General features: G+C 41.5%; 1 protein-coding gene across 3 annotated transcripts; it reads left to right on the top strand.

Moving 5' to 3' along the window:
- The first annotated feature begins 51,192 nt into the window (after positions 1–51,192).
- On the top strand, positions 51,193–121,890 carry AP1M2 (adaptor related protein complex 1 subunit mu 2). Of its 3 annotated transcripts, XM_070935283.1 has the most exons (13): positions 51,193–51,246; positions 53,484–53,640; positions 63,121–63,188; positions 80,084–80,214; positions 81,221–81,368; positions 92,985–93,111; positions 93,629–93,771; positions 95,253–95,324; positions 95,803–95,961; positions 99,871–99,996; positions 101,481–101,556; positions 119,297–119,457; positions 120,585–121,890. In XM_070935283.1, exons 1-13 carry the CDS (start codon positions 51,205–51,207, stop codon positions 120,942–120,944), a joined length of 1,770 nt encoding a protein of 589 aa, XP_070791384.1. In that variant the 5' UTR covers positions 51,193–51,204; the 3' UTR covers positions 120,945–121,890. The 3 variants fall into 3 exon arrangements, with proteins under 3 accessions (XP_070791384.1, XP_070791386.1, XP_070791387.1); XM_070935285.1 differs by lacking the exons at positions 119,297–119,457; positions 120,585–121,890 and adding an exon at positions 103,181–103,203; XM_070935286.1 differs by lacking the exons at positions 51,193–51,246; positions 53,484–53,640; positions 63,121–63,188; ... (6 more) ...; positions 99,871–99,996; positions 101,481–101,556 and adding an exon at positions 118,658–118,944.
- Positions 121,891–122,334: the final 444 nt, after the last annotated feature.

Raw genomic sequence — 122,334 nt, 5'->3', positions numbered from 1 at the left:
CTACAGTGTAAACTGGACGAAGAGAGCAGTTATATGACTACGTTTTGGACTCCTTGGGGCAGAAAGAGGTGGCTTAAACTGCCCTTTGGTGTATCCGTAGCACCAGAGACCTATCAAAGGAAGCAGCAGGAATTATTGAGTGGCCTCAGCGGAATTGAGCTTATAGCTGACGATATCCTTATAGTTGGGTGTGGCGACACTGATGATGAAGCGGAGCATGATCATGACGGGAAATTGATGGCACTATTGGAGTGGTGTAAGCAGGTGAAGCTGAGGCTCAGTATAAAGAAGCTGCAGTTTAAGGTGCGAGAAGTCCGCTTTCATGGACATATTTTAACATCACAAGGGTTAAAAGCAGACCCAGACAAGATCAGAGCTATTGTGAACATGCCACCGCCTACTGATGCTAAAGCAGTGCATTGGCTTTGTTACATATCTAGCAAAATTCTTGCCACAGTTATCTGAGGTGTGCCAGCCATTGAGACGTCTGTTGGATAAAGATGCAGTTTGGCACTGGCTCCCTAAACATGACCAGGCAGTGCAAGAGATAAAACGCTTGGTTACTACTGCTCCAGTATTAAAATACTATGATGTCACAAAGATGGTTACGATTCAAAGCGACTCAAGTAAGAACGGTCTGGGATGCTGTCTGTTACAAGAAGGTCAGCCAGTTGCATACACGTCCAGAGCGCTTTTGCCAGCAGAGTTAAACTATGCTCAGATCGAGAAAGAATGTTTAAGTATCGTATTTGCTTGCCAGCATTTCCATTATTACCTTTATGGTAGAGATATAATTACAGTTGAAACTGATCACAAACCGTTAATAGCTATATTCAAAAAGCCTCTTCTGTGTGCCCTGAAGTGCTTGCAAAGCATGATGCTCAGTTTACAGCATTATAATCTTGATGTCGTTTTTAAGCCAGGACGTGAAATGTATATCAGTGATACTCTGAGTAGAGCCACAGTAGATCAGACAGCTACGGTAGGAGAACATGAATATCAGACGGTTTGTTGGCTGCGACAGGAACAAATATGTTTTGCTGAAATTAACCAAGCAGATTATCTTAATGTTATGAATCAGCGGTTACAGCAGTTGAGGCAACATATGGATGCTGACGTGGCCCTACAGACACTAAAGAATATCATGCTGAGTGGGTGGCCGGATGTGAAAGAGGCAGTTCCCATGATTGTAAGGGAATACTGGTCCTTAAGAGATGAGATCGCTGTACAAGATGGCATTCTGTATAAGGGTCCAAGAGTTATAGTGCCAAAGTTATTGAGACCGGAGATGTTATTGCACATCCATTCAAGCCATATTGGTGGGGAGGCATGCTATAGACAAGCCCGTGACACATTGTACTGGCCGAATATGCGAGGTGAAATTGAGGATTTTGTCAGTAATTGTACCATCTGTAATGAATATGCATATCGGCAACAGAAAGAAACTATGATGTCACACGAGATACCATCCCGACCCTGGCAGATCATTAGTATGGACTTGTTTAATTATGCAGGGAAAGAGCACTTGATAATAGTGGACCATTATTCAGATTATTGGGAAATTGACCTCCTTCCAGACCTTTCATCTGAGACCACCATCAAGAGATGTAAGTCTCAGTTTGCACGTTACAGGCAACCAAATGTAGTGATTACAGATAATGGTCCTCAATTTGTAAGTCTGCAATTCAAGAAATTTGCTGCTGAGTGGGAGTTTGATCATATTACTTCATCGCCACGTTATTCGCAAGCGAATGGAAAAGCTGAATCAGCTGTAAAGATTGCTAAGAACTTATGTAGGAAAGCACATGGCAAATGTAGCGATCCGTGGAAGGCTATTTTACATTGGAGGAATACTCCAACCGAAGGTATGGACAGTAGCCCAGCACAAAGATTAATGTCACGGAGATTAAAGACGTCCTTACCCGTGGCAAATAAGTTGCTTGAGCCGGTGGTGATACAAGGGGTCCCGGAAAGGCTACGGCAGAGGAGGCAAGTGGCAAAGGCCAAATATGATAGATCTGCAAGAGACTTGCCAGAGTTAAAGGTGGGAGAACGAATTCGGATGAGACCGCTGCCTGGAGATCGGACTGGCCGTTGGGAAAGGGGTACCTGTTTACAACAAGTGGCACCTTGCTCCTATTTGGTGAAGGTTGGAGGAACCCGATATCAGTGGAACCGTGTGGACTTGCATGTGGCTGAGCAACCAGACTCCTCATATCCAGTGGGTGGGTCAGAGCCAGTTGCCAATCCAAACCTACTTAAGGTAATAATGAATGCTCGTCTGACATTGATGATAGTCCTGAGCAAGTTGGTGCGTCTGGTGATAGCCAAACATCCGAGGCTTCAGAAAATGGTGAGCGAAGAGATCCGCCCTGCATGAGAGAGTCAGGTGTGAGAGAGCCAGTCATTACTCGGAGTGGTAGATGCTCACGCCCCCCTGATAGACTCAATTTGTAGAAAGTGTTGCTGTTATTAGAAAAGGGGAGATGTTATGGGGTTGTGTTGCTTTTAATCTTTATCTCTATGTGCCTCTATGAGGTGTTTCCGGTTCCTGGGTGTTGTCTTTGAAGATGCTTTATAAGCGTTGTTTGTTAGTTTTACTTTGTTAATAAAAGCTTATCCGAAACACAAAGCTGGAAAACCAATTTGGCTAAATAAAGGTACTTAAAAGAAAAGGGATATATATATATATATAAGAACATTGATCTCCCCCCTCTTTCTGTCTTTTATGCAACCATGTAATATGTTTGTTAAGATTTGTGCCTTCCCTAATTTAACTGAGATTTATGGTGGGAATGACCAGGGTGTAAACCTGAGAGTTCTGTTTTCTTCTCCTTTTCTCTTTTCCTTGTCTTTGTATATATGTGTCAAAGTCTTTGTGTGCCCTCAAGGTAATTGCAACTGTTAAATGTCTCTGATCACTAGAAAAAAATTAAATTGTTAAAAATAATATTACATTAAGTAATGAAAAGGAAAATACCTGTCAGGGTTCCAAGTAACACCCCCAACAGAAGTAAAACTCCAAGGCAGGCATTTTCCTCAAAGTTCAATTTTATTAGACATATATGCCTGTATATATATATACTGTATATACACACACATACAGACACACACACACATATATACATATACATATACATACCTACATACATACAAATATATACACACACACACACACACACACACATATGTAAAAAGTTAAAATCTCGGGTGTTTTCCTGCATCATTAAAAGTCTGTTAGTTGGTAAAACAAATTAGAGATCAAGGTCAATCGCATATATAAAGGTTATATAATGCATTGATAGAAATAGATTCAGAAACTGAATTAGTTAAAGATTGTATGATAAAATGGGCACAGAATATCCAGGAACCAATAATGATGGAAACTTGGGAAAAAATTTGGGTTAGAAATGTGAAATTTACACAAGCACAAAACTTGAGAGAAAATTTTTATAAAATGCTTTATAGATGGCATCTAGATCCTAAAAAATTAGCATGTATGTATCCGAACCAACAACCTAAGTGTTGGAGATGTGATTGCGATGATGCAATTTATTATCATATATGGTGGATTATTCAGAAGATTTTTAAGAAAAAGATAAGTTTCACCCCACAGTTATTTTTGCTGGGTATTATCTCAGACTGTACTGTTGAAACTAATCTGATGTTAAATTTAATAATGGCAGCAAGACTGTTAGTGGCGCAATATTGGAAGAAAGAAGATCTACCTACTATAGAAGAATGGACATTAAAAGTATCGAACTTAGCAGAAATGGCGAAAATCTCAGCATATTTGAAAGACCAATCACAAGAAAGATATATTGTAGATTGGAGAAGATGGATTGATTATATTCAAAACAAATATGGGACTAAAAAGTTTCAAATAGTATATGAATGAATATTTGGAATTAAGAAGATATGTTATTACTTAGCTACGTAAATAGGGAGTTAAAGTGAAAAAGGGATGAAAAGAGTTTATAGATAGTTAGCATATGTTAGATTAAGATTGCTAAATGAAATACCCTGTATCTTGCTCTGGGAAGTCGGGGGGGGGAGAGAAGGGGGAGGGGAGGGAGGGGTAATGGGGAGGGAGGTGGGGCTCAAAACTTGGTTAAAATGTTTGTAAAAACTTTTCAATAAAAAAAAAGTCTGTTAGTTGAAATGCTTTAAATCCTGGCTAAAATCCCAGTTTAAGATCCTCCAAAATCCCAACAAAACACTTTGTAAGGTCTTTTGAAACTCTGGTTAAAATCCTAGCTAACACTTTAAAAGTTTTCTTTTTGGCAATGTTTCGACAAGCTCTCTAACTTGTCATCATCGGGTCCCTACTTTCAGTTTAGAAGCGGTGGGTATGCTGCAAGATCGGAGTTGTCGCTTTTCTATGTTCGCTGCTGCTGACGTATGCTGGTTAGCCTGCAGCTCTGTGTCCTGATTGGAGGGCAGCAGTTTTTTCTTCTGCTTCATTATCCTAGCTGCAGCCTGACTGCGTGTTAAAGGCCCAGCTTTCTCTGGTTCCCTATTACTAATTGTCAACTGCAAAGAAGGAAGTTTCAAAAGGGAGTTTCAAAAGACCTTACAAAGTGTTTTGTTGGGATTTTGGAGGATCTTAAACTGGGATTTTAGCCAGGATTTTAAGCATTTCAACTAACAGACTTTTAATGACATGGGAAAACACCCGAGATTTTAACTTTTTACATACACACACCCGCGAAAACTTGAGAAGACATACACACATATATATATGCACCTCTGGAAAAACCCGAAAACCAGGGAAAGCCCCTTGGTTTTCCGTACCCAAAGGAAAGTCAAAGTCCTTTCCCCTGTACCCACATGTCCATCACATGTCAAATCAGGTCACTGTCCCAACTGGAGTTGTTTCCCAGTCACGCCTCTCCAGGTGCAGGCTGAACGTCCTTGACTCCCAGGGAAAAGAACGTTGTTATAGCTATACATCTCACCCTGTCTCCATCCATCCCCCCCCTTCTGTTTCCCACAGCATGGCCATCCACAGAGTGTGGCAGCCCTGAAGATCCAAAGTTAAAGATGGCCTCCAGGGCCGACAGTACCTTCACCCTAGGTTGCCTGGCCAGTAAAACAGGGTGAAGAGAACTGTATTCCTTTTTCCCCTTCCATCTCTGTACCTTTAAGAACAGCCCAAGGTTATGAAGGAATGTTTTAAGTTCATTTACAGGAAAAGTTTCATTCTTGCATTTACTATATGCATTTATGTAGTTTTAGCTATCTATTTAACATCTGTAATGTTAACATTAATGTTTTTCTTTTTTTTTTATTGCAAAAGTTTTACAATTACATTTTCTCCCCATTTCCGCCCCCCCAACCCTCCCTAACCTCCCTAACCACCCTAACCCTCCCTAACTCCCCTAACCCTCCCCATCCCCCCCTAACCCACCCCTCCCCCCCAGACTTCCACAGAATATAATCCAATCAAAATCCCCTTTTTATAAAACTTGAACCCCTCCATCCCCAATATAGTTTTTCATCTTCACAAAAATCAAATCTTTCTATCTTTATATAACATTTTCAGTTAAAAGCTATCTGATACTTCCTAGTTTGATATTTATTCTGCACATAGTCTATCCACTTTTTCCACTCCCATTCGTAGGTCTCTTGTGAGTGATCTTTTAGATATGCTGAGATCTTCGCCATCTCTGCAAAACTGGCCATCTTCAAAGTCCATTCCTCAATGGTGGGCACAGCTTCATTTTTCCAATAATGACCTATCAGTAATCTTGCTGCTGTTATCATATACAATATCAACTTTGTTTCACCCATTGTAAAACCCTTAACTATACCCAATAAGAACAATTGTGGAGAAAACTGAATTTTTTTCTTTAAAACATTCTGCTTAACCCACCAAATTTTTATCCAAAAAGCCTTCACTTTCTTACAAGTCCACCAAATATGATAATATGTAGCATCTAAGCAATCACATCTCCAACACTTTGGTTGAACGTTAGGGTACATGCATGACAATTTCTTAGGGTCTAAATGCTATCTATAAAACATTTTATAAAAATTTTCCCTCAGATTCTGCGACTGTGTGAATTTAACATTCTGAACCCAATTTTTTTCTCATGTTTCCAACATCACTGGTTCTGCAAAATTTTGTGCCCACTTAATCATGCAATCTTTAACCAGTTCAGTTTCCGAATCCCTTTCTAACAAAACATTATAAAGCCTTTTAATATGCATTGGACCTTTCTCTTTTATATGTCTAACCAATTCTTTCTCATGCAACATAATACCAATTTTTTGGTCCTCTTTCCATCTCAGTTGAAGTTGATTATACTGTAACCAAGTTAAATTAATCCCTTCGTCCAACAATGTCTCTAATGTCTTCAATTTCCATCTGCCCACATCTGTAAAAAGAACTTCTTTATATAAAACCCCCCCGAGTGACATTATATTTATATTCCACATGATATGACCAAGATCCAGCCATAGCGGTATTTTGTAATCCCATTTGAATCGGTGCTTCCTCCAAACTCTCATCAAGGAACCTCTAAGTGTATGGCATTTAAATACTTTATCCACTTTGTCTTCATAAAATAAGTAAGCATGCCAACCAAATTCAAGATCAAAACTTTCTATATTCAATATTCCAGTCTTTTTCCTTCCAAACCAATCACTTACTTGAGTCAGAGCTGCTGCTTCATAATATAATTGTAGGTTTGGAAGTTTAAGACCTCCCCTTTCTGGAACATCTTGCATAATTTTCAATTTCACTCTCGTTTTTTTCTCATTCCAGACAAACTTATTCAATCCAGTTTGCCATTCTTTCAAGTGTTTATCACTTTTAAGCACCGGAATCATTTGAAACAAAAAAAGAAATCTTGGCAAAATGTTCATCTTAACTGCTGCTATTCTTCCAAGTAAAGACAGTTGCAGTTTTTTCCAAGTCTCCATATCTTTCTGTATATTTCGCCACAGCACCTCATAGTTATTTTGAAACAATTTCATGTTTGATTCTGCAACCTGAACTCCTAGATATTTAACCTTTGGTACAATCTCAAAACCTGCCCTCCTTTCAAGTTCGTGTTTTCGATCTTGTGTCATATTTTTAACTATCATCTTAGTTTTTTCCTGGTTCAGTCTAAATCCTGATACTGTACCATAGTCTTTTATAATGTCTTTCATCTGGATTATTGATTCCATCGGCTGTGTTAGGGTAACAACCAGATCATCTGCAAATGCCCTTATTCTGTAATCCTCTTGCCTTATCACTATACCTTTCAAGATATTCGAGTCCCGTATTGTGTTCAACAAAACTTCTAGTGTTAAGATAAATAACAATGGGGATAACGGACAACCTTGTCTTGTTCCTTTTTCAATATTAAAGTCTGTTGTCAAACTTCCATTAATAATAATTTGTGCCTTTTGCTCTTGATAAATCGCTGAAACCGCCTGTATAAATTGATCCCCAATGTCCATCTTATTTAAAATCTTTAATAGAAAATTCCAGTCCACTCTATCAAAGGCCTTCTCCGCATCCAAAAAAACCAGCACTGCAGGGATCTGTTTATTCTTCTCAAGATATTCCAATAAATCTATAACTTGCCTTACATTGTCCTTCATGTATCTGCCCTCTATAAATCCTGCTTGATCATCATGAATCACCTCTTGAATAACTGGCATCAACCTGTTGGCTAATACTTTTGCATATATTTTATAATCATTATTCAGAAGAGATATTGGTCTGTAATTCTCAGGTTTTTTAGGACCTGCTTGCTCTTTTGGTATCAAAGAAATGTAAGCTGTTTTCCATGACGGGGGTATTTTATCCCCTTGTTGTATATTACAAAATAAGTCTCTAAGATGCTCAACCATTTCTGTTTGCAAAGTTTTATAATACACCGCAGTTAAACCATCCGTTCCAGGAGCTTTAGCTGTTTTCAGTTGTTTAATTGCTGCAATAATCTCCTCAACTGTTATAGGATAGTTCATTCTTTCCTTTTGTTGGTTGGTAATTTTTATGACTCTTTTATTTTCTAAATATTTTTCTATAAGTCCATTCTGTATATCATCTTTAGCATATAATTTAATGTAATAATCTACGAAGACTTCTTTAATTAATTTTTGTTGAAAGATTTCTTTCCCTCCAATATCGATGCTATCATTAGTCCGCATACTCTGCTTCTTCCTTAAAGTATAAGCCAACCATCTGCCTGGTTTATTAGCATTACAAAATGTATTATGCTTCGCATATTGTAAATTTGTTGCAGTTTGTTCCACCATAAGCATTTGAAATTGATCTTTCAGAAGTTTTATAGCACCACGTATTCTTTCATCTGTTGGATTTTTAATAAGTAACTGTTCTTTATTCTTTATTTCTACTTCCATTTCAGATCTTTTCTTTTGTCGATTCATTTTGTGTTTAGAATTCATATGAATGAGTACCCCTCTCATATATGCTTTACTTGCATCCCACACTATTTCAATTGGGGTACCCTTATTCAAATTCATTTCAAAAAATTCTTTCAGCTGCTTTTTAAGTTCTGTTAAATTATTTTCATATCTAAACAAATTTTCATTTAATCTCCATGATCTTCTCTCAATCTTTCCAATCCCAATTTCTATCCATAATGGGCTATGGTCGGTTAGAGTTCTTGGAAAAATCTTTGTTCTTTTTGTCTTAACAAGTAGATCATCTGATAATAAAATAAAGTCAATCCTGGAGAAAGATCTATGTCTATCAGAGAAAAAAGTAAAGTCCAATTCTTTTGGATTATCTATCCTCCAAATGTCTTTTAATTCCAAATCTTCTTTCATATCAAAAAAAGTCTGTGGTAGTCTGATCCTTGATTTCGCCAAACTCTTTTTATCTACTTTGGAATCTATTACTCCATTCCAATCTCCCATAATTAAAATAGATCTATAATCCCATTGCAATATTTTGGTGTGCAAAGTTTTGTAGAAGTAATCCTGTTGTTGATTAGGAGCGTAAATTCCAATCACTAGAATTTGGCCATTTACTGTGTACAGTTCAATTGCTATAAACTTGCCACCTTCATCTGCTTCTATAATTTTAGCTGACAGTCTTTTATTTATGTAAATAACCACACCATTCTTTTTTTCCAAATTTGAAGCTACTGTATAAAATGTGTTCCTAGTTTTGAGTTTATCAAGTATTTTTGATCTTGTGTTCTGACATGAGTTTCTTGTAAACAAATTATATCATTATTAAATTGTCTCAGATATGTAAATAATTTCTTCCTTTTCTGTGGTGAATTCAATCCATTCACATTCCAGGATAGAAACTTAATCGTCATGTAGGCTTTTTTGAAGCAACGAGCAGAATTGCCGAATATCTTCCGAAGTCTTCGGCTTTGCTCCCCCCATGGCTTCACTTTCTTGTGTAGTACTCTTAACTCCCTTCTTGTATTGTTGTAGCTTGAGTCTTTCCTGTTGTTGCTTTTCTTTAAGTTGCTTGGAAATTGCTCGGGTCATATGTTGGTCTTTAGCTTCAGCCATCCGGGCTAGGTCCAAAGCCACATCTCTTGTAGTCAAAATTGGAGAAGATTCTAACAGGGGCTCCTCCAGAAAACCTCCTGTAGCACCCTGCATTTCCACTATCTCTGGTTCCACCTGCTTGAGCTGCTCTTCCATCTCTTGCTGAGGTTGCTTCTCTTTGTCGCTCTCCTTTATCTCCAACACAGTAGATGTACGTGGGGATGGTGATCTCTCCTTAAGAACAGTAGAGTAGAAGTGTTCCGCCTTCTCAACAGTGTTTAAATGATGTCTTTCTCCATTATACCTCAAAATTATTCCAGTTGGGGCATCCCACCGGAATGGAATTTGTTGTTTTTTTAATTCATTCACTAAGAAACCAAAATCTTTTCTGTCTTTTAACATCTTGGGTGGTAATTCTTTATAGACTCCAATCTGAGCTCCCTCCACTTGCACAGCAGAAAGAAAAGACTTTTGCAAAATATCATTTTGCATTCTTCTGTCTGTAAAATATATCACCACGTCTCTAGGCAATTGTCTTTGTCTGGCCACCCACGAATTCACTCTGTAAATTTCCTCTTCTCTTTTTCCTCCTTGTTACAAACAGCGCAACTTTGTAGCTAGTTAAAATAACATTACAAATCCACTCTCACTCTCAGCTTGTTAACACTGAAGCCGGGCGCCATTTTTCAAGCCGCTTTCACTCGTTCGCACTTTTACTTGAATCAAAAAGTCACAAAAGCAATAATACTTGCAGTTTCAAGGTTTGAAGGTTCAAGTTGTTGTTTCTGCTAGTTATTGAAGTTAATTTCATTTAATTTGAGAGGTTGCTGCAGCCGACTTGCTCTGCGCAAAGCAGAGTCGTCCCACGCCGTCCGGAGTCTCAGCAAGTTGAAAGGGAGCCGCGCCTGTTTCCTCCCCAGTAGCGATTTTCTGGGGGTTCACAGGGGCTCAACCTGCTCCTTGCTCACTCTCCTCCACCAATCCTGCAGATTTGGGAGTTTTCAAGCCGCTTCTTTGGGTCGAAGCGGCTCTACAGGCGGCGGGGCTGGCGGTCCAAAAAGAGGGACCATCTTTTGTCGGTAGCAGACAAACCGGAAGTCCGGTTTAATGTTTTTCAATCTCTGCCTGAAAGCTATCTATCCACCGCCACTCCATTTCTTATCTTCCAACAATGCCTTTCCTGGGAGGATCACGCACAAAGTGGGGAGGGGCCCCTGTTCTCATTTCTTTGAGCCCTGTACAGATGACTCTGCAACCTGTGGAAGCAGAGCACACTGACCGAGACACTGCCTCCAGAAGAGACCCTCCATCCATTTGAACCAGGGAATTGGGTTTGGATCCAGTCATCTACCAAAAAAAGTCATCACAGCAACCAGAATGGAGCAGACCTTCCCAAGCCTGACTGACTAGCCTTACCACCAAGCCAAGCCTAACACCACCCAGCAGACTTGAAAGAGAGGATCCTGAGATGGACCAGTAAAGACTAAAAGACTCTCTTCATTCCCCAGAAGACAACTGTAAAGACTATGGAAGAAGGGTGGAAATTCATTGTAAGGTTTCCTTTCTTGCTTCATTTACATTGTAACTAGATAGTTAAATGGATTCATAGAGGGATGGCATTTGGGAGTGGTTGGCACAGCAAGTCCTGAACACCTTGGATTTCTGTCTGTTGGGAGGGAAATTTGTCCAAGATGTTTGTATTGTCTGTTTTGTAGAAGTAGCTATACACACACCCACACCATTCAGAATCAGACTGAGGCTATCCCTTTCATCTACGTCCACACAAAGCTTCCTCTAGGCTGGTTCTTATTCTGTGCCACTAAGGCCCAAGCAATCATACCTCCCTGCCAATTCACTGAAAAGGTAGTAGAAAAAAGAACTCCAAACCCCAAGCCCTGATTGTGACTCACAAATGATGGTGCCCAGTTGTCCAGTAAGGCAGAATATGTTGCACTGTATGAGAACACTAATATGTTCTCATTAGTAGGAATCCCAGGGCTCATTGTGCACAATTTCAAAAAATATTAATAGCCTGGACTGCAGACTGGCTAACCTCAATTTGGCCTCACAAACCCTGGATGCACTAAACTAAGAGCTAAGGCAGGTTCAAGAAGCAACCCTTGGAAATGGGCAGCCAGTAGTTATTTACCAAAACAAAACCATGGCTGTGAAGAATTTTGGGGCATGTGCTTTCCTCAAACCTGACTACATGTCTATAAGGTACACAAATACAGTACAGACACAAGCATCTCTCATTTTTCATATTTCTTATCCTTTTTGCTTTATTTACTATCTACTAATGAGGAATTCTTGAGAACTTGAAAACTTGCATACTGTTTTGTATCTGTACTAAAATTGTCTCATTATGCATTTCAGAATCTTCAGGCAGATTCTCAATCACAGTAATTGAAGTGCTTTTATTTCTATCCTTGGCATGAAGACCAGATGATCCAAAAATCAGCATCCTTACAGCTATGTTGCAACTTTAGAGTGAGGAATGGGAAATCCAGGATCCACTCCTCAACCACAAAAGCTCACTGGATGACTTTGGGTCTATGAGGGTCTACCTCATAGGACTATTGTTGTGGGAGGAAATAGGAAGTGGAAGCATTATATTTGCTTCCCTGAGCTCCTAAATGAAATGTACTTACTAAAGCACAGTAATTAAACAAAATAATCTGAGTCTTATTTTGTCTTTCTCCAGAATTGAGATATCACTCTGCATCAGCTGAGAAAATATATGAGATCAATGCCTGGTATTTTTCATTTCCAGCATCTATCATTATTATAAAGGCTGCATTCCAATAAGTCTCAACAATATCTTCTTTTCAGTTAAATAAACAGAATCTGATTATGATCAGAATTCTGTTTTACTATATACTATTGGAATTCAATAATATTTACAGCCTTTAATTTTTCCAAAGAAAATTAAAGCCCTATAAACAGATTCCTAGAATATATCAATGTTATCAATTTTTGCATGCCTCATATTATCCCCAAATTACAAAAGAAGTCTATATATTAAACATTGTGCTTTAACATGAAGCACAAAAGCAAATACTGCGTCTAACCAAACCTGGTGAATCAACTTAAAGAAAACCATGCAGCATATATAGTCCAAAATCCACTCAGAATGATGCTATAAGCATAGGAATGAAATTTTACTATGTAATTTATAATCACGACCATCCATTGGAAGACAAACTCTACCATTACAGACCTTTTGGAAATTCCAAATTTATCCTGCTTATAATTTTCTACTTTTAAAGGTGAAAGTATATACAAGATAATCAGCTCCCTTTCACTCGATACTAATGAGTAGGCAACATTTATTCTACACCTACAAAGATGTAGAAATAGCAGGATCTTGACTGAATAATGATGGTCTGTTGCATAAATTTGAGGATCAGACTCAATAAATGATTCAGGAACGAAGTATTCAAACAAAGTACTATTTATTTACAGTAGGCATTCTATATTCACTGAATGATCGTAGATAGAAGCAAGTGGGAGGTGCGTACATCCCCTTTTATATCAATGAGGCAGAGTAATGGATGGGAGTGGTTACATATGAATACATTAAGAAAGAAGAATAAATTAACCCCTGATACCCTGTGAATATACATTTTCCCCATTTGAGAATAAGGCATTTACTCGTGACAAATCCCCCTCTAAATGCCGATTCGACATACAACAATAATTACATTCAGATTCAGAACAATATAAAACTTGTAGTTTAGAAGTTAAATATTTGTGTTGTTTAGATTGCAAAGGTTTAGTCAATATGTCAGCTATTTGTTCTGAGGTTTCGCAGTGAATGGCTTTAATGAATCCATCTTGAGATAATTGCCTTACGTGTTTGAATTTGATATCTATATGCCTGGATCTTTGACCAATAGCATCAGATCTAGATATCTCTATAGCAGCTTTGTTATCTTCATGTATGATAAATGGTAATGAAGGATTTTTCCAAACATCTGATAATAAATCATTAAACCATACAAGATTATTGGAGGCTTTAGACAAACAAACATATTCTGCTTCAGTTGTTGATGTGGCTACTAAATCTTGTTTCCCAGTATACCAGTAGACTGGACAATTGTTAAGAAAGAATATATAACCTGAGGTGCTTTTTCTGCACTTAGTGTCACCTGCCCAATCTGCATCAGCGTAACAAGTAAGAATGGGTTCTTTAACATTATTGGGTTCCAATAGTAGGCAGAAGTCTAAGCTGTGCTTTAAATACCTTAATACTCGTTTAATGGCTTCCCAATGATACAGTAAGGGTTTACTAACATATCTGGATAACAGATTAAGGGGTAAGGCAATATCAGGTCTAGTCCAATTAGATATATACAAAAGGGAACCAATAACTGATCTGTAAAGTGTATTATCTTTAAATTCAGGGGATGATTCATCCATGTTTCTTAGAAAATCGGCTTGCATTGGAGTATCACAAGGTTTAGCATCATTCAAATTACATTTATTCAGGAGTTCTATAATTTTATCTTTTTGAGATAATTTAAATCCTTTTTTTGTCTTACTGATTTGAACTCCAAGATATTTATTTACTTTTCCCAGTGATTTTAAAATGTATCTCTTTTCTCTTTATGTTTTCCAATATATAAAATGTCATCCACATAAATTAACACAAATTCTAATGAGTCACCTTCTTTTTTAACAAAGAAACAATTGTCTGCAGTTGTGGCATTGAAATTCATAGTTTTGAGTACATTGACCAAACATTCATACCAACGTTTGCCGGATTGCTTTAGTCCGTACAAACTTTTGTTCAATAACCAAGTTTCATTTTTGTTTGTGTATTGGCTATGAGGTGCTCTTACATATATCTCTTTATCAAGCTTTGCATGTAAATATGCAGTTTGTATATCATATTGAAAGACATCAAGATTAAGTGCAGATGCTATAACTAAAGCTGTCTTAACACTCTCAGTCCTTACAGTGGGAGAGTATGTGTCTGTGTAATCCTCAGGATATTTTTGAGCGTAACCTTGTGCAACTAATCTAGCTTTATATAATGTGTTGCCTTCTTCCAGATTTTTAATTTTGAATATCCATCTGGTGCCTATAATTGTTTTGTCCTTAGGTGCAGGAGTTGGTGTGAATACATTTAATTCTCGCAAACTGTCCATTTCTTTGGCCATGGCTAATTCCCATTTTTTTCTTTCTTCAATGGGGAGCTTTAATACTTCCTCGTATGTGTTGGGTGTTGATGTTTCATTATTCATGTACATTATGTAATCCTTATATTTACTTGGCACTTGATTTCTGTTACATCTGATTGTTTTTTCTGGTTTGCTATTGTTATCGTGTAGGTATCTTGCTTCCTTTTTGGTTAATGAATCTGTTTTTTTTCTGGGGTGACTATTTGTCCATGTTTTATTTTTGTTTTCATGTATGTTGTGATTGTGTTCTTCTCTTTCTATTTTGTCTTGATATTTAATGTCTGTCTTTGTAATTGGGAATATCTCATTAAGATGTATCTTAGACCAATTGGCCTGTTCATGAAATACAGCTGTTCTAGAAATTATGAATTTGTTGTTATTATCAATAAATCTGTACCCTTTTGTGCCTGTTTCATATCCCATGAATCTAAGACTTCTGGATACGTTCTCTCCTTTACATCTCAATTGTTTTGGTATGTGTACATCCACTGTGACTCCAAATATGTGCATGTGTGTTATCTTAGGTTTTCTATTATACATTAGTTCATATGGTGTTTTATTTATGACGCTGGACCAAGTTCTGTTTTGAGTATAATTGGAATATAATAAGGCTTCTGACCAGAATTGTTTTCCTAAGCCAGCATCTTCTAATGTGCATCTAATCATGGTTTGTAGTGTCGAGTTTTTTCGTTCTACCACTCCATTTTGGAATGCAGAGAAAGGGCTAGATGTGAAGTGTAACATTCCTTTGTCTTTTAGCCATTGGGAGAATTCTTTTGACATGAATTCAGATCCCCTGTCTGTCATGATTTGTTTTATTTTAATATTGTGTTGTGTTTCTACACGTTTATAAAACTCTTTAAATTTTTGAAATGTTTCATCTTTGTGTTTTAAAGTATAGACAAACCCATAACGACTATAGTCGTCTACAATAATTAGAAAATATCGTTTTTTATATGTGATTGATGGGGTTAATGGACCAACTAGATCCATATGTACCAGATCAAAAATGTGATTAGATGATCTTGTTGCCCTTTTTGGCTTGGGATTAGTTCTGAGTTTCGAGGACTTACATACTGAACATTCCAAATAATTTTTACAATTTTTTATTTTAACACCTTCAGCATATTCAATCATTTTTTTGTACTACAGGAAAACTAGCATGTCCTAACTTTCTATGTAATATATGTGCACATTCATCGTGAATTGGTTTTCCAATCGTAGGTTTTTTGTTATTGAGTGTATCACCAATAGATGTGTTTTTGTGATTATGGTTTGTTTCATGTTCCTCATTATCACTATTGCTGTTGTCTTCATTCTCTATGTTAGTGTCATCTTCCATGTTTGAATCAATATTGTGTAGCCATTTTTCTTCTGTGATTAAATATGGTAGGCCCCCTTTGATAACCACACTACCCAAATTTGTTTTGTTTTTCTCTAGGATTGCTTTTCCTTTTGAGAATACTATATTTATGTCAGAATTTCTGCTTAGTTTTATTACACTAAGTATGTTATGTGGTATTTCTGGTATTAATAATACCCCCTCTATTTTCCCTAGACCGGGTAAATTTACATTTCCTCTTCCAATAACTTGGACTTTTTCTTGATTGGCTACCTTAATTACAAATTTATCTTCTATAAAGGAAGATAGTATTTTTTTGTCATGTGTTGTGTGATTAGTTGCCCCAGAATCAATGAGCCAAGCATTATCCCTTGAATTCTGTATGTTAGTTATATTATGTTTATCTAATCCATTTAATGATCCAGACTTTCTATCTCTTGAATTATCTCTGCCCCCTCTATGTTCTCTAAAATTAGGTGAGTTTCTATACCTATATCTATCAATAGATGATTGTCTGTTATGATATCTGCTCCTATAGTCATGTTTTTGTCTTTCTCTAAGAAATTTAGGACAATCTCTTCTACAATGTTCTTTGGATCCACAATTATAACATTCAATTGATTCTCGATGTTTTTCTTGAAATACTACTCTCTTAGTTTGTCTATGTTCTATGTGTGTATTGCAGCGGCTTCTTCTTAGATTATCTTCAGCTATTAGCTTATTTGATAAGTTTTCTATGGATAGGTATCCCAAATTAATTGTGTCTAAATGTGATATGTAGTTATCCCATGATGAGTCTAATGAATTAATGATAACACTTTTCATTGTTTGGTCTGATATTATTTCTCCCCTTAAATGTAGTTCTGCTCTGATTTTGTTTAGTGATATTAAATGTTCACTTACAGTAGTCCCAGGTTTTATCCTGGCTGAGAAGAAATCTTTAGACATTCTTGTTGTGGTTGCTACGCTTTCACTATGAAACAATTTAAACATGTAATGAATAATTTCTGAGACAGTCAGATTATGCTTAATACTATGATACATAGCAGGAGATATACTAGATATTAATAAGTAGAATGCTCTGTGGTGCAGGCAGTCCAATTTTAGAGTCCAAGGTTTTTTGGGAGGGTTAGTTATGAAAAATAATAAATTCTCTTTTAGAAAAACAACCTGAAGTTGTTGACACCATTCTTGTAAATTAATACCATCTATTCTCAGTTTTGGGAAATCATTGGGCAAGTTCCCAATATTATTTGTTCCATTACTTACAACTGGAGGTTGTCCATGATCTTGTAAATGTTGATAGTTGCAGAATGGTGTAGGTATGTTTGCTCATTTCGCTTCTGAAGCTGTCGGGAGAGGTTCTCGCCGCTGCAGCTCCCTCGTAGTGTTCTTCCTCCGATGACTCGGTCTCCGGTTCGATCTTGGGTGTCCAGGTGACGACTGGCACTTGCTTCCTTTCGCTGAAGTTGAGGTCTCTGGCTCCTGGAAGCGTCTGCGGCGTGGGGGAGTATTTGCAAGGTTCTCTGGGCTCAGGTGTTGGTGTTGGTGTTCTCACCGTCCGGATAGAAGCGGGTAGATTCTGAGACGTTTGCTTGCTTGCCTGTCTTTTCTTTATTCTTTGATCGGCAGCTTTCGTTGATTTTTTTGTAATTTTTAAATTTGGACCAAATGTTGCAAAGAGAGTTTTCATGGCTGACTCTATTTGTAGTTCGATTGAAGTTTCTTCGATGTCTGTATCAGATTCTTCTGAAGAGTAGATTTTTTCTTTTTTACCTTTCACACTATGTAGGGCTTTTCGCGCCAGACATTTTGAATTCTGTTTTCTGATTGGCTCTGCTTCGCTCATCTTAGTGGTCTGTTGAAACCAAGATGGCTGCCATTCGAAATTTTGTGCGGGACCGTTAGTCTTTCTTTTTGTTATATTCTTATCAATAGGCAATTTGCTCACCATTTTTAGGTCTTTAGTTTCAGTTGTTACGATGTGGTTTTCTCTCACTGCTCCGCTGTCTTTTATGATGTCTTGGAGGTTCGCGATGAGATTTTTGTCATCTTTTTGGCTTTTCAGTAGTCTCAGTATCTTCGATCTGAGATCGTTGTTTTCTATCTCGTTCTCTTCTTGGTCATCAGTTTCATCGATTACCTCTTCGTTGTCTGTAGTGCAGTCTTCAGATTCTTTTGTTATTATAGTTGTAGATTCATCGATCATTTCTTGATCCGTTTCCATCTCTTTATTGTGTGCCCTGGTGTTGGGTCTTTCTCTTTTGTTTTTGGAATTTTCTTTCTTAGGCATGTCTATTTTTATTGAGTCAGTTTAACCATCCTCTGCTACCAGATTGTTGCATAAATTTGAGGATCAGACTCAATAAATGATTCAGGAACAAAGTATTCAAACAAAGTACTATTTATTTACAGTAGGCATTCTATATTCACTGAATGATCGTAGATAGAAGCAAGTGGGAGGTGCGTACATCCCCTTTTATATCAATGAGGCGGAGTAATGGATGGGAGTGGTTACATATGAATACATTAAGAAAGAAGAATAAATTAACCCCTGATACCCTGTGAATATACATTTTCCCCATTTGAGAATAAGGCATTTACTCGTGACATGGTCTTAATTTTAAGAGAAATTAAAACTTAAATATTCATTTTAGATATCAACCATCTCAGGGCAATATTAGGTTAGATTCCTTAGCAGCAAAAACCTCACAGGAAAAGATCCCAACATGGGTACCAGATATTAAAAGCACAATTGCAAATAATTCCTGGGAAGGGAGGGAGTAGAGATCCAAGGAATTATACAAAGTTCTAAAAGAAACCATAATTTATCTGTAAGCACCTTAAAAATAATGTTTGAGTTGCAAAGGGTCAACATGAATTGTGAATCACCAGTGTGATATAGCTGCAGAAAAGGCAAATGCAATTTTTGGTGTCATCAACAGAAGCATAGTTTCCATTTCTGATTATTTCTCTCTTTGATTAGTTTCTATCAATTGATTCTTATCTTGCCTACTGATGCTTTGGAAAATAGATTGAACACCAGGGGTGAAATGCTCCCGGTTCAGACCGGATCTCCCAATGGTGGCGGGTGGTTCGGAGAACCGGTAGCAAAAATCCCTGCCCCCCCCATGCCCAGCTGAGCCACGCAATCATCAGAGGCTTTTTTTTTTATTTTTAAAAGCATTTTTTCTACAACCTCTTTGGCCAAAAAAATGGATTTAAAAGTTTAAAAAAAAGCCTCTGATGATTGCGCAACTCAGCTGGGATCGTCAGAGGCTTTTAAAAGCATTTTTTCTACTACCTCTTCGGCCGAAGAAGTTATAGAAAAATGTTTTTAAAAGAAAAAAAAGCTCTGACGATCAGGCAACTCAGCTGGGATCCCCTAAATATTGGAACACTGCTATCATGTCACCCCTAGTCCTTTTTTTCACTAGACTATACATATCAATTCCTCTGACTGTTGTGCATGTTTTAGCCTTTAGCCCACTAATATTTTTTGTTGCTCTTCTCTGCACTTTTTCCAGAGTCTTAACATCCTTTTTTTTGTAAAATGTTTTTTATTTTTTAATTACAAGATAAACATTCATCTTTCCTTATGCAGTGTATCGTCTGGATACAAACATCTCTGTCAGTGGTGGGTTCTACTTACCTTTGCTACCAGTTTGCAATGGGGCCGCGTGCGCGCACTTGCTTCACTCGCGCGCATGCACGCTCTTCTGCGCAGAAGCATTTTCATGATGCTTCAGTGGGCGGGGCCTCCTGCCGCTTTTACTACCGTTCTACAGAACTGGTGCGAACCGGGGGCAACCCACCACTGATCTCTGTGCTACATCTTTCCTCATTTGTCACATCTTTCACATTCACGTTAACATTAATATTATAATGTATTAAACCTTTAAATATTGTAAAACTATCCATTTTCTTCTTAGTATCTTTTAATAATACCATATTAACCTCAAATATCATTATTCTCTTCATACACATAACTAACAATTTTCAACAATCTCTATCTTAATATATTTTCTATTTATTCTTTAGTCTTCTTCATTTCTAAACTCCATTTTTATTCTCCAACCATTGATAAAATACTTCCCATATCATATAATATTGTTTGCTCTTTCTCCTTAATTTCTAATGTTAATCTGTTCATTTCTGCACATTCTAATATTTTCCTTATCACCTTCTCTTCAATGGAAAGCTCTCCACTTTTCCAATATTGTGGAAATACAATTCTAGCTGCAGTTAATACATGAATAATTAAATACTAATTTTCTTTATTATAAGTTTCAGGTAAAAGTCCTAGCAGAAATATTTCTGATTTCAACTCAATACGTTGTTGTATCATCTCTTCCAACCATAACTTAATTTTTGTCCAATACTTCTTTACTTTTCCACATGTCCACCACATGATAGTAAGATCCAGGTGATACTTCCAACATTTAGCTGATTTATCTTTAAACATCTTTGCCAACCTCACCGGTGCAAGATGCCATCTGTAAAACATCTTATACAAATTCTCTTTATATGCAGTTGACATTGTTAATTTATAATTCCTATCCCACAATTTCTGCCATTTATCTAATTCGTCTCAACATCTTTTATAAAGTGCAGTGACCAAAACTGGATGCAGTATTTCAAGTGTGGTCTTACCAAGGCATTATAAAGTGATACTAGCACTTCATGTGATCTTGATTCTATCCCTCTGTTAATGCATCCTAGGATTGCATTGGCCTTTTTTTGCAGCTGCAGCACACTGCTAGCTATATTTAAGTGATTGTCCACTAGGACTCCAAGATCCCTCTGCAGTTACTGCTATTGAACCAGGTTTCACATAATCTGTACCTGTACAGTTGGTTTTTCTTACCTAAATGTAAAATGTTACTTTTCTCTCAGTTGAATTTCATTTTGTTAGATAGGATCCAGTGTTCAAGTCTGTTGAGATCCATTTGGATCTTGAGCCTATCTTCTGGGATATTGGCTATTCCTCTCAGCTTGGTATCATCTGCAAATCTGATGAGTTCCCCTTTTATTCCCTCATTTAAATCATTTATGAAAATGTTGAAGAATACTGGGCCTAAAACGGAACCTTGGGGTACCCCACTGCTTACTTCTATCCATAGATGTAGTTCCATTAAGGACTACACATTGAATGTGGTTTGTCAACTAGTTACATATCCATCTGGTGGTGATGCTGTCTATCTCACATTTTTTAGTTTACCAAGGATAAGGTTGTAGTCTACTGTGTCAAATGCCTTATTGAAATCCAAATATACTATGTTCACTGCATTTTACTGATCCAGTAATTTAGTCACTTTGTCAAAAAATGAAATAAGATTTGTTTGGCATGATCTGTTTTTGATGAATCCATATTGGTTTTGGTAATAAATTTTGATGAATCCATATTGGTTTTGGTTATAAATTTGCTTCCTTCTAGATATTCGCAGATATGTTGCCTGATCATCTTTTTCAGGATTTTCCCAATATTGATGTCAGGCTGTTTGGTCTGTAGTTTCCTGGATCCATTTCTCCCCTTTTTTGAAGATAGGAAGCACATCAGCTCTTTTCCAGTCCTCTGGCAGTTCCCTGGTGCTCCAGGATCTTTGAAAGATATGCTTCAGTGATTCTGAAATCACATTGCCTGCTCCTTCAGAACTCTGGGATGTAATCTGCCAGATCCAGTGATTTGAACTTGTCTAGAGCAAACAGGTGTTCTCTTATCATTTCCTTGCTTATTTTAATTTGTATTCCTAGTCTGTCTTTTACGATTATGTTTTTGGTAGGTTGGTCTCTATTCAGTGGTGGGATTCAGCTGGTTCACACCAGTTTACTGAACCGGTAGCTAACTTTTTGTGCAGTTTAGCGAACTGGCTGAAAATAAAGTGCAAAAGAGGTTTTTTTCCCCTTCTCTCTCCCTTAAGTTAATAGCTCCAGGCAGACAACCAAGAACCACTTAACAGCTGAATACTTACTTGCAATAACAAAACTGAAGGAATGCAGCCAGCACACGCCTTAAATAAACAATAGAAACTGACAGGATTAAGGCAGGGAAACACCCAGGAAACCCATCAATGACTCATCTAGGGATGAGATTAACCTCTTCCCTTCAGGAAGAAGGTCAATATTACAAATATTTTTATTATAAAGGCTATTAAGTAACACTTCTGTGATCAGCTGATACTCCCTGGAGTTCCCCAAGAGGGTCTCCTGCTCGAGCAGGGAGCTGGACTAGAAGACTTGTGAGGTCCCTTCTAACTCTATTATTCTATGTTCTCTATGTTCTAAATTGGGTGCTTTACAGAAGAAGCAATACAGCTGGCTGAACCAATATACATTAAATTCAGGGCCTGTATGATCAATCTGCATCATTGTCCCAACCTGTATCTTTTTGCCCCCAGGAAGAAGCAAGAAGTAACCAACAGTGCAGCAGCTATAAATGGTTTTGGGCAGTGATGGAGAACCTTTTTTTTCTCGGGTGCCAAAAATGTGTGTGCGCGTGCGACAGTGTGCATGTGTGTGCCGACACCCATAATGCAATGCCTCCCGCAGGCTCCACCCTGCACATGTGCGTGCAACTCCCCTGCCCTCTCCCACCCCCCGCGGATGCACATACAATCCCCTTTTTGGTGCTTGCAGGCCTCCCTGAAGCCTCCTGGAACCAAAAACGGGGTGGGGAGGCGCACCTCTCTTCTTCCTGAGAACCTCTGCTTTTTGCACCCTGGTGCCTCCACCTTTTTGTCTTAATGTAGCTGCTTAGTGATTTCTGCTGCCATTGCCTGTCAGCCACATGGATGTGTTTACCTGATGTTTTCCCACATAACCCTGGCATGTGATACAGGTAAGAGTTTCACAGGTTATTAACTCCCTCATTTTTGTGGAGCCCCTCAAATTTCCTGACAGAACAATTAATCAGTGGAACAACTTGCTTCCAGAAGTTGTAAATGCTCCAACACTTGAAGTTTTTAAGAAGAGATTTGATAATCTGTTTTTTACAAAAATACAAAAACATATAAAGTCGAGGCTGATTTTTGCAGACGAAGACGGGAGACTGCTGATGGTTGAGGTAGAAATATGTGATAAAAAATGTCTATTGGTCTATATATACGCACCCAATGGAAATCAGAAAGTTTTTTTTCAGACCTTGCACTCTAAACTGGTTGAATATGATTACCCACATATCTGTGTAGTGGGAGACTTTAATGCTATAGAGGATAAAAGCAAAGATTATACATCTGGAAAGAGGAAGCAGGAAGGGGAAAAGAATATGGTAAAGAAAAGGTTGCCTTCTATCTGGCATCAAATACAAGAAGAATTTGGACTCAGAGATATTTGGAGGGAAAAGCACCCAGATGATAAACAATATACATACTTCTCCGCCAGGCACTCATCTTGGTCGCGGATAGATGCGGCGTGGTTGTCAGGGGAATTGAGTCAGGGGATACAGAAAGCAGAAATAGGCGTCAATGAGTGGGCAGACCACAACCCTCTTTGGATAACATGGGGAAGCCGGAAAATAAGGCCTAAGTGGAGACTGGATATAAGAGTTTTTAAAGATGAGTTATTCTTAAAACACTTAAAGAAAGAGATGGGGTTCTTCTTTCAGGAAAACAACAGGGAGGATACAAGCCTTTTCAACGTATGGGACACAGCGAAGGCTGTGTTTCGTGGTTTGGTGATTAATTATATGGCAGGGAAACGAAAGAAGGAAAGGGCTGAGCGCAATAAATGATTGGATGACCTGGTAAGAAGTGAGGCTATGTTACAGCAGGATCCAAGCAATATAGGACTTAAAATGAACTTGAAATTAGCACGACACCAAATTAATTTATTAGATCAACAGGATTTGGAGAAAAAAATAAGGTGGATGAAGCAAAGATACTTTGAAAGGGCAAACAAACAAGGGAGGTGGCTCACTTACCATCTAAATAAAGAAAAGGAAAAGAATAGAATCCATAACTTGAGAGATGGGAAAGGCAATTGGATTATAGGGGAAGAAGGGAAGAAAATAATTGCACAGGAATTTTATACTAACCTATATTGTAAGGATGATAAGTCTGAGCAGGAAATAAAGAAATACTTAGAGGAATCAGATATACCCCAAATACCAGGTTTATCTAGGGAAGTATTGGATGAAGAAATTACAGAGGGGGAAATCGAAAGGGTCATGGGAAGACAAAAGACAGGGAAAACTCCCGGTACAGATGGCCTACCGATTGAATATTACAAAGCACTTTGGGAAATACTAGGTACGCATATGACTGAGTTATTTAATGGGGTGATTCGGGAGGGACAGACCCTGAAATCATGGACAGAAGCACTAATAACTCTTTTGCCAAAGGACGATAGTGACCTATCTCAGATTCAGAACTATAGGCCCATCTCGCTCCTTAATGCAGATTATAAATTATTCGCAGCAGTTTTAGCAGAGAGACTCAAAGGGTTTCTTAACCAATTTATACATGAAGACCAAAATGGCTTCTTATCAGGCAGACAGATTAGAGACAATGTAAGAATAGTTATGAATGTTTTGGAATACTACGAAACCCATATTGATAAACAATTGGCCCTGGTATTCATGGATGCACATAAGGCCTTTGATCGTGTGAACTGGAGCTTTTTAATAGGTTTACTGCAACATAAGCAATTTGGAGAAAGATTTATTCGGGCAATCCGTGCAATTTACTCGAAGCAGACTGCTAAAATTTCAATTAATGGTGATGTATCCGGTCAAATTGATATTGAGAAAGGAACTAGACAAGGGTGTCCGCTTTCCCCATTGTTATTTATTTTGTCATTAGAACCCCTACTGAGGGAAATTAGACATAATACGGGGATAAAAGGTCTTTATATCCAAAATCAACAATATAAGGTGCAGGCTTACACTGATGACTTAGTATTTATATTAGAAGATCCGTTGATATCGGGACCATGTCTGACCAGGAAATAGAAAAATATGGTAAAGTGGCGGGATTAAAAGTCAATAGGGAAAAAACTAAAATTATTGCCAAAAATCTGACAGTAAAGCAAGGGAAAGAATTAGAAGCGAATTTGGGGTTCCAAATTGTAAATAAACTAAAATATCTAGGTATTATTATATCAGCCAAATGCTCCACGATCAAAGAAGACAACTATCTGAACCTTCTCAAGAGAACAGGTCAGGATCTAGAGAAGTGGAAGAACATGCAGATATCCCTACTAGGTAGAATAGCAATTATAAAAACTTACATACTCCCGAAATGGATATACCTATTCTATACAGCACCAGCTAGATTGGATAATAATTTTTTTAAAAAACTAAATTACTATGTCCTTAAATTCATTTGGCAAAATAAAAAACCCAGAATCAAACTTAAAATGCTTCAAGAGCTTAAAGAAAGAGGAGGATTTGGTGTTCCAAAATGGGAATACTACTATCAAGCCGCAAATTTAGTCTGGATCAGGGATTGGATATTGTTGAGAAGAAGGAGGTTGTTGATCTTGGAAGGGGAGGGGCTACATCAAGGTTGGCATTATTTTCTTTGGCAAAACAGAATCCCAAAGCACAGGTGCCTTGCAGGACATTATGTGAGGAATATTCTAATTGAGTCCTGGAGGAAAATTAAGGGTAAATTTTATTCTTCAATCCCCTCTTGGCTGGTCCCACTCGAAGCTATAACTTATAGGCCTCTATATAACAAAGAAAATCATCTCTCTTACCGGGAACTTTTGGACCCCCATGGTAGTCTGAAATCAAGAAATGAGTTGGAGTTGCAGGGAAGACAACTGGATTGGTGGGCTTATGCCCAAATTTGCTCGAAATTTAAAAAAGATAGGGAACAAGATGGTATTAATTTGAATCAGCATGATCTGGACAATATCATTCTAGGAAAAGAGGACAAAATGTTATCAAGGATATATAAATTTTTAATAGACTATTGGATAGGGGATGAAATAGTTAAAGACTCTATGATTGCCTGGGGGAGAAATATTGGCTATCCAATTGATTTGACAAAATGGGAAGAAATCTGGCTTAAACATATGAAATTCCTGTGGGCAACATCATACAAAGAAAATGTGTACAAGATGCTGTATAGATGGTACCTTCCACCTGCTTGTCTTTCTAAAATGTATTCAAATCTCTCACCAAACTGTTGGAAGTGTGGGGAGATTGGCACCTATTTCCACATGTGGTGGACCTGCTCCAGGACGACTGAATTCTGGAAAATTATACAGGCATGGATCATGGAAATCACAGGTTATAACCTAATTCTGAAACCAGAGTACTATCTACTGAACATCAGGCCAGACAACATAGGTACAAATATATGGTGTCTGTGTGTATTTATCACCACGTCAGCAAGAATATGTTTCTCCCAACTTTGGAAGGGGAAAGACCTGCCGGCTGAAGATTTGATTTTGGAGAAAATTTTGGATTATGCGGAAGCCGACAGACTGACTAAAGCATTGAGAGATCAAAAGGACTCTGTATATTTCCAATGTTGGGACAAATGGTACGTTTGGTTGAACAACAGATGCCCAAAAAGTCAAATATAACCAGGATTATGTTTAATATATGTTAAATCTGACTGAAACCTACATACCGTAGAAAGTGTAAATATCATGTAAAGTTCCTGTCATGATCATTTGTTTGACTATTTCTTTTTTTTGATGTATTGTTTTAAATAAATAAATTAAAAATTAAAAAAAAAAAGATTAGATAATCATTTCTCTGAAGTGGTGTAGGGTTTCCTGCCTAAGCAGGGGGTTGGCCTAGAAGACCTCCATGGTCTTTTCCAACCTTTATTTTATTCTATTCTAAATATTGGAACAGTGCTATTTTATTGTGCTATTTTATTGTGAATTGGAACAAGGAGAAATTTCCTAAGGGTGAGACCAATCAAGTTGGCCAAGCCCACTCAGTCACATAACCCATTTCCCACAGAAATCAGACGCCAGTACCGGTAGTAAAAAATTTTTAATTTCACCACTGGGCCAGCCACCTGATGATCACCACAGCCGCCGGTCTCTTTGGCTGGGGCGCTCACTTTCAATCACAGATGGCACAGGGACAGTGGTCACAGGACGATCTGACAAACAATATCAACTAGTTAGAACTCAGGGCAGTCCATCTGGCCCTCATATCATTCCAGGACAAGATCTCAGGCCATCACATTCTCATTCTAATGGAAAATGTAGCTGCCAAGGCCCACATCAATCGCCAAGGGGGCACCCACTCCAGACCCCTCATGCGAGAGGCAGAGAAATTGGGTCTCTGGGCAGAGAAGCATCTTCTCTCCATCAGGGTGGAACACATCTCAGGGACAACGAATATACAGGCAGCCTCTGCAGGACCACAGTTAACCACTTGGAGTGGTGCCTGCATCCAGACCTGTTCAGGGAGCTGTCAGAATGGTTCAGGACTCCGGTCCTGGACCTGTTCGCTACCCTGCTAAACAGTCAGTTGCCGAGGTTTTACTCCAGGTTTGCAACACCGGGGGCAGAGGGGACCAATGCACTCCTCACTCTGTGGACTCGAAGTCTCTTATATACCTTTCCCTCTCTTCCCCTGATCCCAGGAGTAATCAGGAAGGTGTTGGCGGAGAAGGCAGAAGTATTGCTCCTGGCTCCACACTGGCCCAGACCACCATGGTTCACAGTTCTGATCAATCTGTCCATATCCAGGCCATGGAGGATTCCTCAGGACAGAATATCCCTCAATCAGGGAGCCTAGTCCACCCAGAACCACAATGGCTCCAACTGACCATATGGCATTTGAGCAGAGGGTTCTGAGACAGGGCAAGTTCTCTACCAGTGTGATCTAGACAATCCAGACCTGTAGGAGGCCATCAACCAACACAATCTACAATTCGACTTGGAAGACCTTCTATAGCTGGTATTCCAAGAACAACATTAATCCCATATCTGTATCTGTTGCCCAGATCCTGGAATTCCTTCAGGATGGGCTGGACAGGGGCCTATCCCCCAACACCATATGCAGACAGGTGGCAGCCCTGTCATCAGTGTTGTCATGTGGGGATCTGGAGTACCTCACACATCACCCTATTGTACGCAGCTTCATTAGGGGAGCAACCAGCTTAAAGCCTCTGGTGGTACACAAGTATCCCACCTGGGACTTGCCCAAGGTCCTTCAGGTACTCTCCTTGGCCCCCTTTGAGCCATTAAAAATGGCCAGCCTGCGGTTTTTCACCTGCAAAATAGCATTCCTTGTGGCTATTACCTCAGCTAGGTGGATTTCAGAACTGGCGGCTCCCTCTGTAAGGGAGGACCTGTGTGTATTCCTTTCAAACAGGGTGGTTCTGTGGCTAGATCCCTCCTTTCTTCCCAAGGTTAATTCCTTGTTCCACAGGGCACAGGAAATCATTTTGCCAGATTTCTGTCCAAGCCTGACTCATAAACTAGAAAAGAAGTTGCATACCTTGGACGCCAGGAGGGCCCTCTGCATCTACATCAAAAGAACAGCTCCTTTCAGGAAGACAGTGTCTCTATTCATGTCATTCTTCGGCTGGGACACTCACTTTCAATCACAGATGGCACAGGGACAGTGGTCACAGGATGATCTGACAAACAACATCAACTGGTTAGATGTTGTTGGGTAACAAGGTCACGGCATCAACAGTGGGTCGGTGGATAAGGGCATGCATCACCAAAGCATATGAGCTTCAGGCTCTTCCATTGCCTCAGCGAGTGATGGCCCACTCTACCATGAGCGTGACCACTACAGCAGCACGGGCGACACAGGCTTCCCTCTAGGAAGTCTGTAGGGCAGCGATTTGGTCATCACCATCCCCGTTCATCAGACACTACAAGCTGGACACTTTCGCTTCAGCTGAAGCGGCCTTTGGCAGATGGGTTCTCCAAAAGGTACACTCAGACCTGGAGACTCAGGACCAGACCATAACCCACCCTTAGGACAAGCCAGCTTTGGTATGTCCCAATCTTTGGATTCTCGGCTCAGCACACCAGAAAAGGGGCATAATGTAGCCCCAGTTAGAATGAAGCCAAGGAGGGTCCCCTTTGCTCTCCAGCCCAAAATAGACAGCCAATTAGGTAAACTAATTGCCCAGGGAATTTTGGAGCCGGTTGATCACGCTAAATGGGAGACCCCAATAGTCACCCTAATTGACCAGATGGGTCAATCCACATCTGCGCAGACTACAAATGTATCCTAGTTCCGGTTGTTCAGCATCTATTGCACTTATTCGGGCAAGGCAAAATATTTGCAAAACTTGACTTGGCACAAACCTACCAGTAACTGCCAGTGGATGACGATACCATAGAAACACTATTGTGACTATTGTGGCAACACCGGGGGGCGGGGACATTTAAATGCTGCCAGCTACAGTTTGGGGTAATAGAACACCTCCTACAGGGCATTCCTGGAGTTTACTTTGATGATGTCCTTGTGTCAACAAAGGGGACAACAAAGAAGAGCTAATCCACCGATTAAAAGAAACATTGAGGCAGTTCCAGGAAGGCGGACTTAAAGTTAAGAAAGAAAAATGCAAAATAGCCGTGCCACAAGTCGAATTCTTGGGATATGTAATTGATGGCTCAGGGATACACCCAGCCCAAAACAAAGTTAAAGTCATTAAAGAAGCCCCCACACCAAAAAACCAAATGGAACTTCAGGCTTTTCTTTGCCTGTTAAACTTTTACAGTATTTTTCTGCCACAGAAGGCGACAATTGCTGAACCATTACACCAGCTGCTAGATAAGAAGGCCAGTTGGACCGGGGGATGGAAGGAAGCCTCTGCCTTCTCTGCAGTCAAGAACCTGTTGTCATCCAAAAGTCTCCTTATCCAATATGAGACATTACCCCTTATATTAAGTTGTGATGTATCCCGTTTTGGGATCAGTGCGGTCCTCAGTCATTGGTTGCTGGATGGGACTGAGGCTCTAATTGCCTTTTATTCTAAAATGCTGTCTTCCACAGAAAGGAAGTACAGCAGGACATGGAAGCACTGGCTGCTGTAGCAGGGGTAAGCGTTTCCATGAATACCTATATGGAAGGGACTTTGAACTTATCACCGATCATAAACAATTGCAATGATGGGCATCCCCCATCATTGTGGGATGGCCCTACCCCAAACACTTTATCACCCAGAATGATCAGATAGACAATTTTTCTAGCAGCATACAACTATAGACTAAGACACCAGCTGGGCAAAGACATTAGTCACGCAGACGCCCTCAGCCGGTGCCCTCTCCCAGACCTTGTAGAAGACCCCACACCTGTTGCATCTGTCCTGCTAATCAAAGACTTTGCAGCCAGCCCGGTCACTGCAGCTGAGATAGCGTGAAAATCAGCAAAGGACAAAACTTTGTCAAAAGTTCTGAACTGGGTGTGGAGAGGGTGGCCTGAGGGGCAAATGGGGGAGCAATTCAAGCATTCATAACCAAATAATGTGAATTGTCAGCCCAAAAGGGATGTCTGCTGTGGGGGTATAGAGTGGTTGTACCACACAGTTTAAGGAAACAGGTACTAGAGGCGTTACATCAGTGGTGGGTTGCTCCCGGTTCGGGCAAGCCGATAGTGGTGATTTTGTGATGTCACCGAACTGGTTCTCTTTGACTGGGAGCTGGGCCCTCCTGCCCGCCCCTGCATTACACCTACCTTTATTTCTCATTAGCCCAGCTGATAGGCAAGGCAGAGTGGATTGCCGCACCTCAGCTGGGCAGAAATGCGCTTGTGCGGAGCGATCATGCGCAAAGAGATTGTGTAAAGGGAACCGGTGGTTACAACGGTTGGAACCCACCACTGCGTTACATGTGGGGCACCATGGCATTGTCCGAATGAAGGATGGGGATATAACAGAATGGATTGCCACTTGTACACCATGCCAGGAATCCAGGCCAGCACCACCCAGGGCACCCACAAAAGAATGGGAGAAATCAAAGGGGCCATGGTCAAGAGTACACATTGATTTTGCAGGACCGGTTCAGGGTCAAACATTCTTAATCATTGTAGACGCGTACTCAAAATGGCTAGAAGTAATGCTAATGTCCACCACAACAGCCAAAACTGTAATCAAGGTATTGCGAAAAGTATTTGCCACCCACGGGTTGCCAGACATTCTAGTATCCGACAATGGGGCACAATTCATCGCAAGGCAATTTGAATTATTTCTAGCAGAGCAGGGAATACGACATGCCTTGATTGCATCTTTCCATCCAGCTAGCAATGGCCAAATGGAACAAATGGTGTGATCAATCAAAGAAACTTTAGCTAGGATGGGTCTGGGAGACTGGCAGGCCAAGATAGACAAATTCCTGCTAGCCCAGCACATAATGCCCAGTGCTACCACAAATTGGAACCCAGCAGAATTACTAATAGTTGTAAGCTAAGGTCCCAACTAGACAAGCTACGCCCAAACTACAGCGCCGAGGCACCCATAGATTCGAACAGCAAACCCTGGTCTTTTAACATAGGAGACCTAGTCTATGCTCACAATTATGCAGGAGACCCCACATGGGTCCGGGCCAAAGTAATCACCCTTATTGGCCTCTGGTCATACCAAGTGGAGCTAGAAGATGGGAAAATTTGGAGGAGGCATATAGATAAACTCCGGGGCCAAATAGGGAACTCTAGCCTAAGGCGGTTTGAAAATACTCAGCCCTAAACCGCTTCCAAAACACCAGTAGAGCGAGACAGTACTCCACCCCGAACAAACTCCAAAACAACTGCAGATGCTGACCTAAACTATCACACACCAAATACACTACTCTCAAGCCTGGACAGGGAACGCATACACACGCCTGAAGGGCTGCACATCCAGTGAAGAGTCCATGAAGAGTTGGTCTGGGTGGAGTTAACCATACGACCGAGAACTTCCAGGCGCTTCCATTCACTGACTCAGGAGCAGCAGCAGGCCTCACCGCTGCCACCGCTGGTGCAAATGAGCTGCACAGGTCAGGTCACACCCACCAATACCCTGTCTACCTGTGTGACTATGTGCTGTAAGTCTTCATGGATTGGCTAAGTGCCGTTCCAGAGGGGAGGGGTGTTAAATATGTAAATAGAGAGTATAGATTTCCCTCAGGTCCAGGTTTAGCCGGACATTAGCATACCCGCTGCTCATTGGTCTGTTTGAGCAGCGGGAAATAAAAGTGATGTCAGTGGCTAGGCTGCTGGACAGCTCCCTTTAAAAGAGAGCGCGGCCGGCTAGTTTAGCAGAAGTTTTTCCAAGCCGCAAATAAAGAGCTGAAGTTACTTGCTGGAGTCCTGCCTTTTCTCTCAACTTCCACACTTAACAACAGTATTATTGGTAGAGAATATTTGCAGCAAATATTAGACTTGTCAAAATATTTACTAAAGTTGGGGAAATGGGCAGATTTTTTTTTAATAACAAAGAAGGCAGTTGTATGAGATTTGTTGTAAGCAATGAATATTTGTTAAGAGAAATAAAAATGGTTGTGAATTAAGTTATACATCTGCCGCTTTGCTATATGGAAGTGGGTTTTCCATGTGTCGTGAAAAACATAACAATAAATTTAATGCAGTGGAAATCCAGTTCTTGATATGATAAAACAAGAAGTAATACAACTTCATGGTTGTGACAGAGGTGAAATTTGTTGCAAAAGGTCTGTATCAATGTTCTGTATCAGAACATTGCTTTGGTTGTAGACATAAGGGGATACAGTGTACTATCCTTGGAGATGAGATAGGGAGGGGGTCAGCAACGTGCAGCTCAAGAGCTGCATGTGGCTATTTGGGCCCTCTCCTGTGGCTCCATCAGATGATCCCACCACTGGGTGGCCCCTCCCTTCCCCCTTCCCTCCTCGCCTGCCCTGAGAAGAGAAGGGTGACTGCGGTGGATGGAGACTCACTCCATATTCCAGAGCAGGAGTGAAGCACCCCTCTACTTGCCTCTTTTTCAGGCCCTTGTTGGTGCTGTGTGCACCTCAGCCACTGGGGGAGACGCGCAACTTTTCTCTGTGCCAAGACACTGGCTGGGCCACTTGGCTGCAACTGATGCTCTGCATTGTAATGGGCTCCAGGAGGAGGAGGAGGAGGAGGAGGAGGAGGAGATGCCATCTCCCCCATTCTGCAGCGCGCTAAGTTTAAGTGCAAGAGCAGCAAGCAACCATGGAGGTAGCAAGAGGAATATGGGGAGACAAACGACTTTCTCTGCCTTGAGACACTGGCTGGGGCGCGTCTCCCTATATTTCTCTCACCGCCTCTATGGCTGCTTGCTGCTCTCACACTTAAACTTAGCACACTGCACAATGGGGGAAACAGTGTTCCCTCCTCCTCCTCCTCCTGGAGCCCATTACAACACGCAGCAACAGCTGAAGCTGGGCAGCCCAGCCAGTGTCTTGGGGTAGAGAAAAGTCATACGTCTTCCAACAAGGGCCGGAAAAAGAGGCAAGTAAAGGGGTGCTTCACTTCCACTCTGGAATACAGAGCGAGTCTCCATCCGCTGCCATCACCCTTTTCTTCTCAGGGCAGGCGATGAGGGAGGGGCGGGGCCCAGCCAGGCGACAGGGAGCCACAGCAGGGGGACGAAAGAGCTTCATTTATCTGGGAACCTGATATGACTTTTGATTTAAATCATATTGTAAAAAGCACCAAAAGAAGGAGAAAGAACATCCATAAATTGAGTTTAAGCTGTTGCAGAAGATGAGGTCAAGGCAGTTGTTGAGTCTAGTGTTGTTAGTTACTAGTTGATCTAGACCTAGATCAGCTAGTAACTGTCTGCATTCTCCTTGTTTCAGTTTTCTGTTTAAAGTTAGCTGATTTCTGCATGTTTACTTCTTGAGACAAAAACTCCTGCACTGAACTCTAACTTTATCTTTTTTTTCCTCTCTTTTTTTGCCTGCAGTAACAATTTAACTTTTCTTTCCCCTTACTCCCTACTGTTTACCCTATCCCAGGGGTCTGCAACCTTAAAAACTCGAAGAGCCAATTGGAACAGTTACCCACAGAAAACAAAACACCGGGAGCCACAAAACCTGGGTGGGCATGGCCAACTTGATGTCACTCACTCCCAAGTCACATGACCCCCCCGCCACACCTACTCAGGTTTTGTGGCTCTTGGTGTTTACTTTTCTATGGGAAACAGGTATCTCTCTCGCTCCCTCTCTCTTTTTCTCCCTCTCTCTATCACCCTCTCCCTCATCTCTCTTTCTCCCTCTTTCTCCCTCCCCCTCCCCCTCGTCACTTTCTCTCCCTCCCTCTCTCTTCCTCTCTCTCTCATCTTTTCTTTCTCTTTCTTTTTCTCTCTCCCTCTCTCCCCTATTTCTCTCATCTCAGTCACTCATTCCTGGAGGGTGGACCTGACGTCACTACGGCACAACGGAAGATCCTGGGGCTCCAGGATCACCATCAATATCCCTGCCGCTGGATGGTTCTTTCTGGACCTCACCGTCCCGTTGAGATGGTGATATTGGAGAGCACATTCTGTCGATCCCAGGGACATCGCAAAGTCCCTGGTTGATCCAGGAGAAGCCCTTTTTTCGGCTATGGGGTGGCAGCCATTGCAGCTACTGAAGTTGGGACAACTCCGGAACGGAAGATCGGAAGGAAGTGTGTCAACTTGGTGAGAGACTTTCAATCATAATCTATATGAGAGAACACCCTGAGATTGAAAGAAAGATCAAATTGAAGACAGAAGAAAATTAAGCAGCGGAATTAAACTTGAGCCTAAGGTAATTTTTTTTTACTTTCAACTTACTTGCATTTGAGGATGTTTATACACTTTTTACCTTTTAATCTGGACTGGATTGGATTGGACTGCGGATTTCCAAGTTGCTTATTTAATTTTTAATTTTTTAGTGCCTTTTTAGTATAAATTCTCTTTGATTCTATTTTTTTTTCCTCTCCTCTTTGGCTATTTTTATTTTATTGCACATTGAATATAGCTGTTGAGCCCCAGCCAGGACTCGCCATCGCTGAGGGGCTGGGGAAGTCGGAGCCCTGGTGATGACCATCCATACGTCTGGGATGGTGGAGGAAGCCCTACCCAGTCAACGGCATGGTCCGGCGATAAGCAGCATTCCGCCTTGATGTGCTTGGCATTTTCCCCTGGACCTGAGTCGTCGGCACTGCCTGCTGATGTCATGAAAGCGCCGACGGCATTGATGGCCGGGATCAATAGAAACAACTAACAGCTGATGGGGGGGGGTATTGTGGGTTATACGCCGGATGATAGTTTGTAAAGTGTGGAGCATTTAAATAGCGCTGCACGGCGGCTGCGTGTAGCGCTGACTTTAACCCTGTGTTCTGGCTTATCCTGTACTTCTGGCTGAGTTGCTGCATAGACTGAATTAAAACATTGGAAACCTTCTTTGTTTTCGGGTTCTTCTTGTCGCTACATGGACCGGATGAGAGATAGAGCCAAGAGAAAGTCAGCGCTTCCCCTTTATTCTACCTTCACCTGTTCCTGTTGTGTCGTGGGCTTGAGGTTTGGAGTATGGCAGAGGGGACGGTGCCAGGGACACTTGAGACAGAGCTGGTGATCGAGGCTGCTGTGGAGGAGGTGCTCGTAGAGGAGGAGGTGCAGCAAGACACCGCAGCACAACCGGCAAAGATACGGCAGACTCGAGTTGAGGCTTGTCAAGAGGAGGAGGGGGTCCCGGGGCAGAGGACCCGCTCTGGACAGTCAGCTGCTGGGGACTGATGGCATAGGTCCGTCCTTGCTGGACCAAAGTTGCCAACCCCCCCTCCTGTAGGGCCGTCCTTCCAGGGTTGGAGGGAGAGACGCTGGACAGATGAAGAAGAGGGGGAGTGGGGTTATGCTACTACAGGCCCTAGTACCATGGACACCCTTCAGGACCGCTTTGGGGAGGCAAGTTTTCAAGACGCCCCCTCTTGGCAACTGTGGGCTAGTGGACTGGAACCTGTGCAAGGCTTGTCCTGGCAGGACACTGGGATGTCTAGTTCGGAAGTCCGGTTCTGCCTCGCTAGTCCCAAATTACAGAGAGAGCAAGAGTTAGGTCGGGTGGAAGACCATGCGGTGTCATGGGACCAGGAGTCTTCCCTGGGAGAACCAGTTGTATGGGGAGCGGAGCACCCACCCCAGAGGAAGGAGACAGGTCCTGCAAAAAGAACCAAGCATTTGGCGATGGACCGACCCCGTACAGAGAGGAGGGGTGCCAGTGAGAGGAGAGATGCTGGGGCGCATAGAACACCTGAGCCGCCACAGGTGTGGCCTCCCATCCCTAGGATGTGGGTCCCGCAAACAACCTGGGCGCCTCCCGCATTACAAGCCACGTTTGACGGGAGCCCAGACCATGTGGCTTTATTCTTAAGCCAAGTGATAAGCCATTTGGACCAGTACGGACGTTGGTATCCCTCCCAGTGGGCTATGGTTGTGGCCATCATGGCAGTACTAACCGGAGATGCTGCCGATTGGGTGGCCAACCTGCATAGCAATCATGCTAGGGAACTGATAGACATGGGGAGGTTTTTGGAGGCCCTTAGATCCACTTTTGAGGATGAGTCTAGTGTGCAAGTGGCAGAGGGTGACCTGGTTGCACTCAAACAAAGAGGTGCTCCTGCTAAGGACTATGTACAAACTTTTCAAAAGATTGTGAGTCGTTTGGTGGATTGGCCTGAAGAGATGCTGGTCCAGCAGTTTCGCATGGGATTAGACCGGGAGCTGCAGCAGGCTTGTGTGTACAGGGGCTTAGCTCTGCGATTGGCTGGTGGCTCCGGGCAGCAATAGAGCTGGATGTAGGTCTCCAAGAATTCCGGCCCCGAATGGAAGGAATTCCTGGACAGAGGAAACCCGTGACAGAAAAACCTCCAGAGAAACCTCAACCCGTCAGAGACTCCAGACCAGGCATGGGTTTGGAACCGATCACCGGTCCTAGGAGGCTTGTGTTCCGCTGTTATAGATGTAATCACGTTTGTCACAGAGCGGCTGAATGCCCCATGCCATCACCAAGAACACCGCCCCCAAAAACCCCCTCTGGAGTTACAATGAGAGGACGGCCAAGGCAACCAACAGAGCGGCCACAAGAAGGGCTCCAAGGTGGCTATGGATACCCAGGCCAGGGAGGCTGTGTCGACTCCGGCTGCAGGGGAGTTTCTGGTGGTGTCCGGGGATAGTGAAGATGACGACCCGGAAGACCCAATGGTGAGCGACTCCATTTGTCCTTTTGTGATACCAGTGGTATTGAGAAACCCTCGCTCTACTACCGGTATCCAATATGGGGCTTTGGTACATTCCGGGTGTACCCAGTGTCTTGTTCGTCAGACTGTGGTAGATGCTCTAGAGCTGCGGGTGAGGCGGCGAAAGAACCCAGTAACGTTCAAGCAGAAGGATGGGTCGTTATTGGGCGGAGCGCTAGACACCTATGTGACAGAGAGGCTATACCTGGAGATAGGAGATCATCGAGAGGCTATCCGCTTTATTGTGATCAAGCAAATGATTGAACCGATAATATTAGGACTAGCGTGGCTTGATAAATGGCAGCCTAATATCGGGTGGGAAGGGGGGCATCGGAAACTAAGATTAACACTTGGTCCGGATCCACCCGCGTTGGAGAATACCCCACCTACAAGGGACAACAACAGGGGTAGGGGTAGTGGTTGTGTCTCGGTGGTTCCCCGTCCAACGCAAGGGTTTTCTAGCGTTTATGGAGATCTCGCGGCTGTTTTCAGTGAGGAGGAATGTGAAGTGTTATCCCCCCATCGACCAACAGACTGTGCCATCGAATTGGTACCTGGGGCTAAGTTGCCGAAACCACGAATGTACTTGATGACGCAAACGGAACTAGCCGATTTGAGATGGTACATCGATAAGAACTTAGCGAGGGGGTTCATCAAGCCTAGTAGATCCCGCTTGGCAGCCCCTGTCCTGTTCCAAGAAAAGAAGGACGGGGGTTTACACCTATGCATTGATTTCCGGGTCTTAATGAAGTCTGTGTGGAACACCTATTCCCTCTCCCTTTAATGAAAGATCTTTTGGCCACATTGTCAACTGGTCGAGTCTTTACAAAGCTCGACTTACGTGAGGCTTACTATCGGGTTCGTATCAAACCAGGGGACGAATGGAAAACCATGTTTAATTGCCCTCTCGGCAGTTTCCAGTTTCAGGTTATGCCGTTCGGTCTTCAGGGCGCCCCTGCAGTGTTCATGCAGCTGATCAATGAGGTCCTGCATGAACATCTGTACAGGGCGGTTCTTGTTTACTTGGACAATATCTTAATATATACCCGGGATATGGAAGAACACGTCAAGTGTTGAAGAAATTATTAGCAGCCAAACTCTTTGTGAAACTCTCGAAATGCGAGTTTCACAAGTCAAAGATAGATTATCTGGGTTATAGGATATCAGGAGATGGCGTGGAGATGGATCCATGCAAAATCCAGGCGATTGTGGATTGGCAGGCCCCGAGGACAAGAAAACAACTCCAAAGCTTCCTGGGGTTTGCTAATTTCTACCAACAATTTATCCCTGCATTTGCCAGGATAGCTTTGCCTTTAACAGACCTTTTACATACTAAACCATCCACATCGAAACCAAGGCCGGGTCAGTTATTGATGTGGACAACAACATCTCAAAAGGCGTTTGAGCAGTTGAAATACCTATTTACCCGAGAACCAGTTCTCAAGCATCCCGATCCCACAAAAGCATTCATCGTTCAAGCGGATGCTAGTGATGTGGCTGTGGGGGCGGTCCTTCTACAGAAAGATGAACAAGGACACCTACAACCATGTACCTATACCTCCTGCAAATTGAGCCCCACGGAATGGGGTTGGGCAATTTGGGAGAAAGAGGCATTTGCTGTGCAATGGGCATTAATGACATGGCATCACCTCCTCGAGGGGGCATCACATCCCTTTGAGGTGTGTACAGATCATAACCTGGAAGCACTGCAAACACCAAGACATTTGTCTCCCAAGCAAGTGCGATGGGCACAGTATTTTCACAGGTTCTCATTTCGTCTAAAATACGTCCCAGCTGGAAAGAATTTCCTCGCTGATGCCTTGTCGCGTATGCCGCAGTATAACAGCAAACGGGAGGAGGTAGTGGAAGCCCTCATACCACCCAGTCAGGTGTCACATAACGTATCAGCAATAATCCGGTCGGACGCCTCCTTCATGACCGAATTACAGACAGCAATAGAACAAGATCAATGGGTGATACAGAATCAAACCTTAGTGACCATTCGGGACGGTTTGGCTTGGAAAGGGGATAAACTGTATATTCCAGTAAACCTTCAAACGTCCGTTCTCCAGCGGTGTCACGAGTCACGAGCGAACTCAACAAGTCGTTGAGTTCGCTCCCCAAAATCAGGGTGAGTTGGGAACTCCAACCACCACGGACAACAGCGGGACGGACTCTGACTCTGACTCCGATGACTTGGTGAGTCACACTGAGGGCCCCATGCTCATCCCCATAGAAATAAGGGTGCCGTCTACAGGGGCACATGCGCAGATGTTAGTCCTATTAGACTCTGGGTGCACTAGGTGCATAATCAGCCCAAAAGTCATGGAGAAAATGGGCCTGAGGCTAAAAACATTAAAAAGGCCTATGGCGTTCTGTCAATTGGATGGATCAATTGCAGGAGGGGGCCCAGCCAACTTTGTGACCGAACCCATTGAAATGCAATTGGGGGATCACGTAGAGACCCTCAGGTTTATTGTGGCCCCTGGCATGGAACGACCCCTGATACTTGGACTGCCCTGGCTCCGTAGATGGAACCCACGTGTTAACTGCAAAACGGGGGTTTTGCGCATTCGCACCGGAAAATCGAGACTAGAGAGGGAAGAAAACCCCCTGGAGGACGGAGTAGAACACGAAATATTAACTTTTAATATTGAATCAGTACTTTTGTCTCTTTACAGTTGTTACAAAGTTTCTTTCACCAATCACTTTCTCTTATATCCCATTCATAAACAAAGTATCGTTCATTCAGTTCAGTCAAAGTCTTAGTGTCCAGTTCCTTCTTAAAGCCAATTTCAAATCTTCAAGTCTTTTTTTCTCCCCTTCTCTCAAAGTCTGGTAAATTTTTTAAATGCTTTCTTCTGCCTTCCTCGCAGCCAAATTTCTGGATGTAGATGCGGATACACGCCCGCTCCCACTCCTCGCTCAGCCAATCTTTTCCACCCTATCAATCTTTTAGGGGGATCAAGAAAAAACTCTCAGACAATAGTAAAAAAGATAAAAAAATCCTCATCCCGATGTCAAAGGCTGTCTCTTTACTTCCTCTTTTGTTGGGGGCATCCCAGCTTTTTAGCGACTTCTAGGTCGCTTTCCACCCTGTCCGATTTGAGGAGCTTCTTCCAGTCTTTCCAGGGAGATTACAATCTCCCTGTGTTGACCAGTACATGCTCCTCTTGTTTGTCGTCCCTACAGGATGACTTAGGTCACTGAAGACCCTCAGACAGCGGCGATATTGACGACCCCATGGGAGCAACCAAAGAGTCCATCGTATTGCTGTGACATTGGCCACGCCTCCCCTCAATATATCATTATCCTGAGATGACATATTCTTGGTCAGCATTGTTGTTTTCTGTTTTATTTTGAAACCTGCCAAAGCATTCAATTTCCTCATCAAGTATTCTATATTATTTTTTGGGGTCCTGTAAAAATATAACCAGATCATCAGCAACAGCCCTTAATTTATAAATTTCTTTCTTAATGTTTATACCCAGTGGTAGTCTTCAAATAATTTAACAACTGGTTCACCCAGGGTCAGGTTGACTATCGTGGGAGGCATGGCCCATTCCCACCCTCCAGCTTCACCACACATGCAGAACGAACCTCCCGTGATGGCCAACATGACCCTGGGCAAACCGGTTGTTAAATTACCCCCTCCCCACTATCAAAGTGGATCCTGGGCACTGCACTGCAATGGAGAAATGGGAAATGGAGTGGCCAGCACAAGGGAAAGAGGAGCAGGGAGAAGAAAGAGAGAAAGCAGCCTCCTCCTTCCCTTGCGCCAGCAGCTCTGTTGCCCATTTCTCCATTGCAGTGCAGCGCCTAGGATCCACTTTGATAGCAGGAGAGTAATTTAACAACTGGTTCACCTGAACTGGTGTAAACTCCTTCCCTTTTCTGGCAATTTTCCTTTCTATTAGAGGCACCAAAATAATCCAGATGATATAAAGTCTCCTGCTGGAGCAGGGGGTTGGACTAGATGGCCTCCAAGGTCCCTTCTAACCCTGCTATTCTATAATTCTGTAAGGATCTCCTGCTGGAGCCGGAGGGTGGACTAAAAGATGACCTCCGACATCCCTTCCAGGTTCTAGCCCTAGATTGCTGTGCTGTTTCAAAGGGTCTTCTGAAGCCAGGGTTTGTATCCTTCCTTCCTCTCCTTTTTTCTTTTCTCTCCCTCCCTCCCTCCATGTATCTATCTATCTATCTATCTATCTATCTATCTATCTATCTATCTATCTATTAATTCATCCATCTAACTATATCTCATTTACTCCCTCCCTCCCTTTCTTTCTTTTTCTTTCTTTCCCTTCCTTCCATCCCTCCCTCCCTCTTTCTTTGTCTATCCCTTCCTTTCTCTTTCTTTCCCTTTTCTTTCTTTCTTTCTTTTCTTTCTTATCTCTCCCTTCTCTTTCTCTCCCTTCTCTCTCTTTCTCTCTCTTTCTCTCCCTTTCTCTCTTTCTTTCTCTCTTTCTATCCCTTCCCTTCCTCCTTCCCTCTCTCCTTCTAAAGCTAGGAGACCCACCTGAAACAAAAACTCATTTGGATGAAACTGGCCATTCCTCTCTCTCTCTCTCTCTCTCCCTCCCTCTCTCTCTCTCTCTCTTTCCAACGTACTTTCCAAACACCCAGCAGTGTTGCTCGCCTCCCAGGAAATTCCGGGTGATTCACTGACTGGGGTGCATGCACCATGCTGGCAGCGCACTTGGATCAATGCCTCTTCTGCACAAGCAAGCCTCTCTCTTCAGAGCAGCTGTGGAGAGGAGGTGGACTTGTGGGGAGTTGGAAGGGGTGGGCGGTGTTTACACCGCACATTGGAATTCTCTGCGGCGGAGAGAAAGGTGATGAGGGTCCTTCCCGGCATTTGGGGCGAGTTTGCTCCTTACTTCTCTTCCTTCCTCCCCATTTCTTGGGTCTATCCTTTGTTTCACACTCCTTCTGCCTGCCCGGGAGACTTCCGCGGGTGAAAAGAAAAGAAATAAATGAACAGGAGGAACAGCAGGTTGGCGGTATCTTCTCTGATAAGAAAACGATTGGGTTCCTAGTATTGTTAGCCCAGGGGTTGGCAACCCGTGGCTTCAGAGCCACAAGTGGCTCTTTGGGCCCTCTGCTGTGGCTCCCTGTCCCATCATTGGTTCATCCTGCCCCTCTTATTTCTTTTTTTGGGCTCCAGCCCGAAGCAGCAGGAAGTGAAGGCAGGTACAGGGCAGCTTCGCTCCTGCACTCTCCTTCCCCCTCCTCCTCTCATAACCCCCTGGCCAGCTGTGGCTGAGCTGGGAGTGTGCGCACGCATGGAGAGACCCTCCATTTTTCCATTCATCAGTAGGTAGCACCCTCAGTTTAGGTTTCAGCATTGTTTCAAATGTAACAAATTATTTAATCCAATTTTAATTCAATTTGTAGAAGCAAAGTCAATTATTCAAGTGGATAGTTCCAGCATTTTAAGATACCTTTCCAAAACAATGCCTACCCAGTTTGGAAGTCCAATTTTCTATGTTTTAAAAAGTCTTTAGTTTTTCTATCCTTAGTTCCTTTCTTTCATGTCTAGGGTTTTTCTCTGTATAATTGTTCACCACTTTAACAAACAATTCTAAGAGCCTTGATAGTACAGTGGTCTAAGCACCCTGTTATTAACACAGCTGCCTGCAATTTCTGCTGGTTCGAATCTCTCCAAGGCTTAAGGTTGACTCAGCCTTCCATCCTTTCTAAGGTAGGTGAAATGAGGACCCAGTTTGTGGGGGCAATAAGCTGACTTTGTGTAAAATATACAAAAGTATGAAGGCTATTGCTTAACGCATTGTAAGCCACCCTGAGTCTCTGGAGAAGGGCGGCATATAAATCAAATTAAAAAAAAAAGTCTCTTTTCTTGGATTTTCTCTTTTTTTTTCTTTTTAAAGTTAGGGTCTAAGTAAAAAGGGATCTTCTCCCCCAGCTCCAGTCACTGTCCATCTATACCGCTCCTGTACATTCTTTGTTGCCTTGGCTGTCCCAGCTTCATGGAGCCATGATGGCTGCCTCTTCTCCTCATTGTGGATAAGAGGGAAGAAGCCCTGAGTTGAGTGGAAAAGTTGTGGCTCTCCGCAACCTACAGGGCACCCCTCTTTTCTTCACCACCCCTACAGGATGGCTTTAGCTCCTTTCGGAGCCCTCCAATGGGGAGAACTTGGCGCAGGAGTGTGGAGACCTGCTCCACACTCCAATCTCATGGCGATGTCAGCTGGAAGTCCAGTCCAGCTGCCTTTTGAAAAAGCACCTTCAAGACAACCATGACTTGGATGACTGAAAATTTCTATAGACAGGGAGAAGCAGACTACAGGGAGAAGCAGACTAGCTGTTTGGGAGAAGCAATGTACTTGTTAGATTCATTGGCAATAAAGGTTAGGAACCTGGCAATATAGGTGAGTAATGAATTAAATACCACAAAAAAAGTATTTTGGAAATTACTAGTTTAACAATAAAATAAAGAAAAGGGAGATTAGATATAGAACAGGGGTGTCAACTCCTGGATCTGGCCCACGGGGTGCTTAGATCTGGCCTGCAGGGCTGCCCTGGAAACAGCGAAGGACTGGCCCATGTTGCCTCTGCCAGTGAAAACGGAGCTAGGCTCCATTTTTGGTCATGACAGCTTCCTGTAGCCCTCTGCCAGAAAAAATGGAGCTCAGGAGACCACATCTGGCCCCCCCCCCCAGCTCCATTTTCACTGGTAGAGGGGTGCAGGAGGCCGTTCAGGCCAAAAATGGGGCCTGGGGGGGCCTGTGTGTGGTCCCCTGAGCTCCGTTTTTGCTGGTAGAGGACTGCAGGAGGCCATCCAGGTTGAAAATGGGGCCCCCATGCCCCCTGAACTCCGTTTTTACTGGCAGAGGGCTAGCAAAACAAACTAAAAGCAAAATAAAACAAATGTTTCTCCTTTTGCATTTGAGCATCCAAGAAGGGACAGGAAAGGAGAAAGGGAAAGAGGAAAGAAAAAGAAAAAGATGGGAAGATGGGAAGAGAATAAGGAAAGAAGGGAAGGAAAGAAGGGAAGGAAGAAGAAAGGAGCAGGAAGAGGCAAGGAAGGAAGGAAGGAAGGAAGGAAGGAAGGAAGGAAGGAAGGAAGGAAGGAAGGAAGGAAGGAAGGAAGGAAGGTAGGTCTTACCTTAGCACTTTGCCACCAGCAGCCCTGCTGTCCTTTCACCATCCCCTTTTCTCCTCCTCCTGACCTCTCCTGGTGTCAGATCCCTAAAGTGATACTGTCATTCAATTGGAGGGAGAGGGAGCATGGAGATAAGCTGTATTTTATATCCTTTATCCTGGTGCCTAAGCGCCCTGAGTTATTCTCACCTTTTGTGGAATGTAATAAGGAGGAAGGGCCATGTGGATTGTTTCAGTTTGCTGGAAGCGAAAGAAGACCCTGGGAACAGCTCCTTATCTGTTTCTCAGAACAGCCATTACAATAACATCTTCACACCTGTGGGTTGGCTGAATCCCCATTGGACTAAAGTCCTAACTATATAGTTTGGGAGCGAATTTAGAGTCTGCTTTGCCTCTGTCCTGCTATCACTTCTTCCCAATAAAAGGTTCCTTTTGAATCACCACGTTTCAAGAGTCTTTACTTTCTTGGGAAAGGAGGAGAGGCAGGGCGTTACACCTGGTGAACTCCCATCCTATCACTGAGGATGCTTTGGTTACAAAGCTGCATCTCCTTGTGTGGAGAGGGAGCGGGCCTCCCTCTGACCCACACACTTTGCCCTCCTGCACACACCATGAGCAATCTGGCCAAGGAGAGTGAGCACAGCAGCAGCAGCCTTGAGGAGGAGGTAAGCACAGCTGGACACCTCAGGGAAGCAGGGCTGGGCTGGGCTGTGGGGTCCCAGTGCCCTGGGAGCTCAAGGGCTGGGCTGGGTGCTTGCCTTCCGCTGCCTAGGGTTCTGGACAGCCTGTGCCACCATCCAGGGGTCCTCCACGTGGCCTGAGAGGGGGAGCAAAGCTCCTCTGAAGGACAAGGGTTTGGTCCTCTCCCTGGTCTCGCCTTCCTCTACTGGAGACAATGGATTTTTGCAAAAATGGGCCCGTTTTTGCCCTCCCCCAGCCCTCAGGAGCACTCTGCAGCAGTGGTGAAATGTAAAATTTGTTACTACTGGTTCTATGGGCATGGTTTGGTGGGGGGGTAATGTGACTGGGTAGGTGCGGCCAACTTTTTTTTTAACTTTTAAAAGCATTTTTTCTATAACCTCTTTGGCCAAAGAGTTTGTAAAAAAAATGCTTTTAAAAGGCTCTGACGATCCCAGCTGAGTTGCCAGATCGTCAGAGGCTTTGTTTTCTTTTAAAAGCATTTTTTTTTGCTTTTAAAATGCTTTTAAAAGTAAAAAAAAAGCCTCACACGACTCAGCTGGGCATAGGGGGTGGGCAGGGATTTTTGCTACTGGTTCTCCGAACCACCCACCATGATTGCTACTGGATCAGGCGATCCGGTCCAAACCGGGAACATTTGACCCCTGCTCTGCAGGCCTCCCAAACCCTCTGCGCATCCCTTTTTTCACAAAAACAGGCCTTTTTTTGTCCATTTTTTGCAAAAACGGGGGCATTTTTGCCCTCCCCCAGCCCCCAGGAGCACTCTGCAGGCCTCCCAAACCTTCTGAGCACCCTGTTTTTGCAAAAAACAGGCCCATTTTTCACAAAAATGGGACGAGCGCAGCAGGGCTTTGGGAGGCCAAAAATTGCTGTATTCAGTGTATAAAGACACACCAACATTTCCACCCTCTTTTTTTTGGGGGGGGGGAAATGTGTCTTATACCAGGGGTGAAATCTAAAATTTTTCCCTACCGGTTCTGTGGGAATGGCTTGGTGGTGGGGGGGTGTCCTGTGACTGAGTGGGCGTGGCCAACTCGATGTCACTCACAGCCATGCCCACTCAGTCACAAGACCCCCTCCCACCAAGCCACGCCCACAGAACCCGGTAAGAAAACTTTTCAAATTTCTATTCTGCCATCCACTCACCACCCGCTCTCTCTTCGCTTTGGGTCGGGGGCCAGGGCCCAGAGATGTGCCCTGGAGCCACCACCTGCTCGCCACCTGCCTCAACCAGGTCAGAGAATGCACCATTCCCTGATACCAGCCTTGCCTCGGAGCCGCTGCCCGCTCTCTCATCGCCAAGCGGCGTGTCCTTACCTTTCTCCTGCGGCTGACTGTCAGGGAAGGCAAGCACCTGAAAGTTACCAGAGTTGCTCACTCTCCTTCTTGAATGAGCCGCCACCATCACCGTCCTGGTCCATGCGCCAGCTGTGCAAGCGCACACCCAACCTGCCGCTGATGAGTGAATTAAATAAACGGTGTGCGTTTGCGCAGCTGGCGCATGGACCAGAGCGGCGATGGTGGCGACTCATTCAAGAAGGAGAGTGAGTGACTCTGATAACTTTTGGGCACTTGCCTTCCCTGACAGCCAGCCGCAGGAGAAAGGTAAGCACTAGGATACACCGCGTGGCAAAGGGTGAGCAGACAGTGGCTCCGCGGCAAGGCCAGAGTCGGGGAATGGTGCATTCCCTGACTCCATGGAATGGGGCGGGTGGGCGGAGCCTCCAGCTGCCATTGCTACCGGTTCTCCGAACTACCGGCCATCATCGCTACCGGATCGGTTGATCTGGTCCGATCCGGTAGCATTTCACCCGTCTTATACTCTGAAAAATAAGGTACATGGTTAAGCAAATCTGGCTTTCCCCACTAATTTTGCTTGTCCAAAACTAATCGGGAAATTATAAATGATGATCACATGAACTGAGGACTCTGCAACTGTCATTGATATCTGCCAGTTGGCAAGCACCTGAATTTTGATCATGTGATTGTGGGGATGTTTCTAGTGTTATAAGTATGAGGACTATTGAGGACATTTTGTAGACCATTGTAACTTTGAATGATCAATAAAAATGATTGTAAGTCAAGGACTACCTGTAAAACAAAATGATAATTAATACATCAATTTTAATATTCTATGAAAACTAGCTATTATAAGATAAAATTATCTTCCTTTAATGACACTATGGAGGAAGTGTTGATCATGTTTTCCAGTATTGAGTAAAACCAGCCAATCTCCATAGAACAAATCTTGAGTATAAAGATTGGAGTTCAAACCCCAAATGATTGTTATTTCAGATTATGTAATGAATTATAAGCATGGAACTTGTTTTTTAAAAAATATTATTTATTAAAGTTGTGCAAAAGATAAAATATAAAAAAATGAATTAAAAATGAAAAAAGAAGAAAGAGGAAAGTGCAAAAAATAAGGATAAAATAGAAAAAAGGTAACTTCTAACTTTTCCCAAAAATTACGAATATAAAATATATTGGCCTTTTGATGTAAAATTCAATATTACATAGTATTTCTACAAACATAAACAATTTTAGTCATCAAATCCCCAAATTAATATAGCATGTCTTTCTGATCTAGCAAAACTCCAAGAGATTTCCACATAGATACAAAGTTAGACAAAGTCTTTTCTTTAATCAAGGTGACATCTCACAATTTTGGCCAGTTCTAAGAATTACTGTTCCTAATAACTCTTAGCCTAAAATATGGAGCTTGTTATGCAGCTGCTAGCAGAGGGGGTTAAAATGGGGAAATTTTCAAACTTGTTAACTACATTTTTATCTCAGCACGTTGTGCAAACTCTGCCCACATGTTGCCAAAGGAGATGCCAAGAAATGATTGAGTGGGGGAGAAACATCATTTTCTGGCATTTTATAGTCATCTGTTCAGCACATGCCATGACAGCATCTTCCACCATGCATTGGTGGTAGCACTGACTGCATGAGGATAATCATTCTGTGGGTGTTTTTCTGTTTCTTATGCACAGTGCCAGGCTTTCTTAGGCCAGAAGGGATGTGTCTGATGGGAGTGAGCATGACCATCTGGAAAGTACAAACTCCTCTGCTTCAGGCAATGCTAGCTATGCTGAGCCTGAGTCTGAGCCACAAAAGGCTTCCTTGAGATCAGAACAGTGGACTTCAGAATCCTGGTGGGAGGAGTGCAAGAAAGGCCCCTTGCCCCACTTCAAGCTGGAAAAATGGATGAAGACAAGGAACTTGCCTGGCCACCAATCATGTGCTCAGCTGAGTCTTCTGCCATTGGCCCATCAGCAGAACAGACCTACTGGTCAGAATAAAGCTTGTTTCAGCTCAATATCTTGGTCCTATAGATGCACAGCCTGTGATGTCAGATTGTTCCAAGAAAGCCGCAAATTAGCTGGCCATGAAACCAACAGCTTTTCCTGCTTCCAATAGTTGGTACTCAAAGAACAAAGATTTTATAGCCAAACCAGTTCTATTTAGTTACCTTGTATTCATTTCAAATGCATTAGGTCACATTTCTAATTTTCAAAGCGGCCTAGAAAGTATTTTTAAAAGGCCACAAAATAAAATTGTAGTAGGATGTAATACATTTTTATTACAACAGTTCTAAATTAGCATCAATACATGGATGCAAACCAGTGTCTTTCCCTCAATGGAGTATCATTAAACCACCTGGTGTTACTTTATTCTTGGAACATATTACCAGAGAAATAGTTGAGTTGTGATCATTCATGACACAATGTTTTTGCTCTGTTCAGAATTAGGGTCTGCAGATCAAAGTATGGGAGGAAAGGCTACTTTTGGACAAAGTGTAAAAACATTGGTTATCCCTCCCTGGAAATTACCTTGTTGGGTAATCTTCTCAGCAGCAACAGCAGCAGCAGCAGCAGCCAAGACGACGGGCGTTGTTCCTCGCCACGCTGTAAAAAGCAACCCTTGCCCCAAAGAGATAGCGGTCCAACGAAAATAAGAGGTGTATCCGGCATCCAGCACCAGAGATGACTGCTTCGGCATTTGTCGGAGGCTAGAGGCTCTTTTTTTCCATTCGCTCCTTGTTCCTCCTTCATGCAAAAAAAAAAAAAAAAAAAAAAAGCCTGATCTGATCTGGAGCCGAATGTCATTGGAAGCAATGCTGTCAGCCTGGAGCATTTCATTTCAGTCTTTAACTGGGCGATGAATTGAACCTCCTCCCCTAAAACAAATGCAACATGGATTGGTTTTTTGGGGTTTTTTTTAGCAACTTGGATTGTTCCCCTAGGTCAGGGGTCTCCAACCTTGGCAACTTTAAGACTTGTGGACTTCAACTCCCAGAGTTCCTCAGCCAGCTTTGCTAGTCTAAAAGTTGCCAAGGTTGGAGACCCCTGCCCTAGATCATTTTAGGAGCAAAGTGGAGGGTTTTGCTGGTGTTTCAGGAGGAAGGTAAGGTAAGAGAGGGAGGGAGGGAGAGAGAGAGAGAGAGAGAAAAGAGAGAGAGAGAGAAAGAAAGAGAAAGGAAGAAAGAGAAAAGGAAAGAGGAGGGGAGAGAGAGAGAGAGAAAAGTAAGAAAGAAAAGAAAGACAAAGAAAGAAAGAAAAAGAGAAAGAAAGAAAGAGGGACAAGAAAGAAAGAGAGAGAAAGAAAGAGGGAGAGAGGGAAGGGAGGGAGGGAGGGAGAGAGAGAAAAGAGAGAGAGAAAGAGAGAAAGAGAAAGAAAGAAAGAAGAAAGAGAAAGAAAGAGGAAGGAAGGACCCAAAACCCTGGCACTAGATGTGGCTTCAGAAGACGCTTTGAAAGAGGACAGAGAGAGAGCAATCTAGGGCTGGAAGGGACCTTGGAGACCATCTAGTCCAACCCCCTGCTCCAGGAGGAAACCTTATATTGTCTGGATTATTTTGGCACCGCTACCAAAGAGAAAAATTGCCAGAAACAACATTTTGGTTGCTAAGCAAGAGCGTTGTTAAGTGAGTTTCACCACATTTTACTCAATCCATGAGCTCTCCTGGCTCTAACAATCATGTGCAAGCTAGGGAAGAACATTTGAAGGTGTGCATAATGTTCTAAATGTACAGAAGTTATAGTTAAATGTGTGGCAGAAAGTGGACTCTGGGTGTGTTTTTCCAAATGTAGTAAGTGAGGCTGAATGTGTATAATTTTAGAAGAGGGAGGGAGGGTTTGTGTGTGTGTGTGTGTGTGTGTGTGTGTGTGTGTGTACATACAGTATATATAGTAGATAACGTATCTTTTTGTGTGCCTATATCCACACTATACTATGTAACATGTATGTACACATATGGCATATATACATAGGATTATTTATTTATTTTATTTATTTTGTCGCATTTCTATGCCACCCAACTCCCAAGGGATTAAATAGTATATTTTGGATGTTAAGTAGTAGTAAATAAATAGACAGGGAAATTGTATCTCGTTGAAGCCTTTGAGGCAAGGAAAGGCCAGGCACCCTAACCCTAACCCTTGACCTGAATGACATCAAGTTGGCCTCACCCACCCAGTCACATGACCAACCAGCCATGCCTACCCAGTCACATGATCACCCAGCTACGCCCACCCAATCACATGAACACCAAGCCATGCCCACCCACTCACATGACCATTTAGTCACGCCCACAGAATCGGTAGTAAAAAATTTTGGAACCCACAACTGGTGAGATGATAGCAGTCTTCCAATATTTGAGGGGTTGTCACAGAGTAGAGGGGATCAACCCTGAGGGCAGGACATATATAAAATTTGCAAACATAGTTTGCAAACCATATTTTAGCATAACGGGTAAACTCAGCCAATTGAGAATTAGTCAAAGCAATTCTCCGATTAAATCCCCACCAGCAGTACAAAATCCAGCCCGTTTCCGCAAAAATAAACGCTCCAACTTTAATCGTGCTCCTATCAGACACTTATTTTGAGTAAATCCAGTTCGCTGGCCACCGAGGTTTTGGAATGGAACTGACCAGAAGATTCGAAAAAGAATGAAGAATTCGAGGCTGTCCCGAGACCTCATAAAACAGGGCTATGTCCCGTCCCCCCCCCCTCGACACGTAGCCTTTGAAGCCTGTTTCTCCTTTGAGAAAGTAACCGCAGTGTGTTTGAACAATTGCATGTCCGAGCGGCCGGTCCAAGCGCTGCGGTTCGTTTCCTTTCTGTTGGAGGTTTTCCATCACTCCTCTGGCAATGTCTTTCCCTTTAAGACAGCCTAGCTCACCTGAAGGTGTAGCTCGCTCACCTGGCTCAGGTGGTTGCAAAACTCAGTCGAAGAGGAGGAAGTAAGTCGGCGCGATAGTATGTCGGCCTCAGCAATTTTCATCCTTGACTTGAAAGGCAAGGTAAGTCTCACTACCGTTTGCTTCTTCCTCTTTGGGGCTTTGGGGCAGTTTCAGATGTTTGGGTGAGGGAGAATAATAATCCCGTTGATACAGTAGTAATGAAGGCCCAAGAATATTGGCCTTCGTGCTTGTTTGCAGATAAAGCTTTGTTTTGGTGGAGGATCGTAGTGGAGGGGCCTTACTTTCTTTTCCTCCTATGCAGAGGGGGGGGGGGGGGTGGTGGTGGTTGGGATGCAAATTAAACAAAGAGGAGTAAAAGTCCGGATTTAGGGCCTCAATGTCTTGATTGTAGCTCCTGACTTGATCATTCTTTTTCATCAGCACTGCCTGTCAAATCTGCTTCCTCCACCCATTGTCTTTTCCCTGCATTTTTCTTCCGATTAGGAAATTGAAGAAAGACAAGGAGTTCTGTAATTATGTTTTCTGCTTCTGTTTTAGAGCTGAGACCTGGGAGAGTGGTGGTATAGGGATGGGGAGTCACAAAGGAATTATCTTCCAAAGGCTGAAAAATTTAGCCTTTCCTAATAGAAATCTGTGGGCACAATTGTTTCCATCCTGCTAGAGCTTGCCTTGAAAGTTTGTTAAATAAATTGGGTTACTTTAAAATTGCATGGAGGGTCAGGTTTGTAGCAGGAAAACTGGATCTGTATCGTGCAGGAAGACAAAATGGAAGCGTTTCTGTATAGTGACAGCACACTTAGCTAAACAGCTTGCATGACTGGTCTGTGGAGTTGCCTCCCACTGCCAGAAAAGAGTTTGAAGTAATACTGTCAATAAAGAATTACCGGTATGCCAATGGAGTGAAACTTTCTGTAATAGAATGGCATTATAAACGAGTACAGAACCTTTATAATCACTGGCATAAAATTATAGTATGTGGTAATTTTTGAGAGAGAAGATGAATCTTTAGAGTAAGTTTGTATGAAATGTTACCATTTAAAGCTGGTAAAGACAACACATTAACAGTATTCATTTAGTTCCTTCCTTTTCCAAGTTCTACATTGTGGCTACATTTCAACAACATTATTAAAGTAATATATTCATGGCTTGGGACCCGGTTATCTGAGGGACCGTTCTCATGCCTGTCACATCTATCCGACCCATAGGACTGGGGAGGCAGGGAATGTTGCGGGTCCCATCTCTGAGGGAGATACATCTGGTGGGACCCAGAAAAAGGACCTTCTCTGTGATGGCTCCCTCTCTTTGGAACATCACTCCCCCAGAGATTAGAATGGCCTCTACTCTAATACTCTTCTGGAAGGCGCTGAAGACCTGGTTCTACCAGCAGGCCTGGGGAACCCAGAGCGGAATGGAGCCCATTAAATGGCTCATGTGATCTGCTGTTGCTGGGGCAGGGATGGGTGGGAGGTGATTTTATTATATTGTACTATATTAATTTATTTGATTCTTTTTTGTTTTTATTGTTTTAAATGTCTTTTATTCTGTAAGCCGCCTTGAGTCGCCATGGGCAAATAAGCGGCAATATAAATTCAATAAATAAAATAAATAAGTAAGCTGAGAATTGCTCACTCTTACCATTATCATTACTATGATTTTCTGTATGTTAAACAAGCCCCATATTTTGTTTCACATACATGCACCCACTACCCATAGTATCTAGGTAACAAAGTTAATCCACTGTCCCTATATTGTTTTATTACTCAGATAGTGGACCTAAAACACACCAAATCTATATATACTATGTTGATTTTATTAAGCAAAGTAGTTGGAGTTATATCCTGCTGCTGCCAGTACCCTTCAAATTAAATCTGAAGCAGTGCATTCTAATCTTTTTTTTTCTTACAAGTTCACAGTGCAGTTTTTATAGTTTTTATAAGTAATACTCTGGCTTTTGACAGAAGGAGCATGTTGAAGTATGGGGCTCCTACTGTTGAAGCTTCCCCTCAAGATATCTAAGCAATGATTTTATTTTTTACCACAGATACATAGAAGCACATCTGCTCATCCATCAGTGTTGTTACTAATCAAGTACCTCTTTTTTATTTGGCCTGGACCTGCAATGTGTCTTATATATGCAATCCAACATGGCCTGGAGAATATAGTGTTAGAATTTAATTGCAGAAACTGATGTCTAAATCTCTTTGGGAAGCAGCAGGAGAAAAAGATGTGCTTTGCACTGTAGTAAAAGGAGAGACTGCTCTCCCAGTGCTTATTCCAAACCTACACACTCAATGCTTTTGAATTCTACATTGTTTAACCACTTTTCTCTACTGTAGCCACTAATCAGCCGCAACTATAAAGGAGATGTCAGCATGTCGGAGATTGATTACTTCATGCCACTCTTCATGCAAAAGGAGGAAGAGTGCGACCTGACCCCAGTCCTCTCCCATGGAAAGGTTCACTTCCTTTGGATAAAGCATAGCAACATATACTGTATCCTTTCAGAGCCTGAATGAAAAGTTATGGGATTCAGCCACCCTGCAAATTTATGTCTCAAACAAAACAAGCATCTTATTTTGCTACAAAGAGCAGATCTGTAGGGGTTGAGGATATATGGCCATACTTGAGAATGGCTCCCTGCTTTGTACTTGGTTGTATGTAAATGCTTTTGTATATGCACTAGAAATTGTCATTAACCAAGGGATAGAAAGAGGTGGTATCTGGTGAAATCCAGCAGGTTCTGACAGGTTCTGGAGAACTGCCAGCGGAAATTTTAAGTAGTTCGGAGAACCGGCAAATACCACCTCTGGCTGGCCCCAGAGTGGGGTGGGAATGGAAATTTTGCAATATCCTTCCCCCAGGAGTGAGGAGGGAATGGGGATTTTGCAGTATCCTTCCCCTGCCACGCCCACCAAGCCACACCACACCATGCCCACCAAGCCACGTCCACAGAACCGGTAGTAAAAAAGTTTGGATTTCACCACTGGGTGGTATGTAAATTTTGCTTTGCTGGATCACACCCTGTAAGTTAGTGTTTAGACTCAAAGGTACAAGTAGTACTCAAAACTATAATGGAGTCCAAAATTTCCATTGCTAAGTGAGTTAGCAAAATGAGTTGCACCTCATTTTACAACCTTTTTTGCCACTGTTAAGGAAATAATTGCAGTTAAGTGAATCATGTTGTTAAGCAAATCTGGATTCCCCCCATTGACTTTGCTTGTTGGAAGCTAGCTGGGAAGGTTACAAATAGTGATCATATGACAGTTGCCAAGTGCCTGAATTTTGATCAACTGGTCATAGGTTGTCAGAGTGTGCACAGCATGACTGCTATTTTGAGACCACCCAGGAGCAAAATACAGGACACAGACAGTGGTTTATCTACAAGTCATATATATACCATATTTTTCGGAGCATAAGACGCACCTACCTTTTTTGGTGAGGAAAACAAGAAAAAGAAATCTGCCTCTGCCTCCCAGCAATTTTGCCTCGTTACAGCAAATAGCCTGCTTTACTTTCATTTTTGTTTTCAGCATAGCTTGATTAGCACAAGAAAAAAAAAATCTGCTCCAGCAATTTACCTCCTTGCAGCAAGCAGCAGAGGCCTGCGCAAAACACATGAGAGCAAAACAGCTGAGAGTTGGGAGGCCGATCCAATCAACTTGTGCTAATTAGGCTGTGCTGAAGCTGAAACGAGCTGTTTCTTCTTGCTGCTTGCTGCAAGGAGGTAACTGCTGGAAGGCAGAGGCCAAAGGGTGGGGGCCAGTGGGTGGGCGGGGCTACATTTGGTGTATAAAACGCGCCTAAATTTTCACCCCCTTTTAGTGGGGAAAAAGTTGCATTTTATAATCTGAAAAATACGGTATATATATATATATATATGCATACACGTGCTAAGCAAAGCCAGGCAATCAATCAGTCTTCTTCAACTCTACATGGAGAACTACAATGTAGATACACGAGGACAAGGAGACTGAAACACAAGGAGAGAGATATGCCTTCTCATGGCCTCCTTTATATAGACAGCTTCTTAAAGGGCAATAAACCTGCTGACTCATCCTCAGTCTTAAAGGGCTGGTCAGCTTTAAATCATCATTACCCTGACATAAGTCAATTTTTTCAATGCTGTTGTACCTTCAAATGGTTACTAAACAAATGGTTGTGAATCAAGAATTACTTGTAGGTGTTTCAGAAAACCTTGCATACAAGATATAAGAGTTTCTGCTTGATAATTAAAGGAATACAATCTCTGAATATAAAACATATAGTAACAGTGCTAGTATGCAATGATAATTGTTTATTTGGCTTTTTGAGTCAATTAGAATATGAATTCCAGTTATGATCTTTATTTATGAATTTATAACTTGAGCCATCAGTTCAAGTTGAATTTGAACAGTATAGGAAAAAACAGTAAAAGTATGGGTCAAATAAAACAAGTAGCCTTATAACAGATTAAGTCAGCAGTAATCCATTTGATAGATAATTGTTTTATTGTGTTTATTGAATTAAAATGTTTAACATTGGCGTTTTAATTTTTTTCTCCTACCTCCTAATAATAATGTGTGTGTCAAGTGGGCCGCCTTGGAGATTATTCTGAATTTTAGTAGCCCTTTTTGAAGAAGTGTATCTCCAATCTATCTCTATTTACCAACTGAAACAAAAGCTGACCTGCTTCAAGTAGGACCTCAAAATAATGTGTGGATTAATGTAGTAGTTCTAGTTCATATTTCAGACAAGAACTCAATAAAGCAAGGAGGTTATATTCAGTGATGGGTTGCTACCGGTTGGCCCCGTTCGGGCGAAACGGTAGTAGTGGTGGCAGGAGGTTCTGCCCACCCACCCAGATGTCATCAAATACGCTCTGCGCATGCGCAGATGTGGCGTGTGCGCAAACGAACCGGTAGCAAAGGTAAGTGAAACCCACCCCTGGTTATATTGCTTGGGAATATCTAAAATATTTAATCACATAAAAATTTATTGTGATGAGTATATGTAAAGGAATATAATACTCAGCAGTTATATAGCAAGCCAGGATAAGTAGCCAACTTTGTAGACTTTTGTACTATTAAAATTACATTTGTCAGATTAAGCAGTCCAGATATTCATAATAATAACAAAGATTTCAGGCACAGATTTACTATTTCTGTGATCCTTTAAAGATGCCTAATGTCATGGCAGTGAATTCTGTAATGATGATGTGTATATCCTCTAGTCTTTCATAAGGCTGTTCTGCTGTATAGGATGACTCCCTTTAATGCAATAAAAAAGAAAAAAAATCCTATACAGGTAATCCTTTACTTATGACCACAACTGAGCCCAACATTTCCATTGCTATGCATGACAGTTTATTTTTATTTTATTTATTTGTCAGGAACATATTAGGTAATATGTAGAAGCATGAATTGAATACATAAAATACATACAAATAGAGGAAACATTAGGACAGGGATAGTAGGCATGCTGGTGCTCTTATGCACTGGTTAAGTAAGTTTTGCCCCATTTTATGACCTTTCTTGCCACAGTTGTTAAGTGAATCACTGCAAGTGTTAAATTAGTTGCAGGTTGTTAAGTGAAACTGTCTTCCCCATTGATATTATTTGTCAGCAAGGTCACAAAAGGTGAACACATGATCCCAGGATGACCCATTATGAATACATGCCTGTTGCCAAGCATCCAAATTTTGATCACAAGACCGTGGGGGTGCTGTAACACTTGTAAGTCTGAAAACCAGTCATAAGTCACATTTTTCAGTTTAGCTTTGAATGGTTGTAAGTCAAGGACTAGCTGTATCAGTTTGTCCATTTATTTATTTTAAATTTATTTCTATGTATAACACACAGTAACTGCTCTAATGAGCAAATAAAAATTACAAGAATAGAATCTGGAATTTTGCATATGTAAGATGATGTCAGACCTGCCCCAATTTGATCCCTTAGGAAATAAAGACACTTGACTCCATTAATCAATCAGAATAGAGCTGGAAGGGATCTTGGAGGTCTTCTAGTCAAGCAGGAGACCGTACACCATTTCTGATAGGTGGTTGTCCAATCTTTTCTTAAAAACCTCCAGTGATGAAGCACTTACTAGTGATGGCAAACTGTTCCACTGATTAATTGTCCTCACTGTTAGGAAGTTTCTCCTTAATTCCAAGTTGCTTCTTTCCTTGATTAGTTTCCATCCATTGTTTCTTGTCTTGCCTTCTGGTACTTTGGAAAGTAAAGTGGCATCCCCTCAAATACTGGAATACTATCATGTCACCCCTGGTCCTTCTTTTCTCTAGATTGGTCAAACCCAAATAGTTTTTCATGTTTTTATCTCCAGGCCCTTAATCATCTTAGTTCCTCTTCTTTGCACTTTTTCCAAAGCCTCAACATCTTTTTAGTAATGTGGTGACCAAAACTGGATGCAGTATTCCAGGTGTGGTCTTACTAAGGATTCATAAAGTGGTACTAATACTTCATGAGATGTTGATTCTATGCCTCTGTTTATACAACCAAGGATCCGATTAGCTCTTTTGGCTGCTGCCACACACTGCTAGCTCATGTGATCGTCCACTATGATCGTCCACTCAGTGATCGTCCACTAGGATTCCAAGGTCCCTCTCAAAGTTACACTAAACTGGCAGGAATAGCCAACACCCCAGAAGACAAACTCAGGATTCCAAAAAGATCTTTTTTTTTTGAAAATCTTTTTATTTATTTTTCACATAAAACAACATCTTTTTAGAGCAAAAGTTTGGTCCGGTGTAAAATAAGTATATGATGAAGGTTCAGATTTTTGTCTATAAATGTGTAGCTCCTCTAATTCTCTGGGGGTCATTGAATACAGCTTAGGTTTGGGTAGTTTAGCCCCTGGCAGGATTTTTATGGAGCAATCAGTGGGTTCGTGATGTGGGAGTCATCTGATGTCACTGAAAACACCCCATAGGTCCCAGTATTCTTTGGGATCCAAAGATCACCATGGGGCCATTCTTTGGTTTCAGCCGTGGGCTCCCTCGGTGTTACCCGTGGCAGTTTAGGGGTGGGTTTCTTTCAGTCCTTGTCCTGTCTCCCCTCACAAGTAGCCCACCAGATCTTTAATAGGCCCCTCCTCCACTTCCCATAAGAATACTTCAAAAGCAAAGATAATGCTAATACTAGAGGCCTCCCCATACCCGGAGACACAATAAAGTTTAGAGTCTCTGTATGCATGCCCATCCTCATTACTATTTAGTTGGTGATGAATGTCCGGGGATGCCCCCTGCCACTGAGCCATCCAGTTGGCAAAATGCTATGGGCACTCTATGTTGCCAAGTCTCATGCCCAAATTCTCAATCATGGCTGATTTGACTAGACACCTGGTACTCCCTGAGTCCAGGAAGGTTATTAAATTCCCTTTGCAACCTGAGGATTAGACCATCATTCTATGGGGATGGTCACTGGGTTGACCAGGCAATTTACCAAGGGATCATCATTGTAGTCTGAATTGGTCTCCACTGGGCTGTCCAGCAGTTTATTTATTTAATATAACTTAAAGTTTGGTCAGTGTTCTCTTGCCATCTACGACCTCCACTCCTTTTAGAGCTATTTCACGGCCTCTCTGTGATGTCTTTCCTTTCTTTTTGGCAGCACCCAGAATTGCCTTTTTGGTTGGGCATGCAGCTCGGCAGTCCCTTTGGCCTTCTTTTCCACACCTGAAGCAGCCTGTGGACCACCAGCCTGGGCTCTGCTCATGTGGCTGTGGTTTTGTTGCCTATTTTTCTCAGGGAGGTATACCCCCTTTGGCTCAGATGATATTTGGATCACACCAGATCAATGTCCACTTCCTCTTCTAGAATGTACCAAACATGGCAGGTATGGGGGGCATCCCTGGATATGCAGGTATTATAGATCTCATCGCTCAATCCATCTCGGAAGCAGCTAATCAAGATGTCTTGGTTAGCTGGTAGGTTGTGGAATTCTCCACCCGTCTCATCCCTGGCTGATGGTTTTTATGTGATCTCTGGCTTTTCGGACGGCCAAGGGGTCCTCGAAGCACTTCCTAAGGGCAGTCATGAAGCAGTCAAAGTTTTTCAGCTCCAGGGCATTGTCATTGTGGAGGGTGACCATCCACTCAGCAGCGGGCCCCTCCAGTGTCATGGTCACACATTGCCCCTTTGCCAGCTATTTCTAGACCATACTCCTTTTTTTTTTTTATAGTCTTTATTCAACCTTTTTTAGTTTTAAAAGCACATTTCCATTTTTACAGCTTTCAACTATCAGTAACAATTCAAATTTCATAATTCCAATCTATGGCCTATTATTTTATACATTATGTACATCTTTAAATATATAGTATCTTTTACTATATTGTATTTTTGTTCTTCATTAATATCGATTTAATCTATTCTTCATATATGTAATATATCTGTATGTATTTACATATTCCTTTTATCCTTTAATGAGTTTTATCATATTTATAAATATATATAATTTTCAATTTAACCTACTTTCTATATCATCTTTATGCATCAATTTTACATCTCATTTCAAGCCATTGATACCACATATTCCAACTCTTATAAATACTCTGATTCCTCTCTGTCTTTAAGCTCCATGGTTAATTTATCCATTTCCGCACAATTGAGGACTTTTTTTTATTATCATTACATTTGTTGGCATGTTTTCTTGTTTCCAATTCTGGGCAAATAAGATTCTTGCTGCTGTTTCTAGACCATACTCCTACATATTGTTGTGGTCCATCAGCAGCCTGCGGAGCTGGCAACTGAGTCAGTCAGCGATGAGGCTGAGGAAGAACATGGGCTAGGAACAGGAGGAGCCTGTTCCTAGTGCACGTATAAGAAGAGATGCCAAAAGGCAGGAGCAGATAAAGCAGAGAGGACGACTCAGGAGTAGGGCCAAGAGATGATTGGCCCCTCCCATAAGGCTTAAAAGACCATCAATGGCTTTTGGCCTCTTTGCCAGAAAACAATGTGTTTTTTTTGTTTTTTTTTTATTTATTTATTTATTTATTTATTTATTTATTTATTTATTTATTTATTTATTTATTTATTTATATGCCGCCCTTCTCCGGAGACTCAGGGCGGCTTACAATGCTTTAAGCAATAGCCTTCATTCTTTTGTATTTTATACAAAGTCAGTTTATTGCCCCCACAAACCGGGTCCTCATTTTACCTATCTTAGAAAGGATGGAAAGCTGAGCCAACCTTGAGCCTGGTGAGAATTGAACTTGCAGTAATTGCAGGCAACTGGAAGCTAAATACTACCTTTAACAGTAGCATTAGTCTGCTGTGCCACTCAGGCTCCTATGTTGAGAGAATTGGTTCTTGTTTCACTGTATTCATTTCTTGTCAGCGTCTTCTGCTTCTGAACTTTTGCCAAGAAAAGTCTTTGGCAGTTTGCCTAATTATCCCAAGGTCAGATGATAAAACTGTGGAATGGTGTTTTGAAGAATTTGCTTTAATTTAGTTTGGACTATGCTGAGAATGAGTTAATTCTCAGCTGTTCTAATAAAGCCTGTTTGTTTTCGAACTGTTCGTATTTAATTCTAACTACTTGGGCCTGGGTCACAACACATGTAGGTCCAGATGTATGCCAGGAAGGACCCCAGTGCTTGGGCTCTCCATTGAATTTTATGTTATGGGCAGGCATCTTGTGACCTCTCCATCGCACAGGATCTGGTTCCACAGCCGGGGCAGGTTGGGCTGCAAGGCCCAATGCAGAGGTGGTTGTTACAGCCAAGGTGCCCGCTGCTGTTGTGGTTGTGGTGGCAGAAGCGGTTGCTCCATCACTCGTCATGGCTAGAGCCAGCTGGTCAGTAAGTTTCTAAGCCCAGGTTAGTGTCTTTCATGCCTTGAGGTTGTTGAATGCACCTTTCAGGAACTTTATAGTTTGCTCCAGCATCCAGTTCTCTCAATCTGCCTCATCTGCACTCTGCTCCTCTTCCAGTCCCTCCATCTCCATGCACGCTTCTCACTGACGGCTGCCATGGCTCCCGTGGGTGAACATCACCTCCATGGACTTCTCTTCCCATTCCTCCTTTTTCCCGACCCTGAGGGATCATCGAGGTTTTGGTGGGTCATCTTCTCCCAGCCTTTTTGATAGTTCCAGCCCTCCAGCAGTGGGGTTCAAGGATGCTTCCCCCCCAGGCTTTGATCTCTTCCTGGTCACTTCCTTGAGCCGACATCATTTGCACACTCCCCACAGTAGAGGAAATTTTCTCTCCAGATTGATCCCAATTGCAGAGCTAGCCTAATGTTAGACTTGCCCTGATCTGATCTCTTAGGAAAGAAAGACCCTTGACTCCATTAGGTTGAAGCAAAAGATTCTTTTACTAAAGGAGTTGGTTGCAATAAAGTCAGGCTAGCTCTAAGGTTTTCCCATGCGAAAAAAATATAGAAAAAGTTTTCTTCTCTCCTCCCTTCTGTGACTAGTCCATGTTTTGACAATTGGTGCTTGCCAAGCTGTTATGAGAATGCTGAGATGTTGTGGGCAATTCACATTCCTTGGTGTCTCTGGTGCAAACCAGTTCCAAACTTCTCTCATCTTCATCACATTCCTATTTCCCATCACATACACACAATCATATTGCTCATTTGTCCACACCCTCCCCACCTCCAGCCTTTGATGGTAGGAACTAGCAGGACCTGACAGATGAAGTATTATGATTATAATAAAAATATATAAATGAGGCAAACATGGTTTACATATTTCACAAGAAGGGAGTAAAACTAAGCTGTGAAATAATGCAATTCGCTAGCTAGAATGTGTATTATACAACTATTTATTTCTAGAGAAAAAAATTTAGTCAAAGTGGCTAAATTATCTCCAGAAATCTTATTATTGGCATACTTTGAAACAAAAAATGTCTAAGCATAAAATACATAATAGAATGTGCTTAGTCTTCTAGCACAAATGAAGCTAAATTGCACAAGAGTTGGCTTTGGAGAAGAAGAATGCAACATCAGACATAAGCATAGATTAATTTTTGCAAAACACTTTTAATTCTTTTGTAAGTATGGCTGGGTAAACACAATGTAGTCAACTATGGTTCACTGAATAAGATGTAATTGGCTATGCTCACATAGCATACTAACCAAGTAACCCCTTTTTTTTATTTGGAATGTTATACAAACCTTGTATTCTTTGTTACATGATAAGAAACTAGAAGTGAATTCTAGTGCTACCCTCACACTAACCCACCTCGAAAAGAAAAAAAGGATAAAAATGATTTTAACATAAGGAATGAAGAACTTGCTCTCTATCTGTGATGGCACGCGTACCAGAGGAACCTATGGCACGCGTACCAGAGGTGGCACATAGCGCCCTCTCTGATGGCACGCAAGCAGTTTGCCCCAGTTCAGCTCCGCTGTGCATGTGCATGCCTCCTGCTGGCCAGCTGGTCTTCAGGTCTCTGCTGTGCATGTGCGGGGGCGGGGTGTGTGCAGGGGGGCCATGTGCGCATGTGTGGGAGGCGTGCATGTATGCATGCGCAGGGGGGCATGTGCAGGGGGCGTGCGCACATGCATGGGGTGCATTTGTGGGACCGCACACACATTGCATTTTGGGGGTTTGGGCGCATGTGAGCACATTTGCGCATGCACCCAGGCTTTGGGCACTCAGTCCAGAAAAGGTTAGCTATCACTGCTCTATATGCCATTTTAAAACAAAACTTCCCTGCTTTTTCTATAAGTTTTAAAATGCCTCCACACATTGAACGTATCTGCATCACAGTAAGGGAAACATTTGAAGGGTACATAAGTGGAATTATTGATCATACTATTTGCAATAAGCATGTTTATGCACTTGATAAACAAACTCTGATTAAAACAGAAATGCATTTTTTCCACAGAAACACATCTATGCATGATGGCTATCAACTAACCACTATGTAGTATATGCAGTTTTGTCCTTTGTGTTAATATTCTTTCTAGAGTACAGGTGTCTAGTGTAATTGTTCATATATGTCTCTTATCTTTGTCCTTAATCTTTCATAAAGTGGTGGCCATCACCATGAAGAATGCCAATGCCTCACTGGTATATTCCTTTCTCTATAAAGTGGTTGAGGTACGTAGCCTTTCTCAAACATTCAGGAAACCAAGGAAAAAATATTCTCTCACACTTCAGAAGGAAAAAGGAAGTTGCCATTGCTTAACCTAAAGGTGCTTTTTCAGGAGGCAACTGGACTTTCTAGTTTTTCTTTGAAGACGTTTTACTTCTCATCCAAGAAGCTTCTTCAGCTATGACTGGATGTTAGGGAATGGAAGGATTTATACTCCTTGCAGACAGATGGTCATTTGCATTCTTTTAGCCAGTCAGAGAAGATCACTGGTTTGAAAGAAGGGTCAAAGAGGCCATCTATGTCAAAATTGAACAGCCCAACATCCAGTCACAGCTGAAGAAGCTTCTTGGATGAGAAATGAAAAACCAGAAAGTCCAGTTGCCTTTTGAAAAAATACCTTTGGGACAACCATGACCTGGATGACTGTGAATCTCCTTAGATATTTGCCATTCCTTAACTTTTTTGTTGCATTTTTGGGAATTGCCCACAGTTGGTTATAAAACAAACAGCTATAAATAACTAACACAGTATAAATAACAGTATTAAATAACTAAGTAAATAAATATGTGTCAGCTATCCAACTTGATCAGTTAGAAAAGAAAGACTCAAGAATCTATTTTTATCAAAAATATAGCCAAGTGGTTACAGTGTAGCAAAGCCAGATGTAAATTTTCACACCCATGGCATCTGGTTAACTTTTCCCTTCTTCTCCCCCCCCCCCCGCTCCCCCTTATCTGCGCAATTACATTCAAACAAATTATTTTGGTAACAGTCCCTGGCTTAACAGGCTGGAAGGTGTTTCATTCCATGATGTGACCTTGGATCAGCCACTGGCTCTTACAGGATCTCAAGATCTTAAGATCTTAAGGGATATCAAGATCTCAAGATGAGTAGTTTTGATTCCCCTTATGCTAGCCCGCCATCTTATCCCACCCCACAGTTCCCTCCCCTGATGGCAGACTGGCATCTGATGAAGCATGGCTGGCACAGCAGCATGGCACTCCTGACAATATGATAGAATCCATTTCAAAGATTGGCACCAAGGATCTGAATAAACTTAGATTAGCAGTCGAGCCCATAGCAAAATTTATTTATTGTTTATTTATTGGTTTGATTTATATGCCGCCCTTCTCCGGAGACTCAGGGCGGCTTACAATGCGTTAAGCAATAGCCTTCATACTTTTGTATATACCTGCTTAGTAGGGCTTTCGGGGCCCCCTAAGCGGTGTTCTTTTTTTATACAAAGTCAGCTTATTGCCCCCACAATCCGGGTCCTCATGAATGAATGAAAAGACATTTTTTTTTAATGAAATTTTATTGAATTAAAAGTATATTACAATTCAAACTATACGGTTCGGCAACGTGTAGTCATATTGTATATTTACAAGTGCGGTGTCTAATCAGTTATCTAATTAATTATACAGTTTGTACAAAAATTCTTATATATAAAATTGATTACTGTTTAGTTAAGGTACAATAATATATAGGATTAACTAATAGTTGTGCATTATTCCACATGAGTATTAACTTTTGCATTTAATTTCCAACCACCTATACCACAGATCCCAGATCGTATAAAATTCTGAATCTTCCTTTCCGTTTAACACATACGTTAATCTGCACATTTCTGCGCAGTCAAGTATCTTATTGACTATCTGTTCCTCGGTTGGACCTCTTTTCTCTTTCCAATATCTGGCATAGGAGAGTCTAGCAGCTGTGACAATATGAATGATCAAATATTTCTTGTCCTTATCAAATGTTCATTTTAGCACTCCCAGGAGATAGATTTCCGGCAAGAAATTAATATCCTCCTTTAATATTTCTTGGATCCATTTTTGTATTTTTTTCCAAAACTTCCTAGCTTCCGGACATGTCCACCACATATGATAGAAGGTACCTTGGTGGTGGCCGCATTTCCAACACTTGGGGCTTGCATTTGGGTAGATCTTAGCAATTCTAGATGGTGCTAAGTACCATCTATATAGCATCTTATACTGATTCTCCTTATAGCTTGTTGCTCTCGTCAGTTTAAGATTGCTATTCCATATTTCTTCCCAATCATCTAGATTTATCTTTTGATTCGATGTTTTTCCCCCAAGCGATCATTTGGTCTTTTAATATTTCTCCTTCTCTTTTTTTTTAATTGAAAAAGTTTTTAAATTACAGATTTCCCCCCTTTTTTCCCCCCTCCTCCCTAACCCCCCCCTCCCCCTGTGACTTCTTCATAATAAAACCCAAATTCATAACAGATTATATAATACTTTGCCATCCCCTTACTCCATCCCCATATGCTGACCCTTTCTTTCTAATAATACTATCATATCCCCCTTATACTATACATTTCAAAATGACATTCTATTATAGCATTATATAATAACTCCTGATTTAGCATAATAATATTATTATATCTCCCAGTTTAGCGATTTCTGCTCATAATCTACCCTTTTTCTAACCCCCCATACATATATCTCTTAAATCAAATCTTTTATGTATATTAATATAACATTTCAAAGGCTTCCACTATAAAACTATATAATAAATTCTAATTTAGCATTTATTCAATTAACTCAAATCTTTTACATATATTCATATCTAAACATAATATCCCTTTTCTTAAACTAAACAATCAATAAATTAATAAACTAACCCGTCTCAACCCACTTTCCTACAAGACTATCATACTTAGTAATTCTTAGTATCTTTATTCTTCTGCCCACACCACTAAAAAATATTCCCTTATGTAAATAAAATCCTCTTAAAAAGATTTTAGGCTTGTAATCCATATAATATCTTCTGTAATGTCTTTCCGCTGGATAGTAAACTCCATCACCCATGTTAGGGTAACATCACATACTAATTCCAACAGTATGTTCGGTATCTTCCATTACCATCTGCCCCCATCAATAGCAAATATCTTCAAAAAAAAAAACAACAACAACAACAACCACCCGAGTGACTTTATATTTGTATTCCATATAGTATCTGTAGAGGTGTCTTTTATCCAAATTATTAATTCCAACCACCGTAATAGGGTAACAGCCAGATCATCTGCGTGCCCCAATTCCATAACACTCTTGCCTTGTAGCTCAAGATAAACGTAATATATTTATCAAAGAATCCAAAAAAAGATAGTTTCAATCCATTCAGTTTAAGGGCCTTTTCACCTCCCAAAAGTACAGCACTGCAGAGGTCTGTCATTCTCCTCAGGATAATATAAACCAATACTTTGCCGATTATCTTTTCATATATTCAATCATCTCTTAAATAACTGGCATTACACTGTTGTTTAGTTTAAAAGTTTTTGTTTTTATGAGACCTGCTTCTTCTTTTCTTGACTTTTTGTGGGTTGGATCTCAATCCTGATTTCCTTTCTGTAAATTGTATATCAACTATTTGGTTTTCATGCTGATCTATAACTTGATCTTGTTGGTTTTGCTTTTGTGGCATAAATCTCCATTCTGGTTCTATAAATTGTATATCAACTGATTGATTTCCATGCTGGTTTGTAACTTGATAAGTCATTACATTAGAATCCAAAGCCGCCTCTCTTGTATTAAAAAGTCCAGCTGAGACCTCTGAAGGAGAATCCAGAAGCAGCTCACCTATAGAGACCTCTGTAACTTGTTGTTTCTTCATTACTTCCACCTCCTTCTGCATATCTTGAATTTCTATCTCTTGTTGATTTTGCTTTTTGAGAACCTTGTAGTAAAATTCTTCCGCTTTTTCAACAGTATCTAGCTGATATCTTTCTCCTTGATATCTCAGTATTATACCAACTGGAACGTCCCACCTGAATGAGATATTTTGTTTTTTTAGCTCAGTCACCAAAAGTCCAAATTTCTTTCTATCTTTTAACATCTTAGGTGGCAATTCTTTATATATCCAGATCTTTCTTCCATACAGTTGTGGAGTAGAATTAAAGGATTTTTGCACAATATCATTTCTTATTTCTTTATCTGTGAAGTAAATCATCACATCTCTAGGCAGTTGCCTTTGCTTTGCAATCCAAGAATTTACTCTGTAGGCCTTGTCAATTTTATAAGATACCTCCTCAGGATGAACCTTTAAAATCCCAGCCAGAACTTGAGCAGATATTTTTCTTAGATCATCTCTATTATTTTCCTGTAACCCTCTCATTCTGACCGCAAATTCTGTGAGCCTGTATTGCATCATTACAACTTCTCTTTCAATCCCTTGCTTTATATCTTCTGCATTGTAGGTCTCGTGACCAGCTTCCTTTTTAGACTTTACTTCTAAACTATTGTCTTGAATATTTATCAAATCATTTTCAATTCTTTGTATTTTATTGTCCAAATTATAAATCTTATCATCAACTTCCTCCATTTTAGACTCTAATAATTTGATATTTGTATCCATTTTTATAACAACTTCCGAAAAAGCATTAGTCACTGTTACAATCTTTCATTGCAGATTATCATATTTTAATTGTATCATTTCTTTAATTTCCTGCCTTAATTTTTCAAATTTCTGATTCACAGTCTCGTGATATTTTGCCATTTCCTCCTGAAGAAATTCTTTTAAATTAAAACCATTCTGCTTCTGTAAGCTCAAAGCTTGTTCACATAATTGCAAATGGGGGAGCACCCCCCCCACTGCTTGTTTGTCAGGTGCTAGTTTTAATGCCATCCTGCCACACAAAAGAGCTTTTTTTTTTAAAGAAAACTTTTCCCCAAACAAGATCAAGTAGAAATCTCCAAGAAAAAAGAAACTTAATATGAATATTTTCCTTCTAGATTCTAGCCGGCACTGAATATTTCGCTACTTTGTAGCTTATTACGGAAGGATTTTCACTTTCGGCTTTCTTCTCAAGCCTCAGCAGCAGAGCTGTGGAGTCAGGAGATAAATGTTCCGACTCCGACTCCGACTCCGACTCCTCAGTTTTTTGTACTTCCGACTCCGACTCCGACTCCGACTCCGACTCCTCTGTATTAATATGCGAATGTATTTTATACATTCCTTGAAGGAAAGAAAGGCAACATACATGTCATTACCACAGGACTACTGGCTGGGAAGCCAACAGTCTACTGTATTGAACAGTTTAAGCAAAAGACAAACACAATGAAAACAACAAAGTTTTATTAATTTTTTTTTATTAATTTAATTAATCAAGTTGCTGGATAGTAGCAGCAGGCATAAACATCAGGAACAGGAACTTTACCAGTTCAAAAATACAAACCACATTATTTGGTTGTTTTAGAACAAAAACAAAGCTTATCTATATGAACCAAAAACAAAATCTGTAAAACCTAGAAATGGTTTATATTAATCTTGAAATGTAGTTATAGGCTTAGCAAATGCAAATCAATTCAATGTAGAGTTCTAAGGAAGAGAATTGCCTCTGCCAGATCCTCTTTCATAGAGGCTCTTAAGTCAGACTTTATTATTTTTAGGGCTGAAAATAATCTTTCGACACTGACTTGGGTGGGTGGCATTGCAGTAACTATTCTGGCCACATCACTAACGATCTCTGGATAAACAAGGATGGCTTCTTCAACAGTAAGTTTTGATGAGCGATCATACTTTTCAACTTCTTTTAGTGCTTTATAAAACTCCTGTTGGAATTTTTTTATTTGGACATTTACTGGTTCTGTAACGCTTATGCGACGTCGCTTTCCTTTAGCAACTTCCATTTTGTCTAAGAAGGAATCAAAGTCTAATTCTTCGTTTGAAGAAGATGATTCTGAGTTACCACTATTGCTTAAAAGAACTCCATCCTCCTGTGGAGGTATTTCAGGTCGTAATCCCTTCATGCGAACTGCTACATCATAGAGGGCCTTTTTCCCAGTAGCAATCTGTTTACTGTTCAATAAAAGTCGGCTCATTGGGTCGACATAAATAGCCGCTAACAAGATTTCATTTTCCAGCAAAAGACTCTCTCTTTTCATCATTGAAGATGCAATGCCCTCAGCTATTAACCCTCCATTTTTGTTCAGGCGATATAACAGGCTCTTCCATTCCAAGAGGAATTTACCCGGGGTTAGATCATCACATTGCAACCTCTTGGTGACAGTGAAGGGGTGAGAAAGAAGGTTCTCCAGCTCTTTTGTTTGTGTCCACTGGCTTGCAGTTAATGCAAGATTTTCATTGTCCATTTCTTCTATGAAGTCTTTAAGTTCAAGCAAACGCTTCACCATTAAATAAGTGCTTCCCCAGCGAGTTGTTTGATCCAAAATGGCTCCTTTTCCTGCACGTCTTTTCAAAATTGCATCTGTTTTTGGGGCCCTGGCTGCAACAGTTACTTGCCGTAATTTGCCAATTAATGTAGCTGCATGGCGATCTTTTAATCCATCTCTTATGGCAAGTTGCAGTGTATGAACAGCACATCGCATATGATGAATAGTAGCAAGCTTCAATGCTTCTTCAACAAAGTTGTCTAAAAAAATGTCAGCATTCTCTTCAGTTTCTAAACTTTCTCTAATACTTGCAGAGCTGTCTTCCTCTAAGTCTAATATCTGTTTGATACCTTCTTCATCTGCCTTCATCTTCTCAATTGTGCTCAACATGTTAGAAGCGTTATCTGTCACAACACATAAAATCTGTTCCTTTTTAATTTCAAAATCTTCTAGAACACCCTCCACTAACTTCTGAAGGTAATCACTGGTGTGATGTGCCTGAGTGTCCTTTACTCCGAGGGTCCGTGTTATTGTTTTGTTATTTTCATCCACAAATCTAACATTAATAGCGAAATAATTGACTCTGTGACGTGTGCATGCATCCATTTTAAGGAAGACAAAACGTCCTTTCATAACTTTCTGTAGTTCTTCCTTTTTACATTTGGCCTCCTCAATTATAAGTTTCCTTATACTTTCTCTTTCCAGAGAAACACCAAGTTTTTTTGCCATTTCTCCATTTAGGCCTAAAAAGGCTGTCTGTGAAAAGAAGGATAGTGGTACACTATTCTTTACTACCATTTCAATAATGTGGTGTTTGAATTTTTCTGGTGTCATCCTTATGGTAACTTTGTCAGATATAAAGAATTTTCTTATTTGTGATTGTTCTCCAGTAGATTTCTGAACGTTTTTTGTCACAGAAGTAGATGCAATGTTTTCATTGCTATCTTTCTCATTCACGGCTTCTAACACTTTGGGATGAAAACGCTGTAAGTGTCTTTTCAAATTTGATGCTCTTGTAGGTGCATTTTTATCAGGCCCACTGAAACTGCTAATTTTTGCATCACATTGTTTTTCACCATCATCATCTTTTCTAATACATTGGCACACGTAATGTTTTCCATCACTTGATAATGCAAAGTGCTCATAAACAGTAGACTTTGTTGTGTTTGTTGTTAGCAGTCTTTTTGCCATTGTTTAGGATGCCTCTTTCCCTAAAATATAAAATATGTTATACTAACTGGCATATAATTAGATTTTTAATATCAACATACACAGTCTTGTAAGTTGTACGTACATGGCTTTATACAAACAAATAAGCTATATATCCCAGCACTAAACCTAGACATGATTTGTCCTATACAATATAAACACTTACAGTTGAATCCAAGAAGCTGTTCCACCAAGTTCTTCTAAGCCAGTGGTTCTCAACCTTCCTAATGCCGCGACCCTTTAATACAGTTCCTCATGTTGTGGTGACCCCCAACCAGGGGTGGGTTCTAAATTTTTTTACTACCGGTTCTGTGGGCGTGGCTTATTTTGTGGGCATGGCTTGGAGGTTATGTGACTGGGTGGGTGTGGCTAGCTGGTCATGTGACCGGGTGGCCATGGCTATGTGTATAGAGGGCTGAAAAAAGTCATTTCTGACAGGTCCTCGCACTTTTGACTGGTCCTCACACTTATGACCATCCTCACATTTATGCCCGTGCAGCATTTTTAACAACCATGTCACTCATTTCACAACTGCTTCTCTTCACCATGGTGACAAGATAGGGCAAAAACGTAAAATGTGAGGACAGTCGTAAGTTCGAGGACTGGTCAAAAGGGAGAGGACCAGTCAGAAATAACTTTTTCAGCCCTCTGAGTAGTCCATATACATAAAAGGATACAGCAATAGAGAGGGATGAAGGAAGGGAAGGGAAATTAGAGTAGGAGTGAGGGTAAGAGAGGGAGGAAGAGAGGAGGAGAAGGAGAAAGGAAGAGGAAGTAGGGAGGAGAAGAAGAGGGTGAGGAAGAGAAAGTAAGAAGGAAAGAAAAGAGAGAGGTGGTAGGTTTGAGGAGAAAGATTGCTGTACAATAAAAAAGATGAAAGGGAAGAAAGCCAACCCCAAACAAATATAAAGATATTAAGATAAAGAATGAATTGTTAAACTTTAAAGAATAAAAGAGAACAAATATGAATAAATAACAATAATTAGAAACACACATACAAACATACAATGTATTTTCTTTGAACAGAGTATTTGGCCGGTTCATAAATTTAAACAGTGTTTAGTCATTTCAATTAAATTTACAATTTCTATATTTCCTTTTTGCCATATTTATTCCTCATCTATTTTTGTAAAAAACCAATATTACCCTTCATCCTCATCTCTAATCTTAATCAAATTCAATTTTTCCCTTCTATTCTATATTATACCCCTTCCCATTGTCATCTATTTTTATATCCATCCTCACATTGGTTAATTATGTAATATTACAGTTGTTTAATATGAATTCAACATTTTAATATAAATCAATTAGTTATATAACTACCTTTTTTGTATATTAATCAATATGAACATGAATATTCCAATTATTTCCATGCAATCCAATTTCTTACAAATCAATTAATTATATTTACCAATAATAATAAACCAAATAATTTCCCCCATATATTCCTCCAAACCACAACTTAACCATTTCTGCTTTCAACACAATATACAATTAATAGTATCTCAATTATTACAATTCCCTAGTTAAATAGAGCTTTTTTTCTTTTGTGTTTTAAAATCTCCTTTTTTCCCTAAATTTCCCGTTGTTTGCACCTACCTTTTTTGGTGAGGAAAAAGAAAAGAAATCTGCCTGCCTAATTTTCTAACATGCAAAACCAACAGCCTGCTTTACTTTCTCTTTCGTTTTTCAGTATAGCTAGGGGGGGAAAAATCTGCAGTCTTTCCAAGCAAGCAAAAGAGCACTGAGCAAAACAGGTAGTTGGGCAGAAGCTGCTGCCTTCTCCTTTTTGTGTGCTGATCTGCTGCTGAAGATAGGGCAGTGGGAGGATCCAGGAAGGGGCATTTATTATAAAACATGATTTCCCTAGTAGAATCCCATAGTCATGTTTAAAGTTTAAGCTAACAATCAGAGTTTACAAGTTTTTATAGCCTTAGCTGAATGACAGCAGTTTTTCCAATGGTTTACAGCTTCAGTCTTGAACTATTGACCCTCCATTCCCTTCACTTATGCAAGTGTCTCTAGTCCTGCAAAAAACATATTTACTTAATCCCTTATCAGTGAGAGGCTAGGTTACCCATGGGCGCTGCGTTCCCTGTAACAGCAGAACACAACACTATGGAAAGTATAAGTATTGCCACTCCTAATTGTGCGTTGCGTGCCTTATAGTGAAGCACATGAAAAGCATGCTTCTTCACGGTCACTTAACATGTTCATTTTGCGGTTACGTGAGGCACTGCATGCATTGGTCTTTATTCTTACAGTAGAGAAGTCATTAATTATAACTTTTTGTGAATTGGGACATTTAAACTTGCTTTTTTTAAAATTCCAATCTAAATTTAGTAGGAGTCGGAGTCGGAGTCGGTGCATTGTTTGCCGACTCCGACTCCGACTCCAGGTACCCAAAATTTCCTCCGACTCCGACTCCTCGACTCCGACTCCGACTCCGACTCCACAGCACTGCTCAGCAGTCGCCATTTTAAACTTATTTTTTCCCGTTCAATTAGAAACACTTGTAAAATCATTAAAAATACTTGCGATTTACGGTCCCAGGTACAAGTCTCGCTCTCTTTAACTAAACCATCTGTTATTTTATTAGTTGGTCCGGTCCCGGCGCCTAGCTCTGCGAAAAGGCAGAGTCCTCCCGAAGCCTGGAGCAGCGGCGAGGGAAAATAGGGAGCCCCGCTCTGCTCGTCCCCAAGAGTAAAAAAAAACTCTGGGGAATTCGCAGAGGGCTCTACCTGCCCTCGCCTGCTCTGGCTCACATTTCCATCAGGAAATGGAGTTTTTCGAGCCGCCTTTCAGGTGTAAAGGCGGCTCTTTACAGGCAACGGGGCTGGCGGTCACGGAGGACCGTCTGGTGGCGACGGAAGCCAGACCGGAAGTCAATATTTCTCCTTCTCTGTCGTATTCGAGCAGGTAGGAGTATAATTTGGCTAATAGTTTGTTCTCACTACCTAGCCATACCTTATCCAAACTATTTGTCCCCTTCTCTATTCCCTTTTCTTGTTTATCTTTACTATATCGGGATTTAATTTGTAAATAAGGCCACCAATCTATATGGATCCCTTGCTCTTTTAATATCTCATTGGGTATAAGGTTACCACTGTTATCTAAAATATCTTGATAGGTGACCATTTTCTCCCTACTTATCGTATTTGGATGGATCAGTGCCTCCATTGTAGATATCCATTTTGGGTATTTTAAGTAATGTTTATGCCTGATTTCTTTCCATGTCTTCATTAATGTATCTCTAATTTTATGTTGGTGGAAACATATCCCTGTCCCTTTTCCTTTATCCCAGAGGTAGGCATGCCAACCTCTCAATAGGTCGTGCCCTTCCAGTTGTAAAATTCTCTTGCCTCTTAATAAGGCCCACTCTCATAGCCATACTAAGTTGGCCGCTTTGTGGTATAGTTCCCAAACTGGGAGTCCGAATCCGCCCCTATTCCTTTTTTCCTGCAAGGACCGTAATGCAATTCTCGGTTTTTTCCCTCCCCAGATAAACTTCCTTACTATCCCATTTAAGTCCGAAAAATATTTTCTGTCAATACTAACAGGAGTGGTTTGAAATAAATATAGTAATTTGGGGAGAACACTCATCTTAACAGTGGCTATCCTACCAAGGAACGATATTTGCAGCTTCCCCCACCTATCCAAATCTTGCTTTATCTTTGTCAGTAAGGGTGTATAGTTATCCTCCTTTAAAGTTGAGCATCTAGCAGTAATCCAAATCCCTAAATATTTTATCTTCTTAACTATTTGGATACCCAAATTATTTGCTAGTGTTTCCTGTTCTCTTATTGGAATATTTTTTGTTAACATTTTAGTTCTTGTCATATTTAATTTAAATCCTGATAGCTTCCTGTATTCATCTAATTCTTTCAATACTTTTGGCCCTGTTGTTGACGGGTCCTCCATTATCAACACTACATCGTTGGCAAAAGCTTGAATCTTAAAGGTTTCATTCCTAATTTCCAATCCCCGTATCTCATTATTTTGCCTAATTTTCCTTAACAGTACCTCCAGGGCTAATATAAGTGGAGTGGAGAAAGTGGACAGCCTTGTCTCACCCCTTTACCAATCCGGAAGGTTTTAGTTACATCCCCATTCAGTATGATATTTGCGCTCTGTTTATCGTAAATTGCTTTTATCGCATTCTCAAAATACCCCCCGAAATTCATTCTTTGGATTTGCTGGATCATAAATCCCCAATTTAAATTGTTGAAAGCCTTCTGAGCATCGAGGAAGGCCATGGCCAGCTGTTTCTCGGAGTGTATTTCGTAATACTCCAGCACATCCATCACTACTCTCATATTAGACCTAATCTGTCTACTGGGGAGGAACCCGTTTTGGTCGGGGTGGATCCAGTTATTTAGTATTGTCTTCAACCTACCCACTAAAATTCCCATAAATATTTTATAATCCGTGTTGAGCAAGGAGATCGGCCTGTAGTTCCTTATTTGCTTAGGATCGGTACCTTCTTTTCCTACCAGTGTGATGAACTCCTCCTTCCACGATTCTGGGATCCTAGAGCCTCTCAGGGCCTCATTACATATTATCAGAAGTTTTGGTACAAGTATTTCTGCCAGGTCCTGGTTTTTATACAGTTCTCCTGGGAGGCCGTCAGGGCCAGGAGTTTTGTTACTCTTTAATTTGGATATTACCCCCTTCAGTTCTTCTGTTGTAATTTCTCTATTTAACATTTCCCTTTCCTCCTCCTTTATCTGTGGGAGTTTCTCTTTGGCAAGGTATTGATTTATATTATCGATTGAAGTTTCCTCCTCACTATATAACGTCTCGTAATACTGTCTGACAAACTCAAGTTTCTCCTCCTCATCCTCTAATATTCTGCCTTCCGAATTCCCCAGGCCGTCTATAACACCCTTCTCTTTCTCTTTTTTTAATTTATACGATAGCCATCTCCCGGGTTTGTTTGCATTGTCGAAATAATATTGTTTGGATTGTTTGATTTTTTTCGCCAATTCTTCCTGTTCCAGTAAATTTAATTTATGCCTTGCTGTCATCCATTGCTCTTTTTTTTTAATATCACTCGGATCTTGTTGTAGTCTCTTTTCTGTTTCTTCCAGTTGGGCCAGCAGATCCTTCTGAGCCTTTCTTTTCTCTTTATTATTATATATATTATGCGATATTACTAACCCTCTTAAGTAGGCTTTCATTGTATCCCAAACACATCTTAGAGGAGTTTCCTGATTCTCATTCTCCGCAAAGAAAAATTGTAGGTCTCTCTGGAGTCTCTTAGCGAACTCTACTTCCCTAAGAATATGAGTATTTAATCTCCATCTCCTTCGTTTAATCCTATTTGGGCTCTTCCACTTAATCTCTAAAGGGTTGTGATCAGCCCAAACATTCGGGGTAATTTCAACCGAATGAATATCTAACTCTAAACTTCTACTGACCCAGACCATGTCAATCCTTGACCAGGACATCTGGGGGTTTGAGTAGTATGTAAATTGCTTATCGTTCGGATGTAATGTTCGCCAGAGATCTACTAGATTGTGCTCATCAACCAAATCAAAAAAGGTTTGGGGGAGTTTTTCCCTTTTAGTCTTTTTCTTTATTCCACTCTTGTGGTCAACCTCTGGGTTTACTACCCTGTTGAAGTCCCCAATAATACAAATATTTGTATGTTCCAATTCATCTACTTTATTGCTTAATTTCCTGTAGAATTCTCCTAGGCTTCTGTTTGGAGCATAAATGGCTACTACTAAAATTGGGATACTACCCCTCTTAATTTCAATTGCAAGAAATCTCCCTTTATCATCTGAATATTTAAATTCAGCAGCAATTCTTTTTTTTACATATAACGCTAACCCCCCCCTTTTTTTTTCTCTGCTAGAGAGGTAAAGCATTTGCCAAATTTCTCAAATTTCAAATATTTCCTCTCCTCTTTCTTTATATGGACTTCTTGAAGGCAAATTATTTCCGGGTTAAGTTTGATCAATTTTGAAAAAATATGTTTTCTCTTCCCTCCGTTGTTTAGACCGTTTACATTAACAGACAACAATTTCCAACCCTCCATTATCTAACTAACTACATAGTTTTTGTTTGTATTTAGGGCTCTTTGTGGTCTTTGCTTCTTTCCTGTAGTTTCTTTGGCTTCCTTCTCTTCTAACTCCTTATCCTCTAGTGTTCCTTCCTTGGACTTTTTTAACTGTGCATTGATCTCATCCTAGGAGGCTATATCCAGTTCCTCCTTGCTACTTTGGTCTTCCTCCTCACCTCTCAGTTGGTCCAAAAGTTCTTGTGCGGAGACTAGACTGTCAATCTTGATCCATTTCCCTTGCCAGGTAATGAGCATTCCCTCTGGTATAAGCCATCTAAAGGGAATGCTTCTCTTGTTTAGTTGTATCGCCAAGAACCTGTAGTCCCTTCTCAGATCTCGAACCCTCTTAGGAACTTGTTTCAGTACTATTACTTCTTTGCCTTTAAAATTTACCGGTTCATCTCTTACTATATTGTATAGCACGTCTTTCACTTTCCTTTGGGCAAATCTGACATGAACTTCTCGAGGGAGTTTGTTCCTCCTAGCATAGTTGGTTTGTACCCTGTAAATTTCATCCAGCTCCTTTATAATATCGTCTTTATCTTGTTGTAGAATTCCAGCTATTAAGTCCGCCATAACATTTCCCAGATCTTCGTCTTTTTCCTCAACCACATTCTGGAAACGAAGGTAGAAAGCTGCCCGGTCCATCTCGAGTTGGATAATAGAGTCTTCCAACTCCCTATTCTGTGCCATCAATTTCTGGTCGATCGAGTCAAGGTTTCTCTCATTTTGCTCCACTCTCGTCTCGACCTTCTTTATCTTTTTCTCATTGTTATGGATGGACTCCTGGATCTCACTCATTTTCTGATCAATAGAGTGAATATCAGATTTAAGTTCGACATGATTGTTAGTCATTTTTTCTTGTAACAGGAGCATCGTTTCTTGAATAGTTGACAAGGTCACTTGTATCGCTTGAATGGTTGGTAACATTGCTGACTTCTCCGCTTTTGTTAGCACCTCAGTGGATTTTTGCTGAGCTGGAGAGGACATTGTTAATACAGGGTTGGATGACATTTTCTTCCCAGTCTTAAATACTGCCAATGAAATGCTTGTCATCTCCTTTAAGATTCTCTTCTGGTTTGTCAAAATTACCTCGATGTTCTTCCAAATTATCATCCACTATCCTCTCTTCTAATAGCAAGATTCACTTAATTCATCTAATCCTAAATTTACCCAATTTTCCTGTCTACACGCAACAGTTCATTCAATTATTATTATACGAAATTATATATAAATAAGCTAAATATGATTATCAAAACCAGACCAGTATACCGTACTAAGTGCTCATTCCAATTATGATCAAGGTTATATCTATATATAAAATTAAATATAGTTAATTAATCCAAATCTTTATATCATAATAAATACTCAATCTCTTCAATATTAACCTTGCAATACTAATGCAGACATACTATTTCACACTTATTAAATTCATCACATACAATCTATAAATTATTCTTATATAAGTCTAAATTGAGTATAAATATGGGTATCAATTTACTAAATGTAAAAGGGTATCAATTCAAGTAGAAAAAGGTTATGCAATAGGAGTAGATTGAAACCTATTAGGTTTTTACAGGGTAATATATAGTACGTTTAGAGGGAGATAGAAAAAGTTATCTAAAATAGTTGACCAAGAAAGAAAGAAAAAGGGTTCGTATCTATATAAATAGAGAGATAATTATAGAATAATTAATAAGTTAATAAGTTAATTAATAGGTTAATAAGTTAATAAGTTAGTATTAGTATTAATATCAGTAATAATATTGATAGTTGATAAAGAGTTCTATAAATGGTGTTTTATGAAATTCATTACTCTTATTTAGTTGACTACTACCACAATCAAGGGAGTTCTTCTACCTAAAGAAATATCTCAGTTAATTAAGGGAAAGTCTCAAGTAGATCCAACAAGCAGCAAGTCTTAATAAGCAGGAACACAATTGAAAGAAAAGATCGCAGCTCAGAATGTTACAAAGTTCTTCCTGTTGTCAAACTTCAAGTACCCGTTATAGCTTATGGCTGCACTTCCGGTTTCTTCCTTCGGGGAAAGCCAATTAGCTGGAAGATGACAGCAAGAAGTTATTATTGCAATAGGTCCTCACGGTATTATCCACCAAATCTAGGTCTGAGCCTCTTCATCCACAATCGATACAGGTTTGAAAAAAAAAAGGTGCCTACAGCTGATTTCGCCTTCCCTTGCCTCAGCAAATTCTCCTTCCTCCTCGCAGCCTCGCCGGCAGTTCACACTTGATCAGACTGCTTTGTTACTGATATTCACCGCCTTCCCACTGCCATGAGCACTTTTAGCTGGCTCGGCTCGCAATTCCTCGAGATCTGCTGCTACGATCACCAGGGATTTGTGGTCGGGTCTCCTTCTCACGTTAACCGCCCCGAATTCCTCGCTTCCTTGTTGTTGCTGGTAATTGCGGCTTCGGGTCCACCATTAAATGGACGCGCCCATGCCGGTTTGACAGAGGAACTTGTCCAAGCGAGAGGCGTTTGCACGCCGCTCTCTCGCTTTCCAGATCCCCTCTCTAGTCCGAGACGCTCTCCGGGCGATCTCGCCCCTCAGGATCCCCAAGACACGGCGAAAAAGATAGTGCCATGGAGCAGAGCTCGCTCACACAGCACCCTGCTGCCACAATCCCCAACCGGAAGAATGAAAAGACATTTTCATTCACTTACTCCATTTAATACTTGTCAACAATTTACAAGATATAATTTTAAAGTAATTTTTAGGTAATTTTTAAGACATTTTCAGCAAAAGATGTATCAGAACATGAATAACAGCTGATTAGCTAGAATAGTGAACAGTGAGGAGCCTATAACTAAAGCGGTTTATCATTCAAAACAATTCTGTTTTTCTTTCAGCAACCTTCATTCTAATAAGAATTTTCAGTTTTCTTTCACATCTCCACGTAATTTATTTACTTCTAATACAAAAGCATAGCAGAATACCCTATACATAGAGAAGCAGGCATAGTGGAGTTGGAACACTCAATTTGGTGGACATTCTGAATAAGAAGATATCTTAACAGAAGTTTGGAGAATATTTATTTATTTATTTATTTATTTATTTATTTATTTATTTATTTATTTAATTCGGCTTATATGCTGCCCTGTCTCCCAATGGACTCAGGGCTGCTCACAATAATAAAAACACAAGCCACAATACAAAATAAAATCTAAAATCTAAAAAAATTAAAATTTAACCCTTAAACCCCCCCCATCAGACCAGGTCAAGTGATTTAAAAAGCCAATATTGCAGGACCTAAGGCTAGGTTGAAGGGAGGTTACTTCATCCAACTTCATACGTAGCCTCTTTTATAGTCTCCTCCCTGCCTCTGTGAATAGTTTAACCTGAATCCCTTACCTGTTGTCTTTTCCGAGTTCCATATGTGTACAAAACTGGATATTCCAAAAGAGACACTTGACCCAGGGTAATAATGTCTTCAATTCTTTAGTATGAAATCCATTCTCTCCTTGTTAGGTTTTTTCTGAATACTTCAAGGAGCTGGAGGAAGAGAGCATCCGTGACAATTTTGTCATTGTGTATGAGCTACTGGATGAGCTGATGGACTTTGGGTTTCCTCAGACGACAGATAGTAAAATTTTGCAGGAGTAAGTAATCTGTTTACTTGTTCTTCCAGGATCTGTATCTGTTTTTCTGCTGCTGTTCAGGATTTTAAAAACAAAATGTTGCAGTGAAACAAAATTCCAAGATGCATAAAATGTTAGGTTTTTAGTTTAGATATTCATACTTACATTTTTCAAAGATCACAGAAAGGGACTCTTACATGACATCTGCCAGACTTTCAAATTTAAAATTAGTTTTATCCTGGAGGCAAACTTTTTCTCATCACTATCTTTTTTGGGTTTCTACACTCTAGCTTTGCCAATTGTTCCACTTAGGTCAGTGTTTCTCAACCTTGGGAACTTTAAGATGTGTGGACTTCAACTCCCAGAATTCCCCAGCCACCATAATAAAAAAACACATCGTTATTGCTTTTAACTTTCCTTATGGTCCTAAATGCATGTTGTGCGCTAAGCTTTCTAATTGTCTTTCTGTAGATATTAATGACTTATTGGTATCCTGGGTGATTATGCCCTATTCCATTTCCTGTAACTCTGAGTTCAGTCAAAACTCCCTATGCATCCACAATAATGTCTGCTTTGTTTTGTTATCGTTGGGGTGGAACATTATGAAATTGAACTTCTGGTATCTTATTTTCAATAAGTTTCCAATCTTCCTATTCTTCTTTTGATTTAATTCATTCCCATTTCTGTCCATGGGGTCCCATCTTCTGTTAAATTTGCCTTTCTTGAAAACTTAACATGCATGTATAACTAGATTCTGTTTTTGAATGTGAACCTTTAAATTTTTTGTCAAATATACAGGTATATCTCAGCATTATAAATAGGAAGGATTCAGAGAGAGATCATTCTTAGTCCTACTAATAAGAAGGACTTCTTGCATTGGAAAATACATGTGCCAGCACACCCTTCCCCTCCCTGCCCTGAAATGCTGTTGATATTTTAATGCTACTCTAGACAGCAGAATGTATCTGAGACAAGCTATACTGTAGTAGGATGTTTGATCAGGAAGAATTATTTCACTGCATCATAGGTACATCACTCAGCAGGGCAACAAACTGGAGATAGCTAAATCCCAGGTTCCAGCCACTGTCACCAATGCAGTCTCTTGGAGATCGGAGGGGCTTAAATACAAGAAGAATGAGGTCTTCATTGATGTCATTGAATCTGTTAACCTGTTGGTGAGTCAGACTTCAATTATTTGTGGTAGAAGATTATATAAATGAGTTTTTTAGATGCTTCAACATGATTGTAACAGGTTTAGGAAGCTATTTTAATGTGTGTAAGATACAAAAATAGTGAACATTGAGTTTATGCCCTGAACATGGTGGCATATTTAAACACTGAGGATATATTCATTACACTTTTTCAAGTACCTCAACTATCTTTAGTAAATAATGTAAAATTTGTGTTCCTCGATGCGCACACTCATTCTTCTGTTGGTCTGTCTAATGTATGTTGATGGGCAGGAAGCACACGGGATTTCGTATATGCCTTGATCTTCTAATTCTATTTTGTCTTTGGGGTTTCTCAGAATGGACGATATCTTTCTGTCTGTGCAAAATATGGTTTTGATGTTGTGTTTATGTAGTACTTTGCTAATTTTATCTGTTGTTCCCCTTATATAGGGCAAGATGGCTTTCCCATTGTTTTGTTCCTCTTGTTGTTTTTTATTCTGTCTTGGTGTTGTATGTTTGATCATATTGATGACTTTATTTCTACAGAACTGTTAACAAACCAAAATTATGGCTCAGATACGTTGATGACACCTTTGTGATCTGGCCACATGGAAGAGATAAATTGGAAAACTTCTTAGTATATTTGAACAGTCTCCATCCCAAAATAAAGTTCACCATGGAGATAGAATCAGAAAACCAGTTACCTTTCCTCGATGTATTAATTTATAAAAAATCTGATGGCACCTTAGGACATACCATCTATCAAAAGAAGACACATACGAACCGCTATCTCAACGCCAAATCACACCACCATCCAGCACAAATAAACTCTGTTGCCAAAACATTAACCGCAAGAACTAAACGTCTGTCTGATGAAGCACATTTACAAACAGAATTATATACAGTAACTAATGTACTGACATCAAATGGGTTCTGTAGAAATAAAGTCATCAATATGATCAAACATACAACACCAAGACAGAATAAAAAACAACAAGAGGAACAAAACAATGGGAAAGCCATCTTGCCCTATATAAGGGGAACAACAGATAAAATTAGCAAAGTACTACATAAACACAACATCAAAACCATATTTTGCACAGATAGAAAGATATCGTCCATTCTGAGAAACCCCAAAGACAAAATAGAATACATACATACATACATACATTTCTAGATCTATATAGGTCTCCCACCTAGCAGGAAGAGCTTGCTGGCTGCTAGAAAGGAAATAAGCTCAGAATTGAGTGGATGTGATTCTACTGAGCTGGGGCTGCAGAAAAACCTTGGTTACGTAGGGAAAATATATATACTACATATTCCTTTTACCCTTTAACATGTTTTATCATATTCATAAATATATACAATTTTCAATTTAACATACTTTCTATATAGTCTTTATGCATTAATTTTACATCTAGTTTCTAGCAAGTGATACCACATATTCCAACTTTCGTAATACTCTGTTTCCTCTCTATCTTTTAACTCCATAGTTAATTTATCCATTTCTGCACAATCGAGCACTTTTTTTATTATCATTGCATTTGATGGCATATTTTCCTGTTTCCAATTCTGGGTAAATGTAATTCTTGCTACTGTTGTAATATGAAGTATAATATATTGAATCTTTTTACTTATATTTCCTTTTATAATACCCAATAAAAACAACTCTGGCTTCATCTCAATTTTTTGTTCTGTAATTTCTTCTAACCATTTTTTGATTTTCATCCAATAGTTCTGGGTTTTTGGGCAAGTCCTCCACATGTGATAGAATATCCCTTGCTCCAGTGGTCCCCAACCTTTTTATCGCCGCGGCCCGCTGAGCGCGCGCAGGGGTGGGGGCACGGCCCAGGAGCTTTTGCGCACGGCCCATTGCGCACGGCCCAGGAGCCTTTGCGCTGCAGCGTTCATGTCCCCCGGCCGCTGCGCGGCCCGGTGCCAGGTACTCCACGGCCCGGCACCGGTCCGTGGACCGGGGGTTGGGGACCACTGCCTTGCTCGTGGTTGCATCTCCAACAATTTGGCACTCTTTTGGGGTACATTTTGGCCAGCCTTGCCGGTGGTAAATGCCAAGGATAAAACATTTTATAGATGTTTTCCTTATATGATGCCAACATCGTTAATTTATAGTTTTTCTCCCATATTTTTTCCCAATGTTCCAAATCATATCCGAAATTTTTGGCCCATGTTATCATCATCTCTTTTACTGTTTTCTTCTCCATTTTAAATTTTAAAAGACAATTGTAAGTTTTAGATATCATTTTTTCCTCTGTCCCTAATATTTTGTCCAGTTCTTGTTGTTCTCTTTGGAAGCCGTAATTTTGTAAATCTTTTTTATATCTTGTTTGAATTTGTAAATATGGCCACCAATCTATTTCTAGTCCTTGAGATTTTAAGTCTTGATTAGATTTTAATATTCCTTGTCCATCCAATAGCTCATTATATGTCACCACCTTATTCCAGTCTAAGACTTTGGGGTATATGATGGTTACCATGGTTGATAACCAACTCAGGATTTTTATATATTGATTTCTCTTTATTTTCCCCCATACGTCTAGTAGTGCGTCTCTTACCTGATGTCTCTGAAAATATGTTTGAGATTTATTTTTCCCCTCCTAGATGAACGCATGCAAGCCAAGCTGTAGATCGTGGCCTTCTATTGTTAGTATCCTCTTATTTTTAAGAGTTATCCACTCCTTAAACCATGTTACAACTACCACTTGATGATAAAGTTCCCAATCTGAGAGTCCAAAATCTCCCTTGCTCCTACTATCTTGTAAGAGTTTAAGTTTTTAAGTTTTATTTGAGCTTTCCATCCTTTCTAAGGTAGGTAAATTGAGGACCCAGTTTGTGGGGGCAATAAGCTGACTTTGTATAAAATATATACAAAAGTATGAAGGCTATTGCTTAACGCACTGTAAGCCGCCCTGAGTCTCCGGAAAAGGGCGGCATATAAATCAAATTAAAAAAAAAATCTACAAAAAAAATTTCCCAGGTTTTATTGGTACTATTTTTTTTTTATTTGATTTATATGCCGCCCTTCTCCGGAGACTTAGGATGGCTTACAATGTGCTAAGCAATAGCCTTCATCATTTTGTATATTTATACAAAGTCAGCTTATTGCCCCCACAACTGGGTCCTCAATTTACCTACCTTAGAAAGGATGGAAGGCTGAGTCAACCTTGAGCCTGGCGAGATTCGAACCTGCAGTAATCGCAGGCAACTGGTCTTAATGACAGGGTGCTTTAGACCACTGTACTACCAAGGCTCCTATTTGAAATAAAGATAAGATTTTAGGTAAAATAGTCATCTTTATTGTTGCAGTTCTTCCAATTAATGATAACTGTAGTTTTGCCGAATTTTCCAAATCCTTTTGAATTTGTTGTAACAATTTTGTGTAATTGTCCTCTTTTATCGAAGAGCATTTTGCTGTCAACCAAATTCCGAGATATTTTACTTTCTTTACTATTTGAATTCCCAATTTCCCTTCCAATTTCTCATTTTGATTATGTGTAAGATTTTTTGTTAATATCTTTGTTTTCTCTTTGTTTATTTTTAATCCTGCTACTTTACCAAAATCCTCTATTTCCTGTTTCTAACGGTTCTTCTATGAAAAAGACCAGGTCATCTGCAAACGCCTGCATTTTATATTCTTCTTCTTTAATTCTTAGTCCTTTTATTTCCTGTTTCTGTCTTATCTGTGTTAGCAACACTTCTAATGATAAGATAAAAAGTAGGGGACATCCTTGTCTAACCCTTTTATTTATATTAATTTTCTCTATTAGGTCCCCATTTACTATTATTTTAGCAGTTTGATCGGAGTATATTGCCTTAATCATTCCTACAAATTTTTCTCCAAAGTTCATACTAATTAATTGGGTAATGAGGAACATCCAAGTTAGATTGTCAAAAGTTTTTTGTGCATCCACAAAAATTAATGCTATCTGTTTTTCAGGGTGAGCTTCATAATATTCTAATATGTTCATGACCATTCTTATGTTATTTCTTGTCTTTATGGGAGGAACCCGTTTTGGTTGGGGATCATTTCATTCAATATTTTTTTAAGTCTTTCTGCTATGATTGTAGCAAATATTTAATAGTCGGCATTTAACAATGAAGTTGGTCTATAATTTTTAAACTGTTTGGTATTGGTATCTTCTTTGCGAATTAGTGTTATAAATGACTCAGTCCATGAATTTGGTAATTTAGTTCGTTCTAACACTTCATTATACAATTCTAGCATTATTCCCTCCATTGGCTCCTGAAGTTTTTTGTATAGCTCTGCCAGAATCCCATCTGGTCCTGGTGTTTTATTAATTAATTAATTAATTTATATACCACCCTACTCCCGAAGGACTCAGGGCGGTGAACAGCCAAAAGATAAAATACACATAGTACGAACGTTAAAAAACCATTGAAAAATACATTAAATACTTTGGCCCAGAACAAATTTAAAACACCCCAATTTATAAAACAAATTTAAAAGCAATAAAAAGGGAGGTTAGGCCAGACCGGCCTGCTGGAATAAGAATGTTTTGAGGGCACGGCGGAAAGTGCGCAAATCCGGGATCATCTGTATCTCCGGGGGGAGCTCATTCCAGATGGCAGGTGCCCCCACAGAGATGGCTCTCCCCCTGGGGGCCGCCAGCCAACATTGTTTGACCGACAGCACCCTGAGAAGACTCTCTCTACGGGAGCGTACTGGTTGGTGAGAGGCTACTGGTGGCAAAAGGCGGTCTCGTAGGTACCCCGGTCCTAAGCATGGAGCGCTCTAAAGGTGGTAACCAAAACCTTGAAGCGCACCCGGAAGACCACCGGGAGCCAGTGCAGCTCGCGCAGGAGGGGAGTCACATGGGAGCGCCACGTCGCTTCCGTAACCACCCGCGCGGCTGCATTCTGGACCAGCTGGAGCCTCCAGGTGCTCCTCAAGGGGAGCCCCATGTAGAGACCATTGCAGTAGTCTAGGCGGGAAGTGACGAGGGCATGAGTGACTGTATGTAACGAGTCCCGATCCAGAAAGGGACGCAACTGGCGGATCAGGCGAACCTGATAAAAAGTCCTCCCGGCCACAGCCATCAAATGCTCTTCTAAAGACAGCCGTGAGTCCAGGAAGACACCCAAGTTGCGAACCTTCTCCATGGGGGCCAACGACTCGCCCCCAATAGTCAGTGATGGCACCAACTGATTATATCGGGACGTCGGAAACCACAGCCACTCGGTCTTAGATGGGTTGAACCTGAGTCTGTTTCTCCCCATCCAGATCCGTACAGCCTCCAGGCACTGGGACATCACTTCAAGGGCATCATTGGGGTGATCTGGGGTGGAGATGTCCAGCTGAGTGTCATCAGCGTACTGATGGTACTTCACCCCGAAACCACAGATGATCTCACCCAGCGGCTTCACATAAATGTTGTACAGAAGGGGCGAGAGGACTGACCCCTGTGGCACCCCACATACAAGGGGCCTCGGGGTCGACCTCTGCCCCCCTGTCAACACAGACTGTGACCTGTCGGAGAGAAAGGAGAAGAACCACCACAACACAGTGCCTCCCATTCCTAACTCTTCCAACCAGTGCAGCATGATACCATGGTCGATGGTATCAAAAGCCACTGAGAGGTCTAATAGGATCAGGACAGAGGAGCAACCCCTGTCCCGAGCCCTCCAGAGATCATCAACCAATGCGACCAATGCCATTTCCGTGCTGTATCCAGGCCTGAAGCCCGACTGGAACGGATCTAGATAAGCCGATTCATCCAGGTACTGAGGAAGCTGTCGCGCTACCACACTCTCAACAACCTTCGCAACAAAGCGAAGGTTGGAGACTGGATGATAATTAGCCAACACTGCCGGGTCCAGGGAAGGCTTCTTGAGGAGAGGCCTCACCGCCGCCTCCTTCAAGGTGGCAGGGAAGACACCCTCACTCAAGGAAGCATTAATAATCCCCTGGAGCCAGCCTCGTGTAACCTCCCGGGAGGCCAGCACCAACCAGGAGGGACACGGGTCCAATAAACATGTGGCCGTGCTCAGTCTGCCCAGTATCCTGTCCACGTCTTCGGGAGTCACAGGATCAAACTCTTCCCAGATAATATTCTCAAGACCTGCCTCCATCATCCCTCCTGAATCTACCTAGTCAGAGTCCAGGTGTTCCCGAATCTGATTATATTGAATAATATGAATATTATTTTTTTGTTTCTTGATTGCCTCCTTCATCTCCATTAGAGTTATCATTTAGCATTTTCCTAGTTTCCTCCGGTATTTTCGGCAGGTCCCTCATTTCTACATATTGCTCAATGCTTTCTTCTGGAATATCCTCCTGACTATATAATTTATTAAAGAAATTCTGAATAATACTTCCCCCCACCCTCTGATTGATAATCGAGATTCCTGTCATCATCCTGTAATTGTTCTATTAATTTTTTTGTTCTTTCTTTCTTAAGTTTATATGACAACTATCTTCCTGGTTTGTTTGCGTATTCAAAAAAGTTTTATTTTATTGTTTTAAGGTTGCGCATCATTTCTTCTTGTAATGCTAAATTAAGTTTATGCTTCACTAAATCTCTTTCTTCTTTGATTTTATTATTTTGTGGTTCTTTTTGCAATGCACATTCCAATTCTTTAACTTTTTCCTGAAGCGTCTTTTGTTGTTTTTTTCTTTTTCTTTTTTCTTCTCACCATATAGGCCAGTGATGGCTAACCCTTTTGACATCACGTGCCAGGAGTGGGGGGCGGAGGAGGTTTGTGTGTGTGCCCACACCCATAATTCTATGTGCCCCGCCCTGCACATGTGCATGCAATCCCCCTCCCCCCAGCTCCTGACACGTGATGGCCTGGTAGGCATGTTTTTCTTTCTCACCTGGCTCCAGATCCTCTCTATGCATCTGGGGAGGGCGAAAACAGCCTTCCCCACCCCCTCGGAGGCCCTTCGGAGGCCTGAAACGGCCCATTTCCCAACTCTGGTTGGACAGGAAGTGACTTTTTCGCTGTCCCCAGCCTCCACCACCACATTGAAATCACCTATTATGCATAAATTATCCCATTCTAACTGTATTATTTTCTGATGTAGTTTGTGATAAAATTTCTTCTGGTTTGTGTTTGGCGCGTATATTACCATTAAGAGCATTTGTTTTTGAGTTGTTGTCTCTACTATCTTGTTCTTCTCCAATTATATAGTGGTCGTAGAACTCTTGTGCCTTGTCCAAGGTATCTATTCAGAATTTATTGTCTTGCCACATAATTAACATACCCCCAGGTATGAGCCATCTGAATAGTACTTTGTATTAGTTGTGAAGATAGAAAGTGATAGTTCCTTCTTTGTTCACTTACTCTTCTTCGTGCTTGCTTCAAGGTTAGAATTTCTTTCTCCTTATAGATTAATGGTTCATCTCTTGTCTTACTGTAAACCTCGTCTCTAACACTTGCTCTGGGAGAGGAAAGCTATGGCAAATCTAGACAGCGTAATAAAAAGCAGAGACATCACCCTTCCAACCAAAGTGCATATAGTCAAGGCTATGGTTTTCCCAGTGGCAAAGAATTGAGGCCTTTGAACTATGGTGCTGGAGAAGACTCCTGCGAGTCCCTTGGACTGCAAGGCGATCAAACAAGTCAGTCCTAGAGGAGATCAACCCTGACTTTTCCTTAGAAGGTCAGATCCTGAAGATGAAACTGAAATACTTTGGCCACTTAATGAGAAGGAAGGACTCACTGGAGAAGAGCCTAATGCTGGGAAAGATTGAGGGCAAAAGAAGAAGGGGACGACAAAGAATGAGGTGGCTGGATGGAGTCACTGAAGCAGTAGGCGTGAGATTAAATGGACTCCAGAGGATGGTAGAGGACAAGAAGGTCAGGAGGAACGTTGTCCATGGGGTCGCGATGGGTTGGACATGACTTTGCAACTAACAGGAACAACAAAGGCAGTTTGTGGCAACATGCGTAATTGGTATGAATCCTGTATGCTTCATCTATATTGTTTTGAATTTTTTGCACACTTATCTACAATGGATAGGCTAGTAGTTCTGCCATCAGTTTTGGGAGATCTTCCTCTTTGCTTTCTACTATATTTTGAAATCTTAGGAAAAATGCTGATTTCTCCAATTCCAAGTGTATTATTGCCTCCTCCAGATTTCTATTTACTGCCATCAATTTAGCTTCTGTCTCCTCCAATTTCTTCTCCATTTGTTATGTTCTAGCTTCTGCTGTCTTTATCTTCTGTTCATTTCTAGCTATCATCTCCTGTATTGTACCAATTTTATAGTCTAAATTGCGGATGTCTTCTTTCACTTCACCCATTTTGTTCTTCATGGTTTCTTGTGATTGTCTCTTGCATCTTCATCCTTGTTTCTTGAATCATCATCAGCGTCGACTGGATACTTTGTAGATTCAATGAAAAACCTGATGTCACGATGGCGCAGAGCAAGCAAATGGGGCTTCGTTTAGTTTGCTCAAATTTTCACATTTTTGAGGCCCATAGGGCGATGTTGGCTCTTGGAGGGAACAATGGTACAGAGGGGATACCTTGGAGTTGGTGGTGAGAGGTGTGATCTCCCGAAATAACAAGAGGAAGCCCTCAGATCAGGCGCAAAAGAAATTGGCCTTCATGGCAGATCCAGAGGCGTGATGACCTGACTATTCGAATGGAGTAGGAAGAAAAAAAGCAGCCTGAAATATGGGTGAGGAGGGACAAAAAAGTGACTGAGATTGGAAAGACTCTCAGTGACTTTGAGTAAATGTATCACATCAGCTGCTGAGTGACTCTCTGAGAAGGTGGAAAAGCAGCGATTTAGCAGTGGGAGTGGAGACAAGGCAGTGAACGATATCCAAAAAGACTGATTGCATGGAAGGTGTGAAGGAAAAGCTTTGAAGGGGCATCTTTTGAAGAGTTTTAATGATAAACGACAAGCTTGGACCAGGATTGGGATAAAATACGAGGATTGGAACGAGAAAGCTGGCTGGAGAAATAACAGTGACTGGGCTAAATAGAAGGGAGACATCTTGGATTAAAGAGACAGTTACCAAATTTGGCATTAACAGAGATGGACTTTTTCGGTGGTGACTGTACATCCAGGAACTCTAGAAGAGACTTTCTTAAGACATAAACTGAAAATGGACTATATTTATTAACAGTAAACCTAGAAGGAAGATAAGTGAATAGTGGTTATATATACTTGATATTTATGGTTACATTTATATCTAACTATTTATATCCATCCATATATTAAACTGATACGAATTTTATATTATTGGAGCTATTTTTACTCTATTGTACTGTTATATTTATGTATATTCAATAGTATATACAGGATTAGATGAAGATCTTGATATATTTATAGTTTTATATATGTAATATAGAGAATCAATTTAAGGAAATTCTAAATATATTTGATGAATATCCATAACAGATTGTGTAGAAATATATGAACCTACTTACGAACTATTAATTAATTAAATGTTTAGAGACTAACAACACAATCATAGAACTATAGATATCTTCCAGATAAATCTTTGATTCTTTATGTCATTTAAAATCCTATAATTTATAAGATTCAAAGTAGAATGAATCTTATAATGAATCTGTTTGTAGAATACCTCTACATTTAAATTATTGCTATTTACTCCTTTAGAATAAATAGATTTAGAACGAGAAAGTAGATCAGTGATGGAGATAAAAGAAGTGGAAACAAATTAAATAAGTGTAATTACTATATTATGGTATTGTGGAAACATTTTTTAAAAATGTTAAAAATGATGAGTATGACGGCAACGGTCATGAAAATAGGGAAAAAAAACAACTTTGATGACAGGCTCTCCATTGGGACAGCACTCAGTGGAAAGTATGCTGGGCAGTGAGAAATCAGGCTTCCAATATTCTTTACAGCAATTATAAGTACAATTTAATCTCTCTAAATTTACAGTACATAATGATACTCTTCTTTCTATAATTTCTATGTCTAATCTTCAAAGCCATAAATCACAAGTTCATTTTTTTCATTGGTTGACTGACAAATCACATTAAACATGTAGTCCTCAATATCTACATGGAAGGAAGGAAGCAGTGGAGTATCCCAAGGTTCTATTTTAGGCCCAATACTCTTCAAAATCTTCATAAATGATTTAAATGAGGGAATAAAAGGGGAACTCATCAAATTTGCAAATGACACTAAGCTGGAAGGAATAGGCTCAAGATCCAAATGGACAGAGTTGAACATTGGACCCTGTCCAACAAAATGAAATTCAGTGTAGAGAAAAGTAAGGTCTTACACTTAGGCAAGAAAAACCAAACATACAGGTTGTAAGGATTGCCTCTCCTCCTAACTTAAGAAAATGTAAACTCTTGAAATGAAGTATTTCAGAGGGAACCTTTTATTAAGCAGAAGTGACAGCAATGGATTCAAAGCAGTGTCTGAATACTTAGGCAAGACAAGTAGAGTTAAAGCAGTAGAGACCCTTCCCTTTAGCCAGATGCAAATTTAGCCAATCCACAGGTGTGAAGATGTTATTTTACCAGCTGCCCTGAGAACCGGATAAGCATACATTCCCATGGCTATCTTCCATTGGCTATCAAATGAAACATTGCACATGGCCATCCCTCCTATACTTCCCCAAGAGGTGAGAAGATCTCAGGGTGCTTTGGCACCAGGATGCAAGTTACAAAATACCAGGCAATATTAATGAATTAAATCCAAAGCCCCCCTTTCTCCCAATTGAATGGCAGTATTACTTTTAGGGATCTGACACAGGTATAGATTAGGTAAAACTTGGCTCAATAGCATTAGCTGAGAGAGGGATCTTGGAGTCCTAGTGGACAATCAAATATGAGCTAGCAGTGTGCAGCCACTGCCAAAAAAGCCAATTAACAGAGGGATAGAATCAAGATCATGTGAAGTACTAGTATACCTTAATAAAGCTTTACTAAGAAAACATCTGGAAAACTGCATCCAGTTTTGGTCACCAGATTATAAAAAAGATGTTGAGACTTTGGAAAGAGAGGGGCAACAAACATTATTAGAAGCCTGGAGGCTAAAACATAAAAAGAATAGTTGCAGGAATTCTGTATGTCTGATCTAGTGAAAAGAAAGACTAGGGTGACATGATAGCAGTGTTCCAATATTTGAAGGGCTGCCATAAAGAAGAAGAGTCTATTTTCCAAAACACCAGAAAGCAAGACAAGAAACAATGGTTGGAAACTAATCAAGGAGAGAAGCAACCCAGAACTAAGAAGAAATTTACTAATATTGAGAACAATTAATCAGACTTGCCTTCAGACATGGGTTCTCCATCACTGGATAGAATTGGACAATCAGCCACAGCCATGTGGGACAATTCACCATGGCCAACTTGTCACAGGACAACTAATCACATGACAATTTAACAATTCAGTTTAATTTTTTAAAATAAATATAAAATTATTTTACTTGATATCATTCATATTTCATTTTATCATTATTACTCCACCTTTTGAGTCTCCTAGCATTACCCACTCTGATTTAATGGTGGTGAAGTTTTTGTTTCCATGTTTTGTTGGGAACTTCAGCATGACAATGTTCAAGAGGAGGAGCCATATTTCCTCATGGAGAAAAGTGTGGAGAGTGAATGGAGGACCTCAGACCCTACTTTGTCTTTCAGGTTAATGCCAATGGGAGTGTCCTGCTGAGTGAGATAGTGGGTTCCATTAAACTGAAGGTGTTCCTTTCTGGTATGCCAGAGCTACGCCTGGGCCTCAATGACAGGGTCCTTTTTGAGCTCACAGGACGTAAGTAAATCATAGTGTAATGACATGTGCATTTGGGGAGAAATGGACATAATAGGTGAGTCTCAAATTTGAGTCTCATATCAATAATGTCTTTGCACTTCCATATCCATCTATGGAATGTGTCAGATTGGTTATAAAGTTAGGAGAAAGAGCAAGTCTGCAATTTTGTTTTGAGAATGTCTATAAAAGTCCATACATTTTGGTTTAATTTCAATAGACTATCCTATAATTTTTAATTGGAATTTTGTATTGTTAAATTTTATTTAGTTTTTAGTTTTTAGTTTTCCCCTCTGCAAAGTTGTTCATAACTTTATATGTTTCTTTTGCAGCATATTCATAGGATTTGATTATCAGAAAGTAGGGCTCATTATTTTTCTTTTCTTTTGTGAAACTTCGTTTTTATTGAAGACCTAAAGTTTTGTGAAGCTTCCAACCAAAAACAGGCAATTGTTTCTTAATACATCTAGTGCTGAAAGTGTGCCAGAGATTATATATATTCTATATTTCTGACTTTCAGGTGGAAAAAATAAGTCTGTAGAACTCGAGGATGTCAAGTTCCACCAGTGTGTGCGACTATCACGTTTTGACAATGATCGTACTATTTCCTTCATTCCACCTGATGGAGATTTTGAGCTTATGTCATATCGCCTGAGTACACAGGTAGATCTTTGAAGTGTTCCTGGAAATGGAACAGAGAAAAAAAATATCCTGGGATTTTACTCAGAAGCATGATCTCATGTACCATCTTCCCTCTGCTGAGATAGGTATCCCTCCCTTGCTTGTGGATTCACCAAGATAACACCTAAACTTTGCTAATGATTGATGTCCAAGTGTGGCAGTTGCCTATTTATAAAATAGTAGAAATTGCTGTGGAAGGGAGGTTTTATTTTGGTAAGGAGAGAACAACAGAAAATATGTCCAGATAATTAATGGTTTCCTTTTTCTTTGCCAATCAGAAACCTATCTATTGAGATATCTAAAAAAATTTACAAGCATGATAAATGCCTAGTAATGGCTGTATATAGTGTCAGGGCTCTTTGCACCAACAAGCCAGCCATGCATATAACTCATGCAGCCAGTCCAAAAAGAGTCATATGGTTTAATGCAAAGTATGAAGTCAGTGTTACACAAGATAATTAGATATGCTCTAGGATAGAATCCCAGCACTTTTTTCTTCTTCTGAGCATTTCCCCAGCAAAATAAAATTAAATAAAATATGTTGTCTGGTGCTGCAGTAATTAGAATGCAGCATTGTGGGCACAGCCCACAGCCTGGCGTTTGATCCTGATGGGGCTCAAGGTTGACTCAGCCTTTCATCCTTCTGAGATTGGTAACATGAGGACCTAGATTGTTGGGGGCAATATGCTTATATTGTAAGCTGCTCAGAGAGTGCTGTAAAGCACTGTGGGGAGGTACTGTATATACAGTAAATCTAAGAGCTATTGCTAAATAGAATACAATACTTTTCAGCTAAAGATAGCCGTGCAGTTTTGCCGCCCAGGACTATCTCTCCTTATCAGTTCTTAAAATAGTATTGATCACATTTTTGCACCTGACAAGTAAATTAGCCATTCTTTTATGATTTTACTTAAACATATTTCTATGCTGCTGCATTCAAAAATGATTTAGCAGCTCTATAAATGATTGTTGATGGATGAGCCACAGTGGCACTGTGGTTAGAGTGCAGTACTGCAGGCTATTTCTGCTGCCTGCTGGCTGCCTGCAGTTTGGCAGTTCAAATCTCACCAGGCTCATGGTTGACTCAGCCTTCCATCCTTCCGAAGTGGGTAAAATGAGGACCCAAATTGCTGGGGGCAATATGCTGACACTGTAAACTGCTTAGAGAAGGCTGTAAAGCACTGTGAAGTGATATATATATCTAAGTGCTATTGCTGCTATTGTTAGACTATGTCTCATAGAGTATTACCCCTCTGGTTGTTACATTAAATAAGGCTGCTCAACTGTGCAGGTTTAATTAAAACTAATGGAGTTCTAATTATAACAGAACTCCAAGGAGATGATCAGTTTCATCATATTTAATGCAATAATCTTTGGACTATTCTACATCCTCTATTATATTGGAAGATTTGAAATTCATGCATATCTTTCATTGTTTCTCTCCCCCTCCCCATCCCAACAAGGTGAAACCTCTCATCTGGATTGAATCTGTCATTGAGAAGTTCTCTCACAGTCGAGTGGAGATTATGGTTAAGGTGAATTATTTTGACCAATGTCATTCCTCTGTAAAAAAATTAAAAAAGACTAGATCCTAATAAAATGCACATTCTTTATGTTTTATTCCTGTAAATGTTATTGATTGATTCAAATTGGCAAGCATAAAGAGAGATCCAACCTAAAAGTAAGAATAGCTTGCCTCCCAAATTGTGGATTTTCAGAAATAGACTGGACAACCATTTGACTGGGATGGTGTAAGGCTCCTGCTTGAGCAGGGGTTGAACTAGAAGACTTCTGAGACCCCATCCAGCTTTATGATTCTACACTCTGCAGTATGTTCTATGTTCTAAAGGTATGGAATTTGCAGAAAAGAGCATATCTGTCTTCATTAGATAAAAAGAAATGAGTCCAAGCCATCTTGAATTTTGGATCTTTCTCTTGTGTCAGAGACTTAATTCTTCAGGGAAATCTGTTTTTTTCCAAATGTCATTTTTTATTCTTTTTTTTCTCTAAAAGGCAAAGGGCCAGTTCAAAAAACAATCAGTGGCCAATGGTGTGGAGATAAGTGTGCCTGTCCCAAGTGATGCTGACTCACCCAAATTTAAAACCAACATTGGCAATGCAAAATATCTGCCTGAAAAGAATACTGTTGTCTGGAATATAAAGTCCTTCCCAGTAAGAAAAATTCCTTTTGTTTTTCTCTGATCAGTGTCCTGCATCTTTCATATCAGTAGTATATTCCAATCAGTTAGACTTTTATCAGGAACATTCAGTAAGTTATATAGTTCTTTTGTTGAATTTGGACTGGGGCACTGTTTTTTTAAGACAAGTTTTATTAAATTTTTCTTTTACATACATACAGTATTTTATGAACAGAGTATTGACCAGGTCACATCTTTTACAACTTATAACATAATTATATATTGATTTTTATAATCTATTCCAATCTTCTTTTTTGTTTTTTCCAGATACAATTTACATATTTCATTTTCTGCCATATTATTTTTTTCTCTCTACTTTTTTGTCTTATCTTAATATCATCTTAATACTTAATATATAAACAGTATCACTATGTTTATGTTGTTTATATTTATTAAACTTCTATACCGCCCTTCTCCCGAAGGACTCAGGGCGGTGTACAGCCATATTAAAACAAACATATACTCACAAAATTTAAAAGCAATTTAAAATAAATATATAAATTTGGCCCTTATGTTAAAAGCTACAAACACCCAATTTAAAATACATTTTTTTAAGCCAGCCCGGCCTGTTGGAACAAAAGAGTCTTAAGGGCATGGCGAAAGGTATGTAGGTCGGGGATCATGCGAACCTCCAGGGGCAGTTCATTCCAGAGGGCAGGTGCCCCCACAGAAAAGGCTCTCCCCCTGGGTGTCGCCAGTTGACATTGTTTGGCCGACGGCACCCTGAGGAGTCCCTTTCTGTGGGAGCATATTGGCTGGTAGGAGGCTATCGGTGGCAGAAGGTGATCTCGTACATACCCAGGTCCTAAGCCATGGAGTGCTTTAAAGGTGGTGACCAGCACCTTGAATCGCACCCGGAAGACCACCGGGAGCCAGTGCAGCTCGTGCAGGAGAGGTGTTACATGGGTGCACCATGTCGCCCCCATAATTACCCGCGCGGCCGCATTCTGGACCAGTTGGAGCCTCCGAGTGCTCTTCAAGGGGAGCCCCATATAGAGAGCATTACAGTAGTCCAGATGGGACTTGATGAGGGCATGAGTGACTGTGCGCAAGGCGTCCTGGTCCAGAAAGGGATGCAACTGGTGAATCAGGTGAACCTGATAGAAAGCTCCCCTGGCCACAGCCGTCATATGGTCTTCTAAAGACAGCTGTGCATCCAGGAGAACACCCAAGTTGCGAGCCCTCTCTGAGGGGGTCAAGATCTCGCCCCCAATAGTCAGCAATGGAGCTAGCTGGCTATATCGGGATGCCGGAAACCACAGCCACTCGGTCTTGGAAGGGTTGAGTCTGAGCTTGTTTCTCCCCATCCAGATCTGCATGGCCTCCAGGCACCGGAGGCATCATTGGGGTGGTCCAGGGTGGAGATGTACAGCTGAGTATCATCAGAGTACTGATGGCACTTCACCCCAAAACCACGGATGATCTCACCCAGCGGCTTCACATAAATGTTGAACAGAAGGGGCGAGAAGACCGACCCTTGCAGCACCCCACAAACAAGGTGCCTCGAGGTTGACCTCTGTCCACCTGCCAACACAAACTGCGTATGGTCAGAGAGGAAGGAGGAGAACCACCTCAACACGGTGCCCCCCACTCCCAACCCCTCCAATCGGCACAGCATGATACCATGGTCGATGGTATCAAAAGCCGCTGAGAGGTCTAATAGGACTAGGACAGAGGAACAGCCCTGTCCCGAGCCCTCCAGAGATCATCAACCAATGCGACCAATGCCGTTTCTGTGCTGTACCCCGGCCTGAAGCCCGACTGGTACGGATCTAGATAGACAGCTTCATCCAGGTATTGGGGAAGTTGTCGTGCCACCACACTCTCAACAACCTTCGCCACAAAGCGAACGTTGGAGACTGGACGATAGTTCACTAGTACAGCCGGGTCCAAGGAAGGCTTCTTGAGGAGGCGCCTCACCACCGCCTCTTTCAGGGAGGGAGAGAAGAAACCCTCACTCAAAGAAGCATTAATAATCCCTTGGACCCAGCCTCGTGTAACCACCTGGGACGCCAGCAGCAACCAGGAGGGACACGGGTCCAATAAACATGTGGCAGTGCTAAGCCTCCCCAGAATCCTGTCCACGTCCTCGGGAGTCACAAGGTCAAACCCCTCCCAGATAACACTCTCAAGACCCACCTCCGTCACCCCATCTGAATCTACCCAGTCAGAGTCCAGGCCTGAGTGACTTTATCATGCAGGAATTGCACAAAATCCTCAGCCCTACCCTGCAAGGGGTCTTCCCTTGCTCCCAAATGGAGAAGGGAGTGGGTCACCCTAAACAGGGCTGCTGGGCGGTTCTCTGCAGACGCAATAAGAGTGGAAAAATAGTTTGATTTTGCTGCCCTTATCGCCACTAGGTAGATCTTAATATGAATGTTCGGTCAGATTCGGAGCGGCTGGCCCTCCAGTCGCTCTTCAGGTGTCTTTCCTGGCACTTCATCTCCCTCAGCTCCTCAGAAAACCAGGGAGCCACCTGGGATCGGCACCGGGTCAGAGGCCGCAAAGGCACGACGCGGTCCAAAGCTCCAGCGGCCGCCCTATCCCAGGCAGCCACCAGTTCTTCAGTTGAGTCGTGAGCCAGAGCCTCAGGAATTGGCCCAAGCTCCGTCAGGAACCTATCCAGATCCATCAGGTGCCTGGGGGGTGGGGGGAACCACCTTGTCGGTTCCGCCTCCCTGCGGCGAGGTATGACAGTACGAAAGTCTAGTCGAAGGAGTGAGTGATCTGACCATGACAAGGGTTCAATAACTATATCCCCTATTTCTAGATCATTCAACCACTGACCTGAGACAAAACACAAGTCCAGAGTGTGTCCCCCCGTGTGGGTAGGGCCATGAACTAACTAGCCGTCATGGAAGCCATGAACTCCCGAGCTGCCCCAGATGTTTAACCGACAGATGGCAGATGGTTCCCCATGACCATAAATCTGGGGGTATCAACCGCCACCCCAGCTATCATGTTGAGCAGCTCGGGCAGGGCCGCTGCCACGTGGCAGGGAGCCAGGTACGCAATCAGCAGGCCCATCTGCACCCCACGACTGCACTTCACAAGAAGGAACTCACATCCAGCTATCTGAGGTACAATGGCCTCCCTCGGACAAAGACCTTCCTTAATAACAACCGCCAACCCCCCCGCCCCTTCCCTGAGCCCTCAGCCGATGGAATGCATGGAAACCTGGTGGGCACAGTTCAACGAGGGGAAACCCCCCCCCTCTTGACCCAACCAGGTCTCTGTAATACCCACCAGGTCCGCACCCCCCTCCTGCATCACAGATGAGGCGAGCTTTATTTACAACGGACCTGGCGTTGTACAACATCAACCAAAGGCCCGGGCCCTGAGGGTCTGAGCAACCCAGGGAACGAGAAGAGCATTGGGGACCAGAGCGTGCAATCGCTCGAAGATAGCGAGTGCGCACTCCCACAACACGATATGGCTCCCTACTCCCACCATATCTGCCCCTCCCACCCACAGTACCGATGGAACAGCCCTCACCAGTATGGAATCTAGCCCCCTCCCTGACCCCTATCCACCTTTCTATCCACCTTTCAAATCCTAATTTCTTAACATTGCTTCAATTAATGATCTTATTTCTCCATTTATAAAAAATATTTCTTATAATCCTGGACTGGGGCACTATTTTATTGGAGAGCTTTTAACTGTATCTTGAAGTCTCTAACAAATATTGTAAGAGCCACTGCTAGGGTGTTATAATAGGTAATGAATTCCTTCCAACTAGATTACAATGGAGCTCGGGCTATGATAAAAGTTGGCAATAGTGGTGGTAAGGGTTTGTCTTCTAGTTGTTAGAGCCAGACGGTAGAAACAATTAGCCAGGAAATCTGGATTCAGATCACCAGGAAAGACTCTTTTGTATTTGCAGGGTGGTAAAGAATATTTGATGCGAGCCCATTTTGGGCTGCCCAGTGTTGAGAACGAGGAGCTGGAAGGTCGGCCACCCATCTTGGTCCGATTTGAAATCCCCTATTTCACAGTCTCTGGGATTCAGGTAAGCCAGATTTGATGGAGAAGTGGGAATAGGGACATTTTTTACCTCAGGACTATGTTTATTATTATGTTACATTTATTATATTTGTATACCGCCCTTCTCCCGAAGGACTCGGGGTGGTGAACAGCCAGCAGATAAAATACAGAAAATACAAAAATTAAAACAATATTAAAAACCAATTAAATTAATTTGGCCCTCAGTTAAAACACCCCCATATTAAAACCCATAATTTAGCAATTTAAAATTAAAGCAATTTAAAAAGTATGGTCAGGTCAGCCTGGCTTGATGAAACAAAAACGTCTTTAAGGCACGGTGGAAAGTGCGCAGATCCGGGATCCGCCGTATCTCCGGGGGCAACTCGTTCCAGAGGGTAGGTGCCCCCACAGAGAAGGCTCTCCCCCTGGGGGCCGCCAACCAACATTGTTTGGCCGACGGCACCCTGAGGAGCCCCTCTCTGTGGGAGCATACTGGTTGGTGGGAGGCTACTGGCAGCAGAAGACGGTCTCGTAAATACCCGGGTCCTAAGCCATGGAGCGCTCTAAAGGTGGTAACCAATACCTTGAAGCGCACCCGGAAGACCACTGGGAGCTAGTGCAGCTCGCGCAGGAGAGGTGTTACATGGGAGCGCTGAGTCGCCCCATCACCACCCGTGCGGCCACATTCTGGACCAGCTGGAGCCTCCGGGTGCTCCTCAAGGGGAGCCCCATGTAGAGAGCATTACAGTAGTCCAAGCGGGACATGATGAGGGCATGAGTGACTGTGCATAAGGCATCCCGATCCAGAAAGGGACGCAACTGGTGGATCAGGCGAACCTGATAAAAAGCCCCCCTGGCCACAGCCGTCATATGCTCTTCCAAAGACAGCCGTGTATCCAGGAGGACACCCAAGTTGCGAGCCCTTTCTGTGGGGGCCAATGACTCACCCCCAAAAGTCAGCGATGGTATCAACTGACTATATCGAGATGCCGGAAGCCACAGCCACTCAGTCTTGGACGGGTTGAGCCTGAGCCTGTTTCTCCCCATCCAGATCCGCACGGCCTCCAGGCACCGGGACATCACATCAAGGGCATCGTTGGGGTGGTCCGGGGTGGAAATGTACAGCTGAGTATCATCAGCATACAGATGACACTTCACCCCGAAACCACGGATATAAAATCAGGCAGTATTGAGGAAGAGAAAAGAAAGCTAGGATGACTGAAGGTTGTATAACCTTCAGATGTATAACCTGCGGATGGTTGCAGTTAAGAACAGGTCACTATTATTAGTTGCTGCAATTTTTTTCACAATTATTCAAATTACTATATATGCCAAATACATGGGATTATTATCATTCTAAACTGGAGAGGGAAAGATGCTTTGATCACATTATAGTATGAAGTTAAAATTCAGTGGAAGCCTTGGGATGCCATCAAATCTGAATGAATTAAAGATAGTTAATGCACATTCTTTCTTCTCTTTTCTCATCTATTATCTCACTCTGACCAGGTACGGTACATGAAGATCATTGAAAAGAGTGGGTACCAGGCTCTGCCATGGGTCCGCTATATCACCCAGAGTGGAGGTAAACTTTAAAGCCCATGAGGAGCCTGGATTTATATTTAGATACTGACCACATTAACCCAGCATACTAAATTTAGTATTGAGCACAGTTATAGCATTAACTTTCAAATATGCTCCAGAAACCAAGAAAACCACCATTTGCATGACTTATTAATCTTCTTTCTGGTAGCTATCTGAACTATCTTTGCCAACCAATGCTTTCTGGTTTGGTTTTGTGCAAAAATCAATATTTAAAAAATGTCCAGTCACGCATGTGGGAGTTACAGTTAATCTGCATGCCATGAAAGAGAATTAATATTTTCCCTAACCCTTTTGTTTATGAAATAATCCTCTGTACTCATAGGAGTTGAAATACAAAGCCAGAACAGATGAAGTGGTGTGATTTATAGAAATTCCTACACTCAGTATCATTTTCCTGGAGGAGGAATGACAAATTTTAACTACCAAGTAGCCATTAATCTAGATTTAGATATATTATCAGTTCAATAAATATGTGTTATTTCCTCCCACCACATCCTTTTGTTTTTCTAGAATATGGATGATTATTCTGCAGAACTCTGGATTGGAATTTTAAATGTATGGGATCCTATTTTATGGTAGACTCTTGAAATGAGAAAATATGAAGCCAGCAAAAATGGTTGCATCTATGCTATCCCGCTTTGTAGGCCAAATTTGCAGTGTTTAAGAACTAACAATACCTATTAGTTCTGATGCCTATGTAGTTCTCCTGGCATCAGAATTGGCATTCAATCCTGGAGGGTATGAACTGGGGCTGCTATACTGTTTTGCTTGTAGGTTTCCCAGGAATATCTAATTGATTCTTGTTGAATTATTTATTTATTTATTTATTTATTTATTTATTTATTTATTTATTTATTTATTTATTTATTTTGTCAAGCATGTATTAGCTAACATATATAAGTATAAACATGATTTGAATACATGAAATGGATACGAATAAAAGGGAACATTAGAACAGGGACTATAGGCACATCCTATGTTCCTTCTAATATTAACTTCTCCTTGATGAGAAGTTAATACTTGCAGCAAGCATATGATCAAAGCCCTTAGAGGAGGGGTGCCAAAGTCTTGGTGTCATGTTATGTGATGTATTGCGACTAAAATGCGGGTGTGGCCAGCCCGTGATGCATCCAGCCCACAAGTTTGACATCACTGCCTTAAGAGTAAAAATTTCTGGAAAACTTGCCCTGTCTTGTTATAAGAACTTGCTGTTTACAGCCTAATTTTGTCCAAATGTTTTTTCATTTGGACAAAAAGGGTTTTACATAATTCCATAGTGTGTATGCAGTAGTACTTTCACATCCAAGGTAATGTCCATCATGTTGATCATGCTAGCCTTGATCTAGAGGAAATTTTCCAGATGTTGATTTTTAGTAAAATTGTATATTTTCCTGGGGTAATTGTGAGGTTGCAAGATACTTAGATAATAATAGTCTACTCCACAGGAAAACTTTGGGACTTCATAAGTCTCAATATGTGAAAATTTTCATTTTTCAGCAAACGTTGCAAGTTCACCTCTGAAAGAGATAGAACTATTTGCAGTCAAGGAGATTCCTTGCTACATGGGAGTTTAAGTTTAACTTATTTGATACTTTTTCCCCCAGATTATCAACTTCGGGCACATTAATTGTATGATTTCACAGATTCTGATACTCTCAAGAATGAAGAAATCTGAATGACTTTTAATCCAGGCTCTATCTGGATCTGATCTTGTATATTTGTATATTTCCTGGCAAAGTGCTGCTCTGGTCCTTATTCCATCTAACCACAGCTTGGGTTGATAGTTGTTGGACAATTTCATCTAAGGTTGGTCTGGGAGAGAATCATAGCCTATTCTTATTCTTTTTGTTGCCTACAATGGCATGTATACTTCTTCTTGGCTTGAATGGAAGCGACACTGTTTGTATATTATGCCTTGCAAGGCTTTTTGGTGAAAAATCTTTGATGAGTGAAAGAGCTGTTGTGGCGCAATGGTTAGAACGCAGTACTGCAAGGTACTTCTGCTGACTGCCGGCTGACTGCAATTTGCCAGACTGAATCTCACCAGGCTCAAGGTTGACTCAGCCTTCCATCCTTCCAAAGTGGGTAAAATGAGGACTCAGATTGATGGGGGCAATATGCTGACTCTGTAAACCATTTAGAGAGGGTTGTAAAAGTACTGTGAAATGGTATATAAGTCTAAGTCCTAGTGTTATTGCTTCATTCAGAATTTCTCTTTTAGAGTGGGTGAGTCTCTTTATTTTGAAAACTTTATCCAGGGGATTTGATGTTGCCTCTTACTAGTGCCTAAATAGAATTCAGTTCATCCTGAAATGTAACCAAGTTTCTTCAGAGGGAGAGTTGTGTGCAGGAAGAATGCAGTGACAGAAAGAAGAATCTACAATGTTATGGAATCAAGAACTGCAGATCTGGGTTGAAATATCAACTTGTACATGAATTTTCTGAGAAATTGTGGGAAATTCTTAATCTCTTTTCTTTTTTTGTAAAATGAGAATAGTAGCTGCCTATCTTTTGTTATAAAGATGATGAAATTACTTAATAGTTTTCTTGTTCTTAAAGTATGACAAACTCTAAATGGACAGAAATAAATCTTTTTCAGTGAAATTAGTATTATATTGTGGTATGATATTCATCCTTATTTCAGGGGTGAAATGCTCCCGGTTCGGATCGGCTCAGACGATAGGTAGCGATGGCGGTGGGCAGTTCGGAGAACTGGTAGCAAAAATCCCTGGCCCCGCCCCCCATGCCCAGCTAAGCCGCACGATCATCAGAGTCTTTTTTTTCTTTTAAATGGCTCCCATTTAACCCATTTAAAAGGGACCCATTTAAAAGAAAAAAAAATTCTTTTAAATGGTTCTGACGAGCCAAGCTCTGATGATCCCAGCTGAGTTGCCTGCTAACTGGTAGCAAAAATCCCTCCCCCCCCCAGCCTGCTTACCTTAGCTGCTGGTCGCAACGGCTGCCTTGCTTCGCTTGCTGTAATACCTGCAGTCCATTGCATCAGCAAGCAACTGAATCTCCCTGCCTGCAATCAAGCTCATCGGTGAGCAGCTCTATCTGCCTGCCTGCCTTCCTGCCTAGCCTTGTGGACTTCAACTCCCACCAAAGCTGGCTGAGGAATTCTGGGAGTTGAAGTCCACAAGTCTTAAAGTTGGAGTTAAGGTTTAAGGTTGGAGACCCCTGTTCTATTGGGTGAGTTTTTTCCCCTTTGGGAGCTTTAAAAAAAATAGTTAATTGGGGTATTTTTTAGTTGTTCTTTTTTTAGACCTAGCCATTTAAAGTTTAGGAAGTTTTAAATTTAGCTGCTTTTATATAAAAATAAAAATAAATTAAAACAAAATAATATTTGTGCAGCTTTCTGAGATTTAGTGTGTTTCTGTAGTGTTTCACTCTAACTACACAAACACACAAAATCTCACAAAGCTGTTTGTGGAATTTTGTGTGTGTGAAGTGTGAAAGTTGGTTTTTTGGGCTTTTTGTGGCTGTGTGAGGTTCCTGCTTGTTGCAGGGGCCATTTTGGGTCTAGCACAGCTGCTTTTACATTGTGGGTGAGCCAGTTGTGTTGTGTTGTGTTGTGTGTGTGTAAAGTGTGAAAGTTTTTTGGGGGGCTTTTTGTGGCTGTGTGAGGTTCCTGCTTGTTGCAGGGGCCATTTTGGGTTTAGCACAGCTGCTTTTACATTGTGGGTGAGCCAGTTGTGTTGTGTTGTGTTTTGTAGGTTAAAATAGGGCAAAGAAGTGACATTGACTTGGCCATGCCCACCCAGTCACCTTACCACCAAGTCCCGCCCACCAATTAAGCCACGCCCACAGAACCGGTAGCAAAAAAATTTAGATTTCACCCCTGCCTTATTTCCTTTTTGTTCCCAACAGATCAGTCTTGCATTTTACCTTTACTCCAGTGTTTGAAGCCTTGGATTGAGGTTAGAGTTATAGATATGAAATATTTGGGGGAACATGGAAAAGGGCATCTAACAGTGCTCTCCGGAGTCCTGCTGGATAGGAGTTCCATCTAAATACTAGCAAACTAGTCAACAAACAATTATTTGCATGACCTTATCAAGGCAAAATGTGTCAGTTCTGGAAATAGCTTCCTGGGCAATGTTTTGTTTATCCTATTCTCCTTCAAAGAATGATAAACAAAAACTAGGAACATTGTATGCAATGTTCTGTATTGTATGCATTGTATGCAGTTCTGTATGCAAGCAAAAAGAGATAGAAATATTTTGTATCCTGTACATTGGCATTTGTCAATTATTTTCATTTCTCTTCTTCCAACAGCCGCCTTCTAACTTCTTCCTTCCTTGATTTGGATTTTGTAATTTCAAAGGCAATAGTTGGAACTGCAGGATAAGCAGATAATGATATGATCCTCATCCTTTTATTATTTCCTTTGTCATTTGACTATCCATTAGCCTACAAATGAATGTGTATATACGCAGATGTACAGTCAGGTCCAGAAATATTGGGACATTGACACAATTCTAACATCTTTGTCTCTATACACCACCACAATGGAGTTGGAATGAAACAAACACAATGTGCGTTAACTGCAGACTGTCAGCTTTAATTTGAGGGTATGTACATCCAACTCAGGTGAACGGTGTAGGACTTACAGCAGTTTGTATATGTGCCTCCCACTTGTTAAGGGACCAAAAGTAATGGGACAATTGGCTTCTCAGCTGTTCCATGTCCAGGTGTGTGATATTCCCTCATTACCCCAATTACAATGTGCAGATAAAAGGCCCAGAGTTCATTTCAAGTGTGCTATTTGCATTTGGAATCTGTTGCTGTCAACTCTCAAGATGAGATCCAAAGAGCTGTCACTATCAGTGAAGCAAGCCATCATTAGGCTGAAGAAACAAAACAAACCCATCAGAGAGATAGCAAGAACATTAGGCGTGTCCAAAACAACTGTTTGAAACATTCTCAAAAAGAAGGAATACACCGGTGAGCTCACCAAAAGACCTGGGAGACCATGGAAAACAAGTGTGGTGGATGACCGAAGAATTCTTTCCCTGGTGAAGAAAACACCCTTCACAACAGTTGGCCAGATCAAGAACACTCTCCAGGAGGTAGGTGTATGTGTGTCAAAATCAACAATCAAGAGAAGACTTCACCAGAGTGACTACAGAGGGTTCACCACAAGATGTAAACCATTGGTGAGCCTCAAAAACAGGAAGCCCAGATTAGAGTTTGCCAAACAACATCTAACAAAGCCTTCACAGTTCTGAAACAAGATCCTATGGACAGATGAGACGAAGATCAACTTGTACCAGAGTGATGGGAAGAGAAGAGTATGGAGAAAGAAAGGAACTGCTCATGATCCTAAGCATACCACCTCATCAGTGAAGCATGGTGGTGGTAGTGTCATGGTGTGGGCATGTATGGCTGCCAATGGAACTGGTTCTCTTGTATTTATTGATGATGTGACTGCTGACAAAAGCAGCAGGATGAATTCTGAAGTGTTTCGGGCAATATTAACTGCTCACATTCAGCCAAATGCTGCAGAATTCATTGGACAGCGCTTCACAGTGCAGATGGACAGTGACCCAAAGCATACTGCAAAAGCAACCAAAGAGTTTTTGAATGGACAGAAGTGGAATGTTATGCAATGGCCAAGTCAATCACCTGACCTGAATCCCATTGAACATGCATTTCACTTGCTGAAGACAAAACTGAAGGGAAAATGCCCCAAGAACAAGCAGGAACTGAAGACAGTTGCAGTAGAGGCCTGGCAGAGCATCACCAGGGATGAAACCCAGCATCTGGTGATGTCTATGCATTCCAGACTTCAGGCTGTGATTGACTGCAAAGGATTTGCAACCAAGTATTAAGAAGGGAAAGTTTGATTTACGATTATTATTCTGTCCCATTACTTTTGGTCCCTTAACAAGTGGGAGGCACATATGCAAACTGCTGTAAGTCCTACACCGTTCACCTGAGTTGGATGTACATACCCTTAAATTAAAGCTGACAGTCTGCAGTTAAAGCACATTGTGTTTGTTTCATTCCAACTCCATTGTGGTGGTGTATAGAGCCAAAGATGTTAGAATTGTGTCGATGTCCCAATATTTCTGGACCTGATTGTATATAGTATGTAATTTCTCTTTTACAGAATGATAGCATTAGAAGGGATTTAAGCATCCAATCTACAGCTCAGTACAAGATTCATTAAACCATCCCTGAAAGATGATGTTGAAAACCTCCAGTGAAAGGGAAGAAATTACTCCAGGCAGTAATTTATTCTACCAATTGGCAGTTCTTATTGTGAAGTTCTTCCTAATATCTGATCAGTATCTACCTCCTTACATTAGTTCTAATCCTACCCTTTGAAGCAAGTGAGAATTTAAACCCTCTACAGTGTGACAGCCTTCAGATATTTGAAGGCTCCCTTTCAACCTTCTTCTAACTGTTACTCATAGGATTTGCTTTCCAGTCCTTTTATCATCCTTTCATATAGTTTATGAATATATTACAAGTTACAAGCTTAACATTTATTTAATGTTAAAATAAAGCCTACAGTAAAAGATTTTCCAAAAAAAGGATTTGTTACTCTGCAATTTAAGATATAACTGCAGTTGTTTTATAATGCAAAACAGGAAAACAGAATACCTGCTTTGCGGATATACCTTTTTATTAAGCTATTGAGATATTAATTACAGGCTGATAATTACTACTGCGACTGAAAAAATTTGTTTTGAGCATTAACATTAATGGAGGTCCTAATTCTTTTATTCAAATACCAGATCATTCCAGGTATTTTTAATTTAAGTACGATTTGCTGTTGTTATTCTTGAACAAGTACTGTTGAATATTTTTATCAATCAAATAATAAAATTGGACTTACCTTATGTACTGTCCAGATATCAATCTATTCTTCAGTTTGGAAATGATATTGACTAGATACTCTCTCTATACCTTACATTAATGGATCCATCTGATCCTTTATCTCTCATTTGTGCTGGAAAAGGAGTCATCAGTTATTTCCTTTCCATGAATCAGCCTGATGTTTCCACTGATAGACCTTTTTGTACAAAACCCTTCTCTTGATTTTTTGTATTTGACACCTTCCCTAAGGTGTGCCCTCTGATGGACCAGTATGGGAACCATAACTTTTTCTTGTTTCCTATTGTTGGAAGGAAAATTCATCTGGTTCAGTTCCAAGGTGGGAGAAAGATCCTGGAAATATAACGGAGGCTGCAAGCTGAGTGGAAAGAAGGTCCATTTATTGAAGAACAGAATCACCAGGGTTTGTGGTTCTGAGTCAGCTGAACAATTAGCTAGATGAATACCAGGATTTTATACAGGTCCGGAAATGCTACTGGGCAGGGGTGAAATCCAGGAGGTTCTGACAGGTTCTGGAGAACCGGTAGCAGAAATTTTGAGTAGTTCAGAGAACCAGCAAATACCACCTCTGGCTGGCCCGAGTGGGGTGGAAATGGAGATTTTGTAATATCCTTCTCCCAGGAGTGGGGAGGCAACAGGGATTTTGCAGTATCCCTCCCTTGTCACACCCACCAAGCCACACCCATCAAGCCACACCATGCCCACAGAACCGGTAGTAAAAAAAATTGGATTTCACCACTGCTATTGGGGTGTGTGTGTGTGTGTGTGCAATGAAGGGGCTTGTGTTCTGAAAGGGTGTTGGGCAATTCCTTTTGTGGCTAATGGCTTTCATCCTGTGCTGGATCTTGGGTGAGGGGCTGCTGTACTAGTCCTACCATTCTGCTTTTCTTAGCTATCAAACTTTGCTGCAAGTAGTTTCGAAATATCCTGTCTTGAATGGATTTCTGCCTGCAGTATTTGCTTTGCTTATGCATAGAGCCATCTAGATCAGGGTGTCAAACTCAAGGATCTGGCCCGCAGGGTACTTAGATAATAGCAAAGGACCAGCTCGTGGTGCCTTTCTCAGCAAAAAACGGAGCTGGGAAGGGGCAAGTGTGGCTCTCCCGAGCTTCATTTTCATCTGCAAAGGGTTGCAGGAGGCCGTTGCATCTGAAAATGGAGCTCAGGAGCCCGTTTTTGCTGGCAGAGTGCTCAGGCCACCACAGGTGCCCCTGACACGAGTGACGTTGAGCTGGCCATGCCCACCCTGGCCCCCTGAGGTCAAACACAACTCTGATGTGGCCTTCAATGAAATCGAGTTTGACACCCCTGATCTAGATAGTTGGGTTCCTCTTTCAATAAACTCTTTATCTCCTTAAATGCTGGCATCTGTGTGGGCTATTAAGAAAGACTGGGGGTTGCTTTCTGCCCCTAAAAACATGTTTCTCCATTTCTTCTTTAGGAAAATATTATAATCTACCTTTTTTTAATATTTCCCAAAATATTTCATTCTTCTGGGTGTGTATGTGTGTGCTTCCAACATTGGGTTAAAAGAGAAAATTAGTAGTTTTGCTAATTTCTCTTTTAAAGAAGTGTCCACTATTCTAATGACCCAACAGCGAACTTGAAATATTTTTTTAAAATGGAAATCTAGCCTTTACCAGTCCACTAGTGAATTTGTAAAAATTTAAACAAAACAAAAGTGGATTTCAGCAGTCTGCCATGTGAAGATCTCTTTATAAGTGGCAAGAATGGGGGGCTTCCAGCGCCTTTGGAAGAGAGATCCGCGACCTCTGCGGGTTCATTCCGATCTCTCCCTGTCGGGGGATTCATTTGAAGCCATAGCCACCCTGGAGGGGTGGTGAAGCAAAGGGGGACCACCTTGCAGGTTGAGGGGAGCGGCATCTCCCCTCCGTGACTTGGAAAACCCCCTCATCCGAAGACTAGGAGCAGTGGCAGTTAAAATGGCTGCCATGAAGAGAGAAACGGTGAATGGCGTGTTGTCTGTGTAAGAAAAGATTTACAGTTGAAACCAGATCTCCCCAAAATTTAAGGGGAATACCTTTTAGAACAATTTATTACAGCGGCATGTAACTATTGTGAAAAAGCATATTGGAAATTTAAAGAAGTAAATATTTGTTTAAAAAGAAAATTAAGTTGGAAATGGAAACCCAGAACAAAAGGCGTGATATTAAGAAGGCATATTAAGATGCTGGAACTATAAAACTACCTTTTCTTCAAATAATTTGCCATAAGTAACGGAGTTATAAGTTAAACTAAGCAAGGGAAATAAATTGGACTTGTCAAAATAAAAGCAGAGTGGCAGCAGAGTCAATGTCAGTATCTCCCATACCACCCATCTGTGCTCAGTGTCCGTTAATTTCCTCGATACGTAAGCACATGGCATTAGATTGTTTTGGGTGTTCCTTTGCAGAATAGCAGCCACCGCTACATCACTTGCAACCGCCTGAACCACAAATGGCTTATTTGGATCAGGGTGCTGTAGGATCAGTTCCACAGCAAATAGGCGTTTTAACTATTCAAAGGATTTTTGACAGCCCATTGTCCAAGCTAGGGGTTGGCTAGGTTTTGGCTTGGTGGGAGACGGACCGGTTTTTAGCAATTCTGTCAAAGGGAAAGCAATCTCAGTGAAGACAGGGATGAATTGTTTGTAAAAGTTTGCAAACCCCAGAAAGCTTTGAAGCTGCTTATGGGTTCGAGGGGGTTGCCAGTCCAACACTGCCTTCACCTTCCCTGGGTCCATTTCGATTCCTTGATTCGACACCCTTTATCCCAGGTAGTCCTTATGGAACTCGCATTTGGACAACTTCGCATAAAGCTTGGCCGCTAGGAGCTTTTTCAGCACTTGTCTGACCAATTTGACATGCTCTTCCATACTTTTGCTGAATATAAGAATGTCATTAAGGTAAACAAGGACCCCCTTATACAAGTGCTCATGCAAAACTTCATTGATCAGTTGCATGAAGACTGCGGGGGCCCCGGAGTCCAAAAGGCATGACCCGGAATTGGAAGCTGCCCAGGGGGCAGTTAAAAGCAGTCTTCCATTCGTCTCCCTCCTTTATGTGAAAGGAGTAGGTTTGGAGTAGGAAGGAGTAGTAGGAGTAGGAAATGGTAGTAGGTTTCCTTTAGATTCAGCTTGGTGAAAATCTTGCCTTTTGTCAAGTGGTTCAGCAAGTCTTTCATTAGTGGTAGGGGGTAAGTATTTTGTATTGAAATGCAATTCACGCCCCTAAAATAGACACACAATCTCAGCGTACCATCTTTTTTTTCTTTAAACAATACTGGAGTGGCCACCCTGGATTTTGCAGGCTCAATGAATCCTCTAGCTAGGTTGGTGTCAATGTACTTCCTCAACTCGGTCATTTCAGCAGGTGTCATGGGGTACATCCTGCGTTTTGGCAATTTGGTTCCCGGTTCTAATTCGATAGTGCAATCCATGGGCTGATGAGAGGGGGAGGAGGTTACATTCCTCCTCACTGAAAGCTTCAGCTAAGTCTCTATATACCTTAGGAATCTGGTGTTCGCCTGGAGGCCTGTCTGAACAAGCCGGTGCTGTTTCTGGCAGCTGGCCGTTATAGATAGGTTGCTCTTTGGGAGGAGGGCCAGAGGGTAATGGGCCAATCCTTATTCTGATTTTTCAGTATCCATCTTCCCATTTGATGGTGGGGGCCATTTGTCCAGCCAAGCCAAGCCCAGTATGACAGATTCTGACATTTTTGGGGTTACTATAAATCGTATAAGTTCATGATGCCTTCCAATTTCTAATTTAACCAGCTCTGTAATATGGGTGGGGGGACCCCCCCCAATCAACGTTCCATCCACCTGGTGAAATTTAATTGGGTACTTTAAGACTGCTGTTCTGATCCCCAATTGTTCAACAATTGGAAGTCTAATTAGACATCTGGTGCAGCCGGTATCTTTTATTGCTGGCAGTTCTGCTTGCCTCCCTGTCTCTGGCACCACCAGCTTCACTTTAATTGAAAAGGCGGGGATGGGTGCACTCACCATCTGGTCTTCATCTTCACTAGTCTTGCTGGGAGGGGCTTCTTTAGGATCCTTGCTCTCTTTAGTGGGGAGGGGAACCTCTATGGCTTGTCTGGTGAATCGGCTGGTGTCTCGGGCTTTTCTTGGAGCCTTCCTGCCTCGTGCAGCTGTGGCAGGATGTTGTTGTGGAACTGGGGCAGGGGCCAGACACTCAGAAGTTTGATGTCCCGGTTGTCCACACCGATAGCATTTAATCACCCCTTGCCGGTTGAGGGGGGGGGGTGATTTCAGTAGCCTTTGAAATGGGCTGTCTAGATAACGCTCTCCAAGGTGGCTTCTCTGCTGGGGTTTTGCTGTGGGGGTGGATTTCTCTGTCTAGAGCTATGGACATGGTATACCAGTCATGCAGATGCTCAGGCATCCCCCGGATCCCACAGGCTTTTCTGACTTCCTGGTCAATAGCTTCTTTAAATTAGTGTAGGAGTATGCGGTCTGGCCAATGTCCCAGGTTCCCTGCAACTCGTCTAAAGTCCCATACAAAGTCTTTTATGGGTCGATTACCTTGCTTCATCACCTTTAGCGTGGCTTCACTTTCATTTATTTGGTCTGGGTCTTCCAATCGGGCACGGAGCAGCTCAATAAACTCCTCGGCATCATTCAGTTCCGCAGTATCCTCATTGTGCAGCTGGGCTATCCATTCAGAAGCCTGCCCCTCATTCATCCCATCAGAAATCGCCAACACTAAGTCCCGGTCTGACTCGAATTGGTCTCCATACTGATCCACATGGGCCCAGACCCTGCTGAGGAAATAAGCCAGTTTGGCAGGCATACCATCAAAGGTTGCTCTGAAGCGGGGTGGCGTTGGCCTCACGGGTGGAGGGGCCCCGGCAGAGGCTGGGTGAGCTGGAACCTGTTGCAGAGCTGCTCCTGGTTGCTGTACTCCAGCCGGCTGCTGGGGGAGGGGCCCCGGCCGCTGAGCTGCTTGCTGGGCTGGAGAGAGGGGGGTACTCTCTCTACTAGAATAGATAAACTGGCACATCTGGGAAAACCCGAATCTGAAAGATCCAGGCTTTCTCTCAGTAAATCAAAACCCCCAAAACCATCCCCTCACTCCTCAGTCGATCACATGCTCCAATCAACATCCGTCCCATCTCGATTCAGCACTCCGACCACTCTCTCCAGATGCCGGATCGCCCTGACCTTGACCGACAGGAAGAATGCTTTTATGTCTACCAACAACCCCTCTACTAAATCCCCGTCCTACTTTCCCACACATGAGAAGGTGGTAGCATGTAAGCTTCCGGCCTAATATGGCTTCCAAAGCTGACAGTCAAAATAAAAGCAGAGAGTCAGCAGGGTGAAATAAAAAGTGCCATATGCTGATGACAGTGAAGGGAAATAACTGTTGAATTACACATATTTACTTTCTAAGCTGAGTGTCCGCAAACCACGGCTCCGGAGCCACTTGCGGATCTTTGGGCCCTCTGCTGAGGCTCCCTGTCCCATCACTTGTTGGCCCCGCCCCTTGCCCCTTTTATTTATTTATTTATTTATTGATATTTTTGGAAATCTGGGCTGGCTGAGGAACGATTGCCAGCCATGGCGAAGGTTTCCCTTTGGGTGACCCTCCTCCTCCTCCTCCTCTTATGACCCTCTGCCAGCTGTGGCTGAGCCATGAACATGCACACGAGTGGGGAGACTCTCCTCAAGTGAGCGCCAAAGCGCAGGAAAAGCGCGCAGAGGGTGGGCAGCCGCTTGCTTGAGGATCTTAACAGAACACAACAGGACATGGCTTCTCTCCTGCACTACAGCTCCAGCCATTGCCTTGCCATATCAACCCCCACCCCCAGCAGCTCTTCAGCCAAGCGTGGAGGGTGCAAACTCCAGCCTGAAGAGGCAGGAAGTGAAGGCTGCTTTACACACAAATGTGGTGCTTTCCTGTGCTTTGGCGCTTGCTTGAGGAGGGTCTCCCCACAGGTGCGCACACTCCTGCTCAGCCACAGCCAGCCAGAGGGCCATGAGAGGAGGAGGATGGTCACCCGAAGGGAAGCCTCCGCCACTGCTGGCGATCTTTCCTCAGTGAGCCCAGATTTCCAAAAAGAAGAAATAAAAGGAGTAGTGAAGTGCCCCAAGAAGAGCTTGCTGGCTTGACCCAGCCGCGGTTTTCCGAGAGAGAGAGGGCGGGAGGGAGAGGGACACACACACACACACACACACACACACACGGGGGGGGGGAGAGAGAGAGACAGATATATACAGAGTTATACACAGAGGGGGTGAGAGAGAGACAGACACAGAGTGATACACAGGGTGAGAGAGAGACAGAGGCACACACAGTGATTCACAGAGAGAGGGGAAGATAGGGAGGGGGAGAGATACAGAGGGAGAGTGGGAGAGATAGGGACAGAGACATACAGAAAGGGGGGAGAGGGGGGAGGGGATGATAGAGGGGGAGAGAGACATAGAGAATGGTTTTGTGGCTGAGTAGGCATGGCTGGGGGGTGTCATGTGATTGGGTGGGAGTGAGCGACATCAAGTTGGCCATGCCCACCCAGGTTTGTGGCTCCCGGGGTGTTTTTTTTCTGTGGGAAACTGGTCCATATGGCCCTTTGAGTGCTTAAGGTTGCAGACCCCTGTTCTAACCACTGGAGACTGGAATATTAAAAAAGAATTTGTGTCTGAGGACACCTAAATACTATTGGATATACAAAAACGACTTGAGGAATGGAGGATCCCTGAAGTAACTAACTGATTTGATTGAACATTGATGAGACATTTGACTTGGAGGTTTGGTTTCTGAACTGACAATTGTGGAGACTCAAACGAAATGAAGTTAATGATTACATTAACATTAAGGACATTAAGGACCTTATCCTGGAACTACACAAGGACATGGTGGAAATATTTGATCGTATAGATAGAAGACAGGAAAATTGTATACAAGAGAGAAGGAGCAAAGGCCAGGACAAGAAGGAAAGAATGGAATCATCAGCTGGAACAGAAGGGAATTAGAACTGAGAAACCAGCAAAAAGAAGATAACAAGGAGATACTATTAAAATTAATAAGAATTGAGGAATTAAAACAGGGAAAACATTTTAAAAGATTTTAAAAAGGTTTGGAGGGAAACGATAGGATTTAGAGCAGAAAGCTTTCAAATTAAACAGTGGGAAAAGACAGGGCAAGGAGAAAAAAATATGGATTCAGAATATAAACTTCGAAGTAGATGGAATAAAAGACTTAAGAGGAAAATGGGAGAAAAGTAAAAAAAAAGGTAGGACTAAAAGGGGAAGTGGATAAGATAATGGTTAAGGGGAGAAAAAGAGTTATAGATATGTCATGATTATATGTTAATAATTGTATTAATATTAGAATGATATAGTCTGGACAATTAGTTGGTATTTAATATAAATATTAGGATAAACATTACCACAAATAGATATGAAACTGGAAAGAGAGTTTGAATGATGGTATTATTAAAAGTGTATAAAATATGACTATTGTGTAGGTAATGTGAAAGTAGATATATTTATGTGTATTAACAAACTTTAAAATATACAGAGAGGAAGAGTTAAATAATGGGAATCTGAATCAAAAAGGGCCTGGTGGCTCAGCAGACTAAAAGCACTGTGATTAACACCAGCTGCCTGCAATTACTGTAAGTTCGAATCTCACCAGGCTCAAGGTTGACTCAGCCTTCCATCCTTTCTAAGGTAGGTTAAATGAGGACCCAGTTTGTGGGGGCAATAAGCTGACTTTGTATAAATATACAAAAGTATGAAGGCTATTGCTTAACACATTGTAAGCCGCCCTGAGTCTCTGGAGAATATAAATCAAATTAAAAAATAAATAACAAAACTGAGTATTATGTCCTTGAATATAATAATGTGGAGGGGGAAAAATATTACTTGAAGTTTAGAATGGAAGGGTGTAAAAGCAATGTATCACAAAGTCAAATAAGTTAGGAAAAGAAACATTGAAAAATAGACACACAATTAAAATAGTGGTAAGCTTGAAATGTTAGGATGTAAGAAAGGGGTATTCAGACGGTATGTTGTTTGATCAATGAATATATTATTATTATTATTAATAATAATAATAATAATAATAATAATACATGTTTAAGTGATTAAGTCTGTTTCTTTTATTTTTGAATATAACTTTAAGAAGTTGTATAGTTATAGTTGGAAGAGCTATCCATTGGAAAATACACCGTATCCTGTAAGTATTGGTAATATTATATACAACAACAAAAAGAGAGAGTGAAATGGAGTGACGGGAGTAGGAGAGGAGGGGAGAAAGAGTAAGGAGAGAGAGGGGAAAGGAGAGAGGGAAGTGGAGGGGAGGAGAAGAATAGAAAGGGAAGGAGAGGGAAGCGGAGAAGAAGAGGGGAAATAGAGGGGAGAGGAGAAGGAGAGGAGAGGGAAGTAGAAGGAAAAAGAGAAGGAAGGAGGGAAGTAGAGAGAAAGAGGGGAGAAGGTAAGAGTGATGAGAAAGAAGAGGAAAGGAGATGGATTGTTGTTGTAAAATTGGGAAATATGGTGTACAGGAGAAAAGAAAACAGACGGACAATTTCATATTTTTTCTACTTGTGGGTTATACTATTGAAATAAAGAAAGATAATATGGTGGATGTTAAAGCATATCGGTTTAGATGTTATTGCATACGTTAATATTTATATGAAAATAAAAAAATTGTGTAAAAGATAGGGGTAAATAATATGGAATAAGGAAAATGGACTGTAATAATTATGAATGTTTATCTATATTGAAATGTATGATACTCAAACACCATGCCATCCACATAATGATATGTATAATTTTTTTAAAAAAATAAAAACTTGATGGAAAAAAATAGTGGCAAGGACAAAATGATGCAGAGGGCAGGGACCAGCAATAGGAGAGGAAGGTATTAGAGTTTGCAGCAATCCAACCAGCACACAAGTAAAAAATTCATCAGGATTCATTTATATAAGAAACTTCTTTATATACAATACCATACAGCAGAAGCCAGAACCAGAACTCAGAATCCAGAAGTACAGAATCAATAATCACAGAAGCTATAGAATCACAGCACACATATACATACAAATCAGTGAACCTAAGCCACACACAAGCTTGGAGCCATCTGGGTCACCAAACAGTCCCCATTGGCTGACCTATTACCATGTCTATTCCAGTTCATGAACTGGAATATACTGGCAGAAGGGACATTCTGATCTCAATTGACATTCACCAATTAGAGTAGAAGTTTTTTGCCTACAATGAAATGAAGAGCTTTGCCAGAAGTGACAGTATTGCCTGGGCTGGTGGAAATCAGATAAACAATTTTTACAACAGCTCAAGAAAAAACAGGCAAAGGCTGCCTTTACAGTGTGGGGTGGGGGAGGTGAAGGACACATTATGAAAAATCAGGGATATGTGAAAATTCTGAGGTATTAAGAGTTGTGGCAAACTCATCAAAACTGAGTATAATAATTGAAGATTGAAAGCAGGGTTTGTTATAGCTCTTCCAAATCTTTTCTATGGAAGGACAGATAAACCACCATGTGATGGAGTATATATAGAAAACCTGACTTGGCTTTCTTAAAAAAAACTAGCTAAGTCTGGCGCTTGCAGTTGAGAAGCCACCTGTGAAGTTAATCCTGACTAGATAAAATTCATGCAGTTTCGTTTTCTCAAAAGCAATTATTCCTGTTGTGTACAAGACCCAGCAAGGCGGATTTTACAAGGAAAACTTGGAGGATAATCAAAAGCGCTGATTTCCAAACTCAACAGGAATGGGATTGGCTGCTCGCTTATACGGGTAGGGCGAGAATCATTTTGGACAGCCGTCTCGCGTTCCTCCCGCCCCCTCCCAGGTCGCGACCTCTGGCTTGCCTTGCCTGCCTGGGACCTAGAGGGGAGAGCCAGAGATAGCTTCTTCCCGCCCGAAATGCTATTTGAATCGAAGAGACCCGCCTAGCAGTCCGCCACTAGTGAACCAATCCAAAAACGAGGCACTCCAGCTCCCTGCCCGGAGCTGGCTCATGATTGGTCGGATCAGGCGAGGGCAGTGAAATGGGAGAATCGGACAGGTTACAATGTATCCAAATTAATAGCGCGGAATGAAATTAAAAAAGCCACAAACAGCGTCCGTCATGAAAGGGCGGGGCCAAGGTAGGGGAGGTTGCCCTGGCGAGGCTGCAACTCAAATAGTTGGGGCGGGCTTGCCACGATCTGTGCCAGCTCTTAGCTTGGACGGGCAGGCGAAGGAGCGGGCGGCGCTGCCTGCCACAGCAGTCCTCGGCGGCTTTCCTTCACAGTACAGGCGGAGGGAGGGAGCCGAGCCCCCAGAAACACCTCTCTGAGTCGGCATTCTAGCAGCTTCTGCATCGATCTGTCTTGTCACGACCCGACGGCTGCCTTGAACCGGGCCAGGCCCTCCTTAGGGACAGCAGCGAGGCCAGTCCTGTAGCCGGGTCGGCAACGCAGAGCAAAGCGCTGATTTCTGCTGTGCTTGACAAGTACTTGGAGAAGAGCCTACCTCCCGGGAGTGGAGGTAAGCGGCGAAGAGCCAGCAGGATTCCCGCCCGAGGGAAGGCCAAGGCCGCCGCCGCCGGCGGGGAGATAGGAAAAAATTAGCTAATCCCTGCCGGCCTGTTGTCAAACATCAAGGATGAAATGCGATGCGGAGCATCTACGCCTGTACAGAATGCTTTTATCGCATCCTGAAAAAAGTGGCCGCTTCCAAGCAGGACGGGCAAGCAGGCCGGCCAGTGTGGAGTAGATCTTCTGCGGGAGCTTCGGTGCCAACACCTCTCGTTGCAAAAGAAAACTGCTTGTGGCAGCGCAACAATTCTGTTCGGCTGGTCGTCGGTTCATTCATTTTCGCCTGTCCTTTTTCTCTGCAGGTGCCTGTGCGGGCATGCAGCCGGGAAATGCCGAGATCCGGGCTGGAGACCGGCTAACCGGAGCTGCTGCCCGGGGGGATATAACTGAAGTCCGACACCTTCTGCATCTGGAACTGGTGCATCCCGACTCCCATAATCGCTTTGGCAAGACAGCGCTGCAAGTAAGTGAGGCATCACATGTTTCCTAGAGAGAAAACAGTATCACCTGGAGACACCGGAGACTTGGGTGAAGGGGCTCAGATCCTGCAGTTTTCCCCAGTGTCTGTTCACTCCCATTGGTCTGGCACTTCTGGGAAAAGTGGCTGTTGCCAGATGGGGGGCCATTTCAAGGACATCTCCCTCAACCAAAAATTGATTCTAGATTGTAGCCCAATAATTAAGGCCGTAGGACCCGCCCTACATTTTTATAGTTTTATAGTCAAGTCTATCTTTTCTACCTTTGCATGAAATCTCACCCAGCATTTAAACAATTGTTGTGTTTTAATAAATAGTACACAGACATAGGCCAAACAGGCTAGCCCTATTTCTTGTTGGGTTCAAGCCAAATAGGATCATTTAAAGGGCATGAGGTAACTTGTTTACAGCTATTTTGGAGAAAAGAGGTACACCCTGTCTGTATAATTACAGAAAGATCTGCCTAGGCCCGTGATGGCGAACCTATGGCACGCGTGCCACAGGTGGCACACAGAGCCATATCGGTGGGCACGCGAGCGTTGCCCTAGTTCAACTCTGGCACACAGGTATGTGCCGGTCAGCTGATTTTTGGGCCTTCCGGGCCCACCGGAAGTCGGCAAACAGGCTATTTCCAGCCTCTGAGAGCCTCTGGAGGGGGGTGGGGAAGGCTGTTTTTGCCCTCCCCAGGCTCCAAGAAAGCCTCTGGAGCCTGGGGAGGGCAAAAAACGGGCCTACTGGGCCCACCGTGCCATCGCATGCCAAAAGCGGGGAAAGTGCAGGGGTGTCACACGCGCATGCGCGTGGGGGCAAGGCCTACTGATTTATGGGTGTGGGCACACGTGGGTGTGACCCCCCCCCGTGCTCCTCCCGCTTTTGGCACACGAAGGCAAAAAGGTTAGCCATCACTGGCCTAGGCTCTTCAACCAACTCCACTGTTCTACAGTTGTTTGTTTATGTCTCAATATGTTGTACAAACACAGCCTTCAAAAGAAGGTAGCCTTCCCTATTACTTCCCATAATCAGCAAATGGGGTTAAGGCTTGCCTGCTCGCCTACTGAGAGGAGGTGAGGCTGTAAATATCCCGCTTCATCCTCTTTTATCCATCTTCCAACAGGTAATGATGTTTGGCAATATCTTTGTGGCTGAAGAACTGCTAAAGCAAGGTGCCAACCCTAACATCCAAGATGGGTCTGGCACAACACCTGCCCATGATGCTGCCCGCACTGGCTTTCTTGATACCTTGAAAATCTTGGTGGAACATGGTGCAGATGTCAATGTCCCAGATGCTTCTGGCTCACTGCCCATCCATGTTGCTATTCGAGAAGGTTACACAGATGTGGTTTGCTTCCTGGCACCTCAATCCCAACTGCAGCAGAAGGACTCCAAGGGGCGAACGCCATTGGAGCTAGCAGAGGATCTCGGGCTTTCACACATCCAGTGCATCCTTGAGCAGCACCTCTCTGTCCCAGCTTAATTTCAGAAAGAGCCCTCTGGTCTGGACCAAGCTAACTTTCCCCTGCCTGTTAGGCCTCTACTCCCCAAGACTGTCCTTTTTCCCCCAGAGCTCTGGAACAAAGATAGTTCTTCTGCCCTACCTCAAAATATGTGTTGAATTATTTGTTTCTATTTATACATATTATATGAGTTCTCCTCTGTACTTATGATTTACAGCTTTTTCCAAATGTGCCAGTCCCTTGGGAATCACATTGCACTGCAGCATTTCTGCTTGATCTTCTCTAGTTACCTCTTACATTTCTTCCCTTGAAATGGTCCCCAAAATTAGAAGAAGCATTTTGGATACCATTCAGGTTCAACAGATTAGGGTCTTTTTGAGATAAAGCCTGCATTTGCTACTACACTGGAACCTCCTCCTATTACCACCTACCCCAGAATTTCAGCAGTCTTGTGATGCTTGGTGTTTTCCTTTCAGGGATATAATTCTGCCTCCTTCTATTCAATGTATATGTAAGGATCTAGCAATTCTCTGATGCATTGCACTAGGTTCCTAACAAGAGTTATAGTAATTATCATACTACACCAACAGTAAATATATTAAATGGTGGTCGGCAGAAAACTAGCCTTGAATGGAAAATATGACTAGGATTTTTTTCTTCTTGGTGGACAAGATATTTGCTCCCATTTCTCTGCCAAATATGGTCTAATTGTATAGGAGTCTAACTCTTATTTTTTAAAAAGGTTATCATCTGTTTTGTGATCTTCCTAGTTTCTATCTCAGATCTTATGATTCCTGAGCCATTAGTAGCTGTTTCTCTCTTGGCATTTTGGTGGTTGGCCCTGCCTTTTACACACTTCTAAAGTGTGTTGAATCTTTTATCTTTGGCTAAAGTTTAAGGCTTGTTTTGAAAGCTTGTTCCCTGTAATGAATTTGTGGATTCAAGCAATGTATATAATAGGTTTTAAAGGAGGCAAAATGTATTCTATTTATTGTGATTAGCAAGGGTGCATTTTATGGAATGACTAATTTAATTATTAAAAACATTAAATCTATTTGTAATTTACTGACATTTGATCTTGAGAAACACTCTAAGGTGAAATTTTTCTTTTTGCTTTCAAGGGGCTCATTCCTGACCATTATGGGTGTCTTTCTGAGAACCCCTTAATAAAAGTTGAATCCCAAAAGTCTGTAGGGGAAAAAGTGGGAATCCCTGCTCTTGCCCAACGTTCTGTACTGTAAATAGAAGGGGGCTGCTTCATATTACAGTCCTGGAAGCTTACCAACTTTGAAGATTTGTATGCTCTGATGCTTCTTACTATCAGCACCATTAAGAATGCTATGGAATCAGAATCCTTTCTACATGATTCTCAAGAACAGACATGTCAAACTCAAGGCCCACGGACCAGAT

Source organism: Pituophis catenifer, unplaced genomic scaffold (genome assembly GCF_029215685.1).
Source record: "Pituophis catenifer annectens isolate HBS135680 unplaced genomic scaffold, rPitCat1.0.hap2 SCAF_2, whole genome shotgun sequence".
Taxonomy (NCBI): domain Eukaryota; kingdom Metazoa; phylum Chordata; class Lepidosauria; order Squamata; family Colubridae; genus Pituophis; species Pituophis catenifer.
This window is presented reverse-complemented; position numbering and strand designations above follow the sequence as displayed.

What these genes read in the sequence shown, in the direction of transcription:
- AP1M2 (XM_070935283.1), top strand. Translation starts at nt 51,205, where the DNA reads ATGTCGGCCTCAGCAATTTTCATCCTTGACTTGAAAGGCAAG. An exon ending in AAAGCATAGCAACATATACT is followed by an intron (nt 53,641 to 63,120) that starts GTATCCTTTCAG and finishes TCTTTCATAAAG; the next exon opens with TGGTGGCCATCACCATGAAG. An exon ending in CATATCGCCTGAGTACACAG is followed by an intron (nt 93,772 to 95,252) that starts GTAGATCTTTGA and finishes CATCCCAACAAG; the next exon opens with GTGAAACCTCTCATCTGGAT.